This window comes from Arachis hypogaea, chromosome 8 (genome assembly GCF_003086295.3).
Source record: "Arachis hypogaea cultivar Tifrunner chromosome 8, arahy.Tifrunner.gnm2.J5K5, whole genome shotgun sequence".
In the NCBI taxonomy this organism is placed as follows: Eukaryota; Viridiplantae; Streptophyta; class Magnoliopsida; order Fabales; family Fabaceae; genus Arachis; species Arachis hypogaea.
The window spans coordinates 28,960,127-29,104,305 of record NC_092043.1 but is presented as its reverse complement, the minus strand read 5'-3'; the positions used below and the strand labels follow the sequence as shown (position 1 = coordinate 29,104,305).

At 28.7% G+C, this 144,179-nt stretch overlaps 5 protein-coding genes and 1 long non-coding RNA gene across 15 annotated transcripts; 2 read left to right on the top strand and 4 right to left on the bottom strand.

Moving 5' to 3' along the window:
* Nucleotides 1-11,794: 11,794 nt before the first annotated feature.
* Nucleotides 11,795-15,470, bottom strand: LOC112705192 (uncharacterized). The gene is made up of 4 exons (XM_025756039.1): nt 13,144-15,470; nt 12,759-13,070; nt 12,560-12,668; nt 11,795-12,469 (listed from the first exon to the last, which is right to left on the bottom strand). The coding sequence occupies exons 1-4, from the start codon at nt 15,468-15,470 to the stop codon at nt 11,795-11,797; spliced, it is 3,423 nt and encodes a 1,140-aa protein (XP_025611824.1).
* A 9,708-nt stretch (nt 15,471-25,178) lies between these two features.
* On the top strand, nt 25,179-31,794 carry LOC112706814 (uncharacterized). Of its 3 annotated transcripts, none has more exons than XM_072201002.1 (5): nt 25,179-25,582; nt 26,617-28,141; nt 29,865-30,271; nt 30,404-30,464; nt 30,735-31,794. In XM_072201002.1, exons 2-5 carry the CDS (start codon nt 26,636-26,638, stop codon nt 31,284-31,286), a joined length of 2,526 nt encoding a protein of 841 aa, XP_072057103.1. In that variant the 5' UTR covers nt 25,179-25,582; nt 26,617-26,635; the 3' UTR covers nt 31,287-31,794. The 3 variants fall into 3 exon arrangements, with proteins under 3 accessions (XP_072057103.1, XP_025614101.1, XP_072057102.1); XM_025758316.3 differs by having other exon boundaries at nt 26,576-28,141; XM_072201001.1 differs by lacking the exon at nt 25,179-25,582 and adding an exon at nt 25,631-26,305 and having other exon boundaries at nt 26,576-28,141.
* A 9,869-nt stretch (nt 31,795-41,663) lies between these two features.
* On the bottom strand, nt 41,664-43,087 carry LOC140174592 (uncharacterized). The gene is made up of 2 exons (XR_011864329.1): nt 43,000-43,087; nt 41,664-42,473 (listed from the first exon to the last, which is right to left on the bottom strand). It is a non-coding gene; the product is annotated as an uncharacterized lncRNA (long non-coding RNA).
* Nucleotides 43,088-67,505: 24,418 nt separating this feature from the next.
* LOC112706812 (uncharacterized) lies at nt 67,506-80,533 on the top strand. 8 transcript variants are annotated; one of them, XM_072200998.1, is made up of 16 exons: nt 67,506-67,771; nt 67,982-68,047; nt 68,156-68,656; nt 69,021-69,066; nt 69,381-69,490; nt 70,318-70,511; nt 70,666-70,799; nt 70,888-71,184; nt 72,143-72,355; nt 72,886-73,059; nt 74,510-75,404; nt 75,600-75,721; nt 76,193-76,303; nt 77,010-79,025; nt 79,114-79,327; nt 79,604-80,533. In XM_072200998.1, exons 3-16 carry the CDS (start codon nt 68,178-68,180, stop codon nt 80,278-80,280), a joined length of 5,682 nt encoding a protein of 1,893 aa, XP_072057099.1. In that variant the 5' UTR covers nt 67,506-67,771; nt 67,982-68,047; nt 68,156-68,177; the 3' UTR covers nt 80,281-80,533. The 8 variants fall into 8 exon arrangements, with proteins under 8 accessions (XP_072057099.1, XP_025614096.1, XP_025614097.1 ...); XM_025758312.3 differs by having other exon boundaries at nt 67,509-67,771; nt 69,375-69,490; XM_025758313.3 differs by lacking the exon at nt 67,982-68,047 and adding an exon at nt 67,828-67,902 and having other exon boundaries at nt 67,522-67,727; nt 69,375-69,490.
* A 374-nt stretch (nt 80,534-80,907) lies between these two features.
* LOC112706813 (phenylalanine ammonia-lyase) lies at nt 80,908-84,283 on the bottom strand. The gene is made up of 2 exons (XM_025758315.3): nt 83,745-84,283; nt 80,908-82,720 (listed from the first exon to the last, which is right to left on the bottom strand). The coding sequence occupies exons 1-2, from the start codon at nt 84,137-84,139 to the stop codon at nt 80,953-80,955; spliced, it is 2,163 nt and encodes a 720-aa protein (XP_025614100.1). The 5' UTR covers nt 84,140-84,283; the 3' UTR covers nt 80,908-80,952.
* Nucleotides 84,284-101,177: 16,894 nt separating this feature from the next.
* On the bottom strand, nt 101,178-102,783 carry LOC112705191 (serine/threonine-protein phosphatase 7 long form homolog). Its single transcript, XM_025756038.2, has 4 exons — nt 102,721-102,783; nt 101,463-102,187; nt 101,287-101,368; nt 101,178-101,237 (listed from the first exon to the last, which is right to left on the bottom strand). The coding sequence occupies exons 1-4, from the start codon at nt 102,781-102,783 to the stop codon at nt 101,178-101,180; spliced, it is 930 nt and encodes a 309-aa protein (XP_025611823.2).
* Nucleotides 102,784-144,179: the final 41,396 nt, after the last annotated feature.

Below are 144,179 nucleotides of genomic sequence, written 5' to 3'. Positions count from 1 at the left end.
TTTGTACACATAAAATTAATAAATTTATTATTAAGATAATTAGTATTTATATTGACCAAATGATGACAAAAAATACTAAAAATTACTAGCACTTAAGAGTTTCTCTTAAAAAAAAAAGTTACAACATCAACTACATATATATAGACCTAAGAACATTATATGAATATATGATACCACAACAAAGTATTAAATAATTCATCATGAAAATAGCAACTTATTTTCCTAAGTCAACTTAATTTTAAAGGCAACTTATAACATCTAAAAAATATAAGGAGAGGAGTTCGTGACATCACAATCTCATAATATATGTCCTGCTATAATATAAATACGTGTACAAAGATATAATCTCTAACTTAATTCCTCTGTGAATCATGCTACTTGATCGTTCGAATCCTTGCAAGAACACCTCTACCATTAAAATGACGAACTCAAGACATTAAAAATTTACAATAAAAAGATGATAATAACATTATATCTCTAACCTACTCTCTACACTTTTACTCAAACTAAATAACCTCTAAATTCAAAAAAGTAAAAACACTTCAACACATGCATATGCATACCATTGTTGATCTCGCATTAGTTAATAATCATATGCTGTTTTTCTTGTTTGTTTCAACTTTCAAGTATGATTTTCACTTTATTCCTTCGGTCAATCGTAATCCAAGTTCTAAAGTCATGTCATTTTTAGCTCCATATAATTACTTGGTTAAATTTCTTTTCGGCGGTAAAGTATTCTAATAATATACCTCAAAACACTAAATTACCTTGCAGTAGCCTTTAATAATTATTTCATTCTCACTCATTGGTATATTCAATGCATCTAAAAAAATTGAAAGCTAGGTGTTAAAAACCTCAGTGACCTAGTATTCTCTTATAACAAAGTCTTTATGATAAAAGTGTACCTTTCTCTAAAACAAAAAAAAAAGTCAAAAATGAAAGAAAAAGTCAAAAATTAATTTATTCTAAAGTTAAAAATAAAAAATTAGTTAATTTAGTTGATTATCTGTAAAATTTGTAAAATTATAGATGACTGAACTGTCACACAGTTGCTAAGAATTATTGACGGCAAATCGCCAATATGTACCAATTTACCAATGGCCAAATTGATTCCTCGGAAAAAAGAAATAATTTTCTGTTCAAATTACTATAATGGCAATTTGAAGTAGTACTATGATGGCAATTCCTAAGTGATCCGTGATTTCATGCCGTTTTTAGCATGCAAAGCAATTAATTAATTAATCACAAAACGTGGCCAAGTACAAATTAGCTAGGAACACACCACCTAATGATGCCAAAATGCTGGCTGGCATTTCAAAGTAGCAAAACAGTCTTTGAAATTGAAACCCCCTCTTTTACCTGAAAAAAAAGGGGCTCATCAATATGATTATGATTCTCAACCCTTCAAATGGTGGCAATTTACATACCCTATTGTATTTTATAACCTTTGATAGCTTATTATTGTTAACAATAATGTTGAATGAAATAATGAAACGTCATGTCGTCCCTCTCTTGCAACTTGAAAAACAAACACATGCAAGAGCATCTCTATCTTCCTTCCATCTCATAAGAGAGACCCCACTTCTTTACATGCTTTCATGTCATTAAGCAAATGAATGGTCAAGCCCAAGGTCACCGAGAAATCATCCAATGTACCTTTTGTGAAAATTATTCTCTCTTATACTCCCCCAAACATACATATATATACATGAATTAAATAGACCCTACCTTTATTTATATTTGCCAGCTAGACGTGAGAATCTTCTCCCTTGAATCGTATAATTTCCTTTTGTCAAAATGCTCAATAAATTCAATTAACAATTTCAGATTATTTTCTTATATTCTCACTATTCTAAGGCACGTACGTTGGGGCCGGATGTTTAATTTGCGCATGGCTCCTTCAGTTCCATAATCAATAATAATCACAATTTAACGTGGTGATAATATAATGTCGCCTATATATTGTGATGATGAATATTTAATAACAAAAAATATAACCCAAAATCAATCAAAATTTATTTTATTTGATATTTATTAAATATTATAATAATTAATAAATATTAAATAAAATAAATTTAATTTTTCAAATATTATCAATATTATGACATGAGAGTAGAAAAGCACTACAGGACAAGCGGTGTTTGGCGGCGGTTTAAGAGCCGAATTGCGGCGGTTTTGAACCGCCGCTAAACAGATTGCCAGCGAAACAGCAAACGCAGTGCATAAGGCGCGGGAGTTACATTTGGCGGCGGTTACCAGCAACCGCTGGCATAACCGCCGCAAATCAGTGATTTTACGTCCAGAGCCTTAGATGCGGTTTATAACCGCGGCAGTTTCAAAGATCGTATTTAAGGAAATTGATTAGCGGCGGTTTTAAAACCGCCGTAAAACCGCCGCTATTTTGAGGTATCGTTTTTTTTATATTTTATTCGCGGCGGGTTAAAACCGCCGCTATTTGGCCTTTTTTTTAGTAATTTATAAACCTGGCCCTTTTTTATCCTAAACTAATTTCAATTTAAGACCGATTTTTTTCTAAACTAATTTTAATTTAAAGGCTCTTAACATAGCTTAATTTTTAGTATTTTTATATTTTATATATTTTTCCATCTTTTTAATTAATTAAAGAATATTAAACTTTTTTATTCATAAAATGCTGCACTATGGAAAAAAAAAAACTCATTAATATTTAACTGCAAAGCAATCTAACATGTCTATTTTAATAATGCCAATAACGTATTTCAGTAGTCATTCAAAAAAGTAAAGTACTTGACTAATACTTAATGCCCCATATTTAACATAAACAAAACATGTATTGAAAATCTAAGTATCACATAAATCCTAAATCCTAATATCTATGTTCCTCCATGTCTGTCCAAAGAATTCATCCGTGCAGCGATGTCTGGAGGCAGCTCCCCACATTGCTGTTTGACCAGATAACTCAGCACACTCTCTATTTCCTGCCTCTTATTCTTCTCTGCTGCTAATTCATCCTCCATTGCTTTCCTCTTCAATTTTTCGGTCGTCACCTCCGCTTGTAGTTCACACAGCATCCTTTGGGTCTCTTCTACTTGAGCTCTATCCACCAGCGGCTGCAAACTCGAACGGAAGAGTTGACTTGGTGTCGGCCCGTGTCCCATCCCACGCACTCTACCCGGGTGCTCTTTGCCCAGAGCTTGGGCAAGAGAATCATTCTCTGACAGTATTCTTGTAGATTCATCCAATTGTTCAATCTCAGAAATTTTTTCCTGCAGGCATAAACATAATTACACAATCACACCAGGCTAATAGCATACTCAAGACATTATCATTGCTAAACCCAACATGTTGCAACATATATGACTAAGTGTACTTACACCAATCCTCCGAGCTTCTTCATGTATATAGCTGCCATCAGATCTTTGTGATTTAGGATCCATACTTCTCCCCTACCAACAGTCCTACCTTGTAGTTTGACTGTAAAAATAAAATTATCCCATGAATTTCACTTCTACAAATTTTTCAATACTTCTAACATTGTTTACTCTATGAATAAATCAACACTAAAAGCCACTTATTCTCCATTACAAGTTTATATTACCTCTTCTTCCCTAGCCCTTGCCAAGCTTTTAGATCCGCCAGTGTGGGTGTAAAGTTGCTTCTTTCGATTCAGCGCATTTTGCTTGCACTTTGCCTATTAAAAATCAACAGTAAGCTTGCATGCAATGGAGTACTAAAACTTGCTAAGTATAGTATACATATATCCTACGTCGCAAGAGACTCAAAAAAATGGGCATTAAGTATACTAGTATGGAATTTGAATAAACTGTACGTAATCTAAATTTAAGTATTGCTTTAACAAAAAGAATAGTTATACGGATGCAGTCCCTATTTACATATAAGAAGTTAACAATATTATTTTATTTCTAATATGCAAATGCCACCCATAACTCATACCACAACTAACAACTAACGGAAATAACATTTAGCAGCCCCTGTGAGATAGTCCAATAACAATCATATAGCATAAATTATAATAATAGGGGTACTCAAATTAAATTAGTTGTCTTATATGGTAACCTGCACAAAATAAGGTTCTAATAAGGAAGAATGGTGTCTCAGCATCATGCATATATATATTATGATCTTAGTCAAACAGCCTGTGCTGGGAATTGATATATTAAAGTGAATTAATCATGTATATTAATCAACATGGTTCAAATTCAGCCCAACTGGAATAACAACTATTTATTTATACCAAATTATATCAACCAAACAAAAGGATTACATTTTTTGAACTCAAGCAAATTCATTTTTTAAAAAAGTATATGTATTAAATGAATGAGGTACCTTTGTTGCAGGATCATTACGATACTCAATGAACCACTTCCAATGCTCTCTAGGAATTCCCTCCGGGCGCTGCTCAAGATTCTGCTCAAGTGTCCTTGTTGGTTTGTAATGCGAGTCAAACAGCCTCCCCCTTGTGTCCTTCCAAGACTTCCCCATTTGTTTCAAAAATGATTTCTTGATTAAACCACTTCTATCCTGGAAGTGAAACATCTCCTGCGACGACAATGTCCAGCTGTAAGTAATTGCAAGTTGAAGGATTTGATATGATTAAACAATGCCAAAAGTCATTACCTTTATACAATCGTCATAAACTCTGTCTTTGCCCCGCACCTTTGCCCAACTCTTTTCACATATAGGAAATTTGCTGTAATCAGAACCCAGCGCTCCTAGAATGCCACTCAACAGGCCAGCTCCATCTCCGACTGCCTGCAGTTCCTCATTGAACCTCAGGATGATCTTGCTACCATTAAGAGACCGCTCCATAGCCTCTCTCACACTCATTTTAGCTTGCTTAATTATTCCTTCAGAATCTAACAAGAAAGAAGAAAAAATGTAATTTTTGTGCTCAATGTGCACCACATGTAAGGAGCATAACAAAATCATAAGCTGATCAATTAAAAAGATTTAAAGTTCAACAATTGTTACCAATGAGATCAACATCCCAAAACTCAGTAGTCTTTCGTCGTTTGCGCTTTGCAGCATCAGAGGTAGCAAACATCCTGTCAATGTGTTCCTCAAACGAGTCTACCTCGTTCGCCTCTGGGTCAATGTCTTCATTGCACGGTTCCGTCACTCGTGAATCGTTAGCGGCCTGTGGCTCAGGTCGTGGTTCACTCCTGGGCGGACGAAAGGGTTGCAGAATAGCCGCTGGTGAGACACCAGAATTACTGGGGGCGGAGGGATGAGCCAGTCATCGTCATTGGATGGTGAAGACACAGGAGGTGCAACTGGAGGCTGCTGACACGGTGGATCCACTCTTGTGCCTTTCTTGAAGCGAGCTTTCCTTGGCATCTTACAATCCTAGTAAAAACACATGTATCATGCCAAAAAAAAAAATTAAATTCCTCATGGAATAATAGAATAATTAACCAACAAATAGCATTACTCACATTTTAATTATGTAACAACATATTAAAAACCAATCTATATATGTACATATAGTGATTATATAAATAGAATCTATTTTTCCTATGACTGAACTACTAATTCAAACATGAATATGAGCTAAATGCTAATGTATATAATAATCACTAGCAAATGCGGTCAACCATTTAGTGTAGCATCTTTTCCAACTACATGTAAATTAGAAGAATCTAATGAACTTTCATAGGGAAAGCTTTTAATGGACCAGGACACTAATAAAATCATAGGATTTTCTGTACAGAAATGATACCTTATATACAGAATTATTAATTACAGTACTATGATTAAAATTACCTGTTTTAATAATCCTATTTATCACAGGTGTATTAAATTCCAAATAGTTTTAATTAACGTACTATGATTAACATTAACATCTATCATTAATAATCATAACTATAAAAAATTAAGAAACCATGGTTAAAATTAACATCCATCATTAATAATCCTAACAGAATTAATTAAGAAAATATGACTAAAGTTAATATTCCCTAATTTGCATGAACAATATCTACTCCATTAGCTTAACCATTCCCGTTATCAATGTTCATATTCATAGCAGTTGTGCAAATCGTAATTTTTTTAATCAAGATAATATTTTTTTACTTAATATAATTAACTTAGAAATTAGAAGGAACTATCAGTGGCCATATTCTTTAACCCTCTTGAACAAATACATTGAAGATTAGAACATGCAACCCCCCAAACAACTTATATTTCATCTGTGAATGTTCATACCCACATAGGATTCAAATTAAAGTTAACTTAATTGAAAAAAAAATAATTATGAGCATGAAAGAGCTGAAACTTGTTACCTGAACAAGCACTACAACCGAGTGGAAGAGGATGTGACTGACGAAGGCGAGGGAAGCGAGGACACACCAACGACGCCAATGCTGCTCACAAACAACCAAGGAGGGAGAGTGAAAACAAGGGTTCAGCTATGGGAGCATTGTGTGCGCAACAGGGGTTCATGTGAGGAAGTTTGGATTTTCATTTTTTTACCTTAACTGCTTCGAGGGTTAATGGTGGTGTGGGCCTTGAGTTAGTATAACCCACTAGGCCACTTGTAATTCAGCCTATATTCACATATTATATAAACTCACTAATGGAAACCCCCAATAAAACACCACTAAATCACGTTTTCATAATTGTAAAAAGATAATATATCAATGTTTAATTTTGTTCACTAATCCCAATATATAAAACAATAAGAGTATAATGATATATATTCTACCAAAATATTTCAAATTAAAGACCAAAACATATGTTACATACGAATATAATTTGCTTTATTATGTACTAGCGGTTCAACAGGACACTAACGTGCTTGTTCAGCCGCTTTTTAATTATTTTAAAAAATTAATTAAATTTTTTTAATATATTATTCCTTCGTCAAATTTATTAAATTATTATTTTTTATTTTAATATTAACATGATCCTATTTATATCGTATTTTAGTATTGGTGTTAATATATTATTCACCCTTTAAATTTGTCAAATAAGTATTTTTTTCCATCATTTCAAAATTAACGTAGCCTTAGTTATATGATATTTTGTTAAAATTAAAATTGCTATAAAAGACTTTTAAAATGCTAAATTATAAAACACACATTAAAGATATGTATATGTTATTGGAAAAAGATATAGGTAAAAAAAATAAAAAATGTTATCCTAATTTAATATCAATAATTGTAAATTGTTGAATAATTAAAAATTAAATTATAAAAAAATAAAATACTTTACGTTATCTAATAATTGTAAGAAATATATGATAAATAGATTTAAATTAAAAATAAGAAAAAGGAATTATGTTGTTATTATGTGTAATAAAATCAAGATAAAAATTTCCTAACAATATTTATAAATTAGTTATTTATTTATATATAAAATTTATTTATTTTTCTAATCATATTTAATTTGAAGCAAATTTAAAAATTTAAATTCAAAATTCACTTTATCTTTATATTAGTTATATATTTATATATTAAATTTATTTATTATCTAAATCCTATTTAATTTGAAGCAAATTTAAAAATTTAAATTCAAAATTCACTTTATCTTTACGCATAATTCTAATATATAAAAATATTTATTTATTTAATCTTATATTGAACATATTTAATTATCTTTAATTTTATTAGTATTTCTAAGTTATTAATTTTTATTCTGATTTTATCATCTCATCCTATTTTACACTAATATTTTTTTATTATTCTTTTTACATGTATAACTATTATTGTTTTGTCATCATTATTATGTTGCCTTGTTTTATTTTCTTTCTTTTTTTTTCTTCTTCTATTAACCCCAACCGCAATCAATTAGTATCATACCATTATCCCAACTTTTATTTTTGTTCACCACTTGATCCATAACTATCCATTGTATTAACTTTTGAGTTGTTAAATAATTATTTTCTTATTTGATTTAGATATCTAGATGTATAACTATTATATAGGCACTTATTTTTCATAGTTGCTTTTTAATTCATATTTTATCACTGTAAGAAAAAGTTAAGACTTCAAGCATTCAAAAATTTTGTATTGAATAATTAAATAAAAATTTTTATAAGTTATTTAAGTTTTTTAACATATAGAATAGTTAATTTTAAATTAATATAGGTATAATACTAAAATCATTATGTTCTAGGTACCAAGAGTACATTAAAATAATATCATATAATAATTTAAAGGAAAAAAATTATTCTTTATACATTTATTTAAAAAAAATCATGTTTAAACTATTTTATTTTTATTCTATCAAAATACGCAACAATGATTTACATAAGAATTTAATGAAGTTGCTGTTTAAAATGGGTGAATTTATTTTTTATGTAAAGTAACTGACAGTGTACAAGAGAATTTCTGTTAATAATAAACCTTTCTTCTCCATATAGACAATATTAAAATTTAAATTGATATTTCAACAAATATTGTTGTAGATTAAAATAAAGCACAGAAATATGTATAAAAATTAAAGAAATAGATGCATATAGAAAAGGATAATGCTAAAAATCTATGTCATTGTGTATGAGAATAATGATTTCTTTTTATACCAATAAAAAAAATTTAAATTTTTTATCCGTTTATTATTATTTATTTTATTTAACTATAGTTATTTAAATTAGACTTTACATTGATTAAGTTATGTTTTCTTCCAACAAAAAATATATTTATGAAGTTATCTTCATTTTTTTGCAACAGTACATTCATTATATCATTATTTTAATAAATAATATAAATTTTAAAAAATTGAAAAAATATAATTTTATGTTGATTCTATTTAAGAGTGAATTATATGTACTCCTAAATGAGGACACGATTAAGGACGCAATCTTAGATTATAAAATTAAGGGTAAGATAGGAAAGATAAGTGGATACCAAACTCCTCTATCCGCATTATACATTGTTATAGATTATACTTTTTCAAATCTTCTAAACATATTTGGAGATATGGTGGGATGAAAACCTTTAACTTACGTATTAGTTTTATTTAATTGAATATTGGCAGTGAATTCAAGAATTAAATACTGTATTTATTGGAAATACATATTTTCACCACAAATTCTTTGAATAGCTAGCATCAAGTACGCAATAAAAATTTAACCATAGTAAAAGTAATAAAAATGTACCGAAGAAAATTGAATAGGTAAGCTAAATATCTTTGTGTTTGAAATGAATCCATGTTGAAATCTGTGCAAAAACACGAAAACAACTAGACATAACAACGAAAACATTACTAGGATTCAACTAAGCTAATACTGAGTCATATTATTTGACAAAAACACCATAAGACGAAATCAGGGGAGAGCTGGATCATTCTATCTGGTTCTCGTCTGGTGTTTTATTGAGGTCATAATTTCTCATGGTAGCCTTGTCATCGATCCAAACCTCCTCGTCGGAACTGTTGCTGGGCACGAGTTCTTCTTCCAGTGAGTCTGGAACTATCTCCCCTAAATCTTCTGATTTCTCTTGAAGCTCCTCTTGAGATATTCCTGAAAGTTATATCGCAACAAAACAATTTGAATAAAATTACTAAACTTTACAGAGAAAATGGTCTAGCTGCCATATTCTACAAGGTTTGTTAGACTTACGTTCCCAGATTTTTGTGAGTCCTTTTTCTATGAAATAGAATTTCTCTCGAGCCGCAATATCCAGTTCAACCAAGAGATTGTTCTCGCATCGAGCCTAAATCAGAACAAAAGAATCATCAAAACAATTGGGCATTCCAACAAACTACGCAGACATTACATAGAGTAATCTGAAAGTGTTCATGGGGAGGGGATTTGTTGACTCAATTCCGCAAGATTTATCCCAAAGTTTTATCTTTTAACCTGATACTATTTATTATGTTCTGCTTGAGTTCTCAAGAATACAGTAAAGATCGAGACAAGTAAAAAAGATTTTGCTTGAAATATAGATGCTTTATGAAGAAGTTTATTCATAGCAATCACAGCACATAGCCGAAGATGATGATCCACATATGTCATAATAATGCAAAAACATTTAAGATTCTAAAAATTAAACCGTTAATTAAACTAATACAGTTAAAAATTGAAAATTTTAAAACATTAACCAAAATTTAATGAAAAGTTGAAAACCCATATTACCTTTATAATCAAACCAGAAAATAGATTAGCATCATTAAGACATTTGTCCTTAGTACTATTTAAAATATGTTGACTTAGTAGTTTTGATAGTTATGTTATATTGCTGCGGTCACCATTGAAATCGAATATAGAATCAGCTGTGGATCATTCTTGACCATGTTGGAAAAGTCCTCGTGCAATTAATTAATAACCAACAAGAAAAGAAAAAATCTCAAGTTTTTCTTCACCGTTTATTTTTCTCGGAAAATAAAATTTTAAAAACTAAATAAAAATACTAAAAATAAGAAATCTACATAAAAATACTACCAATATTACATGAGTAACTTAGTACAAGTACATGTGTTATTATTCTCTATCTCTTTGTGATTTCAACATTATATACAGTGATTACTATCTTTCAAAGAAAAAGGTTGATGCGTTTATTAGCATTAATCACTGACCCAAAAATAAGTTACATAAGACAATTTTCAATCTCTAATACGATTTTGAGTGCTGCTTAGAATCTATTTGGGTGAACTTCTACAAAATAATAATTCTTTTAAGTAATTTTTAAAAAAATTATATTTAAATAGTTCGTATAAAAATATTTTTTTTAACAATTATGTCGGATAGCATAACATAACAAAATTTGTTTGTTTATATGTTATGTTGAAAAAAATTTTATGTAAAAAATTTAAAATCCTAAATTATAACTTTTAAAAAAATATTTTTTTATTTTTTTAGTATTTTTATTTTTACTATTGAATTTTATTAAACACAAGAAAACTATATATTTTATCGAAAAAAAAATTTAATAACTTATTGAGACCTAAATAGGTACTTATGGGAGTATGTATATTTAAAATAGAATGAAAAGAAACTATATCTATATATTCAAACCAATAATTGTACCAGTTATCCTATCCCTAGCATGCAACCGTACTCTATATATAGTTTGATTTTACTTTTTTTAAAATCAATAATATATATGTTAACATTAATTGAGACTTAATATCTTGCAAATTATTAAAGTGATATCCAAAATATCAACAGTAAAATAACAATAATAACATTTAATAAGCTGATTTATACCTTGATCTCCTCCAGTATTTTATGGGAATGTCTAGCATCTGTAGTTGTTAAGAATTCGAAGCCAAATTTCTTTCGATACTTTGCTCCGAATTGACACAAATCCTACAACGTTCAGAGTCGTATAAATCATCCGATAGTTGGCTTTGTCTTATGGTTATGGTTATAGAACCCTTGATTGGTCAGTCAGTTTGGATACGTACCGATATTAATTCAGTAGGCGCCCTACCAATAACTGTACCTATGTGACTGTGTGCGGAGAATGCATCCAACCATGCTCTAATAGGCGATTTGTTGAACCATAAATCTCGAGCAAATGAAATTGTGTGCTCAAGTGAAGAGAACGGAGATGCCTCTTGCATCGAGCGGACGAAAAAAAAGCTGCTGGCACACATAAAGAGGTCATTCTCTTCCAATTTTCCTGCTTAGTCCCAACACATAAAAGGGTGAGCGTGAGAACTCTACGTATACAGGTCTTGCTATTTAAATCTCAAGATACACACACTTAAAATAGGCAAAATTAAATAAGATCAAAGTCGATCCAGACGACTGATTTTTATTATTATGCTATTTGCTTATAAATAAAATTTCAAGAGTATAATAAGGGGAAAGGTACAAGTGTGCATGTCATATATTGGTAGCCTAATATATCTATGAATCAGCAGCCTCTTCACCGGTTTCGATTGTGTCAGGTGTGGGTTCTTCTAAGTTGCCATCCCTTGTCAACGAGATACCTTCAATATCACACTTAGATAAATCAGTCAGACTTTGTTGGAGGGAAAGTTCGACCTCACAGTGTTCATTGTATTCACCCATGTTGAACAAATCTCTCGGCTTCACATGGACCACTACGCTCCATTCCTTATCGACCTCATCCTCCACATAGTATACAAGGTGAGCCTCGGAAGCAAGAATGTACGGCTCGTCATCTTCACGATCACCAGTGTGAATCGGATTGCTAAAGTTAACACAAGTGTGTCCCAAAAAATCTTGCTTTATGCCTCTACCAGACGTGGTGTCTGCCCAAATGCATCTAAACAAGGCCACAGAGAATTGGCCACTGTAATTCATCTCAATGATATCTACCAATCTTCCATAATAGGAGACGCCACCAACAGCCATGTTACTGTCACGAGCGCTTGCATAACTTCTAGTGTCAGAAGTGACACAAACCCCGCTATTCTGGGTTCTCATTCCATCCTCTCTTGATAGGGTTCTAAACTTGAATCCATTGACATTGTACGCCTTAAAGCGCTTTGCCTGAATATTGGGGCCACATGCGAGCCACTGCAATTCTCTCGGGTGCATCGTACTTCCCAGTGGTATCTACCAATGATATAATTATTTTTAGAATTGAGTGGCAGGAGGCAAGTTATTAACGAAACTATAAATGGAAGAGCCGTACAGAAGATTTACCTCATTCTTGAACCACTCGGCGAATTCTCTATGGACAACCCTGTCAATGTAGGCTTCGTTTCTTTTGCCAATACTTCGTAGCTGTCTTTTTCTACTAGCCCTAAAATCCCTGAGCATACCATGTGGATCTACTGTTAAAGGTATAAAAAAATATTGCCTTCGGTTACAATATGATTCTAAGGTTAATAACTGCACTTACTCTAAGAAACTCTCTACACCTGCGCAATTGACCAATACGTGACGATGTGCTTGAAGTCTCTCGGTTGGTGAAAGATTCAAACTCTCGGAAGCCCCTACCGCTTTGCCAATCAGTGGGAACATGCTGGCCGCGTTATTAGTCGCATCTTCGCTCGGTCGATCATCAACACGCAATGGTCGATTGATCCTGCTTTCAACGTTATCTAGATATCTCGAACAAAAAGTCAGAATCTCATCGGATAAGTAGCCCTCGGCAATTGATCCTTCCGGTGCTGCCTTATTACGCACGTACTGCTTAAGACGACCTAGGTACCTTTACGAGCGAGATAGGTGTTAGGTTGTTAACTTTTGAAATAACTCAAATGTAAAATTAGTATTATAGGTACCTTTCAATTGAATACATCCACCTATAATGCACCGGGCCTCCTAGGCGTACCTCTTCAACCAGATGCGCGGTTAGGTGTACCATGACTGTGAAGAAAGATGGTGGAAAAATTATCTCCATTTGACAAAGAGTGAGGATCACATGTTCCTGTAGGAGAGGAAGTTGTTCAGGGTCTATAGATTTACTGCATAGTCGTCGAAAGAAAGTTGACAAATCAGCCAGGACGACTGCCACTGGGGCTTCCAATACATTCCTGATAGCTATTGGGAGAAGATGTTCCATGAGAATATGGTTGTCGTGACTTTTCAAGCCGGAAATTTTTCGTTGTTGTAGGTCAATACAGCGAGATATGTTACTCGAATGACCATCTGGAAAGACCACATTCTTTAAGTTCCTAAGAAAAACGTCCTTCTGTGAATTCGACATGGAGAATATTGCAGTGGGATACTTTCCATCTTCTCGTGGCCAAAGTTCATGCCTAATTCCCATCAGCTGGAGGTCTTTTCGAGCTTTGAGGTTGTCCTTGGACTTACCACTGTCGTTCAGTATCGTGTAGATAATGTTGTCGCACACATTCTTCTCTATGTGCATCACGTCCAGATTGTGACGCAACAAATTATACTCCCAATATGGAAGATCAAAGAATATACTCCTTTTTTTCCAAGGAGACTCATCTTGTAATGCAGCCTGTTGTCCGCGCGCTCTTTTACCGGCTTCCGTCTGCACCTTACCAAGCTTGACATGCACATTATCCAACTGTCTCAAAATATCTCCACCCGACAATGTTACAGGCGGACCTCTGACCTCTACCTTCCCATCAAATTGGACCCGGTCCTGCCGAAATCTGTGGCTTTGATTCAGAAAGCGCCGATGACCCATGAAACACCATTTCTGACTAAACGTGAGTCGCTTAGACTCGGCATCCAGGTTGCACGTAGGACATGCTCTCCCACCGTACGTATTCCACCCAGATAAGTTGCCCAACCCTGGAAAATCGCTGATTGTCCACAACAACGCAGCATGCAGCTTGAATGTTTTTTTCTCGCTAGCGTCGTACGTATCAACACCACCCCACAGCTGCTTCAACTCATCTATCAACGGCTGTAGGTAGACATCTATGTCATTTCCAGGCATCTTGGGACCGGGGATAATCATAGACAGCAAGAAAGAGCTGGGTCTCATACAACTCCATGGGGGCAGGTTGTAGGGGATGAGAATCACGGGCCAAATCGAGTACCTTGAGCTGAGATTTCCGAAGGGATTAAAGCCATCGCTAGCTAAGGCTAAGCGAACGCTGCGTGGATCGCCACTGAAGTGAGTATATCTTCTATCAAATGCCTTCCATGCCTCTCCGTCTCGTGGATGCCTCAAAAAACCATCCGAGTTAGGACCTTTCTTGTGCCACAACATGTCAACAGATGTCTTACTGGACATGAACATCCGCTGCAGTCGTGGAACAAGGGGAAAGTAACGAAGAACTTTCGCCGCCTGCGGCTTTCCATTCTTCTTAACAACCACATTGATCCGGACAATGGAATTCCTCCTAGTCTTTTGCTTCCATCTCGAGGTCCCACATATCTTGCACCTAGACAGTTCTTGATCGCTGCCCTGATATAGCATGCAGTCATTCGGACATGCATCTATCTTCTTGTACGCAATACCGAGTTTTCGTATGATCCTTTTGGCATCGTGCAGTGAACCCGGAATCTTTGCATGCTCAAAAGCCTCACACAGTAACTCTAGTATCATTCCGAATGCCTTGTCGCTCACGCCGCACAGGCACTTTATATGGTATAGCCTGACCAAGAAAGCCAACTTCGAGAATTTCGCACAACCCGGATACAATTCCTGCTCTCCATCCTCAAGCAGCTCATCAAAATGACGGGCCGCCTGACTAGGTTCGCTGTACAAATAAGGCAATTCGTCGGCATCCCCCTCAAAATCTTTGTTGCCCGAGTCATCTTCATCGACAACAGAACCTGGAAAGTTGAATGCCTCACGAACCATGTCGCGCAGTGGATCTCGGTAGACGCTACCTGGGTCAATTTCTTGTGTCTCACTAGAACTGTCTCCTACGCGTCTCTCCCCATGATGTAACCAAAAAGTATACTTAGCAGGAAACGGTTTTAACAGCAAGTGATCGTAAGCATCCTCTCTAGTTTGGAATAGCCGGAACCCACACGAAGGACATGGACAATGTATCATCCCATCGGAAGATGCATTCGCAAATGCGAAATCCAAAAATTTGTTCAACCCGGCCTTGTATTCGACACTACCTCGTGGCCTTGAGATCCAACTCTTATCTATATCTACTTTTATGATGTTCATATAAACAAATGCATAAAACTTTAATAAGGAAACACAAATAGAAAATAAAAAAAATTCGGACAAACTGTCCAACGGGATATATTAAAGGGAAAACTATTATAAAGAACCGTTAGGAAGATTTAATTATTAAAAAGGACCTTTAGTACCAAAATTATTAAGAAGGAGTAACTCATTTTATAACGTTTAAGTCCTAGAATCAAATCTTTTATAAATATTTTTTAATTTTGTGATCTTTACCCAACAAAAAATAAGACAAAAGATTATAAAAGTAATACATAATTAAATAAACAAATAATAAAATTACTAAAAATTTTATAAGTATAATAATAATTAATATAAAAATTAAAAAAATAAATAAATAGTTATAAATTAATATTTTAATAATCAATTTCCCTAACAATATGTTAGACTAAATTTTTTAGAAGTAATTAACTAATTAATCCCAACTGAATATTCATACATATCTATATAGCGTTGAGAATCAAACAACATATGTTAAAGATTATAACAAGTAAGTAAAAGTATAGTTAAGAATATATTTAGTTCATTATAATAAGATTTGGTTCTTCTTCACCAATATTATAAAAAGATTTGGTCCTTTTTAATAATTTTAGTATTAAAAATCCTTTTTAATAATTAAAACTTCATAACGTTTGAGTAATATTCCATATTAATGCAGTAAGTAATCCAAAAGAGAGAACGGGAGAATAACCCGGAAATAAAACATAGATAAAGGTACTTGTTTCCGGGCTAATTGATAGAATATAAATGGTATTAGGAAGGTTGCTTACTCATGGTCTAATTCTGCACTTTTAAAAAATTACTGGAAGGAAGAATTTCTGGTTCCGAAGCCAAAAAACGGAATGAAAAAGAAGAGATTCCTTAAAAAAAAAAAACAGGAGGATATGAAGTTAGAGTATAAAGATATAAAACACAAAAGTATAAATAACAGATCACAGTGCCCAAAAAAACAACAAATCCTTTGAATCTTTTCATGTGGAGAGTGAAATAAATTGAAAAATATTTTGGTGAGCATCTCTTCTTTTTTCAAAACTTGTTTTCCATCTTCCAAGTTGCCTTTTCATTTTGCGGTATCATTATTTATTAGATTTTCAGTGATACATCCTGATTTTATGATGATTTTTATAGATACATTAACGGTACATGTCAGTGAGATAAATCAAGGTTCCTGATATGAGAAGTGTAACTGTTATCATCATACAAATCATTAATCAAAGTAAACAATATAAGTGAGATAAATCAAGGTTCCTGATACGAGAAGTGTAACGAATTCAACATACAAATCATTAATCAAAGTAAACAATATAAGAAAATGGCTAATGCATGTGGGAAGTGAGACATCCAAAAAAATGGTAGCCACTGTATGTTACATAAAGAAAGCCATCTTCATCCTTCTCTTCATATATGGTTTAAATAATTGCTCCTGTAAGAGTAAGTACATTGTCAACTAAAATGAAAATGGCCTTTTCAGCACTTAAATATTGATATTATTACCAAAAGAGTATAACTAAAACTCCACCTTAAATTTGTCATTTAGCAGCTGAATAAAGAAAATCAATGACCATGATCACTGGCTAAGAACTAACTTGTAAATACACATATCAGATGCATTTCAAGAATAATTAAATCAGGTCCTATCACAATATAAAGAAACATATCAAGTGAAGAAAAATATAGTAAGAAGTCTAGTCGACAGCTTTATTATATCATGCTGCATATATTAATATCAACCAAAATTGATGTAAAATATTTCATTGAAAGTAGCATATCGCTGTACTATTCTCAACTATACTATTAGAAAAACGATTTCACTTGGTCATAAAAGTGAACACAATTTGATTAGTATAACAATAAAACAGCTCCAACAATCATATTAGATACATCTTGCTGCGTTATTTTTATCCAACCCCTCAAAAGTTCCTCACTTTCAACTTATTGTAAGGCTACATAAACAGCTCTACTAGTCATTTTATATTACCACATCAAAGATTAATACTAAAGCAAACCAAATAGTACAAATCAAAGTAATCATGAACCATTTTGAAATATAAAAAGTGCTAGAATCCCAACACAATCTTAGGGATCAAACTCAGTCAATGAAGTAACAAGAAAGAGGAACTTAATAAATTTTTCAACAGAGCACTTTTTTTATTTTGCAAAGGTCTTAAACAGAACAATAAGAAACAAAAAATGTGATTAACAAAGCACAGAAGCTAAGCTTAGTAACTACGAATTCTAAAAAAATGTAACTATATAAGTAAACACGCAGAGTCCATATATAATATCTCCATCAATTTTCATACTTGGAAAATTCCCCAAAATCCTATCTTATGTAAATCAAGTTCTCTAAGAATAATTAGTATATAAACCAGCCAAGGTATCTAACTGCAAAAACTAATTAAGTACCAATTTCAGCTTTCACATAAATAATAAGACAAAGGAAATCACTAATTATTTTTTTAAATAAATTTAAAGTAATAAAAATAAGTACATTAAAATTATTTCTCTAATTGAAGTTTATTAAGTCAAATCTCACTTCCTACTATAACTATTACTTAAAAACTCTAAGTGCATACTGTACTCGTTGATTAATCGTTATGTATATATGGTTACATACTATTTTAATTTATTTAATATATAAACTAAAAGAATGGTCAATCATCCATTCATAGGATACATATATGAAATAATATGTGATTAAGAATTGCTTCTCTTATAGTGACATGTAAACACAAAGAGACTGTCATATATATTTCGATTTATCTGTTCCCTCTTTATCTCTCTTTGATCTGTTTCCTTTTATAATAATGTATATTAGAAACTAGGCCTTGCAGCTTGTATTATGGCATAACAGCAGATAAAATGAGACAGCATAAATCAAGCAGGGTGAAACCAGCAGCTATGTCTGAGTATATGAATCAACAAGTGACATAACATATATTTCTATAGACCACAACTAGAATAAAATTAGTTCGTTCATTCTTCCGTCCAGGCAAATGCAGAGAAATATATAATAAATGAATAAATGTATTAATTATTCTGTTGCAATCTGTTGAACATAACAGGTACCAATCAGTCAAACTGAAAATAGAATAAAGAGTCGTGTATCTATATGTTTGTTATAACTTAGTAACTCCTCTTGATCTCAACAGTTAATTCATAAGTCAGAGTTTTTGGAAATTAGAATGTCACCAAATATACTATATTATCAATTATCCAACATTATCCAAAACTCACATAATATTGCTTATTTCAAATTAATATTACTAATAATAGGCAAAAGATGCAGTGGTGAGAAGTTGTCAATGCAGGTAAGTATTGGTTATAACACATAGGCAAAATTAAGGTTACATCAGGATCAAATCCTTCTTACTATAACCCTCTCCTTATTAGGAGAATGATCAATTCCACTACTCACATATGCAAAAGATGAATGGATGCAATATTAATAAATAAAATTTATCATAGTGGATTTCAAATTTCTAAGCTTAGAGGCAGACCATAGATGCAGGATAGAATGCAAAGAGCACAATGGAGATCATTATGAAAACTGTAGCGTTTGTACGTATAATCAGTTCTGTACACGCACCTAAAAGGAATGTTGACAACCACTTTGCATCTATAAATCAAGATTAGCCCAGAACCTTGTAACTAGATTAGTTTATTTAATTTCACAGTTTTACAGGAGCATACACAGGGAGGGGGTTCAGTGATGGTTCAAATGCTAATGGGATTTTCTTTTCTCTCATTCAAAAGATTGCTTGATTCAATCCAACTCACACGATTACCCTTCAAGTACAAGTAACTACAGCCGGTTTAAGAAGGCAACATAAATTTGATGATCCATCGTAAGAGAAAGGGGAGGAATAAAGTAACAATGAACAATCGAATGAGCATCAAAGAATCCGTAAAATTAAATCAAACCAATGGTATCAACATGCTTTTATGTTCACTCAAACCACTCAACCTTGTTTCTCAGCTCCACACTCATCACACAAAGCAAAAAGTACTCTATCTGTCTACATAATAAGAAATTGACTCAAGGGTGTGAGACAGACGATTTTAACGTGAACCAATCAAGTCTCCATACTGAATATAAAAAATAACAGAAGAATTCATCGTTGATGATGATGGACAGAGGTATTATACTATAATATTTGTTATCTTTTGGAAGATAAACTTGCAATCTGCTAATTAATCATACGGATTCAAATCCCTAACTCGAAATCGCTTCAATTAGCCACAATTTATAGAAGATATACCCAAATACATGTTTAGAACTCTGAACCAATAATGAAAACCACAAGAAAAGCTCAATGTGGAAGAACAAACCGGTGAAAGTGGGAGGCAGCGATAGCTAGGATTCGCGCACTGGAGAGGACGGTGTCGGGGTTTCACGCACTGCCAATTAGATGCTCAACTTCGTCGCTGGTGATGGAACCACGGTTGGCCGTTGCGCGATTCGACGGCGAAGACGGAAGCGCCGGGTGGAGCAGATGGTACGCGGCTCTGCTCCCGTTTGTGTTTGGCGCGCTACCAAAATGAAGTGACGGGTTTCTGCAAATTTGGGGGGGGGGGGAGGAGGGTTTCAATTAATGGCAGTAAAGTAAATGGGGGAATTGAATTAAGGAATTGAAACTCACCTGGCAGAAGTTTCTGGGTGTACTCGCGGGTAGGTTGCGCCAGAGGGAGGTTGGGTGCTCTTCGCGCCTCTGCTCGTTCTTTCGTTCGCGCCAAGAGGTTAAGTGAAATCAGGATGGTTAGTATGAAGATATATACACCAAATTCGAGGCGGTTCGGATTGCACGGCCGATATCCAGGAGGATTTAGCGGTACCTGCCAGACCGCCAATGATCTTTGCCGGGATCTTCTCAACTAGCGTCGTTTTTGGCATGGGCCGTTGTTCCTCCGCCGCTAGGTTCCGCATCTGTTGTAGTGAAGGAGATTAGATATTTAGTCACAAATTAAAATTTAAATACAATTAACTTTACGTAAAATTAATAATTAAAAATTATTAAATAATTTAAATAATTTAACTAAAATTTTATTTAACTACTTTTAATTATTAATTTTATTTTAAATTAATTGTAACTGAATTTTTACTTTAGTCAAATTATACATGATAACAACATGGTAGCGTGGTAGCTAGGTGGGTGGAATTATTTATTTATTGATTGATTTGGGGTGGCAATATATAGGTGAATAGCATACTAAAAAATGCAAATGTGAGCAGGGCCTAGTTATGGAGGGTATTTACATTTACAATTAGCATAGCGACAATATACAGTAGATAGTAGAGAGTACGTACAAGCTGAGAAGTAGTGATGATAAATAAATGTCAAGTCTTCTTAATGAAGGGACAGGTTTTCACAGTTTCACGTCCACCACTTCAGACTCAGAGTGGCAGTGCCGTAAATACAGCTCAAACTTGAGTCCCAAAATTAAACACCAGACAATGTAAGAGTATCAATCCTAGTTAGAGTGAAAGGCTGAAAAGAAAAAAAAATCACATCATTATTATGGATTAAATTAAATAATATCACCATAAATTAAAAGTAAGAATAATATTTTAAATCATTCTCTAATAAATTATTAGTTAGATAATTTAAGTTTTAATAAAATTTAATTATTAAATCATCTTTTATTTTTTATATTACTAGATATATTAATTTTTATATTAATTTTAATAAAATATTATATAAAGTAATCTTTAACTATTATTATTATTATTATTTAACAAAAGACACAGTAATTTTTAAAATGATCAAATTGGTACTTCTATGCAGATGAACAATCTCTTATAGGAATAATTTATTTGATAAAATAAATATTTTGAAACTACTTTTGGAAATTAAAATTTTCTAAAATTTAAAATGTCCAACAAAAAATTTACTATCAAATTAGAAATATAAGTATTATTATACATTTGATTTATTAAATTTTATAAAAATTAAAAATCATTTTATATATTTTTTTATAAATCAAAATATTGATAATATAAAACGATAAAATAATACTTGAATATATGTTATTAAATTATATATTTATAACTTATGCTTACTTTTACCAAAATTTGACATAAATAATTTTTATTATAGGTGATTATGACTTACTTAATAGTAAGATTAGATAGATAAAAATTAAATTATAAAAAATATAAAATATATAATTTATTTAAATATTATATTGACCAAATCTATTTCTTTTTACTCACATAAAAATAAAAAAATTTATATCAACTATTTTTATAAGCTGTATTAATTATGTATGTATATGTTTAATTTTTTTTCTTTATAAATGTAATTATTGATACATAGTATGTTTACATAATTAATTAATAATAATTACTAGCATACCATTTTAGAGTAAATTACGAAAATGAGTTTAAATGAGAATTAGATTTGATGGGAATTTTTACATAAAAACAATAATGGGGAAAAGAAAAGATTGAAAGGGACAAGCATGGAAGAGTGGAGGAGTAGTGAAGTGCATGTGTATGTTTGGTTGCTGCGGTGCGGGGGCCTAGCAAAAACCGGAAAAATGGTGTGTTGATGTCTTGATGAGATGATGGTATTCAATTGTGTGTAGCCATAGTATGTCCTATATATGTAGGACCTATACCCTTCTTTATAAATATTATAGGGTTTCTGTGTGACGTGATGGCATGACCTCACTCTGCTTCTCCTCTTTATTAGCCTTGTTCTTTTTGTAGTCTTTTCTTCTTATGGTTATTTCCTTTTCCTTTTCTTTTTTAGCTACCCTCTCTTAACCACCTCTATTAATACTACTTCTTATAGTTTCTTAATCACCACTCCATCGTTGCCATAATTAATTACATGTTGACAATAACCCAAGCTGTGTAAGATATATACACATTACCTTAGATATGGTCGTTAAATTAGATCCTAATTAATTAAGATATATATAGGTTAAAAACTTGTACATATAAGAAACAAAGTCTATGCAAGCTAAGGCCTATGTTGCCATATATATCATATCTTTGGACTAATTAGTAATTGATGAGTCAAGTTTAGATGGATTATCAAGCCGGTATATTTATTAACATCTCTAATCAGAGACTTAATTCTATAATAATAGACTTAATACACATTATTTAGATTTGGCTAAAAAGTATTTTAATCATAATAATTAAGATGATCAATCATAAATATTTTTCAACAGCATATTAAAAATATAATTTTTTATCTTTTTAACACACTATATATTTATATATATTAGCAAAACCCAATTAATTTCCGTCTGGTTTAAAAAAAAAAAACAAACATAATTTTTAAGCACAAACCTAGTTCATTAAAAGAAAAACTCATGTATACAGATAGATATATACATATATTAAACCCAGTTATATTTTGTTAGGCAGTATCAAGTCCTTTATAAATTAGAGACAATAATGCAACCTAGTATTGCCTGAAAAGGGCAACACATTGGAAAATACCAGGGTTGGCAATGACAGCAACGTAACGAATGGAAATTGCAAAAAGCTTATGAACAAGTTTGGCAGGAATATGTATCATGTACAATCTAGTATTAAAAAACTTTATGATTACTATTTTTCTTAAAGTTGCTATTTAGTGTACGTGCATACACATCTTAATCTAATTAAGGAACATTCATACTTTTTTCGAAATTAAGAAAAGGAAACTAAAAAGAGGTTGGGAGGGAGAGGGAACTGGAGATAACGTCACCTGTGGATTGTACTGAGTTTTGAAAGAAAGAGTGAGAGTTATGGGGCTTCGAACCCAACACCAACACCAACACCAGCAACCATATCTTTTGCTTAACGGCAGTGATAATTCTCCATTTACCGATACACGATACAATTGAAACTTGAAAGAAAAGCCTGTTCTCTTCTTCACACTAAATTCCTAGCTACCTCATAAAGCCTGACACTTCTCCTTTATTCTCTTTCTCTTCTTCTTTCTCAATCTTCCCCCCACCCCACATATCATTCTTTTTATTTTTTAAATTTATTATTAATTTAAGTTTATAATACTAGTTACCCTATAAATTTACTTCCTCCCTCGCAGCAGTATCTTAATTATTTGTCACAGTCACACAACACAACATTATGTCAGCACCTGTTGTTCTAGATTTTCTTAGCTTCCCATTAATGGCCTCACTCCAAGCAATCCCCTCCTTGCATAAATTTCTCCTTTAATGGCATTATAAAGATTTTATTTTCTAAAAATAATTAATAGTATTATTATTCTTTGTTTATTTACTAATACTTTTAATTACGAGATATTATTAATTGAGAGCGTTGTGTTATATATACTCCAAACTTGACAATCTAAATTAACAGGCTGCATAATTTTCATTAGTTTTACCTTACTAATCTAGCTAGAGCGCCAGACACCAAGTCATCCATATATTGTTTTAGTATTATATTATTATATATATTATTATCGAATATATCGTGATATTATATATATATATATATATATATATATATATATATATAATAATAATAATAATTCAGATTCACGATTAAAATAACTAAAATACAAGTATTTTTGATATATTTAAAAATTTTTTTGTCAATTAAAAAAAATTTGAAGTGTACTGTAAATACTGTATTTTAATTATTTTAACTATTAATTTCAATTAATATATATTATATATTTTTTTATAATTTATATAACAGAATATCGTGTGTTCCGATACCCTTAAAACTCTTCCTATTAATTAAGCTGTTGAGTAGTTGAGTGTTGATCCATGTACGTACATGTATATGCATGTGCGTTGATCCATGTTGATGGAGGAGCGAGGGTTGTCATCGCAGAATTAGTGTCATAAAATACAGCAGATTGAATAGTGTGAGTGACCCACATGGTCCAAACATTAAGTTGACCTCTGATCAGATAATTACGTTACGTGGCATAAAATGATGAGTTAGTAGCGGTGGTTATAACTTATAACCATCATTACTTTTTCGTTGATAAGATGTTGTAGCCTTGTAGGGTAGGTAATTAAGTACAATTCGTTAGTAATTTAAGTAATTATTAATAATGCAGTAATGGGATTAACGAGGTAATTAAGTGGGGATATATAGATAGTACATTAGTACAGACAGAGAGCAGGAGGCAGGGAACGGCAACATCACTGGCACTGCCACTGAATATGTATATGGATTGTTTGAAATGAATAACACTACCACACACCACAGACAGCTGTACCCACTCAACTTTAATTTTCTTATTACCTTGCTTCGCCTTGCGGACCATCTCACGGCATTTCTGTATTTAACTATTTATATCATCAAACCTAACTAATTAAAATTTATTTTATTTAATATTTATTAATTATTATAATAATTAAATTAAATTAAATAAATTTTAATTATTTTTTATTAATATTTTTTGTTATTAAATATTTTCATAATTTTAATATTTATTTTCTGGTAAAGTCCGTAAAAACAATTAATTAATAAATACCATTAAATAAACTATCATGTCAGAAAATAAGACAAAATTTGGTCACAGCTCTATTTATTCCGGTAATATTAAGGGGTAATAATTAAACTTTTTTAAAATTTAATATTTATAATTATGTATTTGTTATTTTGTTATATCTAAAAAAATGGATGAGTAAACAATAATAATAATAATAATGAGAAAACAAACACAGCAATAAATTAAAGCAATATGAAGAGAACAAACTAAAACAGAATCTCAAAAGCACAGAGCTTCTGGGAGTAGAAGAAGCTGAGGGAGAAACGCAAGTGAAGGAAGGGTCCACACTCGTTGAATATTGAGCACATGGAATTTCTTCTCAGCTTATGTTCCTGTAATTAATAAGCATTAGTTAATTAATCATGTATTAAGTCTGGAACTGCAACTTTACGTCAATTTAAGCGTGAAAGTGTGAAAGGGTAAAGAAGGGGGCCATGATAATGATTGTTGACTTGTGGTGTATGTTAGAGAGATAGCAGTTTCTTCTTCCTCCTCCTCCTCCTCCTCCTCCTCCTTCTTCTTCTTCTTCTTCTTCTTCTTCTTCTTCTCAGCACCTGAATTCTAAGACGCTGTGTGCCTCCATCACCAACTTCATATAATAGCTTACAATAAGAGAAGGTAATATCAAAATGACCTAAAACTCCCTCTTCTCACAGGTTTCCACTACGCTAGCTCCATAATCAACTTCACGTTTTCCTTTCTTCCCTTCAAACCTGCTACTACTATTATATTATTGATTATAATATTTATTTATTATTAATATAATTATTTTTTATTTATTATTTTATATTATTTCCTTTTCTGTGTCGTTTCGGGCTTCATGGCTCTGCGTCGTTTTCCCTCTAGTTTCCACGCACGTACCTGTGGTCTTTCTTCTTCTTCGTCTTCATTTTTTTCCAGCTTCACCGCATGTATTACAAAGATTCCTCCACTTTTACTCTAAACTCTCGAACTAACTTTACTTTTTTAGTTTCAATTTCAAAACAAACGAGAAAATAAGCCTTCTTTTGAGGTTTTTATATAGATATATATTATTTTGGCTAGATTTGGTGACTAGATCTCGAACTAGGGTTTCAGTAGGTCGTCGTTGTGATACTCATCAAACGTATGATAATTAAGGGAGCCTTGGGCGCTTCTAGTTGGGTAGTAGTGGAAGTTGTTCTTCAATGATGTTGATTCAATCATTGTTATTGCCGACAAAAGCGGATTGGGACATTGCACTTTGGTGGGGGGTGAAAAAAAGAAAAGCATCATCACCATCATCATGTTGGAGCTGTTTTGTGATTTTTGTATTTGATGTAGGAAGTGAGAATTATTTGAGAAAGAAAAAAAGCTCTATAGGTGAGAGAACATAGAATAACGTAACCCAGTAGTTTTTTCTTCGCTCTCAATTTTTTAATTTTATTTTTGTTTTATTTATGATGGTAGTTCCTCTCTTGTCATCTTTCTCTATTGAGTTTAGACTCTACAGTTCAACGTAATAATAACTCTTGTTCGGTTCAGAATTTATTTTATTTCTGAAATTATACTGAGGATGTGTATTTAATTTGTTTGTTGTTTTCTTTTAAAAAAGATGTTATTTAATTTGCCATATAATATTAAGTGATGCAGGGTGAAAGGACTTAAAGTGTATATGGTTTTTTGGATGGTAGTGAAACTTGGTGGGTTGGAATGAGTGGTTTAAGGCCTGATCATCAGTCTCCTCATCATGTAGCACAGCAAATTCGGCGTGATAAATTGAGAGTCCAGAACATTTCTCACCATCCACAATCACAGGATTTCCCCAACAATTTGGAACAATTCAACTTGGATCTTCTTCAAGTAAGGAATGTTAGAAATGCACACAACATGCTTGATGATGAGCCTCACCCACCACCACCAGGTGTTTATTCATCACAAGTGTCCAATTTCTTATCAACGCCTTTGAACCCTTTGGAGTATCACGAACTAGCTACTGTTGCAGCAGCTGAACAACCTAGTAGTAGTTGCAGTAGGGTAATGATGCATCAAAGTGAACTGCGCAGTTTGGGGAATTGGAGAAGCAGTGCTAACAGTAATCAAGGGTGTGATTGGTTTGTAAATTATGCATCAGGAAGCAGTTCTATGGCTAATAATGAAAGCAATAATCCCAACACTACTACTCATTTGGCTACTGAGATGAATAATGTGTCTTATAACCAGCACTATGAGAAGCCTAGTTGTTACAATGAATTCACAGATGTAATTGCTAATAGAGAAATTCAGAAGCAATTGGGAGGAGGAGTACTTCATCATCCTTCTTCTTCATCATCGTTGTCGCCTTTTTATCAGAATACTTTGCAGGATATTGTCAAGTCCGCTTCTATAAGTGCGCAAGGATCAGACAACATGGCCTTATTGATGCAGCAACCTGGCCATGGAATTTGGGTTGGAGATGGTAGTGGACTTGACCTTCATCCAAGCTATGGAAACCAACCGAATCAATTTCGTTGCGCCGGTGGTAATCCTTGGACGAATCGAACAGTTGACAACGCCCTTCGATGGAATAGTAGTCCACTTGGTTTCATAGACAAGAAGGATGATGAACACTCTGGACGACCTCTAATGAGCAATTCGAATCCTCAGAGCTTGTCTTTATCACTGTCATCAAATTCACAATCAAAGACTTCTGTGTCTCAATTTGAGCAAGTGTCTGCATCTGATGATCTTCAATGTAAGGATCCTCAGTACATGAAGTATGTAAGAGCTTTCATGAAGCCATCTATAGTTTCAAGAGATTCTGGGAAATCACCTCAAGATCCAGTGGGGGTGCCTTCAAGCACTAGCTATAGGAATGTAGGTCCCCTTGGCCCTTTCACTGGTTATGCTACTATTCTCAAGAGCTCAAGGTTCTTGAAATCAGCACAACAGTTATTGGATGAGTTCTGCCGTATATCTAGTCCAAGATTTTCAAAATCACGTGATGTCACACAAAGGTTATCTGGAGAAGCTAGTGCTTCTACTTCTACTGATGTTATCACTGTCGATAATCAAACTGAGGCTGCAGCAAAAGAAGGTAGCAATTCAGGTTCTTCATCTTCTATGTTCCATGGTGCAAATGAGAATAAAGCAGATTGGGGAACCGGGAGTGGTTCTTGTCTATCTCCTCGGCCAGATTACCAACAAAAGAAGGCAAGGCTCCTTTTCATGCAAGAGGAGGTTGGTTTTCCCTCGCTCTATCATGATTAACCTGCTTTTATATGATTTACTTTCCTATATTTTTCATTTGGGCATATTGTCTGTCAAAAATGGAAAAAAGGCCTCTTGCTTTTACTGCACTATCTGCCATATAGCATTTAACAAATATTGAATTTGGGGGGAGCATAATTGCATCCTTTTTCTTAATATCTGATTCAATTTATCTTACTTTATCTCAGTTTTTTTTTTCATGATTTTCTGTTTTGGTTTACAGTTGCATCATTTTGTTCCTCCCTTGTGGAATATAAAGGGGTGTTCCTTTCTATGGTCGTATTAATATGATGTTTCTTGTTGAATTGTGGCTCTTGTCTTGTCTTTTTTAAATATATAAATAGATAAATAATGTGCCAAAGACTACCATTATTCGATCCTTGGCAAATTTGATGTAGAAGAATGAAAGAGGAAACCGGTAAGGTCCAATAATCCTAACAATGAATTGGTTTTATTATATGTTATTATCGTGCTCTGGTGTATGTATTTGATGTTATAAATTACAAGACACCAAGAAGCCAGTTGAACATAAACTAAACTAATTATCCTTGGTTATAGATTCTTAGTGCAGAGACTAATTGTGTTCTATAAAATGTTCATTATTCAACCATTTGTGGGTGTTCCAATGTTCGCTTCCTTATTCCATTGGATTCTTCTCCCTTTCTTTTAGTTAGATGTCAAAATCATATTTTGTAAATTTTCGTAGTGAAAATTTGCTTGATTTAGTACTTATTTGTTTTAAAGTTTGGCAATTCAATCGAATCTCTCTGCATGTTGACAAAAAACAATATAGAAATCATAAAATATGAATTATTGGTGTATCATTTTTTTTAGTGGTTAATTCTTAACCTCTCTTTGTATATTATTAACCTAGAGATTCTGGATATGATGTAAATAATTGTTCCAAACAAGAAATTAAATTAGCTCCTTACTCGTTATGGAATTGGCTGTATAACTTTCTAAGAGCTATTCCTTATCTTGACGGACATCATGATTGTAGCGTTTTTGGACGGATGTCTTTAGTACTTCTATTCTTTAATACTTGAAAAATGTGTTTTTAGTAAAGTTACTCATTTCATGAATCTTTCATTCTCCCCAATAAATTACATTCCCTATAAAAATATAAATAAAATGTGTCACTAACTGATAAACTCAGTGATGTGCATTTAATTTGTGGATTATTTCCATGTATCAACATTCAGCTACGGGTCTTTTTGTATGCCCAAGTTGATGTATTCGAGTAAATAATCCTGTTCTTGGCACAAAGATTCAGAAGAAAAATTCTTTTATGTTGTTTTTAGCCTGGACCCTATTCTATGTCGTTCTTGCATCATTGGCAAATTTGGTATGTAATGTTTTAAGGTTCTAGTCATGATCGGCTTTGGGTTAATGCAGTTATGAAGTTATTTTGTTGCTAATCTTGGCGAGTATTTGCCATTAGTTCCTGAAATTTTATTATTCTATCTACTATCTAGAGGTCCAAAGTGTAAGAAATAGAACATGGCCCTAAGTGCTTAGTTTCTTTCATATTTGTTACAATCTTACAATGTTGCTTTATTAGGCATGCGGCAGTTCCTTGATAGTCACGATATTTGTTTGTAATGAATGATTCTTGGGTTATGCTAATGTTAGACTTCACAAATGCTTTATCCAAGAATATGACACTGTTGCATTATTGGGCCATGTATGATAGGTTACAAGGAGATACAGGCAGTACCATCAACAAATGCAGATGGTTGTTTCATCCTTTGAGTCAGTAGCAGGTCTTAGTTCCGCCACTCCTTACATCTCCTTGGCTCTTAAGTCGGTATCGAGGCACTTCAAGTGCCTCAAAAATTCCATCTCAGATCAGCTCAAACATATAAGTGAAGTGTTGGGAGAGGATTTCTCAGTACCAAGAACCAGTACTTGTGGTAAAGATGACACCACTAGCATGGGAAGATTAAGTTGCATGGACCAAAGCTTTCAAAAGAACAAATCTGGGAGGGGTGGCACTGGCCTTGTTGAACCCCAGCAACATGTCTGGAGGCCCCAAAGAGGCTTGCCGGAACATTCTGTGGCAATTCTCAAAGCATGGTTGTTTGAGCATTTTCTTCACCCGTATGTTCCTCTTTCTTTGTTTCTTTCCTTTGACTCTTCTTCCATGTATTAGAAAAAGAAATAAAAGGAGATTGAATTTTTGGTACAGTTTTTTATTATTTATTTACTTTTCTTGTTTGAATTTCATTTCAGTTACCCCACAGACACTGATAAACACATGTTGGCAACACAAACAGGTCTTTCGCGAAACCAGGTGGGGGATTATTCCTTTCAAATTCATCATTTTGTCTGGTGGTCCTTTTATTCAGTTCGTTGAATTTGTAATCTACAATGTTCATATGGTAGCTTTAAACAGTGTCATAAAGTATGCATTTTTATTTTCATATTTTCATCCCATGCAAGGGAATGGGACCAGTCAGTATAAATACTTTACTATGTAGCGAAGAATGAGTACAAGAAACATTTCTCTTTAGTTTTTACTAACCCTAGACGCTCTAAATATGTAACAAACTGATTAATGTAGGTGTCGAATTGGTTCATAAATGCTCGAGTCCGAGTGTGGAAGCCAATGGTTGAGGAAATACACATGCTTGAAACAAAAGGCACAACAGGTGCCAACAAGAACAACAACAACAATCACCCTGGTACTGAAAATGAGAGAGCTTGTGTTAATGAAGATGGTTCCAGCAGCCAACAGCATAGAGTAATAGAGGGGACTCAAAGCAAGTTCGACATGCATTCTTTGATTCCTGAGAACCAACAGCAGTCTCATCAGTGTATGGAACTTGAAATGGAGTCAACAACCAATGAAGAACAATGGAGCCAAGAGAAGAGGTCTAAATTGGAATGTGAGATGAGTTCAACAAGCATGGATGAAGGGTCACTGATGATGGGTTTTATGCCATATAGCAGGCGTGATCATCAGGTTGGTGGGCTTGGATCTGTGTCACTAACATTGGGTCTAAGGCATGGTGTTGAAGCTGTTGTGCAAAACCAACAGCAGCAACAACAGTTACAAGAGGAGCAGCTTAGGCGTCACTTTGGAGGACACATGATCCATGATTTTGTGGGCTGATTTTAATTATCTTAATTACATCAATATATTATTATTATTATTATTATTATTATTATTATTATTATTATTATTATTATTGTAACCAATTAACAAGTTGAGATATTAATTAGAACACACCCTTGGCTATTATTGTTGTCACGTGTTAGTGATATGACAAAGGAAAATTTGTTACCACCATTACAATTTGCTTGAAAAGGAAAGGGGGGTGCTCTATATGGGAATTGTAGAGAATGTGTTTGGTGTTGTCATGTTCTTTCATTCTTTTTTTTTTTTTTTCATGTTAACATCCAATCATTCTGATATGGGAGTTTGTGGGCTAAAACTTGGAAGTACTAGTGACATTTGTGTTGTGGTTAGTACTGTTTGAGAAGGATGGCTTCCAAGTCCAAAAAAAAAAGGATGGCTTTGAAGGCAACAGATGCTTCTGGATACATGTTAAGAACAATTTTTCTTGTATCACTAAGCTTTTTTTTTTTCATATACATAATCAAGTTGATGTTTTTTGTCATGTTATTGTGTAGGTGTTTACTAAGCTATAATGATAAATTTATAGGTATTGGTACCATAAAAATATAAACAAATAAAAATATATGAGATTATACGTAACATTTATTTTTTTAAAAAATATATTATATTATTATTTTTATTCAAATATCCTTATAATTAATTAATAGATGACAAAAATATTTTTTTTATTAACTTTTACAAAATGACTTAAACATCTTTGTTTTTATATTTGGCAAAGTTACACTTTTAGATTTAACAAATATTAAAATTCAATTATCATCATAGCGAATCAAACATATATTGTGTATAAAATTATTAGAGATATAACTATTAATGTTGCTTTCTCTTATCAACTTAAGTTTTTGCGATGAGTGATTTTATAACATGGTATCAGAATTTTATGTTCGATTGTCTGAATAACCATTAATGTTGTTTTCTCTTATCAATTTAAACTTTTAAAATGAGTGGTAAAACCATCTCCAGTAGGATACTCATCCCAGTTCCTATTTATGGCCCATTTGTCATAAAAAAATAACTCCACATCAATTTTTATACCATAAACAATGAATAAGAACTCAAAATATCTTTTTCTTTTTCATTAGGAGTAACTAACTTTAGTCCCTATTGTGGTCCCACTTAATTAATTAATTAAAATAATTAAAATTAATATAATTACTATTTTTTATAATAATATTAAAATTTATAAATTAAAAAATAATTTACTATTAATTATTATAATTATTAATAAATTAATTATGATTTAATTATTTAATATAATTATTTAATTGATTATTATTTAAATAATTAATATAAATTATTAATTAAATAAATATATAATTATGTAATATAATTAATTATTATAATTATTAAATAATTTAAACTAATTTAATTACTTAATACAAAAAGATATAATTAAACTAATTTGTAAAATTAAGTAACAGACATATAAAGAATATGTAATATTTATATTTTAATTTAGGGTTAACCCTTTAATTTATTTATATGTAACATTTTTTAATTCACTTATATGAAATATGCAACGGTTATAATATATATGTATATAACACAATGATCATTTTATATATATTTTAATTTTTTTATTAATATTCTACGTATCAAATATTTGTTGGGTTGTGAAAGTTCTTTTGAATAAGAATTTTTTTTCATCGATTCATATGAAGAAATTCACTTGAGTTCATACTCCAACGGACAAAAGTCTTCTTATATTAGCATTGGAGTTGCTCTAATGTTAGAAATTTACCATGTAAAGAAATGTGAGATTCGTAACAGTTATTAACACTAACTTTTTTGAGAAATAGTGGCAAAATCAGCGTCGAATCATATGATACCAATCTGACAGTACATTAGATGTTTTTGTTAGCACGGCGTGTCACATTATATGTATGGGTACAAATCATATAACAGATGGGAATAATTTTGTACTCATCCTGAACAGAGAAATTACTTGCTTTTCCAAGTGACATTGCGGAGTGTAGCGATACCACGTTGCCATTATTGTTTTATGCACAATATAAACTAGTAGATTGAGCTTATATAAGAGCCATATGCATATCCGATTTGGGTTTAATTATTATTACTCCACTAATTAAACAACGTTAATTTATTAGTAAAAGATAAATATTTGCTTGTACTGTTGAAAATGATGTATATGTTAGTAAAATAAATACATAAATAAAGAAGAAATAAAAATATAAAATAAAAAATATAATTAGATAATAATATTTATTATAATTATTATCTTAATATAATAAAAATAATTAATATATTTATTAATATTATATATAAAGAACGAGTAAGATAAAAGAGTATTCAGAATACTGAAAATAGTTACAACACAAAAAAAAAGAGAAAATTATTTTTATTATTGTGTGTAAATTACATCTGACAATGCTTTTATTTTCAACTCTTATTAATTTAATTAGATTCATCTTTAAAAAGGTGATTCCTTCAATTAACCATCCAAATTATAAATAGGTATCCATGTATTTATTTTTATCACAATACTCCCCTTTGAATGTTTATTTAGAATTTTTACTTCGTTAAAATTTTACTAAAGAAAAATTTGATGAAAAAAAAAACTTTAGTAAAAAGAAGGAGTACAATATCCTTTGTGATGAGAATGCCTCATTAAAAACCTTGTAAAGAAAAACTCATTAGGGATAAAAACATGACCAAGAAAAAACAATATAGTCTCTCCCTCTTGTCGACATTATTTAATATCTCGGAATCGGTGCAATCTAATCTGATATACCAATCTTTCAAAGGAGAATTTTGGGAGTGACTTTGTAAATAAATCTGCCAGATTATCACTTGAGCGGATCTGTTGGACATCAATTGTTCCTTGATTTTGAAGATCATAAGTGAAGAAAAATTTAGGAGAAATATGCTTCGTTCTGTCACCTTTAATGTATCCACCCTTAAGTGGAGCAATGCATGCTGTATTATTTTCAAACAGGACAGTTGGAGCTATCTTATGATCAATTAGTCCATATGATGATAGAATATATTGGATCAAACTCCTAAGGCAAAAACACTCGCGACTAGCTTCATGTATCGCTAGTATTTCAGCATGATTAGAGGATGTTGCTACTATCGTCTGTTTTGTGGACCTTCAGGATATAGCTGTATCACTATATGTCAATAGGTATCCTGTTTGAGATGTCCCTTTATGTGGATCAGACAAATATCCAGCATCTGCATAGCCAATTAATTGTGACTTGGATTCATATAGATAAAACAAATCCATATCAACTGTTCCTTGAAGATATCGAAAAATTTGTTTGATTCCATTCCAATATCTTCTGGTTGGAGAGGAACTATACTTTGCTAGTAAATTCACCGCAAATGATATGTCAGGTCATGTATTATTAGCAAGATATATTAGCGTTTCAATGACACTAAGATATGGTACTTCAGGACCAATGATATCTTCATTTTCTTCTTTAGGACGGAATTGATCCTTTTCCACATCCAAAGACCTTACAATCATTAGGGTACTTAATGGATCTAACTTATCAATATAAAATCTCTTCAAAAAAATTTACATGTATGTTGTTTGATGAATAAAGATCCTATTTTTTGTATGTTCGATCTACAGACCGAGACAAAATTTAGTCTTTCCAAGATCTTTCATCTCAAACTCCTCTTGTAGAACTTTTATAATTGTTGGAATCTCTTCAGGGATTCCAATGATATTTAAATCATTAACGTACACAGTAATTATAATGAATCCAGATGTAGATTTCTTTATGAAAACACATGGACAGATATCATCATTCTTGAATTCGTTTTTTGCCAGATACTCAGTAAGACGATCATACCACATTAGTCTAGATTGCTTTAGACTATATAAAGATCTTTGCAATTTAACTGAGTATAACCCCTGCGAATATTTATTGGATGGTTTAGACATCTTTAGTCCTTCAGGGACTTTCATATAGATATCACAATCTAATGATCCGTATAAATAAGCTGTTACCACATTCATTAAATGCATATGCAGTTTATGGTATGCGGATAAACTAACCAAATAACGCAATGTTATTGCATTCACTACAGGAGAATATGTTTCTTCATAATCTATAAGGGCCTTTGTGAAAAATCTTGTGTCACAAGTCGAGCTTTGTAGCGTACAACTTCATTTTTCTCATTTCATTTTCTCACAAATACCCATCTGTATCCAACAGGTTTTACATCTTCTGGTGTACGAACTACAGGTCTAAAGACTTCACGTTTTGCAAGTGAGTCTAACTCAGCCTTCATAACTTCTCCCTATTTTGGCCAATCATTCCTTCGTCAAGATTCTTCGACTGTTCTTGGTTCAAGATTCTTACTTTCGTGCATGATATTTAATGTCACATTATATACAAATATTTCATCGACAATTGTCTTATTTCGGTCATATTTCTCTCTTATAAAGATATAATTTATCGAGATATCATATTTTTAGAATCTTCAGATACCTGAACGTCTTCTGGCGTTAAAACTATATCAGAATTTTGGATAACTGCATGTGTCTTTACTATGTCTTTTTTCAACACAAATAGTATTTACCTCTTTTCTTTTTCGAGAATTTTTGTCTTTGGAACCGACAGGTCTACCATGCTTCTGGCGTGAATTTGTTTCAGTGGTCACTTGTCCAACTGGGACATCTATTCGAATTGAGGTATTTTCAGCTGATATATAAGATTTGGTTATCCTCTTTGTATCAGAAAATACATCAGGCAATTTCATTTGCTATTCTTTGCAAATGTATGATCTTTTGTACTTCTAGTTCACATTGTCCTTATCGAAGATCTAAATACATAAAGGATTATGCATTTCAATTAAATTCCTTCTCAGGAAACTTATTCTCTCCCCTTTCTAATGTTAAAAATTTTGATTCAACAAAATGACAATCTGTAAATTGAATTTTAAATATATCTCCAATTTGTATCTCAAGATACCTCACTATAGATGGAGAATCATATCCAACATATATCCCCAATTTTTTTTTTGGAATCCCATTTTGGTGTGAGAAGGTGGTGCAATAGGAACATATATCGCATACCCGAATATTCTTAAATGAAAAATATTTGGCTGCTTGCCAAAAGCTAATTGTATAAGAGAGAATTGATGGTAACTTGTTGGCCTCATACAAATAAGTGCTGCAACATGTAAAATAGCATACCCCCAAGTCGAGGTTGAGAGTTCTCCTTAGTAAGGGTCTAGCAATTAATTGGAGGCATTCAATAGGTGGTTCTGCTAACCTATTTTGTGTGTGAACATGAACTACTGGATGTTCAACACTTATTTCATTAGCCATACAATAAGCATCAAAAGTTTGGGAAGTGAATTCACCAACGCTATCAAGACGAATTGCTTTTATTGAATTTTCTGGAAACTGTGCTTTTAATCGAATAATTTAAGCAAGTAATATCGCAAACGCCAGGTTACGAGAAGACAACAAGCACGCATGTGACCATCTCGAAGATGCGTTTATTAGGACCGTAAAATATCTAAAAGATCCACATGGTGGATGAATATGTTCACATATATTGCCTTGAATCCTTTCTAATAATTCATGGGACTCAAATCCAATCTTTACTAGTGATTGCCTTAAAATTAGCTTTCCTTGAGAACATGCAGCACAACAAAATTCACTAGATTTAATAATCTTATGGTTCTTTAGTGAATATCCATGGAAGTTTTCAATAATCCTCTGCATCATAGTTGTTTTCGGATGACCCAATCGATCATGCCAAGTTATGAATTCATTTGGGTTAGTAAACTTCTGGTTTACAATGACATGTGATTCAATTGCACTCATTTTAGTATAATATAAACCAGATGAAAGTGAGAGCAACTTTTCTAATATAACCTTTTTATTTGAATCATGAGTTGTGATATACAAGTATTCATGATTTTTCTCATTCATTGTTTCAATATGATATCCATTTCGGCGATTATCATTGAAGCTTAATAAGTTCCTTAGAGACTTAGTAGACAATAGTGTATTATTTATTATGAATTTTGTTCCTCCAGAAAATAAAATTATAACTCTTTCGCAGCCTTCTATCACATTGTCTGAGCCAATAATAGTATTAACATATTCTTCTTTTGGCACAAGATGAGTAAAATATATATTACTTTTGAGAATGGTGTGCGAACTTGCACTATCCGCAAGACAAACATCTTCACTATATGTCCTTACCATTTTCTTCAAAGACAAATAATAATAAAATGAGTAGAAATATTTGCGCAGTAAAATTATTTTTTTGATTGAAAATGTTTTTCTAAGAAATATAGTATATACTAAAAATTTTATTATTATTATCTTGGCACATTCAATAATTTTAAAATTCATAAATATTTTATTAAACATTATTTATATACATCGTACTTGAAATTCAAATGCATAGAAAATAAAACTTAAGAAGTTTTTATATTATTTATTTACATGAGTACTTAACAGACCCACATATTAAACTATTTCATCATTGATTAAATGATCAATATTTTCTTCAAGATCCTCAAAAAAATCAGATATTTCATGATGAGTGGTGTAATTTTCACAAGCATCATTTGAAATAAAATTTTTCTCCTTTCCTTTGTCATCCTTTTTCAAAAATACTTGATAAAGATTGACTAGGTGACTTTGGGTACGACAGGTACGCGATCAATGGCCCTTTCCATCACAACAGAAATATTTATCCTCTGTTGATTTATTTTGCCCATTGTTTCTTTCTTTATCCCACTTCTGGTGAGATCCTTTCTTATGAACATAATTTTTCTTTTTGCCAAAACCTTACCATTTACCTCTTCTAAGATTATGATTTGCCGCATTTGCTTCAGGAAATGGGGCGGCACCAGCTGGGCACATTTTATAATTTTTAAAAGCAACTCATTGTTGTGTTCAACAACAAGAAGGTAAGAAATTAACTTTTTAAATCTTTTTTCTCGATATTACTGCTGCAGGAGTACATACGAGACATGGAAGGTTGAGAAAGTTTTCTCTAACATGTCATTATCAGTTATCTTTTTCCCACATAATTTCATTCGTGGGGTGATTCGAAACATTGCTGAATTATATTCATTTATGAATTTAAATCTTGTAGACGTAAATGCGTCTATTCATATCAGACTTAGGAAGTAGCACTGTCTTTTGATGGTTATACCTTTCTTCAAGGTTTTTCCACAAATCTGAAAGATCTTTTAATGTGAGATATTTATTTTTCAATCTTTCGTCAAGATGCCGATGAAGGAAGATTATGGCTTTGGCTTTATCCTTGTGGGATACATTATTTTCAGCCTTTAATAGTATCTCAAAGATCCATTGAATCAAGATGGATTTAATCATCTAGTATCCATAATAAATAGTTGTTTCCAGATATATCATCAAGAGCATTAAATTCAATATGAGAAGGTTTCGACATAATAAAAATTTGTTACACGAGTTTTCCTAAAATTTGATCAGAGTCTCGTACTGATAATGTGTTGTAAAATAAATACATAAATAAGGAAAAGGTAATAAATATAAAATAAAAAAGTATAATTAGATAATAATATTCACCACAATTACTATCTCAGTATAACAGAGATGATTAATATATTTACTAATATTATATATAAAGATTGAGTGAAAGAGAGGAGTATTTAAAATAGTTGCAATATAAAGAAAGAGAAAAAATTGATTTTATTGTTGTGTGTAAATTGTATCTGATGATGCCTTCTATTTATATTGATAAGATGCATTTATTTTCAACTTTCATTAATTTAAATTCATCTTTAAAAAAGTGATTCGTTCAACTAACCACCTAAATCATAAATGGACATCCATGTATTTATTCTTATCACAATAGTATACATGAGGTTTTATTAGGGATGGCAATTTTTTCCGGCGGAGCGGGTATCCGCGAGAATTTACCCACCGAGGAGCAGGTTTGGGGAGCATTTTCCCTCCACAGAAAACGGGTATGAGTACCCGTGTAATAAACGGGATGGGGCAGGGATAGAGGTAATATCTATATATATAAAATTACAAAAATAACCCTATATATATATATATATATATATATATATATATATATATATTATAGTTAAAACCCTAATTTCACACCTCACTCACTTATTTGCCTCTATTATCCCTGTCGCTCTCTATAAGGAGCCTTTCTCTCTCACTTACAATCTCACCAGTCACCACCTTCTTCAGTCCTTCTTCCTTTTCACCGCATCACCAGCGTTCTTCCTCTCAGCCCCTCATGTTGTCGTCCCTTACCTTCCTCCGTCGTCGCCATCGCTCACTTTCTTCCTCTCATTGCGTCGCTGCTGCTCACAGTTTCATCGTCGCCTCCGCCTGTGCTCTGTGTGACGTCTTAGATCTACGACATCAACAACAACTTTGCTCCAACAATGCCTCTTCAACATGACGCCTATACTCCACGATGCCTCTGGCCCTCTGCTCCGTGACGACGCCTCAAATCTGCGACGTCAACGACAACTGTTCTCCAATGTTGCCTCTGCTCAGCAAAGACGATGACGACTCTGCTCCATAGCTGGTTTCTGCTGATTGATAAAATTGGTTTTAATAAATATTTTGATTTTTCATTAATGAAATTGGATTTACGGTTTGAATTATGGGTTTAAGATTATGATTTTGATTCTGTTAATTGATAAATTTGAGTTTAGAGTTAGATTCTATTGCTGTAAAATTTGATTTAGGGTTTAAATTTGTAAAATTGGGACATATACTGAGTTTATTTTGATTGTTCATTAAAGAAATTGGGTTTATGATTTGATTTATGGATTTAGGATTATGATTTTGATCCTGTTAGTTGATGAATTTGAGTTCAAAATTAGATTTTATTGCTGTAAAATTTGATTTAGAATTTAAACTTGTAAAATTGGAATATATATTAAAATTATTTTGAATTGTTTTTGAAATTTTTATTTGTTCTATATTTTTTCCTTAAAACCCGCAGATATCTGGGTTCCCATTATCCATCGCGAAAACGGAATAGAGACGGAAAGTGTTTTTGGAAGCGGGGGACGGAAGCCCCGCCCCCATAAGAACCCGTTACCATCCCTAGATTTTATGCCTTTTATTTATATACACTTTTTTACCTATTCTTTTTTATAACATAGAATATAATTTTGATATTCTCTTGTTTTTCTATAAATTACTTTCATACGAAAATAGAAAATACATAAAACATCCTAAACAAAAATAATAATATAATATCTATGGTAAATTATAGATGTGTTGTATGTATGGCCAATTGAACATCAATAATATATAGTTTTTTTTTTGGGTCAAATAATACATAGATAGTTCAATTGCCGCCAAAGTAATCATTTTGATACCACGTAGCTATCTATCCAGAATTCAGATAACAAACTTGTAACATATGGCAATCTGTTTCTTCCACATTCGCTTAGGTGCTTTTTGAATTCTTTTTTCGCGGGTTAACTGCAAGTCTGCAATACTAGTATTAACTTCAATAAAAACATACAGGTTCAAAGTTCAAACTACTGGATCCAAAACCCATTAGAATTAGGGGTAGTAACATGCATCCTCTGGTATTTAATTCGATTTAATTTGATCAATAGGATTGCAAATTTGATTTGTAATTAGTGTAAGATAAAGTTTTCATTCAGGTCGAATTTAATGTGGGTTGTGTCTCAACCCTACTTGACCAATCCACATTCTATATAGATAGATGTTATATACTTATATAAAAATATATTTCAAATGGATATTGAATCAAATATTTTTTACTAAATGTAAAAGATCCTTAGTTAGTAAGAAAAGATCATTAATTGATAATTTAATCATTTTTTTTAACATAAAAATAAGTTCAAACTATAAGATAATGTTGCATCTTTTTGGTAATCCACGGGTAGAGTCGGATACCCGCAGATTAAAAACAGATAGGATTAAGGTTGGAATATTCTCAATCCGCAGCTAGAGTACGATTGAGTTTATATAAAAATTTCAATTCGCGAATAGAGTTAGGATTGGATCCAAACTCTACCATATCCTATCCATTGTTACCCCTAATTAGAGCCCAATCGATTATAAATTTGTCATCACGTACAAAAAATAAAAAGAAAAGAAAAATTTTCATTTGTATATTTTGGTTTCTTAACAAAAAAATTTAATTAACTCTCAAGGTGAAGAGATACTACATGGATTTTCAAACAATTAAACTAGATTTAAACATAATTCATATTTGTACTTAGTTTTCTAATCGACTAAATATTATTCTGAAAATTTGAAAACTCAAACTTATTATTAAGAGAAACTAATACTTAAAATTTGAATATCTACTAAGTATTTACCGAATTTTATATATCAAAAGGAAGAAAAAGTAGGAGATACAAATCTATCGTATTATTGGAGAAAATGATGCAGAAACATAAATTTACATTGATCAAAGGCAATACACATATTAATATAATATATACATACATGGTTAATCACAATACACAATTAACACTTTAATATACAAGAGCAGTGTTCACAAAAATTATACAAATAACATTTCTCTATTTGTAATGAACCTTTGGTATCCTTAGGCATAACTTTCAAACCAAGATACATAATGGTATGCGAATAATATATATACATGCATGATGCATGCTAGTATGCTACTACCATGATGTGGATAATATATATCTATTAGTAGAAATTCACCTGCAGTTAATTTCATGTAAAGTTAATAGTTAAAAATCGTTAGATAATTTATCAAATTTGATTAAATTGTTATCCAATGATTCAACCGGTCAATTTTACACGAAGACAATTGCACCTGAATTTTTATCATATATCTTGTTTTTATGGAATATTATAAGCATGCGTCACACAAGTATAGTAGTAACAGTTTCTTCACGGTTGGCCAGGATGTGTGCCGCCGTAGTCCCTACGAGGAATACGGTGGTGATCACTATCATCCGTGACAACATACTGGCCGGTGCCCGGTCTACCATATTCCTTTCGAGGAATGCGGTGGTGATCACTATCATTCTCGTCGCTCAGTTGTTCATTCTCCTCCTCCTGCGGGTTGCCATGCATTTCTTCCGCCTCTAACTTCCTCGCCACCATGGTGGCCAGAGAAGAGCTTGCCACCATCAACAGGAGTGCAACTGCCAGAAGCTTCTTCATTCTGAAATTTTGATACACTATGTGCAGGGGTAATAATGGATTAATTAGCTTTGATGATTTAGATAAAAAAAAAGGTAGTAATTAAAGTCATAAGTATTTGATAGATTTTTGCGGGATGATTTAAAAGTTCAAATAAGGGATCGGAACAAAAGAATATAAAGCAGATATACAAGATACATACGGTTAGAACAACTAATACCAATTGTTATGGTTAAAATATTGTCAACTAATTGGTAGCTGCTGCTCAATATTCTTTTCATCATGTATGCATATTCTTTTAATGAAAAAGTATAGGGTAGTAGAGTACTAACATATTATTTGTCAACTTATTATTAATAATAATTAATTATTATATTTTAAACACATATATAAAAAGACACATCCAAAAAATATATCTATAAAAACATTTTTATTAAACATAGCCATAAAAAAGACATTTTTATTAAACACATTTATAAAGACACTTCTATTAAACATAGTTATAAACTTACATATGATGATCTATTCCAAAATATATACAGAGCATGCTTATAATTAACTCACCAGAGCGAAATATCTACTCTTGGATATTTTGTTTCAATGTATGTATATATGAAGAGAAGAGGCTCATCAAGCTAGCGCTTAAATAGAGGGAAGAGTAGGACTAATGAGATGGAAATTTTTGAGAAGTCAACTTCAAATAATATAATGGTGTGTCACCAATGAGGCAATTATCTTAAGTGCGATGACCATTAAAGTTCTAATTAATCTAATATCAAATGATGGAATGTCTTGTCCAATTTTGTATGTGGCCTAAATAGGAAAGTTCCACCTGATTCGGGGGTATTGGATGGTGGTTGATTAATTTGTGATCGTTAATTTATCCTTTAAGATATTAAAATCCGGAGTGAAGTATATTTTTTGTTTAATATTTAGAGTAAATTTTAAAATTATTTTTAATATTTAAATTATTTTATTTAAATTATTGATATTTTAAAATTATATTTTAATATTATTTTATTATTAGAAATCTATTAACAGAATTAAGTCATTAATAGTAGAATAAAATTGAGATAATTTTAAAATGTTAAAGACTTAAATAAAATAAAAATATTAGAGACAAAAATAATATATTACTCTTAAAAATTACCAAATCAAAATAATTAAAATAACAGTTTCGTTACACATCCAATTTTTTTTTACAATTAAGTTAGTCTAAATCCAACAAAAATCACTTTTATTACACACAGTATGTACATATATATATTTTACTAATGCAAACATATCCTTCTTCTTCGCGTTTCTTTTTCTTTGTGTTCCTTCTTCTTTTACATTTAATCTTATTATTTAAGCAATGTACTACTCTCCACCCGCATATGTATCTCTTGCTTTTCCTAATTTAAATTTTAGAATAAAAATTTAGAATTCATAATATAAGAATTAAATTTAAGATTTAAGATTTAAAATTTGATATTAAAATTTAGGATTTAGAATTTTAGATTTTAGAGTAGTTGAATTTAGGATTTAAAAATTTGTAACGTAAATTTTAAAATTAGTTGAAATTTATCTCTTTTATTCTAAAAATTTATTTATTACTTATCATGATCAATTTAAATTTTTTATCTTGATAATTACGTTTTCATTTTTTAAATTTACTAAAAATTGTACTAGCGAGAATAAATATGATTTTGGTTATTTAATTTTTATGTTATGTATGTAGACTAACAATAAATAAAATAACTCAAATTGATGGTGATTAATTCAGCAGCATATATATACTATTTCTAATTTCGATAAACAGACATAGAAGCTTGCATGTAATATTACAAGAGAAAGATGTTAGATGAATAGTTGAATAAGTATTTTTTAAATGGAGTTTCAATTAATTTTTTTAATTATTATTTTAAGATAAAAAAAAATTAAAACAAACCCATTTCAAAATCTAAAAAGAAATATTTTAGAAAATTTGGTTTCGCTGTTACTCAACATGTGGTATCAAAACTACAAACTTGATATCATTTGATATATATTCAAGAGTATAAAAATGTCGTATATTAAAAAGAGAAGCATGTGATTCAAAGGCGAATCACCTTCAATAAGAAAAATATGATATGAGCACAAGCGAGGTGGCAGAATTAACTAGTCATTTGAGAGTAATTTAACGGTGTTTGGCTCAAGTTTATGAGACTTTCTTAGTTTTTTGTATTAGTTTTAATTATAATAAATATATTAAGTAGTTTATTTTTAATATAGGGGACTTATCAATGTTAGAAGCTTGCTTAGTAGACTTTTTATCTCCTAATTGTAATTCAGGTGGTGTTTGTTTATAGGCACGCAATATTGAGATAGGAATATGGTACACAATATTGAGATAGGAATATAGAGATATAAAATTATGTTTATTTAGATAAAATAAAAATAAAAATATTATATCTAAAAATATTAAATTAATATATTTTATATCTATCTTAATAAAAAAGATATAGAGATATTAATAAGTGTTATAATTTATTTTTTATTTTTTATTATTTTTATTAATTTTTTGTAATTATATTTTTTAATATTATTATATTTTTTTCTTAAATTTTTTGAATAAAAAAAATAAAAATAAGTTGAACTTTTATAATTTTATTTTGTCCTGTTTTTATAATTAAATACAACTTTAATTTTTTAAAAATAGTTTTAGATGTTTAGCAGTTATTTTTAATGTAAAAGAATAATAAATATTTAGTGAATTATTTAATAAATTTATCATTTACTTAGTATTATATATAAAGATGTTTTGTATAAAAAAATTAAAATAATAAAATTATAATTGAGTTGAAGAATTTAAATTAAATTAAAGTTATAGAATTTTTAAAATATTTATAAATTATAAGATTACTTATTTAAGTTGATAACTAAAAGTAAAAATAAATGTTTTATGAAATAATAGATAATAGTTGATGGGATGGGATAAAGTTTTGTTATAGAAGTTTTAGAAAGTATCAAATTATGGCTAGCCATCCCATGAAATAAAAAGTTGATGAAAATTTTTTGAAATTCGATATGACAACTTATAAGGAGGTTTGTCAAATCAAGGAAGGCAAAGACGAGATGAATTTAAGTTCTCTGCAAATTGTCATGTCATGTGATCATTAAAATATTAGTATATCAGTATATTAATATCTGCATAAAGAATGGTATGTATATTATTTTCTAAGTAAATTAAAATAAAAATGTGAATCATGCATGCATGTAAAGGGTTTTTACTTTCGAAACTATAATGTTTGTCGTGTAAAAGATATTTTTATTTTGTTTTTTGACAATTGATTAATAACAGAGCAAATATATAATTTTTGAATACATTGAGTTACTATAATGTTTGTGAAATAGATTATCTAAAGATAATTTTATTTTGTTTTATATTGAGTGAAACCAGAAATAGAATAGAGAAGAATAAATTATATATTTTGGTTTAACTATTATGTGTAATATAGTTTATATTTAGTCTTTATTATAATTATGTGATAAAATTTTTATTATTTTTTTTAAGGATTATATACACAAATTTTCAAAAATTCTATCAAATTCTATCAGAGACTTCTATTCAAGTTTTGATTTGGCTAGATTCATTCCTAAATTTTCAAGGATTAATCTCTACATACAAGTGTTTTGCGCTTACGAGCTTTATAAGTTTGAAAAAAAGGAAATCCACTAAATGCGTTGCTTATGTTACATGCCTCTTTAACAGACTTTTAAATCAATTCAAATCAATTAACGCGCAAATATATAACTTCCATTTTTTAAAAGATCTCATTTCTTTTTTCGAATTTCTTGTCAAATTTGTTGGATCTCCTTCTTACTTCGTTTTTTTCGATTTTCATGATTTCTTAAATCAAGCTTTGAAATTGTTTTGAAGATAATGCAACTTCAGAAATACACCCAAACGATTACAGAAATACACCCAAATGATTACAGAAATACCCCAAACAGTTACTGAAAGGATTACAGAAATACACCCAAACGGTTACAGAAATACACCCAACGGATTATAAAAATACACCCAAAGAATTTAAGAAATACACCCAAAACATGGGAGAGACAATATATTTCTTCTTGAAATCTTTTAATGTTTTACTGGTTAAGGATGATGCACATGGCAGAGATAATCTAGAAAAAAACCCTAGAAGAACAGTAAAACAGTACCTTGAATAATGTTTCTTTGTTTTTTCTGGTGATTTTTTATGGAGATTTGTATCTTTTCTTCTTGATTTCTTCTACTCTTCACGAGGAGTTAGAACGTGTCTTTTGTTTCGAATGTCGCTTTTGCGTTTTGGTTGGAAGAAGAGGAAGAGTGCGAATCTTGACGGTTTGCCTTTTGATCGAGGAAGAAGAGGAAGAGTGCGGCATAGTAAACGCGTGCGTTGGACGCTCGATTTTAAAGGAGTGGTACGTGTATTTTTTTTCTTGGACTTTAACCAACTTGTATAGCTTGTAAGCCAAAAAGACTTGTATGTGTAGCAGGCCTCAATTTTCATAATTATATTTTTTATTATTATATTTTTCATCTCAAAATTTTTATGAAAAAATGAGAATAAATTAGATTTTCATAATTTATTCTAGTTTATCACCAAACATAATACAAGAACGCAAAATTTTGTGTCTCTGTCCATCAGTGTCTTGTCATGTCCTGTTCTTAGTGACTTGTCTTGTCCTATTCTCATAAACAAACGCAACAAAATAGAACGATTTAAACGTTAGGGACACAAATAGGATTTACCCCAAACGTTGGGGACAAAAACGATATTTTACTCATTAAAAAAAACACTAAACAAAATAAAAGTATAAATGGTCAAATATAACCTAAAAAATCACTTAAATTAAAAAAAACCTGTGATGAATTATAATGAATCTATATATGAGAAATAAAAGTAAAATAAATAATTAAAAATAAAATAAAAATAGCAATTAAAAAAAGTAAAAGAAGATAGAAAAGATAATGTGTGGAGTAGATAAAAAATATATTGCAATAGAAGATTAATATAATTAATTAATACAAAGGATGAAAGAGAAAAATCAAAATACAATCTTATTAAAAAAACTATCAAAAAATATTTTAAAGAAAAACCTATTAATCAACTTTTATAAAAATATTACAAAAAATATAAATTATCTTTAAATAAAATAATAACAACTTTAAGAATTATTAATCAAAATAAATTAAAAAAAATAATATAAAACAAAATCATAGAAAAATATTAGCAAAATTAAGATAAAAAAAGAAAAATAAAAATTATAAATATTTTACCTGAAGTGCAAAATAGAGAAAGAGAAAAGGGATATATAAAATAATAAGATAATAAATTCATTTAATTGAGTTTATTTATTTCATTGCTTTATATATTATTTATTAAAAATTTAATATTTATCTCGATCAAATTAAATCATAAGTTAGTTATAATTAATTTAGTTTAATGAATAAAAAATTAAAATAATTTAATATTTACTCTAATTAAATTAAATATTTGAAGTTATGATTAATATAATTTAATGAATTAAATAAAATATTAAATGATGAAATATTTGTCTTAATATCAAATCAAATTATATAATTTATTAGTTATAATTAATATAATTAAATGAATCAAATACATTAAATTGAAAAATAATTTAGTTAATTTATATCTTAAGGACACATTTTAAAAATATTTATTTTTCAATAATTTTTATAAAATATTTTTTATAATATTTTTAACATATAGTCTAAAGACACAATTATAATAACCCATTAAAAGGTACTTAATTAGTTATACAAATAATTAGTGTAATTGATTTAGTTTAATAAATTAAAAGAAATAAATGTAAAAGGAAGAGATAAAGAAAAAGTGAAATTATAAACACGTGTAGCCATTAAAAAGTAATAAAAAAAGTCTTTTTTAATTTTTTATTTATTAATTATTAATTTATTATAATTAATTTCACAACATTTATTATACGTTATTCATCTTACAAATTAATATAATTAACTAATTGATATAACTCATTTCGCTATACTTTCTAAATAAATAATTAAAAATGTACGTCTCAATTTTTTGTTAAAGTATAATAAAATAAATTACATAAATCGAGTAGATATAAATCTGAAAATTATAAAATTTTATTAACAACTCAAATAAACTAGTACCATAAAACTAAATTTAATGTCTATTTTAAAAATAATTACTGACCTTTTATTTTTTAATTATTAATAATTTAAATAAAGTAATACCCTATAACTTATTTTGTTATCTATTTTAAGTAATTATTAACATTCTATTTTTTTAATTATTTGCTTGTTTTATTTATCATTTATACTTTCAATCAATTATATTAATAAATAAATAACTAAATCAACTCCGATTATACTTAGACTATTCAACAATTCAATATAATCTTTTTAATTTGGAATTAACTACTAATGATAGAAAATAAAAAATTTAGAGTAATTCAATGTTATGAACATTAATTTTTATTGTGAAATAACCTAAAATCATAATAAAATTTATTTTTAAAGAAATAATCAAGTATTATTGTTAATTATGAAATTATCTAAAATTATAATGCATTTTATTTTTAAAGAAACAATCATCCACTAATATCTATAAATAGAAACTATCGTCAAAATGCTTTGATTAAAAATATGAGGAGTTAATTACTATTCATTATTAATAATATATTGATTATATCAAAAAGTAAAAATATAATTTTCTGCATTGACACAATTAGAAGGATTACCATCATGAGTAAAATTTTGTTAAAAAGATATTTTTCTAAAATAAATTTATTTAGAGAAATATAAATTGGTTATTAATAACCGGTGCCATAATCATATAATTATCATATTATTATTATTATTATTATTATTATTATTATTATTATTATTATTATTATTATTATTATTATTATTATTATTATTATTATTATTATTATTATTATTATATTTTCGATTGATAATTGATAAGTAGTTTAATAATGCATTATATATTGATTTTATATAATGATAATAAAGATATTTTCCTAAATTAGTATAATTATGCATTATTTTTTAAATGCTAATTATAATATAATTATAATAAAGATATTTTTATAAAATAAAATTAGAAGAGAAAATAGTGCATCCATTTTGGCAGAAAAATGGATTCATGAGAAATCGACACCTCACTTTCATTAGTTGGGGAAAAATCCAGTTTTAGTATATTAAGTAGATAAGTAAATAGATAGATAGATAGATAGATAGATTCTCTCAATATCATAAATACAAAACAGAAATACCTACAAAAAAAGATTAAAATAATTTTTCAATATTCTCCAAGATTACTCTCTTTATTTTTTTTTTCTCAGTGACTTTTTTTAATACCTCACATATTTACATTTTTTCATTGATTTAAAAAACAAAGAATGATAAAATTGAATAACAAAAAAATCAATGTAAAACTATAAAAGAGAAAAAGGTTTAGTTCAAAAGTTATAAAGATTCAAACAGTGTATTCATTTTCCGTGTTTTAATTTTCGATCATTTATCATTTTAAATAAGAGTAAAATTTTTAAAATTTGAGTTTGGTTAAATTATTTTGACTTTGTTCTTTTTTTTTCCAAAAATCAAAATAAAAATGCAGAAAAGAGATAGGATAACAACAAGTGACTCATGGTTTGTAGAGTTGGCGTGAATCAATATATAGCTGCTTCTCTTTCTCTTTTTTTCTTTGACTTTCAAAATCTAAACCATTGATTAATTATTTTGCTCCACATTTTAATTTTAACTTTTAATTTACAGCAGAAAAAGATAACCTCCATAAATAAAATTTGTTATGTTAATATTTTTTATGATTCAATTTTTTATTTAATTTTTGCTTTTGGTATTATTATCTGACTTTTTTTTCTCTTTACTACTTAGACTTAGTGATAATTTTTTTTCACTTTGATAGAATCTTAATATAATTATTTTTATTTTGCTTTCAACAATTTTTTCTTTCTTATTTTGATATCAACAACAATTTTCATAGGCCATATGAAAATGAAATATTTGCCATTCGTCTTGAATCTAATTAATTTCAAATTTATTGAATTTCACCTGCACAAAAATCATACACATCATACATATTTTTAGACTTTTAACTCAATCATTAATCTTTGTCGTCGTCGTCGTCGTCATCATTATTATTATTATTATTATTATTATTATTATTATTATTATTATTAAACTTAACACTTTAGTTGACTATATTATATTAAAATTCTTATTAATATATTTCTATCTTTTATTTAAAAATATAAAATATTGATGAAAATCAGACATTTCTAAATTTATTCATATTATATTATTAAAGAAGTGTTTGAATAATTTAATAAAGTGACTCTTCTTCAATTTGACCGACCATATATATTAATAATGAGAATTTTGTTCTCTCCATTCTCTTCGTCTTCTTCTTCTTCTCCTCTTTTTTCGTCATTTTTCATTATCATTACTTCTATATCTTTCTTCTCTTTTTTTTTCATTTAATTTTTTTCTATCTCTACCTTTCTTTTTCTCCTCTTCCTCCTCCTCTTTCATCAATATTATTATTATTATAGTCTTCTTTTTATATATATAATAGACAAAAGAAAAAAAATAAAAAAATAAGAAAAAATATAAAATTAAAGAAGATATTTTTTGTGCTTTTATAGTAAAATTTGGGTGTAACAACTAAGAAATTTATGTGTTATTATTAAAAAATTTCAGCATATTTTTATTTTGATAAGTTATACATAATTCAATACTTTTTTTTCTCTTCTTCTTCTTCTTCTTTTACATCATTATTATTCTTTTTATTCATCTTTTTCTTCTTATTTTATCTTCTCAAACTTCTTATTTTACTTTGTTAACAAGAATAAAAATAAATAAAAATTAAAAAAAAGCACATAAAGCAACAAAATTACTAGAAAGAAGATGAACCTACATTCATTCAACTATAAAAAAAGAAAAAAAGAAGAAAAAAATTGTAGCATTAAAGAATATATTTTTGTACTTTTGTATCAAAATTTTCATGTAAAACTACAAAATAGATGTATCAATGTTAAGAAATTTCGGTGCATTTTTATTCTTATAAGTTACGCATAATTTAAAATTCTTTTTCTTCCTCCTCCTATTTTCTGTTGCTTCTTTTTCTTCATTTTCTTCTTCTTTCATTTTCTTATAATTCTTCTTGTTTCATTATCTTAAAAATAATAAAAACAAATCAATGTTGCTAGGAAGGAAAGAAGAAAAAGAAAAGCGCAAAAAGAATATATTTGCATTAGTGAAGCACATGTGTATATACGCTCGATGTAATGAAAGTATTTTTTGTTGGATGTAGACTAACTTAGTTCGACTTAGAGCTTGTTAGGGTGAGTTTATAATAAAAAATCTTGTTTTGATTTATCTTTTTTTTTAAAAGATTTTATGAAAAAATAAAAGTAAATTTATGTTCGAATATCTCATGCAAAATAATCTTTTCATCTATCAATTATGTTTGGATATAATAATATAAAAATACTTATTTATTTATTTATTTATTATTGGGATTGTTTAGAGGCCATTTGTAAAAAAGATCTTTTTTTTAATAATTTTTTTAAATGATCTTTTATAAAAGTAAAAGTAATTTTATGTTTGGATATCTCATGTAAAAAGATATTTTTATTTATTAATTATATTTGGTTAAAATAAGATAAAAGTATTTTTTTGTTCATCTATCATGTGAAAAATATCCTTTTTTAGGAAAAAATATCCTTTAAGAAGGATATAAATTATAGTTTTTCAAAAAATATGTTTTTTTAATTTTTTTAGTACTTTTATTTTTACTATTAGAAATTTGTCAAACACACAAAATATACAAAAAAAAAATTCATTAAATTATTATTTTTTAATCAATTCAACGGTGTCCAAATAAGTACTATATAAAGAACATCTTTTTTTTTTCAAGAAAAAAAAAGTCTTTAAATTATAAATTTTTAAAAAAGATGTTTTTTATTATTATTATTTTTAGTACTTTTATTTTTATTATTAAAAATTTGTCAACTATATTAAATAATAATTTTTTTATTAAAAATTATTTTTTAATCGAAATAATGACACTCAAATTAATATATAATTGTAAAAAAATTTAAATATATAATGAGATAATAAAAATAAAATATCTTATAGACCTATTTTCAAAAATATCCGTCCCAACATTATCATATACGGATCAACCATATAATTCTTGAGGAGAGTATAACAGGGTTAAAAAATTAAATAATCTGATTTTTGTATTTTTTAAAAATCAGATAATCTATTTTTTATTTGTTAAATTATAATCATCTCATATTTTATAAAAAAATTATAGACAATTTACAATTTAAAAAAATATTATTATTAATCTAATATTAAAAATAAAAATATAACATAACAGAGTATAACTTTTTATATTAATCTTTTTTGAGAAAGAGACGTGTTATTTTCAAATTGTAATGACTCTATTTTTCACATTATAATATACTTTAGAGTTTGAAGTATCATTACATGCATACACTCCCTTCATATTCATGGCAGTTGGTATAGCCTTAACTATAACAATCCTTCATATTCATACACCTTCCTTCTTAATACAACCACTACATTAGAAATTTATTACTAGTAAGCTTTCTCTATATTTTGATTTTATGTTAATCTATTTTTATTTGTCTAAATAAGAGTACTTTTTACCCCATTTTTTTTTGAGCTAGTTTAGTAACATAATGGTTTTGCTGTCTATAGATTTAAATTATTTAAAGTTTAAATTTTATTTTAGAAAATAAAGTGTAATTTTTTATTTTTGAATAAATTTTTTTATATTTATTTTTTGTTCTACTTATAAAACAAATTGTGAGAGATTAATTTTACTCTTTAAAGTAAAATTCAAACTTTAAAGAATTCAAATCCTATGAATTTTGGTTCGATTTTTTGGAACTCATTTCTAGCTAGCATTATTTTTTTTTAAACTCAACACTTTAATTGATTATATTATATTAAAATTTTTATTAATATATTTTTATCTTTTATTTAAAAATATAAAAAGTTCATGAAAACCAGACATTTCTAAATGTATTCATATTATATTATTAAAGAAGTGTTTCGATAATTTAATAAAGTGATTATTTTTCAACTTAACCGACCATATATTAATACTGAGCGTTTCAAAATTCTATGTCTTCAAAAAATAGCCTAATCTCATAATGTGTGTTTTTAATAAAAATTTATAAAATAAAAAAGTTAGTTGTTTTGAACACAAATATTAGATTAAATGTAAAGGAGAGTACATAGAAAATATTGATTAAAATAAAAATTTGTGACGGTATAATAATTTCATAAAAATATTAAGTTTGTAATATAATTTATTTCATTAAAATTTATTATTATTTTATAATAAAATTTAATATTTAAGTTATTTAATCAACTAAATTTAATTAAATTGTTATAATCTAATTTATTTTTAGGTACCACTACTTTTAATAAACTTTTGACTTAACATGTGAATATATATAACTGCATTCTCTTTATCGTATTCTTTTTCTTCTTCTCTTTTTTCTTCATATTTCTATTTTATCATAGTTCGTCACCGTCGTTACCTCCATCTTATTCTTCCCTTTCTTTTTTCATTTGAATTTCTTCGATCTCCACTTCCTCCTCCTCCATCGTCATTATTATCATCATCATTTACTTCTTATATGTTTAATAGAAAACAGATAAAAATAATTAAAAAAATGAAAAAAAAATATAGTATTAAATAAGATATTTTTGTACTTTTGTAACAAAATTTGGGTGTAAAAATAAAAAAATTATGTGTTATTATTAAGAAATTTCAGTATATTTTTATTCTGATAAATTTTGCATAATTCAATACTTTTTCTCTTCTTCATCTTTTGTTTCTTCATTTTCTTTCTTTATCTTCGTTATTTTTTTTATTCATCTTTTTTTCTTATTTTTCCTATTTTACTCTGTTAATAAGAATAAAAATAAATAAAAATAAAAAAATAAAAAGTACATAAAGCAACAAAATTACTAAAAAGAAGAAGAATCTACATTCATTCAACTATAAGAAAGAAAAAAAATAAGAAAAAAATTACAGCATTAAATAATATATTGTTATACATTAGTATCAAAATTTCGATGTAAAACTACAAAATAGATGTGTCATTATAAAGAAATTTCAGTGCATTTTTATTTTTATAAGTTATGTATAATTTAAAACTCCTTTTCTTTTTCCTCCCATCTTCTTTTGCTTCTTCTTCTTCATTTTCTTCTTCTTTCAATTTTTCATAATTTTTCTTGTTTCATTCTCTTAAAAAGAATAAAAAAACCAATGCTGCTAGAAAGGAAAGGAGGAAAAAAAAGTCCAAAAAGAATATATTTGTATTAGTGAAGTACATGTGTATACACGCTAGATGTAATAAAAGTAATTTTTGTTGGATTTGGACAAACTTAGTTCGATTTAGGGCTTGTTTGGGTGAGTTTCTAATAAAAAAATCTTGTTTTGATTTATTTTTTTAAAGATTTTATGAACAAATAAAAGTAATTTTATGTTCAGATATCTCATGCAAAATGATCTTTTTATTTATCAATTATGTTTGGATATAATAATATAAAAATATTTATTTATTTGTTTATTACTTGGTTTGTTTAGACACCATTTGTGAAAAAGATATTTTTTTAATGATTTTTTTTAAATGATCTTTTATAAAAGTAAAAGTAATTGTATGTTTGGACAATGTAAAAAGATATTTTTATTTATTAATTATATTGGGTTAAAATAAGATAAAAGTATTTTTTTATTCATCTATCATGGAAAAATATTTATTTTTAAGGAAAAAAAATATAAATTATAGTTTTTTAAAAAAGGTATTTTTTTATATTTTTTTAGTACTTTTACTTTTACTATTAGAAATTTGTCAAACACATTAAAAAATACAAAAAAAAAATATTATTATTTTTTAATCAATTCAATTGTGTCAAAATAAATACTATGTAAAGAACATCTTTTCTTTCAAGAAAAGAAAATCTTTAAATTATAAATTTTTGAAAAAGATGTTTTTTTAATTATTTTTAGTACTTTTATTTTCATTATTAAAAATTTGTCAACTATATTAAATAATTTTTTATTAAAAATTATTTTTTAATCAAAATAATAACCCTCAAATTAATACATAATTGTTAAAAAATTTAAATATGTAATGAGACTGTAAAAATAAAATATCTTATAGACTTATTTTTAAAAATATCCGCTCAAACGTTATACGGATCAACCACATAATTCTCGAAGAGAGTATATCAGGGCTAAAAAAATTTAAATATCGAAATGAAATAAGTGATATATCTTGACGTTATAATTTTTTGTATTTTTTAAAACTATGTAAAGTATACAAATTGGAGGAACGATTCTGTTATTTGTGTTTAAAAATTAAAAAAATTTGGATACACAAATCGATCCCTTCAATTTGTATTTAAAAAATTATTTTTTTTATTTTTTAAATACAAATTGAAAAATTTGAGTATAAAAATAATCTGATTTCTATAATTTTTTAAAAATCAAACAGTCTAATTTTTATTTGTTAAATTATAATCATCTCACATTTTATAAAAATATCATAACAGTTCAAAATTAAAAAATACTATTATTAATCTAATATTAAAAAAATATAATATAACAGAATATAACTTTTTATATTAAATTTTTTGGAAAAGAGACGTGTTATTTTCAAATTGCATTAACTCCGTTTTCCAGATTATAATATACTTTGAAGTTTGAAGCATCATTAAATGCATACACGCACTTCCAAAACCGAAACCTAATATGCTTTGAAGTTTGAAACATCGTTAAATGTATACACGCAAATCGAAACCTAATATGCTTTGAAGTTTGAAGCATCATTAAATGCATACACGCACTCCCAAAACTGAAACCACCGTAAAAGAACTCTCTCATCTCATGGCAGTTCGCAGCCTCAACTAAAACAATCCTTCATATATTCATGGACCTTCCTTCTTAATACTATCACTATATTAGAAATTTATTACTAGTAAACTTTCTCTATTTTTTGATTTTATGTTAATCTATTTTTATTTGTTTAAACAATAGTACTTTTTAATTTTTACCCTATCTTTTTTGGAACATAGTTTTGTAACACAATAGTTTTGCTGTCTATGAATTTAAATTTGGATTATTTAAAGTTTGAATTTTATTTTAGAAAATAAAGTATAATTTTTTATTCTTAAATAATTTTTTTTTCATATTTATTTTTGGTCTACTTATGAAACAAATGGTAAAAGATTACATTTTATTCTATAAAATGAAATTAAAACTTTAGAGAATTCAAATCCTATGAATTTTAGTTCAGTTTTGTGAAACTCATTCCTAGCTAACATTATTATTTTTTTAGACTCAACACTTTAATTGATTATATTATATTAAAATTTTTATTAATATATTTTTATCTTTTATTTGAAAATATAAAAGGTTGATAAAAACCATACATTTCTAAATGTATTCATATTATATTATTAAAGAAGTGTTTCGATAATTTAATAAAGTGATTATTTTTTAACTTGACCGACCATATATTGATATTGAGAGTTTCAAAATTTTACGTCTTCAAAGAACATACTAATCTCATAAAGTGTGTTTTAATAAAAATTTATAAAATAAAAAGTTAGTTGTTTTGAACACAAATATTAGATTAAATATAAAAGAGAGTATATAAAAAATATTGATTAAAATAAAAATTTGTGACAGTACAATAATTTCATAAAAATATTAAGTTTATAATATAATTTATTTTATTAAAATTTATTATTATTTTATAATAAAATTTAATATTCAAGTTATTTAATCAACCAAATTTAATTAAATTGTTATAATTTAATTTATTTTTAGGTACTACTACTTTTAATAAACCTTTGACTTAACATGCGAATATATATAACTGCATTTTCTTTATCGTATTCTTCTTCTTCTCTTTTTTCTTCATATTTCTATTTTATCATAGTTCGTCACTGTTACTACCTCTATCTTATTCTTCTATTTCTTTTTTCATTTGAATTTCTTCGATCTCCACCTCCTCTTCTTCCATCGTCATTATTATCATCATCATCTTCTTCTTATATGTATAATAGAAAACAGATAAAAATAATTAAAAAAATAAAGAAAAAATATAGTATTAAATAAGATATTTTTATACTTTTGTAACAAAATTTGGGTGTAAAAATAAAAAAAATTATGTGTTATTATTAAGAAATTTTAATATATTTTTATTCTGATAAATTTTGCATAATTCAATACTTTTTCTCTTCTTCATCTTCTGTTTCTTCATTTTCTTCTTTTTTATTATCATTATTTTTTTTATTCATCTTTTTCTTTTTATTTTTCCTATTTTACTCTGTAAACAAGAATAAAAATAAATAAAAATTAAAAAAAGCACATAAAGCAACAAAATTACTAGAAAGAAGATGAACGTATATTCATTCAACTATAAGAAAGAAAAAAAAAGAAAAAAATTGCAGCATTAAAGAATATATTTTTATACTTTTGTATCAAAATTTTCATGTAAAACTACAGTATAGATGTGTCATTGTAAAGAAATTTCGGTGTATTTTTATTCTTATAAGTTATGCATAATTTAAAACTCCTTTTCTTTCTCCTCCCATCTTCTGTTGCTTCTTCTTCTTTATTTTCTTCTTCTTTTAATTTGTCATCATTTTTCTTGTTTCATTCTCTTAAAAAGAATAAATAAAAATCAATGCTGCTAGAAAGGAAAGGAGGAAAAGAAAAAGCCCAAAAAAGATATATTTGTATTAGTGAAGCACATGTGTATACACGTTGAATGTAATGAAAGTGTTTTTTGTTGGATTTGGACTAACTTAGTTCGATTTAGGGCTGGTTTGGGTGAATTTTTAATAAAAAATTTTGTTTTGATTTATTTTTTTAAAGATTTTATGAAGAAATAAGAGTAATTTTATGTTCGGATATCTCATCCAAAATGATCTTTTTATCTATCAATTGGATATAATAATATAAAAGTACTTATTTATTTATTTATTATTGGGTTTGTTTAGACGCCATTTGTAAAAAAGATCTTTTTTAATGATTTTTTAAAAAAGATATAAATTATAGTTTTACAAAAAAAGTATTTTTTATTTTTTAGTACTTTTACTTTTACTATTATAAATTTGTCAAACACACTAAAAAATACACACACAAAAATTCATTATTTTTTTAATCAATTCAACAGTGTCCAAATAAGTACTATGTAAAGAACATCTTTTCTTTCAAGAAAAAAAAGTATTCAAATTATAAATTTTTGAAAAAGATATTTTTTATTATTATTTTTAGTACTTTTATTTTTATTATTAAAAATTTGTCAACTATATTAAATAAATTTTTTATTAAAAATTATTTTTTAATCAAAATAATAACACTCAAATTAATACATAATTGTTAAAAAATTTAAATATGTAATGAGACCGTAAAAATAAAATATTTTATAGACCTATTTTAAAAAATATCGCCCCAACATTACGTTATACGGATCAACCACATAATTCTTGAGGAGAGTATATCAGGGCTAAAAAAATTTAGATATCAAAATGGAATGAGTAATATATCTTAACATTAAAATTTTTGGTATTTTTTAAAAATATGTAAAATATACAAATTAGAGAGATCGGATTCTTTTATTTGTGTTTAAAAATAAAATAAAAATTGGGTACACAAATCGATCCCTTCGATTTGTATTTAAAAAATTAATATTTTTAATTTTTTAAATACAAATTAAAAAATTCGAGTATAAAAATAAGATAATCTAATTTCTGTAATTTTGTAAAAATCCGACGGTTTAATTTTTATTTGTTAAATTATAATCATCTCACATTTTATATAAATATGATAACAGTTCACAATTAAAAAAATACTATTATTAATCTAATATTAAAAATAAAAATATGACATAACAGAGTATAACTTTTATATTAATTTTTTTGGAAAAGAGACGTGTTATTTTCAAATTGCACTGACTCTATTTTTCATATTATAATATACTTTGAAATTTGAAGCATCATTACATGCATACATGCACTTTCAAAACCAAAACCACCGTAAAACAACTCTCTCATTTCATAGTAGTTGTAGCCTTAACTATAACAATCCTTCATATTCATGGACCTTCCTTCTTAATACTATCATTACATTAGAAATTTATTACTAGTAAGCTTTCTCTTTTTTTTTTATTTTATGTTAATCTATTTTTATTTGTCTAAATAAGAGTATTTTTTACCCTATTTCTTTTTGGAGCCTAGTTTAGTAACACAATGGTTTTACTGTCTATGGATTTGGATTTGGATTATTTAAAATTTGAATTTTACTTTAAAAAAGAAAGTGTAATTTTATATCTTTGAATAATTTTTTTATATTTATTTTTTGTTCTACTTATGAAACAAATGGTAAGAGATTATATATTATTCTCTAAAGTGAAATTCAAATTTTAGAGAATTCAAATCCTAATGATTTTGGTTCAGTTTTGTGGAACTCATTTCTAGCTAGCATTATTATTTTTTTTTAAACTTAACACTTTAATTGATTATATTATATTAAAATTTTTATTAATATATTTCTATCTTTTATTTGAAAATATAAAAGATTGATCAAAACCAGACATTTCTAAATGTATTCATATTATATTATTAAAGAAGTGTTTCGATAATTTAATAAAGTGATTATTTTTCAACTTGACCGACCTTATATTAATATTTAATACTGAGCGTTTCAAAATTCTGCGTCTTCAAATAATAGCCTAATCTCATAAGGTGTGTTTTTAATAAAAATTTATAAAATAAAAAAGTTAGTTATTTTGAACACAAATATTAGATTAAATGTAAAAGAGAGTACATAAAAAATATTGATTAAAATAAAAATTTGTGACAGTACAATAATTTCATAAAAATATTAAGTTTGTAATATAATTAATTTCATTAAAATTTATTATTATTTTAAAATAAAATTTAATATTTAAATTATTTAATCAACCAAATTTAATCAAATTTTTATAATTTAATTTATTTTTAGGTACCACTATTTTTAATAACGTTTGACGTAACATGCGAATATATATAACTGCATTCTCTTTATCGTCTTCTTCTTCTCTTTTTTTTATATTCTATTTTATCATAGTTCGTCATTGTCACTACCTCCATCTTATTCTTCTCTTTCTTTTTTCATTTGAATTTCTTCGATCTCCACCTCCTCTTCCATCATCATTATTATCATCATCATCTTCTTCTTATATGTATAATAGAAAACAGATAAAAATAATTAAAAAAAATGAAGAAAAAATATAGTATTAAATAAGATATTATTGTACTTTTGTAACAAAATTTGGGTGTAAAAATAAAAAAATTATGTATTATTATTAAGAAATTTCAGTATATTTTTATTTTGATAAATTCTGCATAATTCAATACTTTTTCTCTTCTTCGTCTTTTGTTTCTTCATTTTCTTCTTTTTTATCTTCGTTATTTTTTTATTCATCTTTTTCTTCTTATTTTTCTTATTTTACTCTGTTAATAAGAATAAAAATAAAAAAATAAAAAGTACATAAAGCAACAAAATTACTAAAAAGAAGAAGAATGTACATTCATTCAACTATAAGAAAGAAAAAAAACAAAAAAAAATTACAGCATTAAATAATATATTTTTATACATTAGTATCAAAACTTCGATGTAAAACTACAAGATAGATGTGTCATTGTAAAGAAATTTCAGTGCATTTTTATTCTTATAAGTTATATATAATTTAAATCTCCTTTTCTTTTTTCTCCCATCTTCTGTTGCTTCTTCTTCTTCATTTTCTTCTTCTTTCAATTTTTCATAATTTTTCTTGTTTTATTCTCTTAAAAAGAATAAAAAAAATCAATGCTGCTAGTAAGGAAAGGAGGAAAAAAAAAAAAAAGTCTAAAAAGGATATATTTGTATTAGTGAAATACATGTGTATACACGCTGGATGTAATAAAAGTAATTTTTGTTGGATTTGGACAAACTTAGTTCGATTTAGGGCTTGTTTGGGTGAGTTTCTAATAAAAAATCTTGTTTTGATTTATTTTTTTTAAAGATTTTATGAACAAATAAAAGTAATTTTATGTTCAGATATCTCATGCAAAATGATCTTTTTATTTATCAATTATGTTTGGATATAATAATATAAAAATATTTATTTATTTGTTTATTACTTGGTTTGTTTAGACACCATTTGTAAAAAAGATATTTTTTTAATGATTTTTTTAAATGATTTTTTATAAAAGTAAAAGTAATTGTATGTTTGGACAATGTAAAAAGATATTTTTATTTATTAATTATATTTGGTTAAAATAAGATAAAAGTATTTTTTTATTTATCTATCATGGAAAAAATATTTATTTTTAAGGAAAAAAATATAAATTATAGTTTTTTAAAAAAAATGTTTTTTTTATATTTTTTTAGTACTTTTACTTTTACTATTAGAAATTTGTCAAACACACTAAAAAATATAAAAAAAATTATTATTATTTTTTAATCAATTCAACTGTGTCAAAATAAATACTATGTAAAGAACATCTTTTCTTTCAAGAAAATAATATCTTTAAATTATAAATTTTTGAAAAAGATGTTTTTTTAATTATTTTTAGTACTTTTATTTTCATTATTAAAAATTTGTCAACTATATTAAATAATTTTTTATTAAAAATTATTTTTTAATCAAAATAATAACCCTCAAATTAATACATCATTGTTAAAAAATTTAAATATGTAATGAGACTGTAAAAATAAAATATCTTATAGACTTATTTTTAAAAATATCCGCTCCAACGTTATACGGATCAACCACATAATTCTCGAAGAGAGTATATCAAAGCTAAAAAAATTTAGATATCGAAATGGAATAAGTGATATATCTTGACGTTATAATTTTTTGTATTTTTTAAAACTATGTAAAGTATACAAATTGGAGGAATGATTCTTTTATTTGTGTTTAAAAATTAAAAAAATTTGGGTACACAAATCGATCTCTTCAATTTGTATTTAAAAAATTATTTTTTTATTTTTTAAATACAAATTGAAAAATTTGAGTATAAAAATAATCTGATTTCTATAATTTTTTAAAAATCAAACAGTCTAATTTTTATTTGTTAAATTATAATCATCTTACATTTTATAAAAATATCATAACAGTTCAAAATTAAAAAATACTATTATTAATCTAATATTAAAAAAATATAATATAACAGAATATAACTTTTTATATTAAATTTTTTGGAAAAGAGACGTGTTATTTTCAAATTGCATTGACTCCGTTTTCCAGATTATAATATACTTTGAAGTTTGAAACATCATTAAATGCATACACGCATTTCCAAAATCGAAACCTAATATGCTTTAAAGTTTAAAACATCATTAAATGTATACACGCAAATCGAAACCTAATATGCTTTGAAGTTTGAAGTATCGTTAAATGCATACACACACTCCCAAAATCGAAACCACCGTAAAAGAACTCTCTCATCTCATGGCAGTTCGCAGCCTCAACTATAACAATCCTTCATATTCATGGACCTTCCTTCTTAATACTATCACTATATTAGAAATTTATTACTAGTTAACTTTCTCTATTTTTTAATTTTATGTTAATCTATTTTTATTTGTTTAAATAAGAGTACTTTTTAATTTTTACCTTATTTTTTTTGGAGCCTAGTTTTGTAACACAATGATTTTGCTGTCTATGAATTTAAATTTGGATTATTTAAAGTTTGAATTTTATTTTAGAAAATAAAGTATAATTTTTTATTCTTAAATAATTTTTTTATATTTATTTTTGGTTCTACTTATGAAACAAATGGTAAAAGATTACATTTTATTCTATAGAGTAAAATTCAAACTTTAGAGAATTCAAATCCTATGAATTTTAGTTTAGTTTTGTGAAACTCATTTCTAGCTAACATTATTATTTTTTTAGACTCAACACTTTAATTGATTATATTATATTAAATTTTTTATTAATATATTTCTATCTTTTATTTGAAAATATAAAAGGTTGATAAAAACCATACATTTCTAAATGTATTCATATTATATTATTAAAGAAGTGTTTCGATAATTTAATAAAGTGATTATTTTTTAACTTGACCGACCATATATTAATATTGAGAGTTTCAAAATTTTACGTCTTCAAAGAACATACTAATCTCATATGGTGTGTTTTAATAAAAATTTATAAAATAAAAAGTTAGTTGTTTTGAACACAAATATTAGATTAAATATAAAAGAGAGTACATAAAAAATATTGATTAAAATAAAAATTTGTGACAGTACAATAATTTCATAAAAATATTAAGTTTATAATATAATTTATTTTATTAAAATTTATTATTATTTTATAATAAAATTTAATATTTAAATTATTTAATCAACCAAATTTAATTAAATTGTTATAATCTAATTTATTTTTAGGTACTACTATTTTTAATAAACTTTTGACTTAACATGCGAATATATATAACTGCATTCTCTTTATCGTATTCTTCTTCTTTTTCTCTTTTTTCTTCATATTTCTATTTTATCATAGTTCGTCACCGTCGTTACCTCCATCTTATTCTTCTCTTTCTTTTTTCATTTTAATAAACTTTTGACTTAAATATGCTTTGAAGTTTGAAGCATCATTACATGCATACACGCACTCCCAAGACCGAAACCACCATAAAAGAACTCTCTCATCTCATGGCAATTCGCAGCCTCAACTATAACAATCCTTAATATTTATGGATCTTCCTTCTTAATAATACCACTACATTAGAAATTTATTACCAGTAAGCTTTCTCTATTTTTTTTTATTTTACGTTAATCTATCTATTTTTATTTGTCTAAGTAAGAATATTTTTTTCCCTATTTCCTTTTGGAGCCTAATTTAGTAACACAATGGTTTCTTTGTCTATAGATTTTGATTTGGATTTAAATTCTCTAAAATTTGAATTTTATTTTAGAAAATAAAGTGTAATTTTTTATCTTTAAATAATTTTTCTCTCATGTTTATTTTTATTCTACCTATAAAACAAATAATAAAAAATTATACTTTACTCTTTAAAATAAAATTCAGACTTTATAAAATTTTCTATGAATTTTGGTTCAGTTTTGTAGAACTCATTTTTAGCTAGTATTATTATTTTTTTTTAACTCAACACTTTAATTGATTATATTATACTAAAATTTTCATTAATATTTTTTTATCTTTTATTTGAAAATATAAAAGGTTGATGAAAACCAAACATTTCTAAATATATTCATATTATATTATTAAAGAAGTGTTTCGATAATTTAATAAAGTGATTATTTTTCAACTTGACCGACCATATATTAATACTGAGAGTTTTAAAATTCTACGTCTTCAAAGATAGCCTAATCTCATAATGTGTGCTTTTAATAAAAATTTATAAAATAAAAAAGTTAGTTGTTTTGAACACAAATATTAGATTAAATGTAAAAAAGAGTACATAGAAAATATTGATTAAAATAAAAATTTGTGACAGTACAATAATTTCATAAAAATATTAAGTTTGTAATATAATTTATTTCATTAAAATTTATTATTATCTTATAATAAAATTTAATATTTAAGTTATTTAATCAAATTGTTATAATCTAATTTATTTTTAGGTACCACTACTTTTAATAAACTTTTGACTTAACATGCGAATATATATAACTGCATTCTCTTTATCGTATTCTTCTTCTTCTTCTCTTTTTTTCTTCATATTTCTATTTTATCATAGTTCGTCACCGTCGTTACCTCCATCTTATTCTTCTCTTTCTTTTTTCATTTGAATTTCTTTGATCTCCACATCCTCCTCCTCCATTGTCATTATTATCATCATCTTCTTCTTATATGTATAATAGAAAATAGATAAAAATAATTAAAAATAAGAAAAAATATAGTATTAAATAAGACATTTTTGTACTTCTGTTACAAAATTTAGGTGTAAAAATAAAAAAAATTATGTGTTATTATTAAGAAATTTCAGTATATTTTTATTTTGATAAATTCTGCATAATTCAATACTTTTTCTCCTTTTCATCTTCTGTTTCTTCATTTTCTTCTTTTTTTATCGTTATTGTTTTTTCTTTTTTTATTCATCTTTTTCATCTTATTTTTTCTTTTTAAACATTTTTATTTTATTTTATTCTATTGACAAGAATAAAAATAAATAAAAATCAAACAAAGAAAAAAAATACATAAAATTACAAAATTACAAGAAAGAGGATAAATCTACATTCATTCAACTATAAGAAAGAAAAAAGAAGGAAAAAAAGAAAAAGAAAAAAATGTAGCGTTAAAGAAGATATTTTTATACTTTTGTAGTAAAATTTCGGTGTAAAACTAAGAAATTTATGTGTTATTATTAAAAAATTTCGGTGAATTTTTATTCTTATAAGTTATGTATAATTTGAAACTCTTTCTCTTCTTTCTATTCATTTTCTATCGCTTCTTATTCTTCTTATTTTATTTTTCTCATAATTCTTTTTGTTTCATTTTTTTAAGAGGAATAAAAAAAATCACTGCTACTAAATTACTAGGAAGAAAAGTAGGAAAAGAAAAAACACAACAATAACAGTAGCAATAAAAAACAAACGATAGAAAAAACATAAATGCACAAAAGAAAAAGAAGAATGCAAAGAAGACGGAGTAATGCAAAAAAAAATATATTTGCATTATTGTAGCACATGTGTACACTCCGCCGCGTGCAATGAAAGTAATTATGTTATATTTGGACTAACTTAGTGCTTGATTGGGTGCCGTTATCTTTGATAAAAGTAATTTTTTTTAAATGAAAAAATATTTTTTTTAGCGTATTTGGTAAATTTCTAATAGTAAAAATAAAAATACTAAAAAATATATATTTTTTTATAAGCTCTAATTTACATATCTTTTTAAAAGATTTTTTTCTTTTTAAAAAAGATATTTTTCATGTAATAAATAAACAAAAAGTACTTTTATATTATTATATCCAAATATAATTGATAGATAAAAATATCTTTTTACATGAGATACCAAAACATAAAATTACTTTTACTTAAAATATTTACTCGATCGAAAAAGATCTTTTCTTAAAAATTCACACAATCAATTCTTAGTTAGACCTATGGTTTTTTTGAGTGAACTTCTAAGAAAAGATATTTTTTTGAGTTATATTTTTTTTAAAAGATTTTACAAAAAAACGTAAAAGTAATTTTATGTTTGAATATATCTCATGCAAAAAGATCTTTTTATCTTTCAATTATGTTTGGATATAACAATATAAAAGTACCTTCTTGTTTATTTATTATAGGCTTGTTTGGACGCCATTTGTAGAAAAGATATATCATTTATAAAAGTAAAAGTGATTTTATATTTAGATATCTCATATAAAAAATTATTTTATCTATTAATTATATTTGATTAAAATAAAAAAATACTTTTTTTGTTCATTTATCATGTGAAAAATATATTTTTTAAAAGAAAAAGATCTTTTAAAAAAAATATAAATTGTAGTTTCTAAAAAAAAATCTTTTTTAATTTTTTAAATGCTTTTATTTTTATTATTAAAAATTTGTCAAACACACTAAAAAATAAAAAAATATTTTTTATTAAAAAAGATTTTTTTATGAATTTAATGACTCTCAAATAAGTATTATATAAAAAATATATTTAAAAAAAAATCTTAAAAAAAATATAAATAGTAACTATTTAAAAAAAATATTTTTTATTTTTTTAATATTTTTATTTTTATTATTAAAAATTTATTAAATATATTAAAAAAATTTTTATTTAAAAGATAATTTTCTAATCAAAATAATGACACTCAAATAAATATTTAATTGTTAAAAAATATAAATATATAGTAAGACTGTAAAGATAAAATATCTTATAACTTATTTTCGAGCGTACAAATTGAAAAATAATTGCCATCTCTAACTTTAAATCCTAACAGCGGCGTTTTATAAACCAACATTACCTTATAAGGGATCAACAACAAAATTCTTCGGGAAACAGTATAAGTTAATCTTTTTTGAAAAAAAAAAAGCGTGTTGTTTCCAAATTGCATTGGCTCCCTTTTCCAAATTATAATCTGCTCTGAAGTTTGAAGCATCATTACATTCATACACTCCCAAAACCGAAACCACTCCAAAAGAACTCCCTCCTTCTCTCGTCGCTCTCGCAGTTTGCAGCCCCAACTATAACAATTCTTTGTATTCATGAACATTCCTTCTCCTGCATTAGAAATTTATTATTAGTAAGGTTTCTCTACTTTTTGATTTTATGTTAATCTATTTTTATTTTTCTAAATAGGAGTAATTTTTCCCCGATTTTTTTGGAGCCTCTTTTCGTACCTCGGTGGTTTTGCTGTTTGTGGATTTCGATTCGGTTTGTGGAACTCCTTTCTAACTAGCATTAATTTTATTTTATTTTAATTGTTCTTTCCTTTTTGGCTTTTACGCTGAAGTTGAAAAGTGAAAACCCTCTTAATCTCTTGTGCATTGCTTTGGACTGCGTTGATTTGGCTTGCATCGTGAGTATTTCTCATGTGAAGTTCTGAATTACGTTGAAAACTGCATGTTTCGTCGTTTGTTATTTCCCTAGGGTTCTGATATAAGTATTATTCTGTTATGCTTTACAGGCAACAATGTGCTGCTAAACAGATGGCAAATAGTACATGTTCTAGCTCAAGTTCAATGAATTCAAAACAGAAGCCAATAAAAGAAAAGAGTGTGAAACAATTGACATTTGAAGCTAAGGAAGTCAATGACAATGAAGAGCACGATTTGGGAACTTCACACTTAGAAACAAAGAGAATGGATGCTCGTTGGTACCGGTCTCTGTTTCGAAAACCAAAAAATGGTAAGGTTGAGGTGCCTCAAAGGGTTCAACCTGATATCTTTAGAAACGAGACAGCACAAATGCCAGAGTCAAGGAATCCATTACTGGATGAAGATTTAGTTAGGAAGGATGTTGGGCATGATGGAGAAAAATCGACTCATTCTAAGAGAAATGGAATCATGTTGGACACGGGTTCAGATCTTTCTACCACATTGGCTGATGATGATGATTGCAACCTCATCCCTTCAAGGTTGCGTGACAATATTGTAGGGACTGGTGGGTCATGTTCCAAACGGAGAAGGTACTTGTTGGGAAATGATATTTGAATCTATGAATTAATTTAGTTATGTAGCAGTGATTCTGAATTAGAATGAAATTGGTGTTATATTCATTCTGATCCTTAGATGTGATCTATTTCTTTTGCCGTGCCAAGCAATATTTTTAGCTAAATTCATGACGAAATGAGAAATTTCAATACAAACATCTCTTACCCTTCTTTCTGGTTTCTGATGGTGTTGTGTTCTCTTGTCAAATTAGCATATGTGATTGTGGAAAATATGTAAACATGTGCGGGCTAAATTGTTCTTGTTGGATTATATTATAAGCACATTATTTCAGGTTGTTTGTGGGTTTAAAGCCTCAATAATTGATTCTTTTCATTGCAGGTTGGATTGTGATCCTGTGGTCTCATCTAACCCTTCTACAACTGAGGTTGGTTGGATTTAGTTTTTCCTCATTATTCTTTTTCATCTTTGCTTAACGTTTATTAGAAAGACTTTGCAGACTATTTCAAGCTCATAATTTAGATCTATTTGTGAAACCATGCTGAACTGATGACTCTTAATTATCCATGTTCTGGCATGGCAATTGGCACCTTGTTAAAATAGCTCATAATTTGTAAATCACAAGTGGCAAAACAGTTTAAAATGATAACCATGTGAAATCATTGATGTCTGTATTGTTATTATTCATTTGTGGCATAGTCCTTGGCTCCTTGCTCACATTACCTTTGGCATTAGCTTCAGGATGGAGTTGATACTGATGCAAGTGTGTTGCAAAAGGAATATCCTGTAAATTCACCAAAAGAAGTCACAAAGCACACCTGTCTAATTTGCAAGAGTGGTGGACAGCTACTGTGAGTACACTTCTTATAGTGTTTGGTTCATGCAAGTACTGTAACTTTTATATTAAATATTAATTATCTAGAACCATGATAGATGTGATGTGTTTATTTGATGCTTTTGTCTGAAATTATTGTTTTCACTATTTTGGCTCGTCTTGTAATTTTTTTTCTCCTTTCTACATTTTATAACTGCAGTCATATGGAGTTGTTAATATCTAGTTTGATGGTTTCAATAAAAAAGAAAGGAAGAAAAAAAAAACAAACAAGCTACTTTGTTGGATTTTATATGCCTTTTAAATTATTAACATCAATTATAATCAATTCAAATTAATATACTGACATGTAAACATAATTGATATACATGATATAAACTAGATTTAATAGGCATGATCATGCTTGGTAAGTCACCTTTTAGTTTTTTGAGTCGCACCTTCCTTTTCTTTTATTTGCTATGTATTAATCTGAATTGTTATTTATATTGAATAGGAATAGTTAGAAATTATATTAATTTTAAAAAAAAACTACAGTTTCTAACAATGAATATATAAACTAACTTGATACCAACCAAAGATTGGGTTATCAAAACTACTAGAAATGTGTATTTTTGTCAAGTGGACCTAGCCCCCTTAGACACCGTCCGAGCTCATACTTGGTAGTTTTGTAGGATGAACTCAATCTTTAATGAGTATGAAGTTAGTTCACCTCTTCAATGGTTAGAATAGGTTAAAGGAAACAGTGTTCAACCAAATCCTTTCAAGTGATATGCACATGCCAAGCTTAATAATGTGTAACATACTAACATCTTAAGTGCATAATTTAGACTTGACTGTGCGTTGCAGGTTTTGTGGTGGAAAAGGATGCAGCGGGTGCTACCATTCTTCTTGTCTTGAGCCACCCCTGGTCGATGCCTCCATTGGAGTTTGGTATTGCCATTTCTGTGTGAGGAAGAAGATTGAACTTGGTGTATATTCTGTATCGGAGGGAGTAGAATCAATTTGGGATGTCAAAGAAGTTTTGACATCAAATTCTGATGGTACAAATAATAAGCATTGCCCAAACTATTTTCCTTTTGAATGTTCCCTACTTCTGTCATTACTTTGAATACTTGAAACTCTTCTATATCTACACTTAGACTGTGCTTATGTATGGGGCATATTTAATTGTTTGTTCTTTGGTATCTCTATTAGGGTCTACTCTTGCTCGGAAAGAATATCTAGTGAAATATAAAGGCGTTGCTCATGTTCATAATCGATGGATACCAGAAAATCAGTTACTTCGTGAAGCTCCTTCACTTCTTAAAAACTTTAATATGAAAAATCAGGTTTTATTTTATTTCTTAATCTTTTCTTTGAGATTTATAATTGCTATGCTACTGTGATTGTATTTTGCTGAGAGTTCCGTTACTTCAGGACCGAAGGTTGAAGCTAGAATGGAGTCTACCTGATCGTCTGCTGCAGAAGAGAGCAATAATCCATTCCACACAGCAAGATGATCACAACATTAATGATGGAGTTCAAAACTTAAACTGTTGCTACGAATGGCTTGTGAAATGGCGTGGTCTTGGTTATGAGCATGCTACATGGGAGTTGGACAATGAGTTGTTTCTTCGTTCACCTGAAGGTCAGAGGTTAATCAGAGGCTATGAAGAGTGTTTCCAGAGAGCAAAGAGAGCAGCTTCTTGCTCCAGAGTAGATAATGTGCCACAGGTAATGTTCATGAACATGACTGTCATGAGTGTAAAGACGGATTATTTTAATTATGAACTAGATAATTTTTATGATAAAATGTTAATAATAATAATATCATGTACATCTAACACATAATTACAGATAACTCAACTATTTAGTAGTGATAGATATCAAAATTCCATAGTAGTGAAAATATTCATAATTAAATTTAATAATAATATCATAGCCAATAGTGTAAACTCTAATACGAGGCATACAGTCAATTCAATTTAGTCTGCAAATTCTAAAAAGCACAAATCTTTGTTTTCTAGTCTATAGTCATCTCATCCAATATTAGTATGATTAAAATTTGCAGCAAATTACGTTGTCCTTTGAGGTTTGATGAAATTTGTTGCATCTCTCTCTAATTACTTTGTAGTATGTGACATTAAACCTCTCTCAAACATAGCACTAATCAGCACCCAGAAAGAGGCCAATGTAGCCTGGTAAAATATATAGGGGTTGTGGTGAGTTTCACTAAACTTAAAGGGAGTTCAGTATACTTTGCTGTTAAATTTAGGGAGAGATCAGTAGATTCAGGGTTTGATGTACTGAAAAAAGGTTGAACTGGGGGTTGGCCTGGCTTAATTCTTAGTCTAAAGCCATTTTTCCAGTTGGATTGTGTGAGATGCGGTGCTGACCTGGTTTAAGATTTTGGATCCTGGATCAATCAAATTGCAACAGAATCATGATTCTGGTGCTGAAATGCTTAGCTGATTGAGGATTTATTAGCTTGCTTGCAATCTTAAATTGGATAGATAATCACTTTACATTGGAGCATGAGCAATCAGTCTGTGTGCTCCACATATTATACGTGAGAGGGTATCCTGGATTTTTTCTCTGGACCTAGAATATGTTTTAGCCTGCTTAATTAAAAGTGTGTTTCCTTGTATTCTTGCTCTAGTATTGTTTTCTAATACCTGATTCTGGTAACAAGATTGATCAACTCAAGGAGCGGCCGTCAAGTCATATTGCATATAAGTGCAAGTCGGACTCTTTCAAGTTTATTGAGTATTGGGTTCCTGTCCAGATATCTCATGTGCAGCTTGAGCAGTATTGTGCTACTTTACATTCAAATGCTTCAATTCTTCGTTCATCAGCAAAGACGGATATCGATGCCCTTCGTGACATTATTATTACGGCCCGAAAGGTTAGGCTGCACCTTCCGAGTTACTTTCATAGTCGATATAAGATTGACAATAGATATAGGTTTCATTCAGGTTCTAGCTATTTTATACTGTAATATGTATATATGTCTGCTGCTGTTGCTGTTGTTGTATGTATGTAATTATGTATGCATGTATGTTTGCACCATATTCAATTGGATGCTTATGGGAACGCTATTCTTATTCCTCTCTGGTCTGGATTATAATTTTATGATTTCAGGTATGGTTTATCAATTGTAATGAATTGGGAACATATTTAATTCATTAATGACTGGAACATCTTGTTTTAAATTCGTGTTGCTAAATTTTAGATCTACTTTAAACTCTAAAATGTTGCGATGCATATATGAAGTACATCTGGTGTTTCTAATTGAACTGAACATTAGAACAAATTGAAGACATTTATTTTTTGAGTTGAGTTGTGTTCCTGTAATTTTTCTCGAGTTTAATTCCAAATTTAAAGCTTTTGTATATTTTCTGAACAAGGTCATTTGTTGTTTGTATCACTTGACAGTGTTGTATTCATCCTTCTATTGTTGATCAAACACTGAAAAGTCGACTTACTGTTGGTCTTGATGAGGCTGAATTCATCGATGTTGATATAAAAGCAAGTGGCAAGCTGCAACTACTTGATTCGATGCTCATGGAGTTGAAGGCTAAAAGCTTAAGGGGTCTGATTCTTTTTAAGGTATGCATTTGTACTCTATCATCCCGTCACATCATCCACAGGTGTTTGCTAAGTATTTGTTGAACTTAAGTTCTAAATTCTAATCGTCATAGCGAAATTGTCTCTCCATATTTTCTACTTTCCTGGGTACTATCCTAAGCTTAAATGCTTATATGAATCAATTTCTATATTCAAAAACGCTTTTCCTTTTTACTTTAAATAGAAACATTGAAGTAGAGATTTCAAGTTTGTTTATATAGCATTGTGCTAATACTACTATTGCCAGTTGTGGCACATTATTGATCCTGAATGTAATTTTACTGCAAATTGTTTGCCCAAACCACAAAAAAAAAAAAAAAACTCCAAATCGGGAGGGATTAAATGTGGAAGTTTTAGGGGAATTGGATGGAAAATATTCTATCACAAATCATAAGTTCATAATACTGCATAAAATTACCTATTCAAAGAATGGAAATCTATTATATTCTGCTAACATTCCACTCCATCACAAAACACCAGTCCATACATGCAGATGTGAATCACATGATATTTTAAATTAGTTTTAGAGCAACATGTCAACAATTTTTCCATTTTTTTAAAAAATATCTTAGTACAGTGTTGCTTATTGAGTTCTCTTTATTTTTCTTCGCTTTATCACATATATGCGAGATGACTATCAGAAACACTTGGAAATATATTTTTATTTATAAATGCAATATACTTTTACGATTATGCTACATGTATACCAAAATCAATTACCAAAGTCAGCCACTAGTATAAAATACATATTGGAATACAAATACGCATTGAAAATAAATTAAACCACACGTTTATTTATACACATATATATTGGTGTCTGATTTTAGTGGCTGATTTTGGTATACGAATAGCATATTAAACAATGATTTTGAATTTAGTCCCTTAAAAAAATTTGCTTTGATTTTGGTCTATCTTAACTTTTTTGGTTTTTGTAAGTATTCCAGAATATGCTTTTTCTGCTAATTTATTATTATTATTATTATTATTATTATTATTATTATTATTATTATTATTATTATTATTATTATTATTATTATTATTATTATCTGCTATAGTCTTTATTGTTTACTCTATAAATATCACTCATTCATCACAAAATCAAAATCTAAGTGATAAGAACAACCTAATATATTGGGCTGAAGGGGGACAAAAACTAAACAAAAATGTTATAACTAAAGGTAAAATGCTGAATTTATTGGGACTAAACATATTCAAGGCCATTTTTATTAATGAATACAATAAAATGTGGCCAAGTTCTGAAGGCCTTGATTTTTTGCTTTGCATTCACTGCTTTCTCTGATTTTCTGATTCTCTTCTCGTTAATTGTGTTATCTTTGGTGAGTACATGAGGAGTGTGATATCTCCTTTTTCTCGTCCATTCTTTGCTTGAGGTTAGGTTGTTTTGAGTTATGAAATTGTTTTGGATTTGCAGTCTATTGGTGGTTCTGGGAGGGTTTCTGCAGGAGATTTTTTGGATGACTTGTTACGGATAAGATTTGGTCCAAACTCGTATGAACGGGTTGACAAAGGTCTTTTAGTGTCCAAGCAGAAAGATGCCATGAGGAAATTTAACAACAAGGATGATGGACGGTTTGTTTTTCTGTTAGATGCATGTGCCTGCCGTCCAGGCATCAGATTATCATCACTGGATACTATTATTATATTTGACAGTGATTGGAACCCAACTAATGATATAAGATCCCTTCAGAAGATAACAATTGATTCACAGCCCCAAGTGATAAAAATATTCCGCTTATATTCAGCCTTCACTGTGGAAGAAAATGCCTTGATCCTTTCAAAGCAAGATAGGATACTTGACAGCAATTTACTGAACATAAGCAGGACTACCTGCCAAATGCTGTTGATGTGGGGAGCTGGTTCCCTATTTGATGATTTGAAAATTTTCCATCACAGTGAAACTTCTGTTTTGGGTCAGAAATCTTCATCTGGGCAACAACATCTGACAGAAACAGTCCGTGAATTATCATCAGTACTATCTCAGGACGTTGAAACAAGAAACTGTTCAGTTTTATTAAAAGTCAGGCAAAATGGGTCAACATACCGGGCAGATTTTCCTTTGCCTGGTGAGATGAAAAATAAGATACTGGAGGAAGAGCTTCCCCATATTTTTTGGACAAAACTTTTTGAGGGGAAACAGTTTAAGTGGAAGTACTCTTGTAGTTCATCTCAGCGGAGCCGAAAGAGAGTAGATCTTTTTGATGGTAGTGGAGGTATATCAAAAAAGCGCCGGAAAGTGAAAAGCAATCTTATGGACCAGCCTTCTTCAAAATCTGAAGGTTTTAAGTTATCTACTGGGATCAAGACAGGTTAGTTTTAACCTCTGTTTTCACTCTTTTATGACATTCCTTGATCCATTGAAGTTGATAAATATGAGTTATTGTAGCCTTTTAAGATCCAGCAAATAATGTCTCTCAAATCTAGTGTAGTTCTTCTACTTGTGATGGTAACCTATTGCATCTTAATGTGTCCTTACACATTCTCTTTGCTTGATCAAACTTCAGATAGACTTGGATTTGATGATGTCGAACATGAGGAAACAACTAGACTGCGTGATGAGCAGAGGAGCTTATATCTTTCTCTGAAGCCAGAGATCAAAAAGCTTTGTGGTGTTCTTCTTCTCCCTGTATGGACAGTGCTTTTCTCTTTGTTGTTGTTTTACTTGTTTTTTGTTCTCTGCTGGTCCCTTTACTGTAATAAGATTGCAACGTTTCTGTTTTGGATAGAAAAGGAATTTCATTAAAGAGAAGAGCAGATATCAATGAAATTAACGATTTGTTATAATGAATTCACAGCACAACTTACAGAAGTTGGAATTTTGGACACTTTTTCAAATCTTCAAATTTTTTGTTGTTTAATTCAGTGTAGTTTTGGCCATCTAAATTAATGTTGCACACAGTTCTTCTAATTCAATCCTGCTTCCTTCATTTAGTAAAGAATGGCCTTCATATTTGGACTACCAATGAGTTTGGTAGCTTCGTTTGTTTTTTTTTTTTTGGGGGGGAGTGTTTGTACATGTCAATGTAAGGTCTATTATAAGACTGAATATGATGGTATTTTAACACTTACTATTTTTTTTTTTTAAATTTGCATGCAGGATAACGTCAGAGATATGGTTGATAATTTTCTTGAATTTGTTGTGAACAATCATCATGTCAACAGGGAGCGAGAACCAGTATCAATGTTACAGGCTTTTCAAATATCTTTGGTCAGAACAGCCATCCCCCCCCCCCCCCCCCCCCCCCCCGGGTTGTTGTGTGTGTGTGTATTCTATGCATCTAAGAAATTTCATTCAAGTTGGTTTTTTCCCCGTGAGTAGCTTAATCAGCTGAGGTCACATTGCATTAAGTTTAGAGCCTCATTGTGATTGGTGTACAGCATGATTATTATGGGTAATGAACTTGGAAGTATTTGTAAGCTTATTTATGGAAGATAATATAAAAGAAAATGGACAAAAATAGAATAGATATGAAGTGAGTTTATAACTTCCATTTCTATTTAATCAATTTATATTTTGAGAGAAAATCTCTACCTTTTTCCGTTGTCTACAAGATCTCACTCACTATGTTTTACCATCTTAAACAAGTGAGGCAGCTGAGGAATATTTTATACCATTTTTGTTGTTGAGGAATATTTGCTCCATTTTTTCTCTTGCCTAGTGACTATCTGGTTGCCATTTTAACAACTTATGATATGAATAGAATCTTTTCTGTTCTCTCACATTTTGTTTGCAATTATCCATACAATTTTTAATGTATTTATAAATCATTCTTATTTCAGTTATATATATATATATATATAGTTGTGCAGTAGTTTACCGGACTTTGTTTCCTGTCGTCTCTTACATTTTTTTCGCATGATTGCATTTAGTTTATAGCACTGATACATTTGTTGTGGTATTGTGTATATTTCAGATTTGGACTGTTGCTCCATTGCTAAAGCACAAAGTTGACCACAGGGATTCTCTTTTACTTGCAAAACAGCATTTGGATTTTGTCTGTAGGAAAGAAGAGGTGGATTATATCTACTCAGTTTTACGCTGTCTGAAGGGACTTTTTTTACATCGGATGGGAAATTCAAAGGATACTGGTTCTCCAAAATCTCCCGAGTCATCAAGGAAGGTTTATTCCAATAAAGAAGTAGCACAAGAGGTTGACTTGTTTAAAAATGATGTGTTCAGAAGTATTAGGGAAATACGGAAGAAGTGCCAAGAGCAGTTGAAGAAACTTAAACGGCTGCAACAAGAAGAGAAGGAAAGATTAGAAACAGCTTTTGAGGATGAAAAGGCTGAATTTGAGAAAAAGTACAAAATAGAGTCATTGGTTATTCGGACCTGCTCTCCAAATGATGTGATGAAGACAGAGAAGCTCAAAGTCTTGAACACTGAATTTGGTTCAAAAATTGAAGAACTAAAATGTGAGCATGAAACACGTCTAAAGGCTCTTGAGGACACACATATGGCTGCTAGGCAGAACTTCAAACATAGAGAAGATGCATGGGCACAAGATGTAGAGGATTGGGCAAAAAGTGAATTGTCAAACATAGATGCTTCAAAGGAACTTGGGACGGCAGTTGAATACACGCAGCTGTCTGATCAGGAAAATGCTCACAAGGGTTCAGAGAGTATGCCCCTTGTGTCTGATCATTTGACTGATGAGAAGGGTCATGATAATAACACAAATGAGGCCATGCCTAATGATGTTCAGGATGAAGTTCATTCTTCTACACACAATAAACTAGATGGGACTGTTTCAAGCCTGTCTTGTGAGAATGCCGTGCAAACTCATGGAGCTTATAATGGTTTGGATAATGCTACCACTGAAACTTCACATTTACCTAATGAAGGGATTGCTGATGGGGCCATGGCAGGCATAGTGAATAGAGATGCACCCAGAAAGCCTACCACCGTCACTGCTACTGATTGTCTGGAAAATGTTTCAGCTGATAGTCCTCCTCCATCTGTGGAGCAAGTAACTGATGGAGTTGCTTTAAATGAAATTTTAGATAGATGTGCCACCCCAGAAACTAGCCACGATCAGGGCAGAGTAAGCATATTGGGACGAGAGGTACCTGTGGAAGTGGAAACACATAGGATGGTCAATTTTAGTGAATGTCCCGTAAATGCTGCTGCTGTCAATCATTTCTCATCTGTGGATCAAACATCTGACAAAGGACCTATAAATGACCCAGATAGTACTGTCTCATCATTCAGGTGTTGTCAAGCTGATGGTCCTGATAAAAGTTCCCTTTCAAATCCACCTTTGGTACAACAATTTACTGATGTAGTCTCTTTGAATGAACCTGATGGAGATACTCATGAAGCGGCTGATTGTCATAATGATACAAGGCCTTCCACAGACACTTCTTCAGTGGATAAAAGTAGTATGATACCAGCCCAGCTGGAAGGAGTGCAGCAATCACCATCTCTGGAGGCCCCTCCTGCTCAGGATACTGCTGGAGAAGTGCAGAATTCTTCTGAAAGAGCTGAACTAGTACCTAATCTAGTTGGTGTTGTTCCAGCTAATCAATCAAATTCATGCATCCTGGAGCCTTCCGAGAATGGAGTTGAACATCAGCCGAACAGAAATGATCTCCCCCACCACGAAACAGAGGTTTCAGCTGTGGTTCCTAATCAGGATGTTGTGCAGGCTGACTCAAATTTAGAGCTTGGTTCACACTCGCAAGCAGTTGTGCACTCTGTCCTAAATTCAGGCCATGATTCACTTGGGCCAGTTGGAGTCATAAGAGAGGCTTCAAGTTCAAGCTTGAGAAATTTGTCAACTCCTTCAGAAATCAACAATCATCCTATACATACTGCAACTCATTCAGCTTCTAGAATGCCTCTGCCGTTGAGCGCCGATCCACTTAAAAATGAATTGGAAAGAATAAAAAAAATTATTGAACAACTGACCAAAAACCATGAAGAAATGGTTAGTTTCTGGTTATTTAATTTGGTTTAGTTATTCTTGTTTTTTTCTTTCTTTACTGATTATTGTAATTTTATTCTTGCTGGAGCAGAGATCTAAACTGAAGTCTGATTTCGAAAAGGAATTGGAGGCACTTCGTAGGAAGTATGATATTAAATTTCAATTGGTTGAGAATGAATTTCAACAAACGAAGAACAGGTTGGATTCAAGTTACCACACAGTTTTGGTAAATAAGATGTTGGCAGATTTTTTTCGGTCCAAATGCATGTATCGTAAAACATCTGATGCATATGGAGTGCAGCAAGGTATGTCAGCTCTCAAGACAGATTACTTATACTCCCTGACCGGATATCTTTGAGAAAAACCTAAACCAACTTCAGTTCCTTCCCAATTTCGTTTCTAGCAGCTGTGATAGTACTTGTCTTCCTTGCCATTTATTTGATCGTTTCACCCAAGTATTAAGCCTGGGTTTGAAAATCCTCTAATCATAGAAGGTCACTAAATAGGGTTCGCTTGCAGGGCTAGGTTTTTGGTTTACTGGTTTCATACCTTCCTAACCACTAACCAGCATTTTATTTCAGATGCAGGTGTTGCCCAGCAGTCGATTCAGCTTGCAAGACAACAAAGTGCTACTTTTCCTTCCCAGGTTGTTGCTGGTTCATCTTCCCGGGGACCACTTTCTGCCAATCTTCATAGTCCATCTGCTTTGGTTAGCTCTCAGAATTCGCTCCCACCTTCAAATGTTACTTACAAGACACCAAGTCCTCCTGCAAGACTTCCTCTTAACTGCAATTCTTCACCCTCAGGGAATTTTCCGATTGCCAGTGAGATGCGAGCCCCGGCACCACATCTCCAGCCTTTTAGACCCTCGACACCTATGCTGGCTCCTAATCACCCTGCTCTCCTTCATGGGATGCCAAATCAGGCTGCACCTATTAACATACCTGCGATTGCTCCCACATTGTCTTGTGTTCCAGCCCAACCAACTCCACTGACATATCAGTCTGATCCTCAGATGGCCCACCAGCCGAATAGCTCTGTTGGAACTGGTGGGTTTTCCACCCTTAACTTACGGACCATCAGCTTACATGCGAATGCCAACACTCAATCTACTGTTTGTCTTCCAAGAGTTCAGCCAAGTATGTCAGAAGTGGTTTCTTTGAACCCACCCAGAATTGGCACCAGTGTTAATGTGACTCCTAACTCATCCAGTCAAGCTGCATCTCTTGAATTAGTCTGTTTATCAGACGATGAGTGATGACTAACTCTAGATGAAATTTTGCATACTTGTCCTAACAATAGGCCACGAAATAGATTTTCTAAAGCCCTATTTTTTTATAGGTGAAAGCTTTTTAAATCAATTTAGGAGGGAAGGTATTGTTGGATCGATGGTGGTATCTGTATTTGATTTTTGGGGTTTTGGGTCCAACATTTGCTAATTATTGATTTTATGATGTACATATATGTAATTAATCTTACATGCAATGAATAGATGGATGTTAAACGAAGCATATCGGAATCTAATAGTAAACTAATGCAACTAGAAACGACCAAAATCTTACATCTAAGATCGAACAAATATTTTCCCGGAGTTTATTTAAAGTATTGGTTTGCGCGGTCTTGTTCGCTTGTGGATGGTTTTGAATAGATTGCAACGTGCACCAAACTACTGAGAGAATTATTGCCATGAGTGTATTAGAGACATTTTTCAATGTATACAATTAAGATTTTATATTTAAATACAGTACATTGTGACAATCATTTATTGTGGACAATCATTTCCACCTTAAAATTCTATATTAAAATACATTACAATAAAATTCTCAGTATAACTACTAAAGGAAACAGTTATGCATACCATACTAATCTCCAAGGAAAATCATGGTAATCATCAAACTAATAAACATTGAGCTACTTCTTGTAAGGCCTATCAGGAGCTCCAACATATGGGAAGAGGAGTGCAATCCCAGTCCTTGAGACATTCAAAGATTGGGTCTATTATCTTACCCTGGTTAATTGCATTGAAAACTTTATCAAAATCTTCACCAGGGGATTTAATCTTCTCTCCAGTTAGAAACTCTGTTCCCAGTTCCTCCCTCACAAACTTGTAGATTGGATAGGATCTGCACTGCTTAATTTTGTTAGGAGTTACTGCATTCCCTTCCTCAAAAGCATCCCTTGTAGCCTCAACTTCTTTGGGCAGCACCTTCTTGAGTTCCTCCTCAAAAGCGCCAATCTTTGCAAAGATGGTCGCGCTCGTGCTTTTCAAGCCATTGCTACTCCTCATCAATGCATGTTCCACAAGCACTAGCCTCAGTTTCTGCATCAAAGGGTATGCAGGATTACAGGGGTCATCAATATAGGTGAAGACATGCTCGCAATCAACCACTTTGAGCAAATCTTTCTCACAAGATTTTGAAGGATGAGGATGAAGCTCCCCATTGACACTTAGATTGAGGACTTTCTTAGCTACTCTGCTCACTGTGTTCTTAACTGTGATCTTCATATTATCCTCCAAATGCCTCAAATCTATAGCCTGACATAGAGCAACCAAGTAGGTTGAAAACATGAGCTTTAATATCTCAACAGCTTCAGCTGTTTTCCTAGCTGAGATCAGCCCCAATGAATTCACATCCTGGTTGTGTTGTTCCGCACTTTGCACATGATTTGTCACTGGGTTTGCCAGATACTGAAGCTCAGAACAATATGCAGCCATGGCTATCTCAGCACCCTTGAATCCATAATCCAAGCTAGGACATTGCCCCCCAGAGAGATTTGAAGGTAAACCATTGTTATAGAACTCATTGACCAACTCAGACATTTGTGCAAAGATGAGTTTTCCAATTGCAGCCAGTGCTAACCTTGTATTGTCCATTGAAACACCAACCGGTGTACCTTGAAAATTGCCACCATGCAAAGCCTTGTTCCTTGAAACATCGATCAAGGGATTGTCATTCACAGAGTTGATCTCTCTTTCAATGGACTTGGTTGACAAACGAATCACTTCAATTTGTGGTCCTAACCACTGCGGCGAAGTCCTAAGAGCATATCTATCTTGCTTTGGCTTTTGAAAAGGCTCAGTGTCATGCAATTTCTGTGCTGATTTAACATAAGCACTTCCATTCAAGATATGTTCCATGAGTGCTGCTGCTTCAATCTGACCAGGGTGATGCTTCAATTTGTGAGTCAAATGATCTGTAAACTCTGGCCTACCCTGCATCACTTCTGCGAAAATTGCAGACATGATTTCGGATAAGATGGTTAAGATGTTGGCCTCAAATAAGACTATTGAAGCCAAACCAGCACCAACACCAGTTCCATTGACAAGTGCAAGACCCTCCTTAGGCTGCAACTCGAAGAATTCGCTACCAATGCCGGCTAGATTGAAGGCTTGTTCGGCCGTGAGTGTATCGCCATTTGGACCGAAGGCCTTCGAATTAGGCCTTCCTGTGAGTAGTCCTGCTATGTATGAAAACGGAACCAAGTCTCCGGAGGCGGAAATTGAGCCACGCAATGGCACTACTGGTGTGATGTTATTGTTGAGGAGCTTTGCAATGGCTTCTAGAATCTCATATCTAATGCCAGAGTAGCCTTGAAGGAGTGTGTTGATTCGAACAAGCATTGCAGCCCTTGTTGCACTTTGTGGCAGAGTATGACATGATTCTTTGCCATTCCCAAATATTCCAGCATTCAGAAACCTGTGTCACAAAAATCAATCACATTTTTCTTAACAAAAGCCATTCACATAACCACTTCAATTACCATCATAATACCCTCACGCCATGGCTAGGAAGACTTTCATGCATCATGCACATATTCCCCTAATCCCATCATATACTAAAATGAAATACACGACACTTTATTTGTGAATCAAACGTTAAACAAAGTAGTAATTCTTAGGGCCAAAAGTTTTTAGTAATTTTAGGTGGTATTTGGCTAGGACAAACACTAAATTATTTTTAATAAATAAATTTTATTAATTTATGGATGTAAATTTTGATAAATGTAATTGTAAATTATATTGATTTTGTGGATATAAATTCTAATAAATATAGATATAAATTATATATTTAAATGTAAATCACTGTAAATATGGATGAATTATTGTTAACTAAATACTAGCTCAAAATTATAATATTTGCTGACTATACATCATTATTACAAACAAAATTTTAATGTGACTTCAATGTTTTTATAATTAGCTTGTAAGTAAGATAAGAGAACTTAAGTTCTTGACAATGACATAAGCTTTACCATAAGGATAAATCCTTAAAAAATATATTTTTATATTAGTATAATTCTAGACACACTATATTTTGATACATTAAGAAACAGAAATAGTAGAGTAGATATTATCACTCTGATTTTAATAGTTAACTTTTTATAAATTCATATAAACATATAATGAAAAAAAAAAAGAAAATGAATGTATAGACTTGACGTTATAAAAAATGGAAGTAACGTTATTATTCTTCTTCTTAAAAAACATTAGAATTCACTAATTGTAATTGAAATACACTCATATTAATAGAAATGTTGTGTGTTATTTATGTGCAAATATTAAGCGTTGAAGTTGTATTTATACAAGAATTTTTCCTCCTTAATTTAGGGAAAATCTTTACACGAGGTATAAACTTTATTTTAAATTTGTGAAAAAAAAGAAGAAAAAATATTTACGAAGAAAAGAAAAGTTATATAACAAAACAAAAATAGTAGATATACCTAATGAGCTCAGTTTGAAGGGCAACAGCTTGGGTAGTTCTCCGGTGTGAGGTTGCACCAAAGCCAGTTGTGACGCCGTAACAGTCTATCCCTCTCCGCATGCTCTCCATCACCCACTCACTGCTTGCTTCCACTCCCTCCCTCGCCCCCTCCTCCACCTCCACCACCCCTCTCCCCCTCCCCACCGCCACCCCCGCCACCTCACCAATCCTCAGCCTCTCCCCTCCCACCCTCACCACCCTCTTCCTGTAGTCCTCCACCATCCTCCTCACATCCTCAAAATGGCTCCCCTGCAATCCCTCCGCCGCCTCCTTCCACTTCAAAGCGTCCGCCTCCTTCTCCTTTCTCGCCACCTCCCCGTTACTACCGTTCTCTCCATGATTCCCCATCGTCATCAACAACAACAACGTAAATAGAAAAGATCAAGTAAATAGTGAATGTAGTATTAGAAACATTGTGCATGTGTTGTATATATAATGTAAGAGTGAGAGAGAGAGAGAGAGAAAGAGAGTTGGGTACGGAGAGAAGGGAGAACGAGGGATGCATGAGAAGTGAAGGAGGAGTTTGATGTTGAATTGGGAGCAACAAAAGCAATGGGAAAGGGGAACATTCATTCATATATGCCCCGTCCCCTTGAATCCAGGGAAACGTGAATTTACTGATCATTTCACATTTGTTATTCACTAACAAAATATAAGTTAAGATTTGAACCTTGGGTGTGGTTGTTATGAGACAAACATGTTTGCCATTCATACACTTGCAGAAAAGAGTCTTGCCAATGTGGGCCTGGTGGCAAGCCCAAAAAGTAAAATATTATTCACCGGTAACCAAATTTGTAATTTCATTGCAACTGAGGCCTAACTCAACTGGTTAAATCTTATGCCTCTTAATATGCTGTATTCGAATTTAAATTCTGGTGAGTGCATTAAGTGTTGAAGAGGCATCGATAAATTTGTAATTTCATTCTCAGTAAAGAAAAAAAAATTATCAGATTGCAGTCATTAATAAATTTGATTCATCCATGAAGACGCATTTAATTACAACTGTACTGTATATTTCATAGATCATTTCACATAAAAAATATTTTTTTATAATATTTTTTAATAGAATAAATTAAAGATTTTTTTTGTTTTACATAAATTGAACAACTCTAATCTTAAGTATTATATTACAAACACACACATTCATCCACACACTTACAACTATATGAGTTTCTATATTTCACTAGATGGGTTAAATCCATGTTTTGAACCTTGATGTAACTGCATGGAAGCTAATAAATCTATCATTTGCGCCAAACTTCATCTGCACAAGACAATACTTTAATTTTCAATATTTATTTAAACGCATTAGTGAATTAACTATTACATTAATTTTTTTTAATTTTTTTTGACGGATATCACTAAGGTAGCATTTGTTTTTGGAGACAGAACATAAAAATATGGACAGTATATTTTTAAAAAGTGTTTGAAAGTAGAGACATGGATACTAAACACATTGTCTGAGACAATTTTTTATAATTTTGTAGGACAATGATGGATACGGAATTTGGAGGAGAAACACGAAGTTTTTTTATGATTTTTTTTCTTTTTGTCCATAGATATTTTTTATAGAATTTTTTATTGGGTTGGATAATTCATTCATTTTTATCGTTCTTACTTCAATATCATTTTAACATTGTATTATATTATTTGATTTGTAATAAAAATAATAACAAAAATAATTAGTCTTAAAATTTTTTAAAGATAAATATTATCAAAGGTAAAATTAATCTTTTAAAATATTAAAAAATAATTTATAAATTGTAACTGATTTTATATAATTTAAAAAAATCAATTTTTTGAAAAGAAAAATCAATTTTTAGATTAAAAAGGTTTGGTTTTCTAAATAAAAATAAATTTTTATGTGTAAAAGCTATTTTTTTCATGTAAAAATGGATTTTTTTTAAAACTTATTTTTTATTTAAAATTAATTTAACTTATTAACCTAAACGAAATTTTTTATTAATCGAACTTGGATTTATCTTTTTTGTTAATATTAACCATATGTATTCCTACATATTAATAATAAACTTAAAAATAAAATAATTATATTTATAAATTTTATTTTAATATAAATATTATCATATAATTTTTTATTAAATTTTTTTGTCCCTTCAAATGTTTTTTTTTCAAGTTCTACTCTCACTTTCTATTAAATTAGTTTGTACTTGATGCAGAAAATTTCGAATCACATGTCTATTTTAGTAATTTCATATAATATTTTAGTATTTTCCATGCGTATCCAAACATAATACTGTACATTATATTAGTATCTCGTATTCAAATACAACATACAAATAATAATTTTTAATATCTCTATCTTATTGTCTCTATCTCAATGTCATGTTCTGTTCGGTCTTTAAAAACAAACGCTAATTAAAAGAACTTAAATTGGTTATATTGAAAATTTTTGTTTTAGTATCTGGGCCAAATGGGGCTCGGTCCATTATCATTTTTTAATCAAATAGCATAGGCCCAAATTCATAATTTCAACATTTCCTACACCGCCACATGCCCACATCCAGTCCCACACAAAGTCTCTTTTTTTTATTCGGTAAAAAAAATCACCCGACCCGATTTATTGTCCAACAAAGAGGAAAAAAAAAAAAAAAACGATTAATAAAAACCTAGTTCTTGAACATCCCCCAACCCCCCCCCCCCAAAAAAAAAAAAAAAGAGGATAACAACATTTGTTAAAAAAATTTAATAATTTCAGTTCATGCATGAATGCCTTAAAAACCTTTTTCTTTCACCCTAAGGATCCTAGCTGAATTTCATTGATGGAAAACTCAATGATGTACTAAGCTAAAATAATGCAGAGAAATGGGACAAACTGACAAAGCCAAAGTCCTTGCTGAAGATGCAATAGTCAATAGTTATAGGACAGGGATCGAAATGGGTAAAAGAACAATAATTATTTGCCAAAATTATCTGATTAAAGAAAATGGCTAGGATGGCTTTTCATTAATTGATAATTTTGTTGAAAATTCAAAACATTCTACTATTAATATTTTTTTTATAGTACATCATATCGCCATTATATTAACCTAGATGTTAATTTTTTTCCTTGGTATAGATTATCAAAATTTTAAATATTTATCAATACTCTATAGCAGTGCTCAGATATTTTACATTATATTTTTACAAAGCATTATACTAGTAACTACTATGAAAAAGGAAGTGAAAAAAACTTCTAAATAAATTTCAGGTTGGCGCACGTCAAATAGAAACTACCAAAATTTTCACGCACTTAGAAAGTCTAAATTTAAATATGATTTGACCAAGCTGATAGTATATAATTAGACAATTTGTAACATGTAGCGTGAATCTAGAAGTTAATTTGAGTTGAACTGTCTAAATGCGTGATTGATATTAGTCGGAAACATTATACCCTTTTTTATCTGATTTTTATATGGTTGAAGAAGCAACCCAATTGCCAAATCAAATTTTTGTTTCGAAATGTTCATGTTGTATTTTTTTTAGTGCTTCACTAAATGGTCATTGAATTTGTCAATTATTCTTGGCTGACTTATGAAGTACGGATATTTATCTGAATTATTGTATCAATATATCTGATATATTTTAAATACAGGAGCGGTGCTATGTAAATAGAAAAAGGAAATAATAGTTCCTCTAATTTTAATTTTTTATATATAAATTTTAATTTAAACTCTTTTAAAATTTTATTTTAGTTTTATTTTATTGTGTAAATATTTGTTATTTCTTTTAATATTTTATCTAATTTCGTCTTTATTTAAACACGATAATCATTGACACTTATTTGACACCCGTATTTTGTATGTCCAAACTATGTTTTGATAAAAAAAAATAAAAAAATCTTTTCTGAATACGTTTGAACATAGTTAATTAATTCTTAACGTATATTTTTAAAATGAGTTTAAAAATAGTATATATTATTAATTGTTAAAATAAAATTTTAAATATTTTATATAATTAAAAAAATTAAAAAATTAATTTATATTTTAATATCAATAAAATATCAAAATATCATTATAATTTATTTAAAAAATATTGTATATTTTATATATATATATGTGTGTGATGTCTCTCCCTATCTTATAAAAATTTTAAATTTACATATTTACGTATTTTGTGTTGTGTTGTGTTCCATATTCATATCCGTATCTACACACCATAACAAGGTTTGGCACATTGTATTGTAGACGTATTTCATTTTTACGCTTTCAAAAGCTATGCTTGTGCCATGTTTATGATTAAAATAGATCATTATTTGAAATTAAAAGTGGTGATTTTGAAATTAATTTGGTCGTTTTCCGCTGCATGTACTAGCTCATGTTTTTTTGTTTATTATTTTTCTTGCCTTTTCAAACCATAGGTAACAATGCAAGTTGCATTTTTAGATTTAGAGTACTGTGTATATATAGTAATATTGTATAGCTGTATTGCAATTCAACTAACGATAACTCATATCAGTCATATGCTATATAGCACTAGGATTGGAAAAAAATCAAAATAATTATGTAAGGGTGATAATGGATAGTGTAAGTTTAATTTTAATTTTATTAGTGGGTTGAGATTTTTATATAAATTCAATTCTATCTTATTTATAGATTAAAAATATTTTAATATATATTTATGTATCACTTTTTTAAACTCATTCTTACAAATATATATTGGCATATAATTAATATAGATAACATATATACTTAATAAATATCTTTATTAAATTAATTATAACGATTAATACAAGATAATCTCATAAGTATAACCTGATTATAGTAAGAATTTTCATAAAAATAATTGACTACTAATTTGAATATAATTGATATAGTTAAATTGATACAACCTATAAGATTGAGAATATGTAGCAATTATAGCAATTATTATATCAATTATAATAATCATTCACGTGACTTCATATATAGTAATTTTTGAATTATAATTGTTACATAATTACTGTTGAATATTATTTAATTTTAGATATTTTATAGGTAATATTCATTATCACATGAATTATCATCATTATTCAATAATAATAATAATAATTTTAAATTTATATAATTGGTAAAATTCTAATTCTCATTCGTATGTAATAATTTTATTAGTATGTATTCACAGTTTTAGTCAATAGATAATAATAATAATAATAATAATAATAATAATAATAATAATAATAATAATAATAATATTATTATTATTATTATTATTATTATTATTATTATTATTATTATTATTATTATTATTATTATTATTATATGGACATCCAATTAATTAGTTAACAAATTGAATTTGGCTTATGGAGTTTTATTTTCTACTCAAATTTTTAATCATTAGTGATTTTATTTTTAATATTTACAGTAAATTTTGACTATAAAAAGAAAAAAATTAGTATTGATTGTTTCCTATTTTATTTATTTACAGTCTAATTAAATTTGATATAATTATAATAAGTCTCTATAATTATAGTAATATAAAACTGTTTCATATATAACAATAATATTATACATATTTATATATCTCCACTTTTATCTCTTTTTTCAGAATTTTGACATATAATTAATATAGATAAAATATAATATTAAACTGCTTTGTTATACATATATATATGAAGTTATAAAATAACCCGTATAATTTATATGTATGGCATAATACGTATGTCAAAAAAAGATTCCATACTTTTTGTTAACCATTGTTTTGTCATACGAAATTGATTGAATAATTTCTATTTATATAATTTTTTTTCTATTAGTAGCAATTAGTATCTGCATTAAAAATTCATACTGTTTGTAATTATATATATATATATATATATATATATATATATATATATACTTAATATACTAAAATTGGGTTTTCTTCCAACTAATGAAAGTGAGGTGTCGATTCCTCGTGAATCTATTTTCCCGCCAAAATTAATACACTATTTTCTCTTCTAAATTTATTTTATAAAAATATCTTTATTATAATTATACTATAATTAGCATTTAAGCAATAATACATAATTATACTAATTTAAGAAAATATCTTTATTATAGTTATATGAAATCAATATTTAATACATTATTAAACTACTTATCAATTATCAATCGAAAATATTTTTGATCATTTTAATTATATTGATAATAATAATGATAATAATAATATAATATGATAATTATATGATAATGGCACCGGCCATTAATAACCAATTTATATTTCTCTAAATAAATTTATTTTATAAAAATATTTTTATTATAATTATATTACAATATTATAATAAATATTTAATGAATAATGTATAATTACACTAATTTAAGAAAATATCTTTATTATCTATCTATTCTATTCTATTCTATTCTATTATATAAAAATAGAATTTTTGTATTTAATAATAGAACTGATGTGGCATGCTCTTGAGGTGTTTCCAAATCTATTTCATTTAATTCGTCAAAGCAAATCAATTATAATTAATTAATTATATCAATTAATTAATTTGATTAGCCATTCAAATCTCACAATTTATTATAATTTATATAAATTAATTAATTATAATCAATATTCAATGCGTTATTAAACTACGTATCAATTATCGATATTTTTCATGGTTCTGAAAATCGGACCGGACCAGCCGGTTCAACCGGAAAAATCGGGAACCGGTCAATTAACCGGTCCGGGTAAGCTCAAAAACCGGCTAGCAAAAAACCGGTCGAACCGGCCGGTTAACCGGTAAACCAGTCGAATTGGCCGGTTAACCGGTAAACCAGTCGAACCGGCCGGTTTTTAACGGTTTTTTAACGATTTTTTATTAAATTAATATATTTAAAATTATTTTTACGTTTTTTAATAATTTTATTTAATATTTAATTAAACCGATTGAACCCCGGTTGAACCTCGGTCGAACCATTGAACTATTGAACCAGTAACCTCACCGGTTCATTGACTGGTCCGGTTCTCGCAACCTTGATATTTTTAATCATTCTAATTATATCAATTGATATAGTTCTAATCTACATTTAAGTATAATAATTTTATTAGAAGATAGTTGATGCACATATTAATAGTGACCTATTTACTTTGATATCAATTAGTGGATAATAATAATAATAATAATAATAATAATAATAATAATAATAATAATAATAATAATAATAATAATAATAATAATAATAATAATAATAATAATAATAATAAAAGGTCTACATGGTACATGCATTATATTTTAAAAAAGGTAAAATATATTTAAAAAAATAGGATATCAATAATTAATTGTGATTAATATCAACATCAATAATTAATTCTTATAATTATTTTTGTACGACTAAAAGTTTCGTATAGTGTTTTTTTTTATGTAGAATAAAAAAAGTTTGTGATTCATAACATTTTCATAAAGTTTTATCGTATGAACACAAGATTAATTAGATAACAAATTGAATTTTAATTAATATATTTTATTTTCTGTTCATATTTTTCATTAATTATCTTACTTTTTATATTTACAGTAAATATTGAATGTAAAAAGAAAAAAATAATATTGAATGTTATATATTTTATTTATTTAGAGTCATAATTAAATTTGATATAATTATAGCAAGTATCTAGAATTAATAATAACATGATACTACAATTTTAAGTTGTATAATATAATAAAAAAATGTATCAATTTATGTATGCCTCCTATTAGAACCGTCAAAATTGACTAAACTCATCGGACCAATCCGTTTACCCATTTAAATGGACGGACTTTACCTCTAAAATTAAACCCGTTTAAATTTCGGGCTAGCCTGTGTGCTAAATGGGTGGCCCGTTTATTTTTTTTTACATTTTTTTCAAAAAAATCAGTACTTTTAGTTGATATTTCTCTCAATTCGACCTGAAAATCAGACCTATCAGCTAAAAAAATATTATTTTTAAAGATTTTTGACCTAAAAGTGGTATTTTTTGTCAAAATATTTTTCAAAAAATAAAATTAAATGATAAACGGGCTGACCCGTTTAACCCATTGGACTGACCATAAACGGTCCGGGCTAGAAATTAAAATTCTGGCCTGCGAATAAAGTGGGCTTAAACGGGCTAGCCCATTTAACCCACTGGCTTAATGGGTTGGGCCTAAATGGACCGGACTAGCCCGTTTGACAGCCCTACTTCCTATATAGCAATGATATTATATATATTTAAATATCTCCTCTTTTAGCTCTTTTTCTAAAAACATTGGCATATAATTAATGTAGATAACATATATATTGAGTAAGTATCTCTATTGAATTAATCATAAAGGTTAATAAAATATAATGAAATAAATTTCACCTAACTGTAGTAAGTATCTCCATTGAAGATATTTGCTAATTATTACCGTGTATAATTAGTGTATATATATAGAGAGAGAAGGAGTAATAGTGAATTGTTACAATTATTTAATTTATCATTTAAAAAATTCGTACCTTGGACATAAATTTTCTTCTGTTTATTATTTTTCATACCTAAGGGCTACTAATTACGATTCTATCAACAGTGTTACCTATGGTACGGTAGATTATGTAATGAAAAAGTTTAAAAAATAAAGGCAAGAATTATAAGGTTATGGAAAGTCCCAGACAAATTTGACAAGAACAAGACGACTTATGTAGAAATGGTTCTCATGGATGATAAGATAAGTTGATTATTTTCCATGATTCTTTCAAGTGATGCTAGGTCCATCTTATAAATATTTTTTGTTTATATTTTAAATTTATTTGACAAGTAAACCCTCGCACGAATAAAAGAAAGTACGATTTTATAAATTTATAAGTGTTAATAGTCTTTATATTTAATTTGTTTAATAGTGTGATAATATAGCTAATATATTTGTTGGTGGATTTAACTATTATTACTATATTATTTATGATCACATTCAGTATACATGTGTGATTTATTGAAAAAAGTACATTATTAAAACCGATTAATAACTATTTAAGAATTAATCCAATTAACACCGAATTTAAAAAAAAAACAATGCATAATATGTTACTTTTTTATTAATCAAATTATTATAATTTAAATTAATTTTTAAAAAATAATTTAAAATTATAATTTCAATCTTCTCACGTGCATGGCACGGATGATTATACTTGTTTGATCTTATTTGTAGGATACAAAATATCTTTATATAAATATATAATACATATATAAAATGTGAACTGATTAAATAGAATTGAGAATCAATCTTCTACTCGCACTCTATCTAGATCGAGTTAAAAATCCTATTTAACCAGAATAAATTAAATTAAATATCTATAAGTAGAGTGCATGTTAGTGCCCCTATAATTATGGTTCCAATACTTCGAATACAGCCATAACAAATTTTTGCAAGGGTTGATATTCTTAAATCATTGGTTGAGATAGCATTTTCAAATCATTTATGATTCATAAAATTTGAATTAGCCACGATAAAATTAACTTTAGTGCAAAATGTATTGATTTTTATTGAAGTTAAATATATATATATATATATATATATATATATATATATATATTCTTATTCATTTGTCATATTTACCTATTATTATTCCCGAATCAAGATAGATCATATACGAAATATCTATATGGAGATAATTTTTTGCATGAACTTCCGTATTATTTTTTCTCCTCTAAATTACGCCACTTTTTAATTTAGATATGGGAGGAGGAATAGTGTAGGACAGGATTATGGAGTGTATGGGTGCTTTATGCAGTTGTGGTGTCAAGAGCAAATCGGACCGTCCGATTTGTATTTAAAAAATAAAAAAAAAATTGCATTACACAAATCAGACCGTCCGATTTGTATTTTAAACAATTAAAAAAAATTTAATATTAAAATCAGACCATCCGATTTTTGTTTTTAAAATTAAAAAATTTTAAAAGTACAAATCGGACCATCCAATTTTTCCTCCCTCACAAATTAGACCATCCGATTTGTGTTCAAAATTTTTTTAACAAATAATTATTTATTTATATATAGAACATAAAAAATAAAAATAAAAAATGTATGCAACTTTTTTTTTCATGCCAAGACTTTATCACCTGCAAATATATATATAAGAAGGTAAAAATTCAGTTACACTTTATATAAAATTGATAGCTAAAAGTCGTTAGATAAAAATTTAGTCAAATCAATTAAATCATCTAATAACTCTTAATTATTAATTTCACGTGAAGTCGACTGTACGTAAATTACAATTTGGTTGGTGCATAAATATATAATGCACAAGGCGCCAACAATATAATCCATACTCATCACCACATAACTGCCGTTTGAATTGACTTTTTTATTCTCTATTTAGGTCACACACCACCTTCGTCATTATCATGCATGCTTTGCTTTATCTTATCTATACCTTCTTTTTTATTTTTTATTTTTTTATTTTTTGAGTTATCCTTTAAATTTTGACACGAGAACGCTTGCGCTCTATCATTCAATTTTCCCTACCTTTCCCCTACCAATCCATTTAATTTTGACAACTATCTTATACCATTCATTTCACCTACTTTTCTCCCAGTATATAAAGCATTCTATCCCTACTGTTTACTAGCACTTTTATAATAAATTTTTTTTTACGTACATATAAAAAATCACTCATTATATATTTATAGATACATATATATTATTTAATTTATTTATAAAATATATTTTATATTTAATATATATTTTATATAAATAACTAATTTAGTAACTGATTTTTTTTTATATATAACATGATTATTATTTTATAAAAATAATCTTAGACATAATAAAAGTATAAAAGTAAAAAAAAAATATTTAAATAATATTAAATATTTTTTTTCATTTCTTCTCAAGGAATCACTGTTAATATACTATAGCAAATTTATTGAGTTTTTTAATTTTGATATGGGGAAGAAGCTGGTGTTTGGCAGCGTTATGGAATTTTGGAGTGTTTGACGAATTTGTGACGGCATTGTAGAAAAAATCGGTGGTACCGATGGGGGAGATAGAAATCGGTGGGACCGATTTCAGGGAAGGGTAGGGGCGCAAATCGGTGGTACTGATTGGTGATCTACTTGCCACGCGTCGCACATGCAGCTGGCCCGTGACTCCTTATGCGTTGTTACCCACTCAAATCCGGATACCCCTATCTCTTTCATCCTCCAACACTTTCTCTTTCACTCTCAACAAACACTTTCCCTTTCTGCTTCCTCTCAACCCCACTCAATCCCACCATTTCACCATTGTTGGACCACAATTACCTCAGTTGAAAATTTTGAAGAAAAATGCCAAAAAAAGGAAAACCAAAGAAGTAAATCAACCGAAGCTTCACATTGTTAATTATCTTGGAGATCCAAATTATATAAGTTTTTATTTTTTAATAATCTTATTTAATGATAATAATAATGATAATTTTAGATTTTATTAACAGTACTTCTTCTGCATTTTGGTTACCCTGATCAACCAGTCACAACCATTCCCATATTCTGTACATTTTGCATAGAATGTCGTCGGTTCCGACTCATATACCCGATAGTCCACACCTCTCCGGATGGTATAATCTTTCATTGCCTTGATTACTGCCTCCCTTGAACTGAATTCCATCCCCACTGTGAACTCACCATCCGCCACAACAGGAGGGGCTGCATACAGCAACAGTAATAAATGCTTCATTAGGGTTTAGGGCTTACTATGTAAGATCGTTATAGTCTTATTTTTCGCTATTCCATTTACCCTAGACAACAACTAAATATCATTCACAACAAAGAACTATTAATTAATAAAAAAATCAAATGCTATGGTCACAAATGCCTGGTCACATATCACATACATTACTCATCTGACTTATCAATCTGCTACTTCAGAGATTCACATAACTACCTAGGTTTATGCACCTGGATTCATATATTGCGGAAACTCCGGTGCGTGCATAGCCTCCAAATCCAACGACCGCATGAAAGAAGGCTCCTGAAACGGATGCGGGCTTGCTAGTGCATTTGCAACTTCCGCCACATATGCGTTCATGGCGCCGCCAGCTTCTTCTTCGTCCTCACCTGGACCGACGATCTCATACTTTTAAATTCATCTTCGCTTTCACTATTATAATCTTCCAATTCAATGTTACGGTCCGCTTCAGATTGCTCAAACTCAATATATAACTCGATGCACGACATTCGGTGGCGATTTTCCATGTACATTGAAAACATTTCCTGCATACTTGCTTCGTCCATCACATACTTGGTCTGAAATTGAACAAACCCACCAAACACAGGTAAAGGATACCTGTACAGAATACACGATATTCTCCTACATCTTTGAGAATCTATCTTCTCACAAATCACACCTTTTAACTCCTCAAATGACAATGTGAACGGAACAACAACATCTAACGAATTTTCACACACAAATTGAACTCCCTCATATGTTTGTAATAAGATCTGTCCGTAATAATAAATTTTCAATACAACTCTATCATCCATAATACTAACTATTCTCAACCTCACAGAAATTTTTTTACAAAAATGAAGGAGAAGAATCAGAGAAGAGAAGAGAGGAGAAGAGGATGAACATTAGCTGACGAGGAAGAAATGGAGCTTCTGTAATATCAGCATCCGCTATTTGTATGGAATAAGGGCAAATCGGAGGGACCGACCGCTGCACCTCCAAATCGGTGGGCCCGATTGGTGCACCCCGATTAAAATAAAATTCTCTGCCTCCGGTAATCGGTGGGACCGATTACTGCACTCTTAGCAAATGTCTTCCACCACCCGCAAATCGGTGGCACCGATTTAAATTCCCTTAGCCTCTCCTTTCCACAAATCGGTGGCACCGATTTCACACCCATGAACCTCTCCCTCACACAAATCGGTGAGACCGATTCCTCCCAGCTTCAAATCGGTGTCCCCGATTTCTTCTCCCAAAATTCCAAAAAATCAACGCCGTCATAACAGTGTAAATCACCCTTAATCATCATATCCCAGCATAACTCACACCCCAAATCATATCTAAAAAACTCAGCCCAAATTTATTATAATGTTAACAATTTATCTATGTAAAGAAGTTTTGAAATTAACTTTTTCTCAACTAATAATGTTTAGCCAATATTGTTTTTCTCTCCCTTCCGATCCTTTCCCTCTCTTTCTCTTTTTCCTTTTTTTTTTGGTTGACTAAAAAGATTATTGAGAATATCAAGCATATAATATCTTTGTCAAGGAATCTGTTTTGTTCATGTACCGAAAAACATGGAATAAGAGAATAGAGATTTGAGAATGCAGCTAGGAATTGAAGGAACACAGCTAATAAATTAGGCACCTCAACAAACCTAACATAAAGAAGCTAAGAGAAATAGGGTGAGAAAGTAACAAAACAATGAACAGCACCCACTTTAAATTATTACATTAAAGACGGACACGCCATTATATATATTTGCCCAAACTTGAATTTCTTGTTCTTTCCCATACAACAGTGGATAGAGGGACCAAAAAAAACATGGGTTCCACCTTCGAAAATAGACATAAATACATGTCATGTCCAAGACCAAAAAAAAAAAAAAAAAACATGTCATGTTCTTTTCCATCTTCATGTAGAGAGAGAGAAATGTGATCATATATTAATACAAGTGTAATAATTCTTGTTATTCATGTGATAAGATTAAAATTATAATTTTAAGTTGTTGTGTTAAAATTAATTTAAATTATAATTTTTTAATTAATAAAAAAATAACATGCTATGTATTATTTTTTTTAATACAGTGTTAATTGTATTAACTGTAAAATAGTTATTAACCAATATTAATAATCTATTTTTTTCAATAAATCAAATATATATACTCAATGTGACCATAAATAATCTAGTAATACTTAAATTCACCAACAAAGTTTTATATATTGATTTACTGTGAAGTATGAACATATCAAAATCACCTCAAAATGAACAACAAATTAATAGAGAATCCTAATGCAAAAAGTTATGCAATAAACAATAAATAATTTAAACTCATTGAATAATAACTCAACATTATCCTTTGATGCCTGCAAAATATATACCTGAAACAACACTATATCAATGTTAGTATATAAAATTATATGATTAACGTAATTATAAAATTGTTTATCAGAAGAATAAAATAATATGAATTTTTATGATAATTTTAATAATCTCAAGCTATTAATGTACAATAAGAATGCATTATGCATTAGCACCTAGAATTTGTCAATTTTTTAATAGATAGTAATAAATTTTAATAAATAAGTTTAAGTAAGATATTTCGTTATTAACTTTTTATTATAGGCTCTCAAAAACTTCTCTATATACCACATTCATCGTGCAGTTATCTTCCAAGTGCACGTCATCTTGCAACAGCACTCGCAGACCATCTTTACTCGTTACCCTTGATAATACAACATACAATTGACTACGGATGAAAACTGGCATTGGAAGGTATATTCCAACTTTCGATAGAGTTTGTCTTTGAGACTTATTTATTATCATTGCAAATGACATAATAATTAGGAATTGTCTTCTTTGAAACCTGATCGGTAATGTTTCATTATTTAGAATTAGATTCAGTTTTGGGATAAGAATAATACTTCCAACTTTATTACCGGTTAAAGTCTTGCATTCTATCACATGATTTCCCATTCTTCTAACTTGCATTCTCGTTCCATTGCACAAACCATTAGTTTGGTCTATATTTTGCAGCAACATAACATGAGCGCCAACCTTCACAACCAACTTGTGTGGTGGTAGACCTGAACAATTTATTTTATTTAGAATCTCCGGCAAGAAAGCATCTAACTCAAATTCCATATTTTTCTCCTCAACACACACAAAGTCAAAACTTAAGTAGATTTTTTCTTGTCCAGGTAACCCTGCAGTCATATTGTTGTTGACATCAGTGACACAATCCAGATTTGGTGTAAGAATTGCTCTATCCTTAAAATAATTTTCAACGGATAAATTGGATAACATATCTGGATACACAAAATTAATGAGGTCATCCAAAGCTGCTTCAGAGTTCTTAACCAAAATGTCAGATGGTATATGAACGATCGATTCATCATTTGTTGTATCACCAGCCAAACCATTACCAATTTTGAGTAGCCGTTCTGCAAAATTTTTGAGTTCTTGTATGTTGTTGTTTTCACCTAGTGACAATTTCATATTTTTTTGTAAGCTTTAGAACCTTACAGTTATGCCACAAATATGAAGAATTAATAGAAGATTACATTATATCTTGTCTTGACCTCAGAAAATCACAGGTAAAATTTGTCTAGTGTAAATTCCCGAATTTTTTTAAAATTAAATAATTAGCTATTTATGAACTAATATATTATATGGAGATATAATTTTTAAGAAAACTATTTTTTTAACAATAATAATTAAATAAAATTTTATAATTATTAAAGTTTAATTTAATTATTATTTATTCTATTAAATTTAATTATTTATCAAAAAATAATTTGATGAAACAAAAATTAAATTAATTTTTATAGTTATTATTATTATTATTATTATTATTATTATTATTATTATTATTCCCATCGGCCGAAAGCCTTTAAGGGGCTCAAAAATTTTAATATGGGAAGTAAAGTGGTGTTTTGGTTAGAAATGGAGGAATAGGGTATTTTACCCAATGATGGATTCAAGTTCAACACGCAGTGGCGTGGTGGCTGCGACAAGTATAAGGTGAGGTGACGTGGTGCAGGATGAGTGGGACACGGTGGCAGCACGTGGGGGCGTGCTAACCTAGCACGTGGGGGCGTGCTGATGAGGTGGCAGAGCAAGAATAGACCACGTAGGCACCACGTGGGGGCGTGGTGATGACGTGGTGAAAGGTGAATGGGCCACGCAAGCATCACGTGGGGGCGTGTTGATGACGTGGCGCTGGAAGAAATTGCAACGTAGGCATCACGTAGGGGCGTGATGATGATGTGGCGGAAGGTGAATGGGCCACGCAAGCACAACGTGGGGGCGTGTTGTTGACGTGGCGGCACGTGGTTGGTCCACGTATGCATCACGTGGGGGCGTGATGTCGTGGCACGTGGGGGCGTTGTGACACGTGGCAGAACGTGATTTGCCTGACGCAATCAAAACGTGGGGGCGTGGTGAATGCTACTCTCTATATAAGGCAGTGCACGGATTCATTTTCATTCTAAGGAAGTGTATGAGTGTTCTTTGAGGGTGTTTCTGGGGTAATGGAGGGTACCGCAAACTTGGTAGTGTATCGCGACGGTGAGATAATACGTAATACTCATGAGGGAGTGAGGTTTGTGTGCCAGAATCCGTTTTCGTTTGTGGTTCCATGCACCATGACGTTTATGGAACTTCGGAATGGTCTCTGTCAAAGCATGGAGAACGGTACGTTAATGAGAGTCAGCAGAATTCTGTACCGTAATCCGGTTGTAGTTTTTGGTGGCCTAATACAGTTTGATACCATGCCAATCACTGACGAAGTGACTATGCATAATATGTTTCAAATTCACCGGCAGACTCAGATGCGACAACCACATATTGAGCTGTATGTTGAGTTTGAAACCGTAGTGGCGGAAGGGATTCAAAATGACTTAGAGGTGGAGGATGATAGAGCTGCAGTGTACGAGGGAATGAATAGTGACAGCGAAGAGGACTTCGAAGCCACTTATGAAGCCGGCGACGAAGACGAGGATGGTGATGTGGGAGTTGAGACAGCAGCTGATAATGTAGTGGTTCACCCATCGATTAGTCAACCGATGAACGTGCCACCTTTTATGCGTGAGTTGGATCTCGACGCCATGCATGCACCGGAATTTCCGGAATATTCAAACATAGGTACGTGATGACCGAATAATTTGTTATCTTTAATATATACTTCGGATTGATTAACAAACGATAATGGGCACTTTCTGTAGGCGTTGCTGATCCCGAAGACGGAGAGTTCCAGATTGGAGTGGAATACAGTTCTAGAAAGTCGGTCGTGGCAGCAATTAGAAGTTACACTATTGCTAGAGGAGTTGACTACGACGTGTATGAGTCTGAGCCACAAACGTTCTATGCAAAATGCAAGATGTATGGGCGTGGGTGCGACTGGCTTATCCGAGCCAGCTTGATACGGAAAAAAGGTTGTTGGGAGATACGTAGATACAACGGTAGGCACACGTGCACAACGGGAGTGATTTCACAGGATCATTCCAAGTTGGACTCGGACACAGTTGCTGAGGCTATAAGGCCATTGGTCGAGACTGAGCCGTCCATAAAGGTGAAAACTATAATAGCCGAAGTCCAGTCAAGGTTCAACTATACCATCAGTTACCGAAAGGCTTGGTTGGCAAAGCAGAAGTCCATAGCGAAAGTTTTCGGTGATTGGGAGGAGAGTTACCAAGCCTTGCCGTGGTGGCTCTTGGTTATGGTTCAGAAGATGCATGGGTCAGTTGTCCAGATAGAAACACGTCCACTGTACAATGGGAATGAAGAGGCGCAAGGGGTAAAAATACTTCATTAAAAATACTTCGTACGGCCGCCACTCAAACTGCCACAGATAGTTCGAATGTCATAACCCTAACATTAATGTATGCATCTAGGATTCATTAAAACCATAAATATTTACCTCCTGCATGTAGTCTATATCATGCCTAAATGTCACAACAGTCTTCTCTAACCACGTTGTACTCCGTTCCGAATGACTCCACCTGAAACATGATACAGTGAAAAAATTTATGTAAGTAACCGTAACTGAAACATGCATAATAAATATAATCTCCGACAAGAACCATAAATATTTACCTCATGGCAACTGGTATCTCAGCAGGTGGAAGGATATGTCTCGGTACAGGCGAAATACACGGCATTCGCTCCCATGCCCAAACAAACAATAGATTAAGAGGACCATCCATCTCCTTCGTATCATATCGTGATGCACGGCATAGTGCTCTGTAAAGATGAGCGAGACATGCTGAACCCCAACTATAAGTATGGATCCGCTCGAAATCGCGAAGCAATGGTAGATACTTCGCATGGGCGTATGCGGTTGACTTATCTGTGAATAGGGTCGACCCTAACAGGCAGAAAATCTGACATCTCACATATGTCCTTATGGACTCCTCAGTGTCCAACGGCTCCTCATCTCTGACACGCCGAACCCAACCAAGCCTTATATAGGATTTCGAATTACGACTGAACTCCGGGGCACGGCCAAATATTGCCATGCTCTGACTCTGAACAAAATCACTACTACTGTCAGTCCATCCACTCACAGGCTCTCCATCAATTGGTAAGCCAAATATATGTGCGACATCTTCCAATGTCACTGTAACCTCACCCACCGGCATCACAAAAGTGTGAGTCTCCGGCCTCCACCTTTCAACCAGAGCAGCTAACAACGAGTGAGATCCTCTTATCATCCGAATCCTAGATACCTGGTAGAATCCGGTGGCACGTAAGTAGTTTTCGACCCTCGGGTTCCAACTCTGTGGTGGATCCAGTTTACGCACCAACAAATTTCTGTTGGGCTGCATCAACAAAATTATATTTGTTATATTACTTATAAATATTCATTTATTAATAAACAAATATTAATAAATGGATTTATAAAATGCATGTGATTAATAATAATAATAACAACGTTAATATATATATATTTTTCTAATATTTATTTATTTATTACTTTAACAATTATGTACTAAACTTTTGAAGTTGTTCAACATAAATATTTATTTACATAATGTATATTATTTTTTTTTATTATAGTATTATTTTTATATTTTTATCGTAAAAAAATATTTTTTTTTAAAAAATTTTTAAATCCTCGTATGGATAATGTAGTCTAATACTTATTATTTTTGTATTTTTTTCGTAAGAAAATATTTTTTAAAAAAAATTTTAAATCCTTGTATGGAGAATACTAAAGTATATATTCTATTTTAATATTTTTATAACAGTAAATTAATTTAAAATTAACAAAAAATTTATATTTAAACATATTAAATAACAAAAAAAAAACAAAAATAAAAATACACAATAAAAATATAATTTACCAACTTACATAGATTGGATGATCCAAATAATTTATAATATGTTCTTCCGGAACTTTATAATCACGAACCATTCTTAAAAATAAAAACAAAATAATATATTTTTTTCTTTCTATTTTTCCCCCTCTCTCCACGGTGAAGCAGGCTGCAGCACTACATCCTTGGAAGAACGCTTCTGTGAATATCTCCCTCCTTCCCCTCACTAACACTCTTTTTTTACTCATTGTGACAAAAGCTTCGTTCATATATATAGAGCTGAGAATGCACCACGCTGCTTATCGGGGTGAGACTTGTCCCCTGCATGCCAGCAGCTCTAGCACGCCCCCCCTCTCATGGTGCATCGAGACTCTGCCACACCAGCTTCACCACGCCCCTGCGTGATGCCAGAAATGCATGCTGGCCGCGTCATCTCGCCCCTGCGTGGTGAGACACGTTACACCGTTGCAGGATCAACACGCCTCTGCGTGTTGACGGGCTGCTCCACCCCCGGTAATTCCCCATCCTCCAATATTCTCCCAAAACACCAACTACTTTTCCATATGAAAAATAATTTCCGCCTTTAAGGGAATGAAAGAATAAAAAATGGATATATATATATATATATATATATATATATATATATATATATATATATATATATATATATATATATATAATCAATGACACATAAGTCTTCCATGTGTGTCATCCATGTGTCACCTTAACACTAACTATCCATTCTTGTTTCATTAACCATTCCTTCTCCAACCAATACTGAATCATTTTCCCAAGGAAAATGAAGAGAATGTCGTGAGTGAGAGAGAACGAGAGAACAACGGCACCGTGAATTTTTAGTCTCGATTTCTTGGGATCCGTAACTCTAATAAAAAATCTAATCCGGTAAAAGTGTTTGTATTCTCTTCTTCTACGTATTGGCGTCACTTTTGATAAGTGGAAGCTGACGGTAATATAGCTCCCCTTCCTCTTGAGTTCGGCCAATTGGAGTTCTAGGAGGCACAGACGATTCTTGACGTTTTTCTCTTCAGCAGCTTGGTTAGAAAATTTTTTCGAAACTTTTGTTGGTTTTGATTTCATACGGAGGTAGGGGATTTTGTTTTGAAATTAACTGTTTTTAAACTATGAATGCCAAGAAAGTCTAGTGGGTATTTGTAAATAATTTATGATTGTTTGAAATGACTGAATGATGAGTTTGAGTTGTGTTTGTGACTGTATTTGATTTCTTGATTGAAAAAAGGTTGAAAATGGTTCAGTTGGGACCCGAAAAGGGTGGCTAAACCCGAGTTTTAGGGGAAGTGCTGCCGAAATTTTATAAAATCTGAGGTTTTATTTGAAAAGTTATTTTAAAAGATTTGGTTTTGGAAAATTAAATTATTTGAGATTTATTTAGTTGAGAAAAGGTGTATTCTATTTTTAAACTAGATTTATTAAGAAAAACATAATGTTTTAAATCCAATTTTGTAAGGAGAGATTTTGTTTTAAGTGTTGTTTTGAGCTTGGTTTTTTTAAGAAAAGGAATCTCTGCCACAGGAGAGCAGATGTGACATTGTTTGGGCCTTAGTGCCAAATGTAAAGTGGGGATGCCCACACACTGAGAACTGTTTTCCAAATGTACGCTTATTGATTTGGAAAGTCACACTGATGCGGCCTAGCCGTACGACTTATAAGCACACTGATGCATCTGGAAAGCCATATCTGGGACTTGTATCCGGGTAATGTCGGGAGCGGGTAGACAACCGACACATGAGCTCATGGCCTGCGTTAGGGATAGACATGCATCATGTTGTTTACACATTTGCATTTGATTGTGCTTGCTTGTTTTATTACTTTGTGATTGTATTGTTTGTCTTGTTGTGACTTGCTTGTACATTGAATTGAATCTCTTGCTTGCACTATTTGTTTGTGAGTGTTTTAAAGTGATTACGAGTTGACATTTGACTGAGGATTAACTATGCAGCTGAGAGACAGAAAAGGTGTCTAGTTTTATATTTAAAATTTCTTTTGAGTTTAGAAATTTAAAGAAAAGTAAGTATTTATCTAAAGTAGAAATAAAAGTATTTCCAAAGGGTTAACAAAATAGTTTTACTAAGTAAGTTAATTATTTGTATTAAATTCATTACTTTTCGGCATTCCCATTCCCTACTGAGAACGTGTGGTTTGTTCTCACCCCAAAATCTTTCACCCTTTCAGTGACACAGGTTCGAAGATTCAGTTAGAAGATGTAGACGACTAGTAGATTTACTTGTGATTCCTGTTATTTTTATAGAGTTCCCTCGCCCTTGTTGCTTTAGGGTTTTTATTTTATCCAGAGGGATAGGTATTGTATTTGAGTTTTATATTGAATTCATTTGTATAGCATTTATTATTATTAATAATTGTGTGATTTGAATTACTACAAATAATTTTCTGGTATTTTCTTATAAACTGAAACGCGATATCAACCTAAAGGCTCAATATTAAATAGTAAATAAGGAGAACAGGTTAGTAACTCCTTACTTTTGGTACGATCATGATGTGCTAAAGGTTAGGATGTTACATCTAAAATCTCCTTCGAGAATAACAACTTTACCTCCAAATGGCAAATGTGCATTATACGAATTTGAGCACCTCAAGATGTCTTTGAGGCATTTGTCTGAAGTTTCGTAACAATAATTACTTATATTGGAGCTTCATCCCATATGATTAATTTGGCCTTAGTTATTAACCTTGGAAGAGGACTTTTCTGTTTAATGCTACACAAAGAATCTTCATTTATGGTCAAAATAATTTTAAACCTTGAATATGCAGTTCTTTCATTAGGTAACAGAAGTGCAGCAATCTCACTCGAAACAACATTTAAAACTATACCTCCTTTAGACCTAATTGAGCATGATATAGTTGACCATTTAAGAATATTTTTTCACAACTACCTTGACCATATAAGAAGAAAAGTTCACCCATATTACCGATAACAGCACCAATTATTTGATCGTATGCAAATTTTTGTTCATCAATTAGCTTCTATAAATACCCACCTAGTTCACTCGCAAGAGCATTAACGTTAAAGTTCAACTCTTCCATTATAATTTTGTCTTCTAAGCTAGACACCAAATTTTCTGAAGGATATAACATTCTACCATATTTTTTCAATGACTTGCCATTTGACTGGAGCAAATCTTCAATTTTTGCAAGTGTAATATCTTTTATTTGAATTTCTGACATCATCACATCTGTATTTTTTCAATTTAAAATAACATAATTATTTAAAAAATTATTAAATAAGTCTCTGGCAAAAAAATCTAAAATGTATTGTTGAATAATAAATAAGACTCTTTATTTTTTGTTTAAAAAATACTTCATTAGTAATATGTCCTTTTAAAAATTATTGTTGTGATTAACATGGATACCAAAATTATTATAATATAAAAAAAGGTACACAGACAACCAACACAAATGCAAGTATTGAAAGTATGTGAATTTAGTTACAATTTCTTAGATGAAGTAGTACAGTTTACAGCAATGAATCAAAATATGTATTAAGACTTAAGAGGAGAAAGTAAAGCAAATATGAAACTAATATATATATATATATATATATAATCCAATTTTTGAGTAATAGTTTTGAATATATTTTTGTTATACTTTTTAAATATTATCAGAGAAAGAGAAAAAATTAAAGTGAACACCAATAAATAATTTTGTCATATGTATAATAATTTTACTCCTAAGAAATGCATTTTGTTAAAGAAAATCACCCTTAAAATTTCTTATCCAATATTTTTGTCATAATTATAGGCTAAATTGAATTCTACCATAGAAAAAAAATTTATAATAGACTATAGTTACCTTCCATTTGCAATAATCTTCTTTGTTCATATAGTACGTCATCAGAGAGAAAGTTTCACATCTTTTGCCAAACAAAATCTGGTCTACTCATGTTATTTGATGTTAATAAAACAACAAAAAGTTTCCTCAGAAAAATTGCAGAGTGCCATGTTCCTACTTTAGAGATTGCATCAATGAATTCTTTGTCATCCTGCAACAGTCCTAGTGCATAGCATGCATCTTTGAAAGAATCATAAACCACACCGTCACTGTTCTTAGATCACTGAAACTCGTGCATCCCTTTTGAATGTTCAAAAGTAGCCTTAGATAGTAATCTTTCTTGTTCATTGGTGGTATATGAGATATCCTTCTTATGGCATAGTATTGCTTTCTATGAGTTCACATATGATGCTCTCCATTCCAAACAAATTTTGTTGGAAACTCAGAATAAGTTAGATTTCTTGCATCATTATGGACTTCATTTTCTTTGAACCATCCAATCAACATAGATTTCTTGAAAAAAGAAGTCTCAACAACCGACTGAATTATTGTATTAGTATCTTTGTAGACAATTAGCATATCATTAGGAAGATGGAATGGCAATCTTATTACTGCTGGTTCCTTTATTTGAATAGGATAACCAAACAATCTATATGCAACTTCACATGATGATATATATCTACAATCATAATAATTACATATTTCATCTACCTGAGATCCATTATTTTGATAAAATGCAGCTGTTACCCTGTCATTATCCTTGTGAAGATATTTGAACAGATATTTGACTGTTAAAGTTTGGCAAGTATACTCAATATTGATGTGACATCCAAATTTTAGAAGAAGACCGGCATTGTATGAAACTATGAAAGAGTTGTCAACCTCAACAGTTTTCTTTTATACAGTTTGCCCATCAAAATTTCTTTGATATCTTGGAAAGCCTGCTTCATCAATAATTGTCCTATCTCTGAATGTTTTGAGAAAAAACTTTGAGTATTTACCATTGATCATGTATTGGCTCTTACTATTTAAATGACCGCATAGACTATGAACCATATATTTTTCAATAACAGCATACAATTTTGGATTTTCCCTCTAATCTGGAATCTCTGTCTTAATAACATTGTCTATGTCATCAACAGTTCATGGCTTTGATTCTGGATGCATGAATAAAAGAAGATGGGCGTGAGATAAACCTCTCTTCTAAAAAACTCTAGGATTAGACAATCTACAAATTTAAAGATATGATATTACTAATAATATGGACAAAGTAAATAAAGATTTATGCGAAAATCTAAAGCATATAAAACTAAGTACATTGCAAATAAGTTAGATAGTGTGATTTAAAAAATAGTTAATTCTAAACTAAATTATATAAACCTAAGCATGTAGTGCGAATAAGTATGATAAAGTAAATATGAAAAAATTATGCTAAAATAAAATCATATAAAACTATAAAAGTGTACCATACAATGAGCTTGAAGTAATACTGAAAGAACCGCGACTAATTAATCGTCTAATTAGTTAATTAATATTTTTCAAAATAGGATTCGAAAATTTAAAATGAGAACTTGAGGATTTAAATGTAATTTTGGACTCAGTGGATTTTTCTGAGTTAGAAAATGTATTTTCTGTGAAAAATCGAGAAAAATTGCGAACCGGTAGCTAAACTGATCGAACCGGTTTAAGTCTACCCGGTGCTGTGTGAGAAAAATTTAAAACAGTGAAAAATCTTAGAAAAATATTAGAAGTCAAAAATCGGACGTTAATTTTAAAGATTTGGCCCAAAGTTGGGCCAAACGGACTAAAAATGCTAACGGGTTGGACTGGGTCCAAGTTGGGCCCAAGCCCAACATATAAATAGGTCCATTAATGAACCCATTCAGCAACAACACTCAATCACAACACACACACCAGCTGAGAAAAGGGAAGAAGAGAAACCCCCATAGTTACTATTCATCACCATCTTCACAAGCTCATATCTTGAGCTACGGAGCTCCGATTATAAAATCCGGTTAATTAATGACTAATTAACTCATAAATGAGAATTTATTCTAGAAAGCCAAAAATATTATTTTTATGGCTTAATATGATAGAGGAGGTTGAGACGAGAATTTCGATACCAATTTTATAGAGATCGGACCAAGATTGGACCGAACGGGTCAAACCGGGCCAACCGAACCCATAGTGGGCCCTTAGCCCAACTAAGCTAAACCTAAAACCCTAAAAACAGCACTCTCTTTCCTCTAAACCCTCAAAAAACACGCTGAAATGAGAATGAAAGGGGGAAGAACAATCTCTCAAGTTCTCACCCTTGTTTCATCTTCAAACCATCATAACTTTTGATCTAGAGCTCCGATTGTTGCACCGTTTGCGATCACACGTTTACCATGAAGAGCTCTACAAAACCCACTACTCTATTCTTGAGATAAGCTACGAATCCATTTCATTTCTTCATCCCTAAATTTCAAATTTCATGGAGAAAAGTGTTGAGATTTTGGGCTCTTTGATGTTATAGGACCCAACTCCCTTGAAGGAGAAGATTAATATTGTCTCCTTGAACCTTGGGTGTGGTAAGATTCTCAAATCTAGTATAATTTGTTGTTCTATGATGTTTGGGTATTGAGATGTTGTATTTGGGTATGATAATTGTGGCTTAGGTAGTGTGTATGTGAATATTGGAGCTTGATTGAAATTTTGGAAAGTTTGGAAAATGGTATTTGATAAACCCCATTTGTAGGGTTTATCTTGTGCTTGATTTAGGAGATTTTATAACCTTTTACCCACGTTTATCCATTGAAATAGCATGGATTTATAACTTCTCCCTTAATTGTGCTTAAGAGTGAAAATATGCTTTTTAGGACTTAAAATAGCTAAATCTAATTCTCCTTGATTCCATTAGATGCCTTGATATGTTTGTTAAATGATTTAATGTTTAGGAGGCAAAGATTGGATCAAGGGAATGAAGAAAGAAAGCATGAAAAGTTGGAGAACTCATGAAGAAATGAAAGAACCGGAAAGCTGTCAAGCCGACCTCTTCGCACTTAAACGACCATAACTTGAGCTACAGAGGTTCAAATGATGCGGTTCCAGTTGGGTTAGAAAGCTAATATCCGGGACTTCGAAACGATATAAGATTTGCCATAGTTGCTACACGTATGGTGGCGCGCACGTGCATAGTACGCGCACGCGCCGTTGCTGCCACCTGGTTCACTTAAAGCAAAACGTGGCCAGCGATTTTAGAAGCCTTGTGGGCCCAATCCAACTCATTTCTGATGCTATTTAAGCCAAGGATTGAAGGGGGAATGAACATACTCTCATACTTTAGAAGTTAGTTACCATTGGTTTAGTTTAGTAGTTTTAGAAGTAGTTTCTAGAGAGAGAAGCTCTCACTTCTCTCTAGAATTAGGATTAGGATTAGGATTAGTTCTTAGATCTAGGTTTTAATCTTTTCTTTCTTCTACTTCTACCTTTCAATTCTTTGTTGCTACATTCATCTTCTTCTACTCTTTTATTGTAATTCCCTTTATGTTGTTCTTAAATTTTGTTGTAGATCTAGTATTGTTCCTTCTACATTCTTCCAATTCAATAAGAGGTAATTCATACTAAATGTGTCTTCTTTGCTTTTCTATTGTTGATCTCTTGCCTTGTAGTTAGATCTCTCTTTAATTCTTGCAATTTATGTTGTTTACTTTCCTTTTATGTGTTTGTTGAAATGCCTCTTCTAGATATAGTATAGATTTTGTTCCTCTTGGCCTAGGTAGAGTAATTAGTGACACTTGAGTTATCTAATTCCTTTGTTGATTGGTAATTGGAGAGATTGCTAATTGGTTTGGAGTGCACTAAAGCTAGTCTTTCCTTGGGAGTTGGCTAGGACTTGTGGCTCAAGTCAATTCATCCACTTGACTTTCCTTTATCTAGTAAGGGTTAACTAAGTGGTAGCAATGAACAATTCTCATCACAATTGAGAAGGATAACTAGGATAGGACTTCTAATTTTCATACCTTGCCAAGAGCCTTTTATAGTTGTTAGTTTATTTTCATTGCCATTTACTTTTCATGCTTCTTATCCAAAACCCTAAAACACATTTCTAACCAATAACAAGGCAGTTTATTGTAATTCCTAGGGAGAACGACCCGAGGTTTGAATACTTCGGTTTATAAATTTTAGGGGTTTGTACTAGTGACAAACAACTTTTTGTATGAAAGGATTATTGTTTGGTTTAGAAACTATACTTTACAACGAGATTTCATTAGTGAAATTCTAAACCGTCAAAAATCCAATCATCAGTATTGGTATGTTAAAAATCTGTTCTTAGAGGTGTTGAGACCTTGAGAGTTTGTGGACAAGACAAGTGATTTGGAAGTGCTCCGGTTGAACGTGGGAAATTGGCTAAGGTATGGTCTCGATTTCCTGTATCTAAAATGTAATGTGGTGTGAAAACTTAGGCTAGACGCCTTAAGATAGGCATTGAATTGATGATGTTGTTGAATGGTTGAGATATATGATGTGGTCATATATGTGATTGTGAATATTGATGCCTTGATGGTGTGATGTATGAGAAAAATACATGTTGTGATATATGCTTGATGAATGATTGAGGTTGATTTGTGGGTGAAACCATGTTTATGGTGAGTATCATATTGATTATGTACAATAATAATTGATTAGAAATGGTATTATTGGAAATTGGGATGAGTAAGGATGTATGACATGTTAATGTGTTAGAATTTTAGCCACTTGATTGAGATGGGTTGAATGGTGGCATGGTGGTTGTGATTTTGATAAAACTGTTAATGTATGAGTTGAGAAGGCTTGAGGTTGATTTTGGTATATTTTTGGTTGATTTCAAAAAAAGGTTGAAATTGGTATGTTTTGGTTGATTTTGAAAAGGGATGAAATTGGTTTGTTTTGAAAATGGCACTTTGTGGTTTTGTATGAAAATATAGTTTTTTGGGCATACTTTGACGGGGCATAACTTGGACTCCGGATCCCCGATTTGTGTCAAACTTATTTAGAAATGAAACTGGATTCGGGATGTTCATACCGTTCGAAGAACGGGTGAAAAATGGTTTGAAATGAAGAAGTTATGTCCGTCGAAAGATTGGGGGTTGAATTTGTAAATTCTGTAACTTTTAACTTAGAAAAATTTTTAGCAGAATGCACCCCCACGCGTAGGTGTGACTGACACGTACGCGTCATTTTTCGAAAATGCACCATCCACACGTGCGCGTGGCCTACCGTGTGCGTCGATGCACTACACCAAATACCCAGCCATTTTTTCGAGAGTTGTGTGAGAATTGAGCCAATTTTGTGCGTGGGGGCACAAACACACCCACGCGTACGCGTGGCTGACACGTAGACGTCGCTTGGCTATTTTTCCATCCACGCATGCGCGTGGGCAACTCATACGCATCGATGAACTTTTGGCGTTCCACGCGTGCGCGTGGGCGACGCGTACCCATGACCCTGTTTTCAACCCAAAGTTGATTTTTGAGTTTTAAAAGCCATATTTCATACTTCTAAGCCTTCGATCTCACCCCTTATATTTTAAATCATTATGATATGCCTAGAAATGAGAAAGGAGCTAGGTGATGTGGTAACTTGTGAAGAAAGGGGAATATTTATGATCAATGAGGATCGAAGATGATTATGTGAGATACAGATGATGGCGGTGGAAGTGCTTTATGTGCCATGAGCCGAAGGCTGTATTTGTTGATAAATTGGCTGGTTCTGGATTGAACCATGAGTCGGATGGCTGAGTTTATTGCCGAGTTACGGCGGAGCCATTATTGATTATGGCTAAGTATAATTGCATATATGCTTATTGAATGAAATGTGAATATTGCACTTCTACTATCTGAGATACGAGTTTCCCTGGGTGAAAACAGTGGCTAGCCACCACGTGCTCCAGGTGGAGACTCGATACTCTGCTGACCCTATATCGTAAGTGTGGTCGGACACTGTGAAAGTTCCGGATGAGCTCGCCCCCGTGAATATACACCAGTGAGGGTGTTGGATATGGATTATGATTATGATCATGATTATGTTGAGTATAACTTGAGTTGGGGATGCACGACAGAGGAATAGCCCAATGGTTAGCTACCAGAACTTGTCGAGTTGGCTATATAATCGACAGATGATATCGTTAGCCATTAGGACAGGCATACATCATATGCATACTATGTGAATTATTTGAGATTGCCTAATTGTCTGCATACTACTTGCTAATTGTCTAAATGCCGTATCTGTTTTCTATCTGTATATCTCTTGTCTGATATAACTGTGTTTGCCATATTATACTCTTGCTGGTGGTTTGGAGGTCTGAAAGAATTGGAAAGGGAAGTATTAGTTAGACTGAAGATCTTTAGTCAGTTGCCATTTATGGTTTAGCCTGTTTATAAGCTTTGAATTATCTATTGGAAGTTCTAGGATTGCCTTCGGCTTTCCCAGGACATTACATGTTAGATATGTGGGCACTGTTACCATACTGAGAACCTCCGGTTCTCACCCATGTGGATTTTGTGGTTTTCAGATGCAGGATGTGAGGCTTCTCGCTGAAGCATGCTGGAGACTTCTGGATTAGCGAAGATCCTTTGTTCTCGGGACTTTATTTTGGTTTTATGTTTTCTCTTAGATACCTTTATCTCCATTAAATAATACAAACTGTGACGACTCCTCTTATAGGAGGTTTTGGAGAATAGGTTTTCTGTATTTGCGTCCCTTTGGGTTTTTCTTTGGGGTTTCCTATTTTATTTACCTGTATATATTGCTATGCTTGGACTGGTTATCTTCGCAACTGGATTTTGAGTTTTGATACTCCTGTTTTTGGCACTCTTTTGTATATATAATCTTGCGTTAGTTTATCCTTTAATCATTTCGTTTTCGATCGGAGTGTTGTGCCTTTGAGTTACGATTTTGTTTTATTTCTTTTTCTTTAAAGGCTCCTAGTTATAATTATTCTTCACACTATTATACGTACTAAATTTTATTTTTAGAGGTTGTAATAGCTTGCCATCTCTGAATTATGACTTAAGCATAAGACTCTGTATGGTAGGGTGTTACACCTATCATCGCACCGTTTGCGGCCATGCGTTTCTTGCGAAGAGCTCTACGAAACCCACCTAAGAAACTGGTGAGGTAATCATGAAATCCTTTTTAGTTCTTCTCTCTAAAATTTTGAAATTTTAGGGCTTTGGATTAAATGGAATTTTATAATTTTGAGTGTTTAGGTACACTCTAACCCTTGATTGACATTGGATTTGGCTTCCAAAATTATTGGGTAAGGTGAGTTGCTCTTGAACCCTTGTGAGTTTGTGATTAAATTGAGCCTTGGGTTGATTAGTTATGATTTATGTGTATTATAGCTTGAGGTTGTGATTATTGGCAATTATTGGAGCTTGTTGGTGCTTGTTGGAGTTGAATTGGTGGCTTGCTTGTGGTTGAAAGCCTAATTTGTGCTCAATTTTAGGTTTTTGGCATATTGGAAATCGGCCAAGATATGGTTTCAGTTTCCTCTATGTAATATATAATATTTATGGACACTTAAGCTAGTGACCCATAGGATAGGGTTGAATTGATATGGTTGTTGGTGTTGGTTGGTTGATGATGTATGATGAATTGATATTGTTAATGTTGTTAAATAATGAGGTTGAGGTATAATGTATGATGAAATTGAATGAATGTATATTGTTGATTGTTGATATAAAGCATGAATGAGAATTGATGATGAAGATTGATAGTGATAGAATGATGATTGGTGAATGTGTTGGTGAAGGTTTGATTATAGTGTTATATAATTGATGTTTGATGGTTGAGAATGATGTAATTTGAAGGAAAATTAGGTATGAAATGGTGAATTGTGACCCAAGAGGGTAGATTGTGATGTAAATTGGAGTTTGGTATTGTTTTGGTTTGATGTTGGTTGAGAATTTGTGAAAATTGAGTACTTGTGAAATTTTGGTAAAAAGAGAATTTTTGGCAAACTTCCATGAATCATATCTTGAGCTACTTTGTTTGAAATTCAATGCTTTTTATACCAAATAAAAGATGATTGAACAGGCTTTAAAATATGGTTTAAGTTTTGTGAAAATCCGATTTTGGTAGAGGAAGATATGATTGTAGAAAACAGCGACGGACCCAGAAAATTTTAGGAGTGGAGGCAAAAATATATATACTAAAATAAATTTTGTTAAACATTATTAAGTATATGGAAATATAAAAATTTAAAAGAGTTAGTGAACACTTTCATTCTTAAAATACTATTCATTATATGTAATTTATAAAAAAAAAATTATTTCTAAAACTTACACTTAAAATATTTTAATTAAATTATAGATAACTTATTATCCTAACTAATTTTTTTTGTACACATTCAAAAATAAAAGACTGAATCAATAATCAATTAGTACATTAACGCCTAATGATACACTAGTATTTATAATTTGAAATTAGAATCATATATAAATACTAGACAAATTAAATCTGTATATGAAAAGTATGTTTATATAAAATAATCGAAACACAATTTATAATTTTTTTCTTTCTTTTTTTAAAAAACAATTAAATTTGTTATATATTTTTTAATTTAAAATGTTAGATGAAAGCTTTTATACATCTCTTTAATTATGTATTGTAATTAAAATATTTTTTATTACTATTTCTAAAAATAAAAAATATATTCTCAATTAGTAAATTAACTAATTCATTTTAAAAGTTTATATGCAACATAGATACATATAATAGAACAAAAAATAAAAATAAATAATAAGGATGAATAAATTAAAAATAAAATATATAAAATATATAAAGTCATGAAGAAAATATAAAAAACTTAACTTATAATAATTTTTTTCTCTTTATTTAATTCAAAATAACTTAATATTTTTTAATTTAATTTTTGTACATTATTAGTTTAAAGATTTTTACACGTCTAATTAATTATGTATCATTGCATAAAAGAAAATAATAATTCATTACATGAATAATTATAAAAAATAATATAATTAAATGACTATGTATAAAAATTTATATTATCAATACATTAAAATTAAATTATATATTCTTAAAAAACTACTTTACTTCTAATTACAATTTTCAACTATTGATTACTTTGATTATCTTCCACACTCCCACTCAATTAAAAAATCCATTTGTTATAATATTTATGGTATTAAAAACGTTTTTAACTAAAAATCTATTACAAGCACAATCATTTATTAGTTAAAATAAAAATATTATATAATTTTAAAAAATTAAAATAAAAAACACCATATAATTTAAAATAAAAATATAATTAATAAATTTTTTTATTTCAACTAATTTTTGAAAGAAAAACACTAATAATTTCACTTATATTTAAAAAAACTAAACTTCAATTTAGTAATTAATTAATGGCTTAATTTCAAAAAATACATTATGCTACTTATTATTTTTTATTGAGTTGATTTAGTTATTTATTTATAATTTCGATACTAAATTAAATTTAACAAGATAAATATTTCTGTATGTTAAGTTTAATAAAACAATTTTTAACATGAAACCAAAAGAATATTATAATTTATTATGGGGCAAAAACAATATAATGATGGAGAAAAACATTTACATTCATATATAATCATTTGCTTTGCAAAACTTTAGTGGGGGCAAATGCCCCTTAGGTTTCAACGTGGGTCCGTCTCTGGTGGAAAGTTTGATATCAAAATCTGAAATTCTGCAATGTTACAGAATTTTATGAATTCTAATTTGTGTGTGCATGCATATCCCGTGCATTTTTAAATTTGTGCGCACGAACAGGCCTGTGCGTACGCACACACGGGGACATGGCTACTAGTAAGAGCGCTAGCACACTCTGTGCGCACACATAACCAATGGAATTTTACAACTTGTGCGAACCACACGTTGGGAATGAAATTCTGTTGAGGGTGCTAGCACACCTTGTGCGAGCGAACAGAATTATAAAATTTGGTACTTGTGCGTACACACACCTCTATGCGTACGCACACTTTTGAAAATCTCCCTGGGCGTGCGCACGTACACCCTGTGCGTACACACATGCCCTGTTTTACAACTTAAACTTTGTTTCTAAACTATTTCACTTTCTCAACAAATTCGTATACTTCTGTGACACCTAATTAAGACTCTTGGGCTTAATATCGGACATTAAAACATGAGAAATGTCCTAGGAGATTTGATTTGGTATTATTTTGAAAAGTTAGAAAACAGAGGCTTAAGATTCTGGTGTACTGAGGATGGGTCTGGTGAAATGAGAAAGGAGAAAGATACCTGAATTGAGAAATTGACGAACTGATGGGTTCGGAATGGAAATGTTGAATTGACAATGGTTGAAATGAATCGAGGACTCGGGATGAAATGATAGATCTGTGATGTACTGAAAATGTTTTCTGAAAAACCACTGAATTATTATTTATATTGAGATTGTTGAGACGCTATGCACCTGCCGAGGACAATGGTTAATCCTGCCTGTCGAGGTAGCAGTGTAAGAACGGTGGTTAATCCCGCTTACGTTGAGATGTGAGGTCTGTGGCAAGAGTATCCCGCTTGCATCCCTTCAGATCAATAGAGTGTGCAGGCATAAAATCCTGGACGATGATCCAAGCACCATATCTCGGAGGTTCCCAATTATGATTTTGAAGGGCAACATCTCCATGGAGATGTTTCGGGTTGGCAGTTGAACCGACAATGTGATATCACAGCCAATAGGACAGGCATTTATCATGTGCATCTTCCATTTATTTGTTTGCTTTGCCGACTTGTAATTGCTTGCCTATTTGTATAACATGCCTAATTGTCTACTTGAATTACTTACCTTATATGACTATACTTGTGTTTTACTTGCATTGATAATTAATTGCGCTTTCTACTAGGATTGAGAAGGTTCGGAAGGCGGTGGTGATGGGATCGCATGGAGGATAGGTTGGTGAAGGTTGTGGGACAGCGGAGAACTATTAGATTAGAAAATCCTTTAAGATAGACTACCCCTTTTATTATGTTAAGGTTTTAAGATACTCTTTAACATTTTAGTTATGCTTTAAGATGAATCTTGTGATGGATATGAAGATCTAGGATTGTCTCTGGCGTCCCAGGGTCTTATATCTTACATCACTGGGTACTGTTACCATACTGAGAACCTCCGGTTCTCATACCATATTCTGTTGTTATTTTTCAGATGTATGTCGCAACCCACCTCGGTGAGTTGCTCTGATGGTGATAGAGGCGGAAGATCATGGATACTTTTTGGAGTCCTTTTTTATTATTTTGTTTATATATCTCTCACTTTTGTATCTTACTTTTTCCTAGAGACTTGTATTGAGAGAGAAAAACTTGTATAAGCTATTTTAAATTTCAGATTCTGTTTGTCTGTGTATATGGCTAGCCGGCTTAAACTCTGCGAGCCGTGGCTAGTTCTTATACTATTATACACTTATCTTTTGTTATCTTATATCCCTATCTTGTGTTTTAAGTTAGTAGCTTTGTTAGTACGTTTTGCGCTTTTTAAATCCTATTTTTGAGCTATATCCTTCATCGGGTTTCTAGATTATATTAATTCTTTCTATATATTATATGTATGAGCTTAGAACTGTCGTAACCTTTGATTAACCTTTACTTTACGACGCGAGGTAAGACTTAGGCTAATTAGGGTGTTACAAATACAAAATATATAAGTGTACTGTAATAACCTCAAGATAGTACACTATCGAATGAGCGTACCATGTAAGTGTTCTATACATAATCGTTTCTTAATACTGATAGTGTACTATACAATGAGTGTACTATAGATAATATAAATAGAGTAAATAAAAACGCGTAGGAAGATTAGTTATACTTACATCCAATAATCTTTCCAAAGAATATTCCTTTCTTCAATGCCTTAATTAATTTATCAACCTTCAACTTGAATATTCTACATAAGATCTCTGGCCTATTTTCTGCATGGAGTTTTTGGGGTGTTACCTCTCTTTTTATCTCATTCCATTATGGATTACATGTCATAGTGATAAAGGGCGCACGCGGATATGGAGCGGTAAGACGCAATGACAGCAGTTCTAGAACGGGGCGGTGATGGCAAGCACACGCGACGGGCTTCTTCTTCAGGTAATTGAGTAGCCGCTAGGTATCTGATAGTAAGTGAGGAGAATTGCTACCCCAATAACGTGACTTTTCAAGGGAAGAAGGGAAGGTAGAATTATGAAGGTAGGTGTGGGAGTTGAATGACTGAATGGTTGGGTTAGGGAGTGTTTGCTCTGTTTGTGATTGGTCTTGGATGGATTAAGGATTTTTTTGGGCTAAATGGAGTCTATTTAGACTGTGTCCCGTATAAAAAAAAAGAAACTCTATAGATGTATTTTTTGTAATATCTGTTTAGGTTAATTTTTTTTATGGGCTACAGTTATTTTTAAAATATTTATTTAATACATCATTTGTTAATATTAATAGTATTTTTTAAAAAGATATTCATAAAAATAAAAATAACATGATTATAAATATAATATAAATAAATATGTCAAATAAAAGGTTAAATCAATATGCTCACTAATGCCCTTGTTGAATTTTGCAAATTGGATAATAAGTATGTATTTAGTTACTTGGTGATCACGTAGATAATTGAGTTGCAAATTGATCCTACAGTGTGCATCTTATTTTTTCTTCATTTCTAAAAAAAGGCAAAAATTAAGAAAAATAAGTACTAATATATAATAAAAAATAAAAAATTTTGCATATGAATATATAATTGTTACAAAACAAATTCTAATTATAAAATTTTAAATCTTCACATAATGCAAACCATGGATATCAACTATAATGTAATGGCCACTTTTTTCTGCTTTTGACCATGATATAAGTTCTTTTTTTCCGGTCAATAGTCCAATAACATCTAATTAAAAAAAAACTGAATTAAAAACATGAAATTAAAGATAAATAAATGAACAACAACAACAACAACAACAACAACAACAACAACAACAACAACAACAACAACAACAACAACAACAATAATAATAATACAAATTAACTACGTACCAAATAAGTTAGATTTTTCATTTGTTTATCTCAATATATTAGCATGATCGTGAAAATTGAAATGATTGTCAGAAATTTTACGATCATCGACTGTATTTACTATATGTGACTCCTTCTTAAAAGTTATTCTACACACGTGTGCAGTCGGAAGATAAATTCCGCTTGATTCCTCAATCAGAAAAATTGAGAAGACATAAACCTTTCCCTCGATCGGATCATTCTCAAACATCTTTGCCAAATAGTTCTTGATTGCACAAGGAATTTTATCACACTGTAAAATATATTAAAAATAAAGACTATTAGCACTTATAACTCTATTAAATCGCACTGTCTTTGATTCGTGCAAGGGTTTACTTATCAAATAAACTTAAAATACGAACAAAAAATATTTATAAACTGGACCTAGCATCACTTGAAAAAATCATGAAAAATAATCAACTTACCTTATCATCCATGAGAACCATTTCTAGGTAAGCATTCTTACTCTTGTCAAATTTGGATGGGACTTTTTATAACCTTATAATCCTTGCCTTTATTTTCCAAAGTTTTTAATTAAATAATCTACCATAGGTAATATTGTTGATAGAATCATAACTAGTAGTCATTAGGTATGAAAAATAATAAACAAAAAAAGAACTATGTCTGAGGTACGAATTTTCTAGATGATAAATAATTACAACAATTCACTATCACTACTTATATGTATACACACATACTAATTATACACGGTATGAATTTTTAATAGAGATACTTGCTACAATTAAAAAAAATTATATAAATAGAGATACTTGTTAAGTATATATGTTATCTACATTAATTATATGCCAATATTTTTAGGAAAGAGATAAAAGAGAAGATATATAAATATATATAATATTGTTACTATATATGAAGCAGATATAAATTGTTATAATTATAGAAACTTATTATAATTATATTAAATTTAGTTATGAATGTAAATAAATAAAATATATAACAATCAATATTATTTTTTTATTCAATATTTATTATAAATATAAAAAATATAGAGAGTTTTTAGTTACTAATATCAAAAACGCAAAAAATATTTAAAGATATCAAAAATGATATTTCTCTAAAATATTTTATTAGTATATATTTTTCTTCCTTGGAAATAAGATTATTAAATTCATATAATATAAAATTCATAACATATATCGTTTAGGTATATATGAATAAATATACCTGATTAAAATATTTGTTAAAATTAATAAATATCTTGATAAATACCTTTGGCATTTAATGTGGTTAAAATTATAGTTATTACGTGATATATTTTATAATTTAGTTATTTGTAATATATCATGAAAGATTATATTTTAATTAAAGGTTTAAAATATATCACGTGAAAAGTAAAAAGATAAAGGTTATATTTTATCAATATTATTATAATTTAAGTACATTTTTTCTTAAATATTTTTTGATAAATATTTGTTAGTATCACTTGATATTAATGATATAATTATTTTAGGTTAAAAATTTTAACATATTTCATTCAAAAGGTTATTAGTTTTTTAACATTAATCGGTTTTAGTAATCTACATTTTCAATAAATCAGACATAATATATTATTATTATTATTATTATTATTATTATTATTATTATTATTATTATTATTATTATTATTATTATTATTATAAATAAAATGATTAAAAATATTTTTAATTGATAAGTGATCAGTAGTTTAATAATACAATAAATATTGATTTGATATAATTATAATAAAGACAGATTCTTAAATTAGTATAATTATGTATCATTCATTAAATATTAATTATAATATAATTATATTAATTAAAGATATTTTTATAAAATAAATTTAGAAGAGAGAATAGTGCAATCATTTTGAAGGGAAAATGAATTCACGAGGAAGTGACACCTCATCATCATAAGTCGGGAGAAAATCCAATTTTAGTATATTAAATAGATAAATTAAGTAGATAATGAGGTATTTTATTATATAGATTAAAATTGTATAAAGAGAGTAGAAAAAGTATAGGGAAGCAACTCCTCTGCAAGCCAATATAAACCAATTCTATTATAATTTAAATTTTATAAATAAATAAAAATTTAAAAATTAAAATTCAAAATTTAAAAAAATTCTTTCTACATTTATGCTAATCACATTTATAATACATAATAAAAACAATTCATAAAAAACCTAATCCCTTTTTATTCATTTAGAAACAGTCAAATCTCTCCCTCCACAACCACGCCGTCCCCACACATTTTCGAAGCCGCCACTCACCGACCACCGTCGCGTCATTCGTTGCACTGTGCAGCCTCTTTTACGCGTCCTGTCGCCGTCCTTCTTTCGTCAACACCGTCGTCCACCGTCCCGACGCATCTGCACCGCCGCGGCCCCCATTCGCGACGCGTGATCAACTACTCCGATCCATGGCGACTTCTCCACTCACGATGCGCAGCCTCCGTAGCTTCCTCCTCGCAATGTGCTACCACGAGTCTCCCACCGTACACGCAACACCGTCCAGAATGTTGTTGCCGGTCACGCTACGGCTCTTCTTCTTCTCCTTCTCCTCTCCTATTTGGTTTTGAACGATTCTTTTAACTAGTTTTTTATGTTTCTTTTTTCTAAATTTTGGATGATTCTTTTTATTAGTTTTGAATGATTCATTTTTCTATGTTTTGTATTTTTTTCTTAAGATTTAGATGATTCTCTTTCTTATGTTTTGTATTTTTTTCCTTAGAATTTAGATGATTTTTTATCTTATTTTTTTTATAATTTGGACGTTGTTTTTAGAAGAGAAATTAGGATTTGCGTAATAAATAATAAAAGATGAATTAAAGTAAAAAGAGGTAATTAATAATCATTAATTTTGTTTTTTGTTTTTAAATAATGAATAATTAATGATAATTAATTAGTATAAAATGTAGTTTAAATATATTTGTTGGTTTGTTAGTGGTTATACCTCTCTTAGTTTTTTAGTAGAATTAGAGAGAGTATAAATTTTTTTTATAGTTATTTTTTATTATATTATTACTATTCAAAATATAGACTTTAATTTTCTCTAAATACTATTTTATCACATAATATATATATATATATATATATATATATATATATATATATATATATATATATATATATATATATATAAACTTATATCTTTACCATATAATTCACCAAATATAATAGGACTTCTTAATTAGCTTTGGCATGTTTAACTAGTTTTTTTAAGGACCATTATTACATTAATTAATTCAATATGGTGCTAGGACTTAGCCATCCAACACCAGAGAATATTGTTATGTTAAAGATATATTATGAGTTAAATTTGAAGCGTACAAAATTTAAGATTATTTAATTAGATTTATGTCTATATATTATTTTAGATAATAAATTTAAAATTAAAATTGATTATTTTTATTAATGTGACAATATATGATTAGTTTTTGTGTAAAATTTTTTATACTAAGAATATATAAAAACTAAATTCATATAGTATTATGATGTTATCATTTTTTTTTAATTTAAGTTAATAAAAAAATGTACATAAATAGTTATATATATATATATATTTAATATACATTTTCAAGTAAAAACTTCTTTTGATTTTAATTGAATTTTTACATAAAATTTCTTTTTTTTTTTACCTTATGCTACAATTTTTTTTAGTTCAACAAGAATTAAACTCTAAATTTTTTGGTTATATAAGTTTTGATATCATGTCATGATACTACTTCTTTTAAAAATTATATTGATAGAAGAAGGCACATGAATGATTATATTTCTAATGCGCTTCTTTAAACAAGAATCTCATGACATAATATTAAAATTTGGTGGATTCTATGGCGCTTTTTATTGTTGTGTCTAAATTGCCTAACTTGTTTTTATAGGTAAAAAATAAAATATATAAAATAAAAATAAAATAGTTAAAGTTTATTAAATATTATTTTTTTACCTTTTTTAATAAGTTAGGCACCATAACTTAGACACCATAGCATTCACCTTAAAATTTTTATGACCGAAAAATTTAAAATTCTATCTTTATTAGACCTCAAAAGAAAAAGAATTTAACATAAGTTAAATTAAAAAAAGAAAAAAAACTAAGCAAAAATTTAAACAAACATAAGAGAAAGACTTTTGTTTGAAAAAGTGTATTAAAGATATTACTATTTATGTGTCTTTTTCTGTTACTTTAAGTTTTTTTAAAAAAATAATATCACGACATAATATTTTAAAATTTCATATATATATCTAACTTTTCTTATAATAATAATAATAATAATAATAATAATAATAATAATAATAATAATAATAATAATAATAATCCTGTATTGGATATTTTTGATGTGAGAATGTGTTTAGATGCAAGTGTGACTTAAAGTATTTTGTTGATATATACAGAGAATTCTCTGACTTTCGTTTGGGAGTTAAATCTCTAAAAAGACTTTAAAAATGTTGACATGGATGGAGACTGAATTTTTTAATAAAAAATATTATGTATATACAAAAAGTTAATTATTATATATTTGTGTAAAATATATATTATTTAATTTTTTTTATATAATATTTTATATTTAAAAATATATTTTATATCAATAATTGATTTACTAATTTATTTATTTTACCAATAACATGGTTAATCTTTAATGCGATCGAAGATTTTAGATACTTTTGATATTTGGGTAACATGAAAAAGAATGTGCACAAAGAAAGAGATGTATCATGTATGCTGCTTTTTCATGTTCGATGGTTGAAAATCACATAAGCTTACTTTTTTATTCAATTCGACTGAAAATGAATCTATCGTCTTCAGATGCATTATTGGGTTTGGGTCGATGTCAAATATATGATGAATTGAATTAACCCACTTAATTAGTGTATGATTGGTAATAACCATAGACATAATTACAGTAACAAGGGATTGGTACGTTCGCAAAAATGTTGGGTGTTTGAGAGAGGCTATGGTCCCATCGGTAGTGGCCATTATTATGCTAATCAAAAAGCAAGCTCACTTATGTTCCCCGTTATAACTTTATTTGCTTTGACCCTCTATATATTAAAAAAAAATTGCACTCAAATTAATTACTCACTAAAATCAAACCTCATATATTTATATATAAATATATATTTAATTTAATTTATTTATAATATATATTTTATATTATAATATATAATTTATATTAATAGCTTATTTTAGTATACACCTAATACGATCGATAATTATGTGTATTTTCTTTGGTCCGTCGCGGACAAATAAGCTGCGCAACTATTTCTAAAACAACAAGAATAGTTTTTTCCATTAGAACTCATTTATTATTTTTTTTGTTTATGTATGAGTAAATTGGTTTCTATTTTCCATTTAAAATGACTATTTTAGTTTGTCATATTTGTTTATTATAATTTAGTCTTTAAATTTTTAAATTATGAAGCAAATCGATGTCTAAACTTATAAAGTAATAACATATATTAGTCTCTATTATTCTAAAATATCAAAATTTAAAGATTAATATGTCTCACAATTTAAAAGTTTAGGGACTAATGACAAATGAACAAAGATGAGAGACTAATGTGGCTATTCAAAAATAATTTAAAGATCAATTTGGAATTTTATTCTATAGTTTTTCTTTTTTCTTTTTACATATAGACAGGAAAAGATTCATTTATTCTCTAAAAAATATATAATTTTTCTTTTCTTCTTTTTTCGGGTTTGAATTAGTAAAATTTAAAGAAACCTATCACTTTAATATTTAATAGAATAAACTAACAATAAAGACTAAAATATTTTTTTTTTAAATTTTACTAGACTAAAACAAAAAATATTTAAAAAACATATTTTATTAAAAAAAAGTTATTACTTAAACACTTATCCAAAGTAACCAATGCAAAAGTGAATTTGGTAGTGTTAGAACACATTGTTTTTAACATGATATTATTAGAACTTCGATCTCATTGCTGTTTTATTAAACCAACTCGTTATACATTTATTTTATATATAAAAAAAAAACCAGCTTATTAATCGGTGCATCATGAACTAGTCAGGCTATTTTAATTTGATGGTGTTTTCTTTTTCCCCCTATTATCACAAAACATATATAAAATTATAAATAAACAAAAATCCACCAAAGAGATGGAAAGTAACTGCGGTATATATTGGGACATATATAAATGGAATAGGCAGTTGAATCTTTCTAATAATTCCAGGATCCATCTCCTAAATAATGAACTGTGTATCAGGAAACCTTTTCTTTTCTTATATACATATCAAAAGTGATATCCCTTTAATTTCTATCAACACAAGACCCCATTTTGTTCTTTGCTTTTGCTTTACTTTAATTTCATGTATGTGGCCGCAGATGAATTTGCATATGATGGTGTGGTATATATAATTTGTTGGGGAGAATTCACTTTTCATAATTAGCCAATGATGCATTCATAATTTGTTTTTGAAGAAAGGAATTGATAAGTTAGAGAGAAAATAGAAATTGATAAAACTGAATGCAACTTATGTATTAAGTTAATTATTGTTCTTTGTACATTATAGAAGATAGTGCTACATATATATACATATATACTTTTAAAAAACCACAAATCATAGACACACAAAAAAACCACCACAAATCATTCCCATCAAATTCCTTTTTCACGTTTTTAAAATTAGAAAAACAATTCGCCCCATGCAAATTCTCTATTTTAAATCCCACTATATTTTATATCAGTTCTAATAAGAAACCAATAAAAAATAAAACCAATTTTAACTAACTAGTTAAAAAACAGGTCTATTACAAAAAAAAAATTATTATCCTAATATTTTGAATTTTAAAATTAAAAAAATAAACTTAATTGACTTATATTTTAATTAACTCCCTATATTTTTTATTTTATAAAATCACCAAAAATTCTCTTTTTTTTTTTTTGCAGTTTTGCTAATAGGAATGGTAATGAATAGTGTTACAATATAATGAATTTTATAGAAACAAAAATACATTTGTGTAGTCCGATTGAAACATCTTTAAAGAAGTGAGTGAATACTTACTTTTACATGATATTGTAACTTATGTGAGTTTTTTTCTTTGTTAGTTTACTAATTAAGTCATGTTCTTTAGTGCTATTGAATAGATACTTAGATAGAGTAGACATTTAATTAAGTCCAAAGACTTAGTTATTATCAGGTTACATTTCAATACCTAATTTCTTAAAATATGGTTTGAAATTTTTTAAATATGTATAATTTTGATGAATTAATTTATTCTGTATGTAATATAATTTTAGTTCAATGATTAAAATAAAAATATAATATAAAATTTATTTTAGTATAGCGACATACTCGCGGTTGATGATAGTGACAAATTAAAGACTCCGTTGCGACTGAAATATTTGTGAGATACCTATCGATTTGTTACTAGTTTAAAAGAAATTTGCAATGACATTTGTGATAGTATTACAACTAATTGACTACATATTATTTCCTAGCAAATTAGCGACTACTTCGTAACTTTACTTTCTCATTTAGAATAGCGTTGGTTTAGCGACAAAATTTCTACAAATTTGATTAAGAACTTTCAAATATTGGCTATAGATTTGCTACAAAATGTGATAGATTTGCAATCATATTAGCGAGCAACTTGCGACGAGTTAGATTCAAAAAAATCCCTCACTAATAATTAGCGTCAACTAAGCATTCTATTTTATCTACGAAATTAGCTTGAATTTAGCGATGAGTTGGCTGCAGTAGAATTTGTCGCTAATTAGCGACTATCTTTTAGTCTATTTTTTCTATAGAATTAACTTTTAATTTAGTGATAGATTTATAACTATCTATTCGGTCGCTAAAAAAATTTTCTGATAAACTAACGATTATTGTGTTTGCTTCATTAATTTACGACTTGTATTTAATAAAAAAAATATTAGTTATTATGTAATAATTAATTGATCATAAATTATATTTTACCTCAAATTAACGATAATTTTTTAACTATTTTTATAATAGCTAATCCACTTTATTCTTATAATGTATGTATTAAGTGAATTATTGTTCTTTGTACGTTATAGAAGATAGTGCTGCATATATATATACATATAGCAGAATTTAGATAAGAAGCTTCTAGAGCTAGAAATTAAGAGTCCAAAGATCTAACCAACTTGTAATTGTCATAACTATTTTATACTACTATATCCTCTTACTTTTAAAAAACCACAAATCATAGACAAAAAAAAAAAAAAAACACAAATCATTCCCATCAAATTCCTTTTTCAAATTAAAACACACACACACACAATTTATATTGATAATTTCATTTTTAAAATTAGAAAAACAATTCGTCCCATGCAAATTCTGTATTTTAAATTTGTCCCATTATATTTTATAAAATCACCAAAAATTTTCATTTTTTTCTATAGTTTCACTAAGAAACTAACTAGAAGTCAAGAGAATAGCCAACTAAAATTAATTAGTTAAAAAAAAAGAGTTTTGTTATAAAAAAAAATAACTCTTTATTATCCTAATTTTTTGAATCTCAAAACTAAAAATACAAAACATTGACTTGAGTTGGCTATGTTATAATTAACTCCCTAAACTTTTTCTTTTTTCTGAAAATTTGACAAATGTTTCTCATATATAATTTTGTAGCCGAATGTTGTAGCCAGCATATTTTAGTTACTAGTGTAATACAAGGTAAATTACCTTAAAACAGTTTATTACATATTTTAATTAAGACAGCATGACAATCATGTTTTAATTAAATTAAAGTCAACCAATCTAAATGTCATGATTTATGATTTTTTAAATTAAAAAAAAAAACATGCACACAAACACACACATATATTCAGAGAATTAATTCAAGCAGAACCAGAATTTGGATGAGTTTCTAATTCTAGCCGCTAGGTAAGGCGTTGAATTTCACTTATGAAAAAGTAATAGAGAGGCTCAAATATAACGCTAAACCTAAAATTAAAATGTGTGTTGTTTTCCTTATTGTGCTTGCCATCTGTCTCCTATCACCAATATATATATAATTAACAAGTTTAATCACCCGTGCCATGCACGTGATAAGATTGAAATTATAATTTTAAGTTGTTATGTTAAATTTCATTTTAATTATAATAATTTAATTAATAAAAGAATAACTTGTATGCGTTGTTTTTCTTTTCTTAATATAGTGTTAATTATATTAACTATAAAATTGTTATTTAACTACTTTTTTCAATAAATTAGGCATATATACTCAATATGACCATAAATAATCTAGTAATACTTAAATCTACCAACAAAATTTTATATGTTGGTTTTACTGTGAAGTAAGAAAATATCAAAATCAGCTCAAAATGAAGAACAATTAACCTGTGCCATGCCATGCACGTGATAAGATTAAAGTTGTTATTTAAACTTGTATTAACCCGTATCATGCACGTGATAAGATTAAAATTAAAATTTTAAATTATTTTGTTAAGATTAATTTAAATTATAATAATTTGATTAATAAAAATATAATATGTTATGATTTATTTGTTTTTTCTTAATCTAGTGTTAAATATATTAATTCTAAAATAGTTATTAATTGGTTTTAGTAATCTACTTTCATCAATAAATCAAACATATATACTCAATGTGACCATAAATAACTTAATAATACTACCACCAACAAATTTTTATATGTTGTTTTACTGTCAAGTAAGAACATATCAAAATTAGCACAAAATAAATAATAAATTATTAGAGAATTCTAATGCACAAAATTCTCTAATAAATAATAAATAATTTAAGTCTACTAAAAAACAACTCAACACTTTTCTTTGATGCCTGCAAAACATATACTTAAAATAATATTATATCAATGTTAGCATACAGTTTTACAATCATCGACCGTATTTACTATACATAACTCCTTCTTAAAAGTTATTCTACACACGTGTGCAGTTGGAAGATAAATTACTGGACTTTATTTTTTTAAATTATTATAATTATGTATTATTCATTAAATGCTAATTGTAATATTGTAATAAAATTATAATAAAGATATTTTTCTAAAATAATTTAGAAGAGAGAATAGTGCTTTCATTTTGGAGGAAAAATAAATTCTTGAGGAATTGTACCTCACTTTTATTAGTTGATAATGTATTAAATATTGATTTTATATAATTATAATAAAAATATTTCTCTAAATTAGTATAATCATGCATTATTCGTTAAATGTTAATTGTAATATAATTATAATAAATATATTTTTCTAAAATAAATTTAGAAAAGAAAATAATGATTTTATTTTAGAAAAAAAATGAATTGATGAGAAATTAACACCTCACTTTTATTAGTTGGAGAAAAAATCCAGTTTTAGTATATTTTGTCATTATTATACATTTTTCTCTAATCATATATCCAACGTTTTCTTTTCTTTGTTTCAACATTTTGAACCTAGGTTTAACTTCTCGTAGTTCTCACTTCTTAGTTATTCTATTAGATGTAGTTGATAACTATTAAAATTCTTCGATTAATATAGGAGAAAAATATATTATTATATGATAGAATTAATATGAGTATATTTTATTAATAAATAAACAAAGTTAATATAAAATAAAATTATACATAAAAAAGCAAAAAAATAAAATTAAAATAGCAAAAGTGATAAAAATATTATTTTTATAATTTTGTTTTGTCATTTTTATGTATAGAAGATTAGAAAATAGTAAATTTTTAACTAAATTAATTTATATTTGTTGTATTCAATTTAAATAAATAATAAATTATCTTATTTTAATTTATTTCTTAAATTTATATATCATAAAAATTAAATCAAATAATTAATATACCTAATTTTAAATTGTGTGATACTTAAATATCTATTCAAATCAATTAGTTGATATAATTAATTCATCATAATGAATTGTCTTTAATGAGTTAAACAAAATAAAGTAGAAGCATGCTATGTTGATTCTATCATTAAAGGTAAAAATTCGATTTTTATATAATAGAATAGATAGAATAGATAATATAATAGACGGCGAGAAAGAGAAAGATAAACATTTTAGATTCTAAGTTGTTTTATTTAGATGTTGCAATGTGGGTATCACATTATTTTACTTATTCTACCATATGGACCCTTTTGTAACTTTATTTCAGTATCAATAGAATTCCACTACCTTTGTGTACTAAATTAAAATTCAAAATAAAACTAAAAAAAAATAAAGAGTATAAAATTATTGATTGAAAAACACTCTAAATAATAAAAAGCCAAATTAATTTTAATATTAAATTCATTAATACGATTTTAATTTTATATAATAGTTAGATAATAAATTAGTAAAAGCAAATAGAAGAATGACTTTAATTAATATTTGATAAAATATTCATTTAGAATAATTAAAAAATTTAAAATTATGATATTATTAAAAATAATATATTTGTATGTTAAAAAAATTATATTTAAATAAAATATTTATAAAATATAAAATTTAGAGTAACATAGTTTCATAAACATTAATCATTAATCAATTATGAACTAACATAAAATTATAATATAATTTATTTATGAAAAAATAATCAATAATTAATATTAATAAATATAAAAATTATCCAAATACTTTGATCAAAAGTATGAGTGGTTAATTATTATTTATTATTAATAATATTTTGTTCGTAACAAAAACTGAAAATATAATTATTCAGATTTAGATTTTAGAAAAATAAACGTATAAGTAATAAATGATCTATTTTATCATGTATATTATAAAATAATTAATTAAACTAACTGATATAATGAATTATAATTAATTAATTGGTATAAATTATAATAAATTATATGATATTAAAAAAATAAAATGAATACAAAAAATAAAAAAGAAATAGAAGAATAGAAGACTACAATAAAATAAACTGAATGTGAGTTTTTTTTTTCTTTTTATAAATTTTATATCACATCCGCTTCAATAATAATAAATAAAAATACATCAACTTAATATCTAAGAGAAAATGATGAGATAAAATCATAACACAATTCTAAAATAAAAGCTTAAATTAAACCATAATATCATTGCACAACACAAATTAAAAGTAATTTCACACTACAATATACCACACAAATAGGTAAATAACTTAAGCTTAATTACGGATTTTTTATGGAATTTTTTTTATTTATGTATACATGATAACACCATGGTCTATAAATGCTTAGTGGATAACATATCATATATTGCTCTGAATGATGAGCACATGAGTTGAAGAGTGTGTGCTAATTTGTGTCCATGATAGTTGCCTTGTGACGACGCCTCATAGGAAGAAAAAGAATTGTTGTAAAAGCTACCCAACGAAAGAGTAATTGGTAAATGAATAATATTTTCTTCTAGTATTTTTATAGTGGTAAAATAAAAACAGAAGGAATAAAATTTTGTATTTTTATATTGGAAATAGAATTTGATATTTATCCTAATAAAATTAAATAACTAATTAGCTATATTTAAATAAATAAAATAAATTAAATAAAAATATTTTTAAGAATTAACCAAATCAATTAGTCGATACAAATCATTAGTATAATTAATTTTATTTGATTTATTGAATTCAAAAAATAAATTAAAAAATAATTGATTGAATTAATTAGTTGATATAATTAATTTATTATAATTAATTGGATTTAATGAATTAAAAAAAATAAATAGAAAACATAGGAGACAATGATTTTTTTAACTAAATTAATATGTATTTATTGTATTTAATCAGTATAAGTAACAAATCATTTATGTTATTATGTACCTTATAAATTAATAAATTAAAATAATTGATATAATAAATTACAATTATTTGATTGATATAAATTATAATAAATCGTGTGATATTTAAATACCTAATCAAATCAATTAGTTGATATAATTAATTTGCTGTAATAAATTGTATTCAATGAGTTATAAAAAATAAATTAAGAAACACGCTAAGAAGTATCCACGCCCATCATGAAGTACAGAAATTCAATTTTTATATAATAAAAATATACATTCTTATATATGTTATAAAAATATGATTTGATTACATTAACTTGCTTATTTTTTTTTTAACTTGCCACCTATATTCAGCATGGAATTTTTATTTTTCTAAAATAAATTTAGAAGAGAGAATAGTACTTTTATTTTGGAGAGAAAATAAATTCATTAAAAATTGACACCTCGCTTTCATTAGTTGATAATGCATTAAATATTAATTTTATATAATTATAATAAATATATTTTCCTAAATTAGTATAATCATACATTATTCATTAAATGTTAATTGTAATATAAATATAATAAAGATATTTTTCTAAAATAAATTTAGAAGAGAGAATAGTGCTTTCATTTTAGAAGAAAAATAAATTTATGAAAAATTGACACATCACTTCAATTAATTAGGAAAAAATACAATTTTAGTATATTAAGTAGAAGTATATTATTATTATTATTATTATTATTATTATTATTATTATTATTATTATTATTATTATTATGATTAAAAATATTTTGATTGATAATTAATAAGTAGTTTAATAATGTATTAAATATGGATTTTATATAATTATAATAAAGATATTTTCCTAAATTAGTATAATTATGCATTATTCATTAAATGCATTCATTTTGGAAGAAAAATGAATTCATGGGAAATTCATACCTCACTCTCATTAGTTGAGAAAAAACCTAATTTTAATATATTAAGTAGATTATATAAATAGAAATACTTGCTAAGTATATATAAAAGAGGAGATATATAATTATATATAATATAATTGCTATATATGTAACAGATATAAATTGTTATAATTATAGAGACTTACTATAATTATATTAAATTTAATTATGAATGTAAATAAATAAAAAGTGATAATAATTAATATTATTTTTTTTCTTTTCTATATTAATATTTACCGTAAATATAAAAAATATTGAGAAAAAAAGTAGATACTGACTTTATTTTATTTTATTTTATTTTACGTCATGGATTTCTTTACTAAAATTAATGGAAGAAAAAAAATCTTTATTTATATATCAATCTCAATCACAATAAATAAGATGAATCGATTGGGCAACTAACAAATTTAACGGGTAGATGTTATTTTCCATTTATGAAAAAAATGAGGTAATATGCATGCGTATATTAATATAGAAAGAATATATACTCACAACTTTAAAATCTTCAAGAATATTCGATTGTATTATCCTTCAAACCAAAAAATTCATCCTTTATTTTCATTAAATATTTATATTAATTCAATTAGATGAGTGTTTTAATTAAAGAAAAGATTATTATTATTATTATTATTATTATTATTATTATTATTATTATTATTATTATTGAATAATAACGATAATTATCGTTATTAATATTAAATTGGTTATTAATATATATATATATATATTGAATTATCATTAATATTAAATTAGTTATATATATATTTATTGTTACTTCTACAATCGTGCAATAATATTTCCTTTCATTTGTTAACTAATTAAACTTAGTTATTTATATTAAATATATTTAATGATTACTAAAAATTAATCATATAATTATCATTATTAATAACCAATTTATATTTTTCTAAAATATTAGTTTCTATTTTATTATTATTATTATTATTATTATTATTATTATTATTATTATTATTATTATTATTATTATTATTATTATTATATAGGTCACCATTAAGATAATAACTTGTCACTAATAAAATTTTAGGATAATGAATAAAAAATAGAATTATATCAATATAATTAAAATAGTTAAAAATATTTCTGATTGATAATTAGGTTAATAATGCATTAATTATTGATTTTATATAATTATAGTAGAGATATTTTTTTAAATTAGTATAATTATGAATTATTCATTAAATACTAAGTATAATATTGTTATATAATTATAATTAAGATAATTTTCTGAAATAAATTTAAAAGAGATTAGTATAATTATAATAAAGAGATTATTTTAAATTAGTATAATTATGTATCATTGATTAAATATTAATTATAATACAATTATATCAATTAAAGATAATTTTTAAAAATAAATTTGAAAGAGAGAAATAGTGCAATCATTTTGGAGGAAAAATGGATTCACGAGAAAATGACACCTCACCATCATAAGTTAGGAAAAAATTCAGTTTTAGTATATTAAGTAGATAGATTGATATAAATTATAATAAATTATATAACATTTAAAAAGAAAATAAAATGAATAAGAAGAAAATAAAAATAAATAGAATAGATAGAAGACTACAATAAAATAAATTGAATGTGAGAGTTTTTTTTTTTGGTACATTTCATATCACATCCGTTTCAATAATAATAATAAATAAAAATACGTCAACTTGATATCTAAGAAAAAATGATGAGATAAAATCATAATACAGTTCTAAAGTAAAAGTTTAAATTAGAACATAATAATATCGTTACACAACACATATTGAAAGTAATTTCACACTACAATATACTAAAAACAGGTAAATGACTTAAATTTAAATACGAAACATTTTTTATTTATGCATACATGATAACACCATGGTCTATAAATACTTCATAGATAACATAGCTTATATAGCTCCGAATGATGAGCACGAAAGTTGGAGAGTGTGGTAGTTTGTTTCCACGATAGTTGCCTTCTTGCAACGACGCTCATAGGAAGAAAAAGAATTGTTGTAAAAGCTATCAAATGAAAGATTTATTGGTAAACGAATGATATTTTCTTCTAGAATACATGGTCTTTTATAGTGGTAAAATGAAGATGGAAGGAATTAAATTTTATATTTTTATACTAGGAATAGAATTTGATATTTATTCTAATAAAGTTATTATTATTATCAATATAAATGGGTTAACAACTTGCCACTAATAAAATATATGTTCTCAAATTTAGATTCATATACCACAGGAAAATACTATATAGACTTTAGTAAAATAAAAATAAATATGTAAATTACCTATTATTAAGGTAATTTTTTAATAGTGCATTAAATTTTGATTTGATACAATTATAATGAAGATATATTTCTAAATTAGTATAATTATATATTATTCATTAAATATTAATTACAATATAATTATATTAAAGATATTTTTTATAAAATAATTTAGAAAAATTATTTGATATAGGTGAATCGGGTAACAAAGATTTTTTATTATTATTATTACTATTATTGATATTATTATTATCATTAAAATTATTAAAAGTATTTTTAATTGATAATTGATAAGTAGTTTAATAGTGCATTAAATATTGATTTGATATAATTATAATGAAGATATGTTGCTAAATTAGTATAATTATATATTATTCATTTAGTATTAATTATAATATAATTACAATAAAATAATTTAGAATAGAAAAAAAAATTTATTCGTTTTGGAGGGAAAACAGAGGCATGAGAGATCGACACGTCACCTTTAGTAGCTGTGGAAAAACCCAGTTTTAGTATATTAAATAGATCAATTCAGAATTAAGAATTTTTCAGACTTGATTTAGTACCATCTTTTGCAGAGGTTCAAATCACAAACTTGTTCGTGTTTTTAGTTAAAATTTATTTTTGAAAGCACCTGCAAAAATAGATTTTAAAGTTAGTTTGTATTTTTTTTAAATCAAAAAATATAATATAACTTATATGCTAACAGATATCTATATTTATTCTTAATTTTATTATATTGATATGTATTAAAGTTACTTTAAATATTAAAAATAATTTTATCAAATATAAATAATATAATATTTAAAAAGTTAACTTTAATAAACTATCCTAAAAATCTGATTGGACCTCAATCAATAAAATAAATTATTATTCAATTCATTCTTAAAATTTGAGACAAACTTAAATTAGTCTCTAAAATTTTAATTAACAAATTGAACCTCTAAATCTATAAGGGTAATTCATGTGGTAATAACATGCTGGTTGTCCATTGTTAACTCTCATTTAGGGATGTCAATGGGGCAGGATGGGGGCGAGGGATGCCTCCCTATTCTCCATCTCTAACCCTCAAATTTACTCTCCGTTCCTGCCCTGTTTTCCCGTGGAGGAATATTGCTCTTCATTCCCATTCTTCACAGGGTCCCATTTTTCGTGGGGATCCCATTCCCCATCTATCTGATAATTCTAACTAATTATTAATTTCTATATGAATAGAGGTGTAAGTATCTATTCTATACAAAAATAACAAGATTTTATACAAAAAGTCTAAACAATAAGATGGTGACTTCTTTCGAAATGACGCAATGGGAGGACGCAACGGCAAACCAGAGGATAGAGAAGTGAACAAGGTGGGAGACGCGGCAATAAAGAGGAGAATGAACACGACGACAAAGTTACGGAAAGGAAACCCGCAAATAGAGAGCACGATGCAGTGAGGATCATGGCACGGTAAGGTGTGACGATGCGGTGAGAAGGGAGAGCGGCGAGAATGTGGCTATAGAGAGGTTGGATGGAGTATGGACAACGTTAGAGATTTCTGAATTGAAGAAGAGTTATGCAAATGAGGATTAGGAGTTTTGGGTTTTTATATATATGTGTGTGTGTGAAATGGCTAAAAAACATATATGAGAAATAAACTATTAAGGACAATTCAGTAAATTTATGAATTTTGGGGATTAGCGGGGATGGGGCGGAGATTCCCGTTCGGGTCCCCGCGTCTGCCTTAGGAAAATTTTGTCCCTCGTCTCCATCCCCACAGAAAAAATTCCCCACAATCGAATCCCCATTCGAGGCAGTCCCCGCAGGGATCCCCGCGTCTCGAGGAGTTTTGCTATCCCTACTCTCACCAAAGGAAAGCATTTTATTATTACATTTTATTATTACATGTAAGTGTAACATAACAACACTATCTTAAATACAGGACGGAGCTTAGTTTAGACAAGAGGGCCATGACCCTAAACTTTTATTAAAAAAATTAGTAATATTTTAAAAAAAAATAAAAAATAGTTCAGTTGGCTCAAATATTTTATTATGATTTAAAATACTAAAGTTTAATCTTTATCTCTTACTTTTATTGCACAATAATTTTTAATTTTAAACATTCAAAACATGTTAAATTTAGATTGAACTGAGTGTATTGATATTTCACATCTCTCTATTAAATAAGTAACACTCATTCTACCTTTGAGTTCAAATATAAAAAATTAGGTCTTTTTTATTTATGTAATTTAATATTATTTTATATTTTACTGTTTATTTAATTTAATTTTTTTATGATAAAAAATATTAGAATATTCAATAAGTTTTGATATTATTATGTTTGTATAAATTGATAAAAAAAATCAATAAATATTATAAATTTTAATATTTGTCCTTCTAACTTTTTTTTATATATTTTATAGGAAATATATTCAAATTTTTATATAAAATAATCATAAAAAATCAAAGAATTGATGTATTTTTTAAGAGGAAGGCTAATATTCAAGAAGGAGAACATATAACTTTTATAATATTAACAGCTGAAGGTTGTGGTAGGCTTAGAGAAGGGGGTTGAATCTATGCCTTCCTTTTTGTTGCTGTTATAACTCTTTTAAATCAAAATTTTTAATTCTGATTCTGTTTGTTCTCAGCAGCGAAAATTTATGAGACAATTTATTTTTGTTTTATGAATATCAGAAAACAGAACATAGTAGAGAAGAGAAAAGTTAACACCAGCATATATCCTGGTTTGGTTGCCTTGTGCTATGCAACCTACGTCCAGTCTCCTCCACAACAATGGAGGAATTTTCACTATAGTTAAAAGTATTACATACACCAATTTCACACTCAAGTTCTAACCTAACTTGACATTGGCTATGCTAACACCTAACTAGTCATTTTTAGTGTTAACCCAACTAAGAAAGGGATACCTAATAGGTACAAGACACAAAATACTTAACCAACCTAAAAAAATCAGAAAATAACTCTAGACTTTTCTCTCAAGTGTATGATTCAGCCTTTTTCCACTCATGGCTTTTATTTGAGCTTTCTCACAATGTCTTTTCTCACAAGAAATTATAGAAAGATAAACATAGAAAAGTACATCACAATCTATAAAACATGAAGGAGATTGACTTCATCAACAACCTCTTCACTATGTGCAAAACCAGATTTGCAAACCTCAGATACAGTTCTTCAGTATTGGCCAAATGTTTCTTTGAAAGAAAACATTATCCAAGTAGAGGAACTTCTTCTCAAAACTTAACTCATCAAACTCTGGTTTTTTCTCCTTAGTTCTGAATGAGTAGAAAGTCTTCTTTTATCTCCTTGCATATTGCTTGGTTGCTCTTTCTAGGTCAACTTCTTGAGCCTTGAGCTTCACCAACCCACTGTCTCACTTTTTCCATTAATCATCTCAATGAAAACTTTGCTTCTGACCTTTCTTGGTTGACCGAAAGCCACTTTAACAGCAGAAAAGATTTCTTCAATGGTAAATCCAGATCTTGACCATTGAAACACAACTTGATCCCCAAGACATATTCTCAACCGTTGATGCACAGCAGTGAAGAACAGAAATTCTCTTTTCCGTATAACCCGAAATAGAGTGGTAGAGAGTTGAAGATGAAGAGAAGAAAATGTGTTGCATGTAAAAGGAAATGGGTTACCTTTAACCTAAACTTGATTTGGTTTGAAATGGGTGATTAGACTTCTGAGTTTCAAGCTTGAACTTTCTCTTTCTTGCTTCTTTGATGATCACCTTAGGAAAGAAGCTTTCTCTTTTTCTTTCTCACTTTTCTGAGTTTGTGATTTGACATGATCAGAGAAGAGAAGAACGTTGAGTTGGTGAAAGCAAGTGAGAAGAATTTGAAATCAATTCGGACTTGGATCGGGTTCTACTTAAATTCAGCCCATTAGTTATCTTGCTTTGATTTTTTTGGGCTTTCCTTGCTTTATAGCCCGCCAACCTTGTTTTTTGATTTCAATCAGTTTGGACTGCTTGCTTTTATATTAGGTTGTTGCAATGTTGAGTTTTGGCCTGCAACACTAAATAATTAGTAATATGCAATTATAATTAATCAACAATAATTATTTATTTTATCCAAAAATAATGTTTGTCATCACTAATTAAATTTATTAATTTCTTAACTCAACAACACCTGTAGATAGTTCTACTTTAATGAATCACGAAAAAAGTAAGATACAACCTTCAAAAGTTTAAAGAGTTGCATCTGATGAGTTTGACCTTAATTTTTTGGAACGAGACCCTGAAAAATGGCTTCAAATTTGGCAATATCACCCAAATCAGAGAGATGAGGTTAGATGAACTTATCTTAAATGGGGTCCATATCAAAAGCATCTTAACAATTATCTTCTATCTGGCCCCCCAAAATTTTGTTTCAAATTCCGTCACTGCTTAAATATATTATTATTGTTAAAAAATTAACAATATCTACTTTTATTATTTAATATACAAAAAATAAGATTTTCATATAATTAATCAAATTATTTTTTTAATTGATATATATTTTCTATATTAATATATTTTTTTGCAATCAATTAATTAATCGTAATTATATATTATTTATTCTAAAGTATATGACAAGTTGACAACGTTGTTTAAAAAATATGCATGCGTTAGCTATCACACTACTTACAGTTTATTAATCAATAACCACTAATACTAAAATTAATTGTGGTAATAAAGATTTGGTTTTTCTATGGGCTTGCGGCCGTTTGTATATAACCAGCAAGAATCAATTGTATGTTTTTTTTTTTAAAAAAAAATTACCTTATTAATAAGATAATATATCTTCAGCCATAAGCAAGTTTAAACTTAATTAATTAAGCGTTTTTCTTTTGAAAGATATAATACGTTAACACAATTTCGGTATCTTTCAAAGTTAGAAGATAAATGATTATTTCTCATATATAATTTTATAATAAATTTGTATCATGCATTTTTACACACATGAAATAATAATATATTTAACAAATTTAACATATAATTAAAGTTTAAATAAAAAAATTTGGAACATAAATTAAATATAGTTTAAGATTATGCAAATATTTTTTAAGTTTTATAGTCCTACGAGAATTTTAAAAAATGTAATAAATAAATTATCTTGAGTTTAATTCTACCACGCGATATTTTATATTCAAACAAAATATGGAAGAATATTTTATTTCATGTATTAAATGAATGCATAGTTTAAGTTTATTAAGCAAATAATATATTTACCTCTAATTTTCAAGGATACCGAAACAATTACATATAATTAAATAATATTGCTCATCAAAAAAGAGAATAATTAAAAAAAAAACACCTGTTATGCATTTTACTAACAAACTTTCTTTTGTTTTTGAAATTAAAGTTGTTGAATGAAACATGCAACAAATTAAGCACCGAAATCAACGCACAATAAATCAATTTAAGATATGTTTAGAATTCAATTCAGTGTAAAATAAAAAACATTGTTCCTAAAAAGGAAGTCAACATCCTTTTACATGATGTCTACTCACTCATCCTTTATCTGAGATATCACCATGATTACTAATTTTACAGGATTACTTTCATCATGAATATAATGAAGAGTGATGATTATGATTCGTACAATATTGCATCCATTGTCAAATAATGTAAGTGACAATAAAACATACAAATCACTATCAATATCTTGAATTTTCATTTTCATGGCATTTTCCAACTTACATATCTCACAAGATTCACTCATTTTTTTCCTTGCTCATTTTCCCACACTTACCATTATTAATAACATCATATTATTTTGAACATTAAAAATAATCATCAAATTAATCATTACATATAAAATACAATAAAAATATACATTAAAAAATTTAATTTATAAAACAATATATATAAATATACATAAATTAAATAATAGTTGATAAAAAAATTTTGTCCACAACACAACAATTTTATGTTAATAAACATCATCAAACAACTCATGGTCAATGGAAGATTGAAAGTGATAGATATTTATTTTATGTTATTAATCAATAATTTTGGATTAAAAAATTTGGGTATGTCTAAAATGAGCACAACAATTATGTGTTTATTAGATGTGTCATATTTATATAGATCATTAGATTTTATTAGATAAAAATCAAAGGCTAATATAAAAGAAGAGCATTGATAGACTTTAATAAATACAGAATATCCTAGTATATAAATAAATGCTTTAAATAATAATACTTTAATACACAATACTTTAAATGGCAACACAATATTTTATTATTAAATAATTAAATATAAAAATAAATATTCTTTATTCATTAATATTAATTATATGCAAAAAAATTTATAATATTAAAAAATTATATTAAAATAATATTTTTAATTGTAATATAAAAATATAAAATAATTGAAATTTTATTTTATATTACTTGATAAATAATTAGATTATTATATTTAAAATTTATTTACTAACTATTTATGTTAAAAATATTATTATATAATATAATTTTTCAACAAAATATTTTAAAAATATAATTTATTTAAAGTATTACATATAATACATGAAAATATTAACTTTTTAATTTTTAATTTTTTATAAAAATAGAATAAATAATATAATTCTAAATACAAATCTATCACATTATAATTTTACTTATATTAGTAAGACCTAAACTAATCAAATTTATGAAATTCAAAATATTAAAATTGTATACAAAATCAGGCTATGGCAGAAATATAATCACATAAACGCACTGTTTTCTTTGATACCTTTTCCAAAATAACATATATACTATATACTATTTGAATTAAAATGTAGATTAATTATTATATGTAATTACACCTATACATATGGATTTGTCTAAAAAAATTGAAAAAATAAATTATATTATTTATTTAGTCTTTCCAAAATAATTTAAAAAAATTAATATTTTTATATATTATATAAAAAATTTTAAATAAATTTTATTTTTATAAATATTTTGATAAAAAATTATATTATATAGTAATATATTTAACAAAGTAATTAGTTAATATGTTATTATATAATATAATTTTTAAAATTTATTATGAATAAGAAAGATTAAAAGAGAAAATTATGAGGTGGCATATATATTAGTGAGTCTAAAAAATAAAAGAAAATATATATCAATTTTATATCAGTCACTATTACATACACACATATAATACATATACATAGTTGATACATATTATTTATTCAATTTAAAAAAAATAAAAAAATATTTTTATGTATTATATATAATATTTTAAATAAACTATATTTTGACAAATATTTGATAAAAAATTATATTATATAATAATATTTTTAACAAAAATAGTTAATTAATAAATATTGAATATAATAATCTAATTATTTATCAAGTAATATAAAATAAAATTTAATTATTTTATATTTTTATATTGTAGTTTAAAATATCATTTGAATATAATTTTTTAATATTATAAAAAAAATTTGCATAATAATTAATTTTAATAAATAAAAATATTTATATTTTTTGTATTTATATATTTTGTATTTATATGTTTTATATTTTTAATTACGTAAATTTGATTAATTTAGGTCTTACTAATATAAGTAAGTATATAATGTGATAGGCATGTATTTAGAATTATATTATTTATTCTATTTTTTTAAAAAAATTGAAAAAAATAAAAAACTTAATATTTTTATTTATTATATATAATCTTTTAAATAAATTATATTTTTAAAATATTTTAATGAAAAATTATATTATATAATAATATATTTAACAAAAATAGTTAGTTAATAAATTTTGAATATAATAATCTAATTATTTGTCAAATAATATAAAATAAAATTTTAATTATTAAATTTTTTTTAAGTTAGAAGTGAGATTCAAATCTGAGACTTCTAAATGAGGTCAGGATAAAAAGATTATGTCATTTGAGTATAATAGACTTTGGTTTTTTTACTCCATTGAAGTCTTACAAACTGAAAAAAAAAAACTAATATATTAGACTATAATAGACTTTGATAATTAATAACTTTTGGCAGTAATTTAATTTAATATTATTTTAAGTTTTATTAATTTTTTAGATTAATTTTTTAGATACAAAATTAAAATATTTAATAAATATTAGTGTTATAATATTCAAAGTTTCAATCCTTCAAGTTCTAAACTAAATTCTAAACAATTATAATTTCATGTATTATCTTTGAAAAATTAGACAATTTTTTTTATTAATTTAATTTAATATTATTTTATATTTTTTAGTTTCTTAATTAAATTTTTTTATTTATTATAATAAATTCGTGTGTATATGACATATCTTATTACATTGAGATATGATTATGGATTTATGGTACAGGCGAACAACTGGAATTGAGGTGTAGAACTGTAGATTTAGTATGTTATAATTTAAAATATTGTTTTAATATAATTTTTAATATTATAAAATTTTTTTATATAATAATTAATCTCAATAAATAAAAAATATTCATATATTTTATATTTAATTATTTAAAAATAAAAAATTTTATTATTATTTAAAGTATTATGTATTAAAGTATTATCATTTAAAACATTTATTTATATACTAAAATATTATGTATTTATTATAGTCTATTAATATTTTTTTATATTAACCTTTAATTTTTATCTAATAAAATCTAATAATTTATATAAATATGACACATATAATAAGCACATAATTATTGTGCTTATTTTAAACATACCCAATTTGATTATCTAAAAGAAATATGTGCTTGCAATATACGATACTAAAGAAAAAAAA

Bases quoted from the DNA above. Each gene is read 5' to 3' on its own strand.
- LOC112705192 (XM_025756039.1), bottom strand. From the start codon at position 15,470: ATGAACATCATAAAAGTAGATATAGATAAGAGTTGGATCTCAAGGCCA. The intron at 13,071-13,143 runs GTACCTATAATA...TCGCTCGTAAAG, and splicing joins TGGATGTATTCAATTGAAAG to GTACCTAGGTCGTCTTAAGC. The intron at 12,669-12,758 runs GTAAGTGCAGTT...TGGTATGCTCAG, and splicing joins GGTGTAGAGAGTTTCTTAGA to GGATTTTAGGGCTAGTAGAA.
- LOC112706814 (XM_072201002.1), top strand. From the start codon at position 26,636: ATGAGTGGTTTAAGGCCTGATCATCAGTCTCCTCATCATGTAGCACAG. The intron at 28,142-29,864 runs GTTGGTTTTCCC...CATGTATGATAG, and splicing joins TCCTTTTCATGCAAGAGGAG to GTTACAAGGAGATACAGGCA. The intron at 30,465-30,734 runs GTGGGGGATTAT...TGATTAATGTAG, and splicing joins CAGGTCTTTCGCGAAACCAG to GTGTCGAATTGGTTCATAAA.
- LOC112706812 (XM_025758311.3), top strand. From the start codon at position 68,178: ATGGCAAATAGTACATGTTCTAGCTCAAGTTCAATGAATTCAAAACAG. The intron at 72,356-72,885 runs GTTAGGCTGCAC...ATCACTTGACAG, and splicing joins TTATTATTACGGCCCGAAAG to TGTTGTATTCATCCTTCTAT. The intron at 75,405-75,599 runs GTTAGTTTTAAC...ATCAAACTTCAG, and splicing joins ATCTACTGGGATCAAGACAG to ATAGACTTGGATTTGATGAT.
- LOC112706813 (XM_025758315.3), bottom strand. From the start codon at position 84,139: ATGACGATGGGGAATCATGGAGAGAACGGTAGTAACGGGGAGGTGGCG. The intron at 82,721-83,744 runs GTATATCTACTA...TTTGTGACACAG, and splicing joins CTTCAAACTGAGCTCATTAG to GTTTCTGAATGCTGGAATAT.
- LOC112705191 (XM_025756038.2), bottom strand. From the start codon at position 102,783: ATGGTTCGTGATTATAAAGTTCCGGAAGAACATATTATAAATTATTTG. The intron at 102,188-102,720 runs GTAAGTTGGTAA...TTGTTGATGCAG, and splicing joins ATTTGGATCATCCAATCTAT to CCCAACAGAAATTTGTTGGT. The intron at 101,238-101,286 runs GTAAATATTTAT...CATTAATGTTAG, and splicing joins ATATAGACTACATGCAGGAG to GGTTATGACATTCGAACTAT.